A 144,179-nucleotide genomic window follows, 5' to 3' on the forward strand; every position below is an offset into this window, starting at 1 on the left:
CAAACTTAGAGGTTTAATAGAGGACTAAACTTAGACGTATATTAGACGTCTAGTCCTAAACGTATACTAGAATTCCATGGTAGACGTTTACTAGACAACTTTTAGAGGTTTAAGTTTGACGTTTATTAGATGTTGTTTAGAGGTCTTGTGCCCACTGGGCTGGACATTACTTCATGTTACTCAATAATCTGGTCCATTCAGTTCCGCTTTATTGAACCCAAGACAAACTTTGTTTATCACACAACTTGCTTTCGCTTTTTAAAACAAATAATACAGTACAGATCAGTCAGAGTACTCAAATTACAGTACATAATATCCAAAATCTGTAAAATATTCTTTCGTCGTTAATGAATGAAATTCCACATGAATCATCAGCCTCGTATTTAAAAAAAAAAAACGTAGAAAAAAAGGATGGGTTAAAACCACTGGCGGCTCGTTAATAGGGGCGATTTGGGCGACGCACTCCCAAACAGGGAGGGAGATTTTTTTTTTATCTACTCCTACTACCAACAGTAATGTCATTGTCCAATCAGGCTAAGGTCACGCCTGGTGTAGCCACGCCCTTTTGGGGCGATTTCTGTCAGGTTCAGATTTGCCCCAAAATCTCCCATTGACACTAACGGTACGTACGTTTTTTTTCGAAAATCCTGCTCCCAATGCGTTCACACTGCAGGCTGAAGTGACTCAAATCCGATCTTTTCGCCCATATGTGACCTGTATCCGATCTTTTATTGACAATATGAACGACACAGATCCGATTTTTTCAAATCCGACCCAGGCCGTTTGGATATGTGGTCCTAATTCCGATTCCTATCTGCTCTTTTCATATGCGACTTCAGTCTGAACCGCCAGGTCGCATTCATCCGACTTACACGTCATCAACAAGCCACAAACGTCACTATTCTGCGCTGAAGTAGGCGGCGGGTCTCTCAAAAAAAGTTACAGCAACATGGCGCATAATCACGGGCGCAGATAGAGGGGGGGACTCGTCCCACCCAGATTTAAATTCACCTCGTTCGGTCCCCCCCCACTTATAGGGAGGAAAAAACATCTATGCTGTCTTTCTTTGCATAAGGCAAACCTCACGGAAAAATCAAAAGACTAATTACCATTCGGTTTATTGAGGTGCACAGCAGTGTATACATAGTTGCAACAACTCACATAAAACAAAACAAAGACTGATATTCGGTTGGTTGAGCTGCGCAGACTGCACAGGTTGCGAGCTTGAGCTTGGTTGCTATGGTAACCCACAACAAGTTTGACAGGCATATCGGGGTTGGGGTTGGTTTGCTGGCAGCTTTGTCCCCCCCAGTTTTTTGTCCCCCCTCCCCCCCCAGTTCAAGAAACGTATCTGCCACCCTGCGCATGACATCAATGCGAGGGACGCTTCGGGCTGTGAAGGTTCTGAATCTTCTCAATGGAAGGACGCAGAGGTTAGGGAGCTGATTTCCATTTGGGGGGATGCAGCTATTCAAGCTAGATTGGATGGGTCATACTGCAACCGGGTGGTTTTACTTCCGTAAACACTGGCCATGCTCACTGCGTGTGACGTTGTCGTATCCTGCAATGTGCATGTGGAACACTTTTAGGTCGCTTTTCGTTCATACTGAGGATCACATACAAGTCGCATATATTTGTTAATGTGAACGACCTCACAAAAAAATCAGAATTGAGCATTAAGCCTTGCAGTGTGAACGTAGCGTTAGGTTTCATGTGCTCGCACAAGCAGCGTGCTTACGTCATACGCCTGTTGCGCCGCGCAAGTGTTGCCAGATTGGTTTTTAGTGCATTTTGGCGGGTTTTGAACATAATTTTGGGCTGGAAAACGCAACTTGCGCGGGAAATGTGTGAACATTCTATGAAGATGGCGGCGAGTGTTGAGTGCAACAATACGATAGCGTCTCTGAAAGAAGTTCCCTTTAGTCGTCGTACCAATGAGGAGAAAACGGCAATCAAACAGCTAGGACCTCCTAGACCGAATTTAAACATCAAGCAAGTGTCTACAAAAGGGGGAGAAGACCTACTCAAGAGGTTTTAACAAGAACTGGTACCACCGGAAAACTTGGCTAGCTGGCTGTGATGTAGTCAATGCTCTCTTACCCTTGTGTTCTCTTCCACCCTGGAAGTAGCACAGCAGACGGTACAGTGATATCTGATATTTGAATTTACTAGGCAAAAGTTGTTTTTGTGTGTGTGTTTTACCAATGGCAGTTTAACATTGCCATGCTTGGAATATTTCAGTAGCCTCAAGTTCTCTCTGACTTGGTGTAAATTAAGCATGTTTTCAGTTTTTATATATTGTTCAGTATATGTGTTCATTGGAGCCAGCAGCACCTTACCTTTTTTCCAACTTGTTAAGCCAAGTTGCACTGACTACAAAACCTTGTGTAACCTTGTGTGTATATAGCTAAATAACTAAAGCCTTTTGTGTTCATTGACAACTTGTAATACTTTAAATTTCCTTTTAAGGCATGGCTTTCTGGAGGAATTCTTGGGAAAAAACTGCAGAATTTATTTAGAATTATTTGTTGTTAAAATGGTGCAATTCCATATAAAAAACACATAATTAAGCTGCACATGTTTGTTTGATGGTTATGCTTTTCTTCATCTTTTTCAAAACTTAAATAAACACTTGTTTTGGATTTATATCCTGCCACTTTAATTGCATTCTTTAGAATTGAAGAAATTAGAATATGTTTATAATTAAGAATTTGTGTCTACTTATTATAGAATACTGGAATAATATGAGAAAATAAATGAGTAATGTAATATTAATTGATTGTGATGCCAAATGTTTTGCTTTGAAGGCTTCACAATGAATCTTCCTTAGTTTTAGCCTGGCAAGCCAGACTAAATGTGAATATTTGCCACTCGTAGGCAAAAATATTTTTGGCCGCTAGGCGGGTGGGTCTAGTTTACTAGGCTACCTTAGTTTGCCACCTTTAACTTGTTTAGTCTTGCCACCTAGTGGAGAGAAGAGATATTGTCTATATTGATATCTGAATTTACCAGGCAAAAACAAGTTCGGCCAATTGACTTGCTACCTAGGTCAATTTACTTCAGTCCTGTGGACATTTACGGTCCGTGTAGACATAACGGGGGAAAATTGCCTCCCCTGAAAAAAAATTCAGGAGCCGCCACTGGTTAAAACAAACAACCAAGTAACAACAGTACATGCAGAGAAAACTGTGAGGATTAGACGTAGGCCCTCGCCGTATCTGAATCAGACACAGGTTTGTGGATCTTTGCTGTCTGATTGCTGGGGTAGTATCCGCTGTAAAATACAACAACAACACAGTTAGAGGAATAAACAAAGGAATTGAGAAATAAAATGAGAAAAATGAGGATCGGCTAAAAAGTCGGTGAATCACAAGAGAGTCAGTCTGATGTAATCGTGACTCTTTTAACCCTTTGGTGACTGACCCCTTGAAAATGGTTCCTCCAGGAACTATGACGTTTCAGTTGTCAAGACAACGGAAAAACTAAAATACAAGAGCATTTTGTTTTGTGCACAAGAGCATTGTGACGTATCTTTCTGTTTTTGTATTTTAGTTTCTCCGTTGTCTTGACAACTGAAACGTCATCGTTCCTGGAGGAACCATTTTCAAGGGGTCAGTCACCAAAGGGTTAAACCACTGGATTAGGAACTGATTAGGAGTCCTTGATGTATGTATGATGTAAGCAGTGTGTGTGAGCATCTCACCCCTTGGGTCGTCCTGAAGATGCTCCTTTGCAGGAGCAGCAGAGCATAGCTCCGCCCAGAATGGAGAGACAGGCTCCGCCCCATCCTATGTACAGTCCCGTCCCCAGCTCGAATCTGCAAACACACACAAAAGCTGTGTTCACATATATACCAGTACGATAGTGGTATAACTGTATCGATACAAAGTATACTGGTACAGTTTAGTGCATCTGTCCACACTAGTGAGAAATATTTGCAGTTTTCTTTCACAGTAGTTGAAATGCGCGTGCGCGAAATGTTTCCGTGGTTACCGAGTAACTTCCTTCTGGGAATATGGCGGATGAAACAACGTGTGTGTGCTTTTTGTTGTCAATGTACAGTCTGTATTTCTGGTGGTCATTTATTCAGTCGAATCATATAAAACGCACGAGGCAGTTGAGAAAGAAACAATGAAAACGAATCTCCGTTCTTCATTATTTTATTCAGCAAAGACATCGATTGAGGTGTGTGACTTTGCGCATGCGCATTATATTTGTATCGATACAGAACCGCTTCATCTGTCCACACTACAGCGAAGCACTACAGTACCGATACTGTACCGGTACGAAACCCATACATTTGTGGGTTTCGTACCGATACAGTTATACCGCTACAGTACCGGTATAGTTGCTAGTGTGGACAGGTGTTGCGGTACGAAAGTAGTATCGTATCGGTACAAAATCCCTAGTGTGGACAGGTGTTGCGGTGTGAAAGTAGTATCGTATCGGTACAAAATCCCTAGTGTGGACAGGGTAAAAGTGAGTCAGGACACAGGGTGGACACAGAGAGAGAGAGAGAGAGAGAGAGAGATTGATCAAGGAAAATAAAGTGGAAAAAAAGAAAAATCAAAGGAAAGTGTGAAAGTACACAAGAAAGAAAGAAATTGAAAATGAAAGCATGAGAACGCGCATGGAAATAAAGAACAGAAATACAGATAACAAGAGAAAGAAAAAACATCAAACAAATAATAGGAAGGAAAGGGACAAGAAGAAGAAGTGTAATATGAGAAAAAGTGTGATAAAAGGAAAAAGGGAAATAAAAGAGAGAGACAGGGAAGAGATGAGTGCAAGCCCTCACTTAATGCCTCCGTAGAAAGGGTCTTGAAATTCTTCAACAACACGTGCAGCGTACCATGAGGTGGCTACCATCGTACTTAAACCTGACAATAAATAACAGCAATGATGGAAAGTTAAAGGTGCAGACACTGATTTGAACCCAATACACTTTTAGTCAAATGCAGTGAATATCTAATCACGGTCTACCAGCTGTCCATTCTGTGCACGCTGAAAAAAAAATCTGGTGTTCACACATAGCCCTGGCTCTTTAAATAGGAAATAAACAAAGTGGTACGGTCCGAGCCGCATAACGTTATTCCAGACAATCAGCAGCAGGGGGTGGGGCATTCATGCTCATGCACAGGACAGGGGAAAGGGTAGGGTAGGGGGGATGGGGAAAGGGGGGATGGGAGTGAGAGGAACGGTGTTCCACATTCCATACATTTTGGTGGTGGTAATGCATCAGTTCGTTCTTTGACAACCACCAATAAACCTCAAAGAAGAAGAAAGGAAAGAGGGCCTATTGGCTAGGAGAGGGAGTATTGTAAGCCGTGGGTGTGTGAGGAAGCAGAAAAAAACCACACCGTAGCCGGCCAGCTCTCCTGTTCATCCTACTTTCCAGTGGCTGCTCCCTGGACAATAAACTGTACTACATCCGACTACAGCAAACTCCTCAGCAGAGTGTATTCAGCTGGACGGCTTGCCTTGTTTTGTGCCAACTGAACTGCATCTCTCTGTAGTAAGGCTCACAGTGGTTGCTTGTGTGTTTACATCAACCCAATGGTGCAAGAACTCACTGCTAGTTTCTAGTTGCTCAGCGGTTTAGTCACATTAGAATGGTGGACTTTTTTTTTTTTAAACTTTTACCATTGGCCTGTTTTAGTAATTATTGTACTGCCAGCTGATGTTAGTACACGTGCACTTCATGTAGTTCTGTGTTGTTTTATGTAGCACCATAGTCCTTGAGGAATGTTGTGTTCTTCAGCTGTGTACTGCACCAGCTGTTTGCTTTGATTTAGCTATGAGAAAGAGGCATTTACTGGATTTCACCATATTTCTCTTTTGGTCAGCTAGGCCAGATGTTAATGCTGTTGTCTTGGCAACGTGCATCCATGAATTTGCGGGCAGAGCTTCTGAAGGAGCACTAAAGGGAGTTGTGTATTTATTTGGCTGTTGAGTTCAAATATCAAGAAACTTTCTCCAGAATTGATGACTTTAAGAGGTGGAAATGGAATTTTATTCATTATTATGCCGCAGAGGCACGGTGGTGTAGTGGTTAGCGCTGTCGCCTCACAGCAAGAAGGTCCTGGGTTCGAGCCCCGGGGCCGGCGAGGGCCTTTCTGTGTGGAGTTTGCATGTTCTCCCCGTGTCCGCGTGGGTTTCCTCCGGGTGCTCCGGTTTCCCCCACAGTCCAAAAGACATGCAGGTTAGGTTAACTGGTGACTCTAAATTGACCGTAGGTGTGAGTGTGAATGGTTGTCTGTGTCAGCCCTGTGATGACTTGGCGACTTGTCCAGGGTGTACCCCGCCTTTCGCCCATAGTCAGCTGGGATAGGCTCCAGCTTGCCTGCGACCCTGTAGAAGGATAAAGCGGCTAGAGATAATGAGATGAGATTATGCCGCAGAGACTTGTTTGGCAAATGTTCTATATAATTGTTAAGATAAAAATAAAATGATTTTCCAAATCACCAATATAGTCAATCAGCTATGACATGTTTGGTGTCTAAACATTCTTCTTTGCCACAGACATCCATGGCCAGGAGCCAAAGAGAGCAAAACTGGCCTGTGCTCTCAAGGAGGGAGGGCTGGCACACTCTCCTTTCCCTGTCCATGATAGCAACACTTGCCAATATGGGCATCATTGAGTTCATGCATATGGAGGTGGGCAGATAATGCCTTCCTCAGAGTATGTTACACTGCCCCTAATGTTGCATAAGCAGCAGTTTGAAAGCATGGTATCACATGCCTCGGAGGAAGCAGGCTGGTAGGTGTGGTGCAATGGGGAGATCCTGTAAGTGGGAATTGGCCATGACTAAATTAGGAAGAAATTGGGAGAAAATCGAAAAAAAAACCCAAAAAACCGTTCATTGTGTAGTGGCGCTATAAGGCTAATATACACATAAATGGAGTAGGCTAATATAGCTAACACATAATAGACGATTGTGGCCTCCAGTTTATTACTGTGTTTCCAAAGTTTAAAAACTAAATTTATTGTTAAAAGTGATGTATATGATATCATCCAAATGTGTATATTATTTGTCTATAATATACTTGCCTATTTGTATATTATTAAATTCTAGCTACAAGGACACATTGGATACTAATGTCCATACCTGAAGTAAGAAAAAATATTTTTAAAAATATAATTTTTGTTAAAAATCTTACAGTCATACACAACATCAAACATGTCAGACTTTAATTCAAACTTTCTGTTGTGTGAAAAATAAAACCTCACATTGCCACACTGAACTCACCTGCCAGGAGAAAGAGAATGCCACCAGTGGCAGCCATCTTAGATTTTGCCTGATCGCTGGCACTCCCGATTGAAATGCACTTTAGGCCCATGGTAGCCATGATCATAGAGGAGAGGCCTAAAATGAGGGCGATGATCATCAGAGCCCGACATGCTTGCAAGAAACCTGGACAGAAGAGGAGAACCGACATGAAGGTGAATTTTATTACACCTCCAATATAGGTGCCAACAATGATGCGATAAAAGAAGTCTTTGGTTCATATTGCTGGTCTTTCTCTCTGGAAAAAGTGGTGCTTTCCAAGAATGTGTTCATGATAAATATCGTCCAGATCAATTAAAATCATTAAATCGCCACCTACGAGCACAAGATCACCATCTGATCACCACAGAGACCATCAGGCCCAAAGGTTTTGTAGAACTTTTGAAGTTCATCAGAAAATCATCAAATGCCTGACTGGTGACATGCAAACCATTATAAACCATCAATATTCATTATAAACCATTACATCACAGTGGAATTCTCAAATCTGATTGGTCAGAAGGTATCAATCTCACATTTATGGTGATAACATGAAAAAACTGCATTTTCCCTTTTTTTCCAGAGAAGAAGAGAAGCTAATGAGGGAATGGCTTCATCGCTGGTGTAACATAAATAAGTACAGGAACTTGGAACAATAAATAGCTAAAAAGCATAAAATTAATAAAAAATGTATAAATCGCTATCGTTTAGGAGAAATGCACCACTTTGGTATATGCCGTTAATCAACTTTATCATTGTAACAGTACTTTATCATGCTTTATCATGCCACTCTGTTGATTATTTTTCTATAACGTAGAGTGTATTAGTCCTTACTTCCTAATTACCAGGAATACACAATGGATAGAGGAATATATAATAAATACACAGTTCTGTGGATAGATGAAAATTTCCACAAGTGAACTTTAATCTTTAAAAAAAAGCTTGCTTTGTTGAATAAATAGACATAAATTTGAAAAAAAGAAATAAATAGTTGCCTTTTTTCCAAGAGTGGTTTCTATTTTAAAACTGAGAATAATTACATTTGTAATTTTTCTATCATATAGTTTATTTCAAATTTTCTGAAGCAAAAATATGATTTCTGTAAAAGCACAGCAATGGCTATTGATTTTTTATTTACTGTAAGTAAAAAAAAAAAGTCCCGGGCTTTTTCCTCCTTGCCAGATCCTTATCATGTGACTTTGACACTAAATTGGCGGCCTGAAACCAAGTGGATATTAAAGAGTGAACCTAGAACATCTTACGTTTACTTAAATTAAACAAAAACCACCACTAGTTTCAGTTCCACTCAATGGCCAAATTGTCCTCCGTAATGTTTTCCGAAAACCTTTCATCTAAATACCAAACGTTAAATTCTAGTCAAGGCCGTGTTGACCCAGATTTGATGGGAAGTGAAAAACTCGCTCACCTGGCAAGTCCAGCAAAGACTCAAAGTCTCGGCACTGGGAGATCCCAGTGCTGTCTTCAGCACACGCATGCCACAGGTTCTCATACTGACGACTCGAGATGATGGCACTACCGGAGACCGATGAGATTTTCCAGTAGTCATTGGTCAGACTGGCGCCTATTATCAACCAAGATGCGACGCCTAGCAAGAACCCGGTCAGTTCCAACGCTGTCGACATTTTCACCCTGACTTTTCTCAGGAGCACCAAATCAAATCTCAGAGCAGCCTTATAAAGCTTAAAAAACTTGAATCTTCTCTGTCTCCTCTGGCTCTTCCTGTGCTGCTGATCACTGAGAGTGGAATGATTTCAAGTAAAGAGCCAGACTTTAGCCTTTACAGAGGGCCATAAAAATGAGCGCCACACCCTGAGCACCCACTCTGCTCTCGATGATGATGATATGGGTGTGGAACTGTGGACAGTCATCTTATAGTGACACATAACCATGCCTGGCTTTAGCAGAGACCATTTATGGCAGGAGGGTTTGTTTACTTTCGAATCAAGAAAAAAATTACTTCTCAGTAAACACTGAATGTTGAAGATGTCAACAAAACCAGACCTCAGTTTCTTTAATTCTTGTGCAGTTTCAGAAAAACAAGAACAATAAACTGCACTTTTGCTTGTCAATTTGATGGTATTTTTAAAAGTTACATTTGTCATATCTTAGTTTGTAGACTAAGTCATGCACTGGTCAACTCTTGAACCTCACACAGTTTATTGAAGATGGTTTGGAGAATGGAAAAATCACAGGTGCTGCATTTGTTGATCTTTCTGCAGCGTACGACACAGTCAACCACAGAATTCTTACCAAGAAATTGTATGAGATGACCTCAGATGTGAGACTGACCAAACTGATTTGCAACATATTGTCAAATAGGAGATTCTTCATGGACCTTGATGGCAGACGGAGTTGATGGCGGACACAGAAGAACGGGCTTCCACAAGGGAGTATCCTTGCTCCTCTGTTGTTTAATATCTGTACTAATGACCAACCCATACACCCAGGTACCAGAAGCTTCCTCTATACTGATGACTTGTGCATTGCAACTCAGAAGCATACCTTTGAAGAAGTAGAAGATTCCCTCAGCAATGCTCTGGATGGTCTCATCCCTTACTATGCCACAAACCATCTCAGAGCTAACCCAGACAAAACACAAATATGTGCTTTTCATCTGAAGAACAGGGACGCGAACCGCCAACTACAGATTAGCTGGTATGTTAAACGGCTGCAGCACATCACCAAGCCTGTCTACTTAGGGTTACACTTGACTGGTCCCTCACATACAAGAACCATATCACCAAGACCAGGGTGAAGGTGGGATCAATGAATAGTATCCTGAGGAAGTTGACCAATACCAAGTGAGGTGCCAGTGTTAAGACAATCCATACTACAGTCCTGGCTTTATGCTTCTCTACAGTGGAGTATGCTTCACCGGTCTGGAGTAGATCAGCTCATGCCACCAAAATTGACCCAGCTTTGAATGCTGCCTGCCGGGCTGTCACTGGCTGCATGAAACCCATGAAGGTAGATGACCTTTACTTGCTGTGTGGCATCGCACCCCCTAGCATTAGGACTGTTGCATCCCAGAAAGAGACATTGAAACAGGAAAGTGACCCTCGCCACTCTCTTTTCAACCATGTGCCAACGGAAAAGAGGCTGAAATCAAGGCACTGCTTCATACATTCTGTTGAGCCACAGAACAACAGCCCTCACAACCAGCAACTCTCCCTGTGGACCAAAAATCTTACCCAAGCACCGCACAGGGTGTCCATCAGCCCTAAGGAAACCCTTTCCCCTGGCTCCAGTGAAGCATGGCCCTTCTGTTCATGTCTTAACCATATGAGAACTGCTGTAGGCCAATGCAAAACCAATCTAGTGAAGTGGGGATATAGAGAGAATGACGACACCAGTTGACTGTGTGGAGAGGAGCAGACTATGCAACATCTACTAGTTTGCCCACATTTACCAGATCCCTGCACCCAAGAAGACCTGGAAGCGTTGTCCCCCTGTGTGAAACAGTGCATCCAACACTGGACAGGGACAATTTAATCTAAAGTTGTTGCGTAGTGACTTGAAGAAGAAGAAGAAGTAGTTTGTAGACTTAAATGATGCTGTCTGTGTACCTTGTTTGGGGTACGTAATCTGGTTTTAAAGACCACTGATGCACCTTTGAAGGAACACTTGGGGAAAAATGTAAAAAAAAAAAAATTACCAGTACAATAGTCCTGTGTCACTGAATTGTTTATCATCCTGGAACAACAATGCATTCTGAAGAGTTTCTTAACAAGATCCAGTGATTTAATGGTGTACAAGATACATGTCACTGGGAATTATATACATACAGTGTATATATAAAAAGTGTGTATTAACCACTGGTGTAAAACAGTGACAAGATTTTATGGCTGTGCAGACTGATACCAGACTCCAGAAATGACCAAGCACTCAATACTTCATTCTTTCTACGCATATGAGAACAGTCTCACTGTTGTAGTTATGCAGAAGGTAATTTATGTCTTTAATTCCTGTCTAATGTCTCCTGAACATATATTTCCAAGTCAATCTCCCAAATGAACCAAAATGTCATTCATTTATCAAACTTCAACCTGCTTCTGGGTCTTTCAGAGTTCACCCATCCCTTAAATTAGGTGCAATTTTATCAACATTAGCTCCAGTATACATCTGTATATCGAAATCATTGGTTCATCACAATGAGTCAAGTAATGCGCTCTTGGATGGACAGTTTCACCGTGGTAAATTCAAATGAGTTCAGAGTTTTCATTTCGTAATGAAACTGTATCATATGAACGTTAGATACAGAAATGAAGAGCTTTTTGAACATTATAGCTTTATGGCTTTATGGCCTGGTTAATGGTTGATCAACAAAACTCAAAGTACAAATTCTGAACTCACTACTTCTTGTTTTGTTCTCTCTCTCTCTCGCCATCTGCTGGAGGACAGTTGCCATGCCAGCTAAAATCACACAAATGCAGACAACAATGTGCCAAAAACCACATTATTTGGTGTGTTAGTTAGTTTAACTTACAGTTGTGGTCAAAAGTTTACATACAGCGACATGAATGCCATCTTGGATATGAATGTCATGGCAATATTTGGGCTTTCAGTAATTTCTTTGAACTGTTCTTTTTCTGTGGCAGAATGATTGTACAGCATACAGCTTTAATTAAAGAACACTAGAACTTGGTGCACAAGTTTTAATTTTCTTTGGGTTTTCTGAAATCAACACAGGGTCAATATTATACATACAGGGTCAAAAATATACATACAGGACACCTAATATTTGGGTAAAATGTCTCTTCGCAAGATTCACCTTGATCAAACATTTTTGTTTACCATGAACAAGCTTCTGGCAGAATTCTGGTTGGATATTTCATGACTCTTCATGGTAGAATTGGTAGAGTTCAATTAAATTTGTTTTTTTTTTCTTAGCATGGACTCAACTTATAAGCACGGTCCATATATTTTCAATAGGGTTGAAGTCAGTACTTGTTTAAAGCTTAATGTTAGCCTGCTTTATCCTCCACAACCAGTTCTGATGCGTGTTTAGGTTCAGTGTCCTGTTGTAACTCCCAAGTCATGTTCAAGTTTCTGATGGTTTATGCTGAAGAATTCTGAGGTAGTCCTCCTTCTTCAATATTCCATCCATTTTGTGCAATGAACCAGTTCCACTGGTATCAAAACAGCCCCAGAGCATGATGATCCTACCACCAACACCAGCTGGTACAGTGTCCCTCTGTACATGGTGGTCATTGTGGCCAAACAACTCAATCTTTGTCTCATTTGACCATACAGCTTTCCTCCAGAAGGCTTTTTCTTTGTCCATGTGGTCAGCTTCAAACTTTACTTAAGATTGAAGGTGTCAATTTTGGAGCAGGGGGTTATTTCTTGGATAGCAGTCTCTTCGTCCATGGTGATATAAAACTCACGGAATTCTAGACAGTGATCCATCAGCTTCCAGTTCATGGCAGGGCTGTGCCATGGTGGTTCCCAGGTTGTTTCTGACCATCTAAACCAATTTCCTTTCAGCTGAGGGTGACAGTTTGGGTTTTCTTGAAGCAAAGTGGCTTGGCAAAGTGACTACACCTCACAATAACTTGGATACAATTATTTGAACTGATCTTGGAATTTGCAGTTGTTTAGAAATGGCTCCAAGAGACATTCTGGAGTTGTGTATATCTGCGATCATCTTTCTCAGATCTGCACTGAGCTCCTTGGACTTTCCCATTTTACTGTGTGTTGGTCAATCCAATGAGTGCTGTAAACAAACCCTTTTTTATGAAGGCACACAGAAGCTACCAGCTGTAGTCAATCATGATCACTAACAGGAAGTTAAGAGACCTCAGCCTTGGCAAGAAAAGTCACATTTTGGAAGTTTCAGCACCTCTGAATAAATAATCTAATGAGTGTATTTTACATTTTTTACCCTGTATGTATATTTTTGACCTTGTATGTATAATTTTGACCTTGTGTTGATTTCAGAACCCCTCTGCCAAAAAAAATTTAAATTTGTGAACCAAATTTTAATGTTTTTTTAATTAAAGATGTATGCTGTACAATCATTCTGCCACAGAAAAAGAACAGCTCAAAGAAATTACTGAAAGCCCAAATATTGCCATGACATTCATAAGATTATATTCATGTCACTGTATGTAAACTTCTGACCACAACTGTAGATATATGGATTAAAGTAAAATAATTTAAAATTTTTTTAATGTTTAATTGATTTGAATTTTTTAACATGTCTGTCTCCACACCTTTCATTTCAATATCCATTGCCACAGAGGTCACAGAGGCAATACCTCCTTTACTAGAGCCAACAGGCATATAAGCCACGCCTCCTTCACTAGAACTGATGGCACAGAGGCCAAAACTACTTTAATAGGACTGACTGGCAGATAGGCCACACCTCTTTCATTATGACTGACATACACACTTAGGCCACACCTCTTTCATTAAGACTGACATACACACTTAGGCCACACCTCTTTCATTATGACTGACATACACACTTAGGCCACACCTCTTTCATTAAGACTGACATACACACTTAGGCCACACCTCTTTCATTAAGACTGACACAGACACTTAGGCCACACCTCTTTCACTATGACTGACACACACACACACACACACACACACACACACTCTTCGGCCACACCTCCTTCATTAAGACTGACACACACACTTAGGCCACACCTCTTTCACTCTGACACACGCACACACAGACCACACCTCTTTCACTATGACTGACACACACTTTTTGGCCACACCTCCTTCACTCAGACTGACACACACGTAGGCCACACCTCTTTCATTAAGACTGGCATACACACTTAGGCCACACCTCTTTCACTGAGACTGACACACACACTTAGGCCACACCTCTTTCATTAAAACTGACATACACACTTAGGCCACACCTCTTTCACTGAGACTGACACACACACTTAGGCCACACCTCTTTCAATGAGACTGCCCCCCCCCACACACACACAGACCACACCTCTTTCACTATGACTGACATACACACTTTTCAGCCACACCTCCTTCACTCAGACTGACACACACGTAGGCAACACCTCTTTCATTAAGACTGACATACACACTTAGGCCACACCTCTTTCATTAAGACTGACATACACACTTAGGCCACACCTCTTTCATTGAGACTGACACACACACACTTAGGCTACACCTCTTTCATTAAGACTGACACAGACACTTAGGCCACACCTCTTTCACTATGACTGACACACACTAAGGAACGATTTGAACAGTTCAAAATAAAAAATGAATGGCTGTATGCCCAAAATGGTATGCTTGGCTGCACGGGCGATTGCTCTAAGACAACGAGGGAGGCTCAGCCTCCCCTAAAAATGACGAACATCGTGTAGGATGAATTGCGCTAGGCTTATGTTATAGCCGACCTTATAACATTGCTATTTCAGATCCAGAATCATAGAAATATATGTGCTCAACCCAACTACAGTGCAAAATCATTCCCTTATAACTTTAATGTGTGCGTGAGTTTTTCCCCCTCGTGACAGCGCGATGCAGCCCAGCCTCAGTGGATTGGGAGCTTTGTGCTTGTCAATCTCAAAATGCAAGACGATTATTGGACAAATACTGCGAAAATGCCCGCCCACAGAGTCTCATGGACTCCCAGCCTCAGTGGACTTCAATGGCATTTGGGAGCTATGCGCTTTTCAATCTCAAAATGCAAGATGATTATTGGACAAATACTGCGAAAATGCCCGCCCACGGACTCCGAGCCTCACATGGGAGGGACATGGCAGTTTCCGCGAGGAGACTGGTGATTGGTGAAAGCGGCCGGATATTTTCTTTGATTGACAGCTCGTTTCAACAGCGGTACAGTGTTGCCAGATTGGGCGGTTTTAAATGCATTTTGGCAGGTTTTGAACATATTTTGGGCTGGATAACGTCAGCAGTATCTGGCAACATCAGTTCAGTCCCATGCGGATTCGCAAGTGCTGTGGTGTATTGTAAGAGATCAGCTTACATTTCGATTTCATTCATTACATACGGTTTCTACCAGCTTTTTTTAGTTTGTATATATTTTCATTGTAAATAAAGTGTAAATATAGTGTTGTCAAGTTTGCTATCTTAGTTCCAGAAATGTCGTTTATTTGAGTGACTGAACTTGAACTTGAGGGGGCTAGTCAGCTAGCAAGAAAGCTGCGCACGGATGCTAAGCATTGCTGATTTAATTTTGGTGAAGCCATTTGCCAGTCTTCCTTTCGAGGAAAAAATTAAAATTAAAGAGCAGGGTAGACCAACGCCTCAAATTGACTTGGTGAAAAAGGTAGGGAATAATACTCGTTCCTTTCAGCTCTCCTGGTATGAGAAAGTGAATTGGCTAACAGCAAGTGACCCACATCAGCAACAGTAAATAGGCTCCTTTAGTAATATGTCATGGATGGACCAAAAATATAGAATCTATTTAAAATGTTTATGCTGAGTATATTATATTGGAATATATGTCTTTCTGGATATGAATTAAACACAGCTACAATTTGGAAAACATTTTTAAACAAAAACACAGCCGAGGTCAATTTTTAAACAACATGCCACAATTTTAAAATATAAAATGTTAAAATATACCCCCCCCCCCAACACCACCATCATGTATATTGGACAGTAGGCTAATGGGCCAAAAGAACCTGTTATTTCACAGTTTGTGACCCTGCCAACAATCAGCCAGATCAGAGGCAAGAGTATGGGCAAAACTGATGTGTTTTTTCTTTTAAAATCTGGAAATATCGTAACCGACCAGCCTCCCCTGTTTGAAAGACTACCAGCCGCCACTGCTTGGCTGTACCTCATGCCGTGATGTTAAGTGCCTTGGTGTCAAAGCATCTCGTGGTGTAAATATTGCTAACAATTGGGCAGAGGGGAAGATCGCACCATGTGGCCATTCAAGGAACGTGCAGCTTTCATCCCTGTGCAAAAAATTCATGAACACAGAGAATCTGTAGCCCATAATGAAGCAATAAAGATTCTTCAAACAGCACAGAAAGATATCCTCTTGAACATGAATGCCACCAGCCAGGAGTTCGCGTTTGAGGCCACTGCCGGGGTTTTCAGGACCGCATATTTTGTCGCCAAACATAACAAACCTTTTACAGATTTTGAAAATCTAATTGACCTGCAACAAACAAATTCCCTTGACTTAGGTCGCATTCTGCACAGCAAAACGGTCTGTGTTGATATAATTGATCATGTGTCATCTCAGATGAAACATGAACTTGTGAAGAGGATAATTGAGAACAGAAGTAAAATTACACTGTTGGCTGATGAATCAACAAGTGTGGGGCACAAGTCAACACTCATTGTGTTTTTGAAGGCCAGCATTGATGGAGATATGGAACCCATTGCATTCCCATTAGACTTGATAGAGCTGGATAGTCTGTCTGCTGCTCATATCAAAGAAAAGCTTATGCGCTGCCTGTTCACCAACGGCTTCACCATGGAGTTACTGCAGGAGATGTTAATTGGATTTTGCAGTGATGGTGCCAATGTGATGCTGGGAGTCAAGTCAGGTGTTGGGAAGCTGATCCAGGATGACTTCCCAGACATCATCCTGTGGCACTGCCTTAATCATAGACTGGAGCTGGCTGTGGATCAGGCATTGGATGCCACTGAAGGTACAAAAGACTTCCAAGCATTCCTTGATGCACTGTATGCATTATACAGTCAGTCTCCAAAAAACATGCGGGAGCTGAGTGAGTGTGCCCATAATCTTCACATCACACTAAGAAGAATTGGAAGAGTTTTCAATGTCCGGTGGGTGGCTTCTTCATGCAGAGCTGTTGATGCAGTTTGGCATTCTTATGCAGCACTGGCACAGCACTTCCGAGGTGCATCAGAAGACAGTACAAGGGATAGCAGAGAGATGGCCAAATTCCAAGGGTTGCTTTCTAAGTTGTGCTCCATCACCTTTCTTAAAAATCTTGCACTGATGGCTGATGTTCTGACAGAACTGAAGAACCTCTCTGAAATTCTTCAGAACAGGAGAATCACTCTCCCAAAGGCACATGACATCATGATGACATACATCAAGTGGATAGAAAGTCTCACCGGATATCCAGGACAACATACAGTTGAGGCATGTCAGGCAGAGAGCGACATGAAATTCAAGGGAGAAGATTTAAAAGTTGACAAGTCTCCTATCATTGATTCAGCACAGTTCATCCAAGCAGTGGCAGACAGTTTGAGTGAGAGGCTTTTCACAACCACAGCCAACAGAGCACAGGCCAGTGTTGCAGCCCAAAGAAAAGAAAGTTACACCGCACTGATGAGCCAAATGGCAGTACTTGACCCAGAGAAATGGGACCATGACAATCCCAGACATGGAGAGGATGAGGTGAGGGCTTTGTGCCATGCTCTACATGTAAATGAAAAAACAACACACCTTGGATTTGTTGAATATAAGGCAAGTGGAGGGAGAAGCATTCCAAGCAACATGAAAAAGTTGTGCATAGCAGTAGACACCCTCTCAGCAAGTAATGCAGACTGTGAGAGGGGGTTCAGCACTATGAACAATATAATTACTGAGTACAGGAGCAACCTCACGATCAAAAATACAGCAAACCTCCTCTTCGTAAGTACAGTCGGCCCACCAACCAACCAGTGGAATCCTTTGTCATATGTAAAGACTTGGCTGGCCAAAGGGAGAAGAGCAGCACATTCCACATGTGGCATGGCTCGCTAGCACCCTGAAAAGGACAACTACTTCAGCCCTGTTTGGAATTTTTTTTTTTTTGTTCTCATGGAGGGAATCCATCATTTTGCATTTTTCAGTCAAGTTCCAAATTAAATGTACTGACAAGAAAGTTCTCACAGTAAAATATTTACAAACTGAAATATTTTGTAATGTCCTTTTTTGTACATAGGTACAACAAGGTAGGCCCTAGTTAAGAATATTAAGAAGTTATCTATCTCATGAAAAAGGTGTAAAACGCCTGTGGAAAAAAAACCGGGTAAAACGAGTTTTAAGAAAACGATAAAGTGACGCACTGGAGATTGTAGTACTGGTAGGAACTGAAAACTACTTTCACCCCTGCCTAAGGGCCTCTGCATGCTCTTGCGACAAGGCTTTCGCAGATAGCTTTTCGCAGACAGTTGTAATTTATCGTTGAGTGGGGAGTTAATAGGCGTGCGCGATGTTCTTCACCGTCACAACGCAAGGGGGCGCGAAGTCGCGAAATCGCTAGGAGTAGTTGGTGGGTGTGGTTAGTGGAGTGTTTATCCTCCAGTTACTTATAATGACTAGAACTGGAGTCGTATAGATGTACGTACTTCCTCACTTCCTCGATCAACCGCTCTTCGTGCTGCTCCATCTTCGCTCGTGTTTTTACAAATGGCGGTCGTGAAAACAATACAAACCGGGAAAGTAGGGAAGCGGAAGTGCGTGTACAGCGGATGTAGAGTGGACCAATCAGAGCCCTCTTGTCTGCGACGCTGTCTGCGAGGCTTCTGCGGTGGTCACAATTTTTGGGAGGTGCGCGCAGAGCGTCTGCGAAGGGGGGGGGGGCTACGCAGACGCCATCTGAGACACCATCTGCGAGGACTGCGTTGTCAGCATAAATTGGCCTTAAGTGTGTGTCAGTCTCAGTGAAAGAGGTGTGGCCTAAGTGTGTGTGTTTCAGTCGTAATGAAAGAGGTGTGGCCTAAGTGTGTATGGCAGTCTTAATGAAGGAGGTGTGGCTGAAGAGTGTGTGTGTGTGTCAGTCATAGTGAAAGAGGTGTGGTCTGTGTGTGTGTGTGTGTGTCAGTCTCAGTGAAAGAGGTGTGGCCTAAGTGTGTGTGTCAGTCTCAGTGAAAGAGGTGTGGCCTAAGTGTGTGTGTTTCAGTCTTAATGAAAGAGGTGTGGCCTGAGTGTGTGTCAGTCTGAGTGAAGGAAGTGTGGCTGAAGAGTGTGTGTGTGTGTGTGTGTGTGTGTGTGTCAGTCATAGTGAAAGAGGTGTGGTCTGTGTGTGTGTGTGAGGTGAAGAAACAGGTTGAGGGTTGTGTAGGTGGAATTAAAAAGTGAAGAGGCTCCTGGCCTTGTCTGTGAAGATTCTCAGTCATCCAGGTACATAGTAATCTCTGGTTGGTAGAAGAGAGCAACTGGACTTGTTTGAAGATTCTTGAAAACGTTTCACCTCTCATCCGAAAGGCTTCCTCAGTTCTGTCTGACTAATAGGGAGTATCAGGTATGTTTCTACGCACTTTGGGATGAGATCCCTTCGACTGGTGCGGGAGTATGAGAGGACTTCCAGAAAACTGGCAGACATTTTAGCCAGAGAGGATCGTTCTTTTTTGTCAACCTGGAACGGCCATCACTAAACAGAGGTGGGGGTCTAAGACATCTTTTATCAGCCACCTCCAATGCAGCCATCAGAATTCTGATTCTATGATGATCCATGAGAGGGTAAATACCTGATGCTCCCGATTAGTCAGACAGAACTGAGGAAGCCTTTCAGATGAGAGGCGAAACGTTTTCAAGAATCTTCAAACAAGTCCAGTTGCTCTCTTCTACCAACCACAGGCTCCTGGCCTGTAAGACCTGTTTACAAGCCCCACCCACTGATTAAACTTTGATTTAATGAGAATACAAAACAGACAGAATGAACTTGTGTTTTTTGCCTGAAGCAAACATGAACCTGTCAGTGGTGGAAGTTGGGAACATTTCAGGAATGTAAAAGAATGTTGTTTTTTTTGTGCTCTAAATAAAAACATAAAGAAGGTGTTCGAGGCTTCTATGGAATCAGACCCAGTAAAGGAAGTGTGGCCTCTGCAAAATTAGTTCTAGTGAAAAACGTGTGTGTGTGTGTGTGAGAGCCATAGTGAAAGAGGTGTGGCCAAGTATGTGTGTGTGTCAGTCTTGATGAAGGTGTGGTCTAAGTGTGTGTGTGTGTGTGTGAGAGAGCCATGTGAGAGAGCCATCTCACTTGCAAATAACTGAAAAGCTGTAATCACCAGTGACACAGACAGACAATTTCAACACAATGTCAGAATTTTGATTGATTACGAGACTCTTTGAAAAAACTGTTGTGGGTGCAATCAGTTAATTATTGATATTAAGTGATCAATCTCGTTAAATCAGTCTCATTAAATTTTGAAGGTCAATAATTAAAATGAATCAATCCCATTGAATCATTTAATTTGACTCGTTTGAATTGAATCATACCATAGAATCACTCTCATTTGAAGTGAATCGTTCAGTGAATCGTTCAATGAATCATTTAGTGAATCGTTTAGGGAATTGTTCAATGAATCATTTAGGGAATCGTTCAATGAATCATTTAGGGAATCATTTAGTGAATCATACCATTAATCCTGGTGCTTAATAATAAATTACCAAACAGCTAAATTATGGTACATTTCCAAATTATTAAGATCACTTACCATATTATATAACATTTGCACCCTTTTTGAATTCTTTGAGAAAATTGGGGACTTCAGATGTTGTTCACACAAATAAACACAGTTTGTTTAATAAATGAATTTATTATACAAAGATAAAAAGATAAATCAATATATACAAGCAGTGAAGTGTGTGTGTGTGTGTGTGTGTGTGAGAGAGAGAGAGAGAGAGAGGGAGTGTGAAGGACTTGACCATGTGTTTAGCCTCGTGTAGCTAACTACACGTGGTGGAGGCCTAGCTTGTTGGTAGCTAAACAAAAGAATGTTATCTAAACAGAACAAAGGATTAGCTCTGTGTTTAGCCTCGTGTAGCTAACTACACGTGGTGGAGGCCTAGATTAGCCTTGTGTTGCTAGTATGTGTTTGTGAAAGGCCCTATAGCCTAGCTAAAGTGTGTTTGTTAGGCCTGATGGCTTGCTGAGCACATGGTAGGCCTTGATTAGCTTTGTGTTGCTAAGCAGACAAAAGCGAAGCTGTAGCTAACCCACTAGCTCATAACCATACTGAATCCACTGAAATCTTAATGACATCAAGATGTATAATAATGAGAACTATATGTTAGTAGTAAAGAATAAAAGAGAGAAGCATGCGCAGCCTATCTATTAAACAATTGAGAGAACATAGAACCAAAATAAATCAACACGCTGCGTGTTCAACAGTGTAACAATAAACCTGGGTTTAAATTCACACTATTTCAAATAAAAGCAAATTCCTAAGACTATCCTAATTATGCCCAAATGCCAAAATCTTACTTAATCCTGCCTTTAGCAAGATATGAAGAACTATTCGCCGGTGTAGTCTCGGGCCTCGCCGTGGGAGCACGTGAGCCGCTCGTGATGGAGGCGGAGAAACTTTCGGGTCGAACGGAGCACTTGGGTGGTTCCCGTGGAAAGCAGAGGGTTCTTGGTCCGAACCTCAGCGTTCGTGAGGAAAAGTCTCTGATCAGAATAAGATGCACAGCGCTTTGAGTTAAAAAGGATTCAATCGCTTCTTAACTTTTAACTGCCTGGGCTGCAGTCGTGACGTCACTTCTAATGCAAGTAAACCGGTTGTAACTCAGGTTGAGTTTAAAGATCGCGCGACTCTAGAGTTTACCTTTGCCAAGGGTAAGAAGGAAAATCGCGCTGAGTGATGGATCTTGCAAGAAAGAAGACGTCTTTTTGGGGTGGAGAGCGCGCCTCTTTATACATCCAGATCCATCGGAAGCCAGACGTGAGAGAGCAGAGATGGAAGCGTTGTCCCATTGTTTTATGTTTCCTTGTATGATGACGTAGATGATCCCGCCCACGCGTGACGTAGGTCACACGGAAGTGGACTGGGAATTGTAGTTCTGACACAAGATGGCGGCATGATACCTACAGTCCCCCTTTTGGTCTCAGGGGTATGACGGAGTCGTAGCACTGAGAGCACCGTATCGTATCATCGCCGTGTCCATAGTCCTTGAGGTAGACTTGTCCTGTGCAGTCCATGGTGTCCTGCGGAGACTGTGTAAACTTGTGAGTTCCAGTAAGACAGTTGGAGTCAGAGGCATTTTGGGCATAATATAATCACTATGGGCATTTTGGGCATATAATCATTATCTAACTAACTAGATCAAAACCACATCAAAAAAATTAAACATTGAACATGAAACATGTAGTATTCAATTTCTTATGCATAAAAAAAAAACAAGAAAAGAGAAGAAATGAAGGAAGGAAAGAAGTATTAGTGTTTGGGTTGGCAAACCTAATCTTCTGGGAAGGTGATAGCAGTGGGGGGTCTGGCTAGAAAGCGTGCGCTACTGCGGCTAGCTGTCGGGGACACAGACCATCTTTATCTAGCTAGGTGTGTAGTGTTATGTATGGGTTGCCTGGGCAGACCCAGTGGATGTCTTTCGTGAAGGTGCACATCTCTAAGTTTTGTGGATTCACAAAAGTGAGGATAGCACTGCCAAGACTATACGCCAGGTGTATTTGCGATGACTACACACTAGTAATAATAGCGGATTTTAGTATTTTATCTACCATGTTATACTGAAGGGTTACTTCTTTGTGTTGGTGAAGTCTGACCGGGAATGTTAGTGTACGCTTATGGTTGAGTGATGCGTACAAGCTAAGTGGACAGGATGGGCCTAGCTGTCGTCCACCCCCTTTTGGAGTGAGGACTGTTCAAAAGGTTTGATTCGATTATCATGGAAATCGATATGAAAGCATTTGATTAGGCCTAGATATCCTAATGTGATACGCGACGGGGAACGGTTTTCCCACGATCGAAAGGTCTCGACCAGGGTGGTAGGAACTTCTCTGAGATTCGGGCGTAGTAGGCTTTGTGTCCTTCTACTCTCGAATCGAGATTCTTTTGGGCACCTGTAAAGATTGACTGTAGGTGGCGTTGTAGGTCGGCGACATGTTGATGTGCAGTGTATGCAATCGCGACGCTCATGGCCTCTGGTTTGTATAGGAGATGCGGGGGAAGAACCGACTCTCGCCCAGTCATCATCCCAAAGGGTGTGACTTCAGTGGCGCAATGAGGGGTGGACCGAATGGCCCTTAGCACCAAGGGAAGTTTCACATCACAAATTTTACCATGGTTTGTGATATACTTTTGCAGCATGCTCACAATGGTTTGAATGGCTCGTTCAGCCTGACCAGAGAATTGAGGGTGGTACGCGATATGGAATTTCGCCTTGACGCCTAACATGTTCCACAGCGCAGCCATTACACCAGCGGTGAAATGGGTGTCTGTGTCTGAGTCGATGGATAGAGGGAGATTTTTGCCACTAGGGGGAGTCGCGATGTCAGGTGTTTCGACACCGGACTCGGTGTGCAAAGACATGAACTGAAGTTCTTCAGAAATTTGATCTCGCGTGGCGCTCGGTTGATCGGTGTTCGCACTGATCTCGTCGCAACGGGTTTGTGCATATTTTGTGGGATTCAACGACTGTGGGGTTTTGTTTTGTGTGAAGTTGACTAAGTTTATGTCGCAGGGCTTGGTTGGGATTGGGTCGCCTTGTGAGAGCCGTGTGTCTGAGAGATGATGGTGAAGACTTTAGCGCACATGAAGTGCGTTTTGTGTGTTTGCCTTCGCCACCAGGGGGGGCCCTACATCCTGACCCTCGCCTGCTGTTTCAGAGGGATCTCCTCCCCCTTTCACGAGATATACCCGTGGTTCCTGGCCTAGTCATGCCAGTGAATGGCCTTTTGCCATTTTTCTTGGGCTCTTTTGTTTTATCTGTTGAGGGGTCTGACGTCTCCTGTAACAGTTCTTTAATCTCAGCCAACTGGGCTTTTAAAGAGTCCAGCTCTGAGTGGAACTCACCAGGTTGGTCTGAGTCACTGTGTTGGTCGTCTCTACCCTTGCTTTTAGAGCTACGGTCGGAACGCTTCTGCCGTTTCTGGTCAGAGCGGGGATGACGGTTTTGCTGCCAACCGTTTTGTTCCCTACGACCCTTTTCATTTGATGGGCGATTGCCATCGTCACTGTGGACTCGCCCTCGGTCCCTCCTGGCCTTACCTTGTCGATTTTTCCACTCACCATTGTGATGGTTCGGCAAGGATCGGGCTGGACCGGAATTCTTCCAGGTGGGTCCCCCTTTCGGTGCTTCACCTCCTAAGGTTAGCGGGGGCTTGTCCTCACCCTGGAGACTAAGGACTCTGGGTTCATCATCATTTCCGTTTGCGGTTTTGACAATGGTCTCCCAGGTCATTTGGGCTAGTCGCCTAATTTCCCTCATCGAATAGCGACCTTGTCGACACGTCAGTGTGACATGGGTCCGCACGCTTGGGTGGAGGTTATGCAAGAAGAGAGATATGAAACCTCTATCTTCTTCCAACCCTGGTGCACTACTACCTTGGAAATAGGCAGTACGTAGCCGTCTGTAATATTCACGAGGCGCCTCAGACCGTTTTTGTTTGACTTGTAATGCACACAATATCGCGGAGGTTTCGTCCGTGTATGGCGCATATTCTTCCCTCATGTAATTGCGAAGTTTCGAATAACTATCGCGAATGTTTGGGGGTAGTGTCTCTAAAAAGGCACGAACGCTACTACTGGAGGTCTTCCAGATTAGTTTAAGTTTTTCACGTGTTGTGGCGTTCGGCAGGTCCATCAGGCATCGATCAATTTCTCGTAAATAGTTATTTACATTTGTTCTTTGATTGTCGGGATCGAATTGTTCGACATCTTTGGCAAGTAGGTCAATTTGCCGTAAACGAAGGGTTTGGTGCACGTCCTTGTGCGACCTTCTTGGCTCTTCTGAGTACTCACTGTCTGAGCTACTCTGGAATCGCTCCCGCTTCGCACGAGATGCGTGGTCTGATTCGTCTGGAGATGGATCAGGGAGACTGAAGCGCACTGACCTAGGTGTGCTACGGGCCTGGGCTCGGGATGAGCGCAGGGCGGCTCCATCCTGGCTAGACGACGACGGAGTCGTGTAGCGAGTTGATGGAGTTTGGCGGGATGTCTGGTTCTCGACCAGATCATTTACGGTGTCCGGTTCGGACGCCTCTTCCCGCTCTGAGCTTTGGCGCATTGTTGGGGGTCTTTCACGCCCCTCGCACTGCTCTTGGGGGGTCTGCTCCTGGGCAGCCCTCTTAGCAACCATTTCGGCTTTCTCTAGCCGTTTGGTGCAATTATCAAGGGAGGTCTTCAAGAGCTCACACTCCCTATGTAAATCATTATGATCGGCTGTCAGCTTGGCGTTGCTGGTGGTCAGCCTTTCAACCTCTCCGCGAAGGCATCTGATTTCTGAATCAGCATTTTGGAAGTATGATAGGAATAGCTTACCTAGTGCCACTTGGACACTAATAGTTGTTCTTTTTGGATCTCTCATATGTTTGTTTGAATTGTCTAAGTTGTTTTGGCATTCACTCTCACCTGTGTACTTAATGTTTGCCTTTTCGGAGGCAGAGCAGTGAATGAGGTCTGCGATGACCTCAAGGAGAGACACGTCTTGAGCGTTGTCTTCCATTTTTGAGACATGAGGGGATGCCACTTTACTTAGGCTGGATGTTAGATAATCAAGTTAATTATTAATTTAATCATTATTAATTAACTATGTAATTAATTATGAAGGTTTATTTGGAAATGCTCTCTTATCCTAAGTTGAATAGGTTATGAGTATTGGTGATATGGTTATCACACTACTGTTATCCGTTTTAACACACCTGGGGATATACCTTAGCAGTTGCTGAATTAAACTGATAGTTTATTTGTTGTTGAACAACAATCCAGAAGTCAACAAACCAATCGCCTCACACGGGGCACCATTTTAACTGTGGGTGCAATCAGTTAATTATTGATATTAAGTGATCAATCTCGTTAAATCAGTCTCATTAAATTTTGAAGGTCAATAATTAAAATGAATCAATCCCATTGAATCATTTAATTTGACTCGTTTGAATTGAATCATACCATAGAATCACTCTCATTTGAAGTGAATCGTTCAGTGAATCGTTCAATGAATCATTTAGTGAATCGTTTAGGGAATTGTTCAATGAATCATTTAGGGAATCGTTCAATGAATCATTTAGGGAATCATTTAGTGAATCATACCATTAATCCTGGTGCTTAATAATAAATTACCAAACAGCTAAATTATGGTACATTTCCAAATTATTAAGATCACTTACCATATTATATAACATTTGCACCCTTTTTGAATTCTTTGAGAAAATTGGGGACTTCAGATGTTGTTCACACAAATAAACACAGTTTGTTTAATAAATGAATTTATTATACAAAGATAAAAAGATAAAATCAATATATACAAGCAGTGTGTGTGTGTGTGAGAGAGAGAGAGTGTGAAGGACTTGACCATGTGTTTAGCCTCGTGTAGCTAACTACACGTGGTGGAGGCCTAGCTTGTTGGTAGCTAAACAAAAGAATGTTATCTAAACAGAACAAAGGATTAGCTCTGTGTTTAGCCTCGTGTAGCTAACTACACGTGGTGGAGGCCTAGATTAGCCTTGTGTTGCTAGTATGTGTTTGTGAAAGGCCCTATAGCCTAGCTAAAGTGTGTTTGTTAGGCCTGATGGCTTGCTGAGCACATGGTAGGCCTTGATTAGCTTTGTGTTGCTAAGCAGACAAAAGCGAAGCTGTAGCTAACCCACTAGCTCATAACCATACTGAATCCACTGAAATCTTAATGACATCAAGATGTATAATAATGAGAACTATATGTTAGTAGTAAAGAATAAAAGAGAGAAGCATGCGCAGCCTATCTATTAAACAATTGAGAGAACATAGAACCAAAATAAATCAACACGCTGCGTGTTCAACAGTGTAACAATAAACCTGGGTTTAAATTCACACTATTTCAAATAAAAGCAAATTCCTAAGACTATCCTAATTATGCCCAAATGCCAAAATCTTACTTAATCCTGCCTTTAGCAAGATATGAAGAACTATTCGCCGGTGTAGTCTCGGGCCTCGCCGTGGGAGCACGTGAGCCGCTCGTGATGGAGGCGGAGAAACTTTCGGGTCGAACGGAGCACTTGGGTGGTTCCCGTGGAAAGCAGAGGGTTCTTGGTCCGAACCTCAGCGTTCGTGAGGAAAAGTCTCTGATCAGAATAAGATGCACAGCGCTTTGAGTTAAAAAGGATTCAATCGCTTCTTAACTTTTAACTGCCTGGGCTGCAGTCGTGACGTCACTTCTAATGCAAGTAAACCGGTTGTAACTCAGGTTGAGTTTAAAGATCGCGCGACTCTAGAGTTTACCTTTGCCAAGGGTAAGAAGGAAAATCGCGCTGAGTGATGGATCTTGCAAGAAAGAAGACGTCTTTTTGGGGTGGAGAGCGCGCCTCTTTATACATCCAGATCCATCGGAAGCCAGACGTGAGAGAGCAGAGATGGAAGCGTTGTCCCATTGTTTTATGTTTCCTTGTATGATGACGTAGATGATCCCGCCCACGCGTGACGTAGGTCACACGGAAGTGGACTGGGAATTGTAGTTCTGACACAAGATGGCGGCATGATACCTACACTGTCCAAAATCTCAGTTCCTCAGCATCTGAATTGGACATTCTGCCCACCAACTTTTTTAAGTCTGTTCTTCACCTCATAATTACAGATGTGCTTCAGATCATAAATACATCCCTAGAGACTGGCATTTTTCCTGTGTCCCTGAAAAAAGCCGTTGTAAAGCCCCTACTTAAAAAGAATAATCTGGATGCTTCAGTATTGAACAACTACAGGCCGATATCAAATCTACCATTCATCGGGAAAATCCTTGAAAAAATTGTCTTCAATCAATTAACTGCCTTCTTGATATCAAACAGTTGTTTTGATAACTTTCAGTCAGGATTTCGTGCCAATCACAGCACTGAAACAGCGCTGATTAAAGTTATAAATGACATACGTCTTAATGCTGATGCAGGCAAAACATCAGTCCTGGTGTTACTGGACCTCAGTGCAGCTTTTGATACTGTTGATCACAACGTACTGCTATATCGACTTGAACACTGGGTTGGATTGACTGGTAAAGTTATCAATTGGTTAAAATCATACTTAAAAGATAGAAGCTTCTTTGTTACCATGGGAAATTGTACCTCAACATCAATGTCCTTGACCTGTGCTGTCCCCCAGGGGTCGACACTTGGGCCATTACTATTCAACCTTTATATGCTCCCACTTGGACAAATTATCAAGAACAACTCAATTTTGTATCACTGCTATGCAGATGACACCCAAGTTTATTTTGCTCTATCACCTAATGATTACGCCCCCCTTGAATGTCTCTACCAGTGTATCGATCAAATCAACAACTGGATGTCACAAAATTTTCTTCAGCTGAACACAGATAAAACAGAAGTAATTCTATTTGGGAAAAAAGATGAAAGACTCAGGATTACCACTATTCTTGACACAAAGGGGATTAAAACAAAAGATATGGTTAAAAATCTTGGTGTTTTCTTTGACAGTGAGCTAAACTTTGACAGTCACATGAAAGCAATCACTAAATCGGCATTTTATCACCTAAAAAACATTTCCAAACTAAGAGGACTTATGTCAAAAAATGATCTGGAAAAACTTATACATGCCTTCATCTCTAGTAGGGTTGACTACTGCAATGGCCTTTTTACAGGCCTGCCAAAAAAAAACCATCAAACGACTTCAGGTGATTCAAAATGCAGCGGCTAGGGTTCTCACACGAACAAAAAGAACAGAGCACATTACTCCAAACGGCGGCACGGTGGTGTAGTGGTTAGCGCTGTCGCCTCACAGCAAGAAGGTCCGGGTTCGAGCCCTGTGGCCGGCGAGGGCCTTTCTGTGCGGAGTTTGCATGTTCTCCCCGTGTCCGCGTGGGTTTCCTCCGGGTGCTCCGGTTTCCCCCACAGTCCAAAGACATGCAAGTTAGGTTAACTGGTGACTCTAAATTGACCGTAGGTGTGAATGTGAGTGTGAATGGTTGTCTGTGTCTATGTGTCAGCCCTGTGATGACCTGGCGACTTGTCCAGGGTGTACCCCGCCTTTCGCCCGTAGTCAGCTGGGATAGGCTCCAGTTTGCCTGCGACCCTGTAGAACAGGATAAAGCAGCTAGAGATAATGAGACATTACTCCAATTCTAAGGTCCCTTCACTGGCTTCCAGTAAGCTACAGAATTGACTTTAAAGCATTGCTGCTGGTGTACAAATCTCTAAATGGTACAGGGCCCAATTACCTCTCTGATATGTTGCAGCGGCCTAACCCAATCAGATCTACCAGATCGCAGCAGCAAAATTTACTGGTAAAACCTGTTGTTAAAACAAAGTGTGGTGAAGCAGCTTTTAGCTACTATGCAGTGCAGCTATGGAACCAACTGCCAGAGGACATCAAAAATGCTCCTGCTGTTGGCAGCTTCAAATCTAGACTAAAGACCAAGCTGTTTTCAGATGCTTTCTGCTAACTGATAAATATCATCATCTTTACATGTTTTAAACTTTACTTAACTTTTATTCTATTTTATTCTGTTGTTTTTTACTGAACTTTTACTTCATTTTATTATTTTATTTCTACTATTGTTTAATTCTTATTTTTTTTCTCTCTTCTTCCCCCTTTATTTTATGTAATTTTATTTTCTATTGTTTAATGTTTTGCTTTTACCTCTGTAAAGCACATTGAACTGCCACTGTGTATGAAATGCGCTATATAAATAAACTTGCCTTGCCATAGTGAAAGAGGTGTGGTCTAAGTATGTGTGTGTCAGTCTTGGTGAATGAGGTGTGGGCTAAGTGTGTGTGTGTGTGTGTGTGTGTGTCAGTCAGAGTGAAAGAGGTGTGGCCTAAGTGTGTATGTCAGTCTTAATGAAAGAGGTGTGGCCTAAGTGTGTATGTCAGGCTTAATGAAGGAGGTGTGGCCTACATGTGTGTCAGTCTGAGTGAAGGAGTTGTGGCCAAAGAGTGAGTGTGTGTGTGTGTGTGTATGTGTGTGTCAGTCATAGTGAAAGAGGTGTGGTCTGTGTGTGTCAGTCTCAATGAAAGAGGTGTGGCCACACACACACACACACACACACACACACACACTCTCTTTGGCCACACCTCCTTCACTCAGACTGACACACACTTAGGCCACACCTCTTTCATTAAGACTGACACCTCTTTCACTGAGACTGACACACACACACACTTAGGCCACACCTCTTTCATTGAGACTGACACACACACACACACACACCTAGGCCACACCTCTTTCAAAGTGTGTATGTCAGTCTTAATGAAAGAGGTGTGGCCTAAGTGTGTATGTCAGGCTTAATGAAGGAGGTGTGGCCTACATGTGTGTCAGTCTAAGTGAAGGTGTGGCCAAAGAGTGTGTGTGTGTGTGTGTGTGTGTGTCAGTCATAGTGAAAGAGGTGTGGTCTGTGTGTGTGTGTGTGTGTGTGTGCGCGCAGTGGTGGATTTAGCAAATTGGGGGCCCCAGGTGAAGGTATGTATGGGGCCCCCTCATCTGATCTGAAACAAAAAAAAATGTACCGACTGCATGGTGGATAGGCAGGTAAAGCTAATCTATAGGGAAGTAAAGGTTGGAGAGGAGAAAAAAAACATTCCCCTTTAAACCCTGCATACACTTCTTTACTCCAAAATGAAGATGGAAAGCAGAGAACACACAAAGTGTAGCACTGCACAAACTAATAGTCATGATGGAACCCAAAAGAGAATAAGATTTCAGGTAACATCTGTCTTTGCCAAAATGCCAGGAAAACCAGCACTGTTTATTTTTTTTTAAAGATCAGAACATTTCAAACATTCTATAAATAAAACTATGTACATGGTTGTGTGTGTGTGTGTGTGTGTGTGTGTGTGTGTGTGTGTGTGTGTGAGTTAGTGTTTGTGTGAGTGAGTGAGTGAGTGAGTGTTCGTGTGTGTGTGTGTGTGTGTGTGTGTGTGTGTGTGTGTTAGTGTTTGTGTGAGTGAGTGAGTGTGTGTGTGTGTGTGAGTTAGTGTTTGTGTGAGTGAGTGAATGTGTGTGTGTGTGTGTGTGTGAGTTAGTGTTTGTGTGAGTGAGTGAGTGTGTGTGAGTTAGTGTTTGTGTGAGTGAGTGAATGAGTGTGTGTGTGTGTGTGTGTGTGAAAGAGAGAGTGAGTGAATGTGTGTGTGTGTGTGTGTGTGTGTGTGTGTGTGTGTGTGTGTGTGTGTGTGTGTGTGTGTGAAAGAGAGAGTGAGTGAGTGAGTGAGTGAGTGAGTGAGGGGAGGTAAGAAGTGTGGACTGAGGAGAGATGAGGTGGCATTTGGCTCTAAGCAACTCCATATCCATGTGAATGTATGTGTCAGTGAGTGAGTGAGAGAGAATGAGACAGTGTGAGAGAGAGAGAGTGTTGTGTGTGTGAGACAGAGAGGGTGAGTGAATGAATGAGAGAGTCTATGAGAGAGAAAAGAGAGATTGTTCTCCACATCACAGAGTCCTACTTGTTGATGTCTTCTCACAGGTCTTCACACGTACATGGTGCACAACCAGATGTAGGAAAATGTAAAATAATAATAAAAAAATTGTCACCAACTAACAATATGGTCATCATCGGTGTCAAAATGGCCATCACTGGATAACTCTTCCACCTCATTTGTGTCAACGTTGACACTGTCGGTGATGGAAGGTGGCAACAACGTGTCTTGCTTGATGTTATCCACCTCAGTTAGTGCCACTTCACAACAGCTGCTGCTGTACCGGCATCATGTTCAACGTTTTGAATGACGTTGACGTTGTTGTCGCGGTCTCTATTGCTAACAGTAGTTGTAAAAAAAGTTTCCCAACTTAGGCAGCATTGTCACATATTTCTCAGCGTCTTTTCGCTTTTTTCTTTTTTTTTTTGATCCGCTTGGGTAACTCCTTTTCATTTTTGCGTTGTTCAGACTCCGGTCACTATGTGTTTACCTTTCGCGCTGCACTGCGCAGCGTTATGGACTAGTCCATTTCATTGTGAAAATATGGGGTGTATGTGTAGGGACAGATAACCATGAACTGGACATTTTAACTACTACTTCAACGTATTTCTTAGGAATATTAGTAAAATGTACCATACTTTTGAAGTCTTCATGAATCATGATAAGGGGCTTTTTCTTTTTTTGAGATTGTTTGGGGGCCCCCCCTACTACGACCGCTGGTGGGGGGCCCCAAGCAGCCGCCTACCTATGCCTCTATGTTAAGACGGCCCCTGCTCTTACAGGTGCGACGCACCGGCCCTAAATCTTTTGACGGTGCGCAGCACCGCCTCGCACCGGTCTACTTTCACCACTGCATTTAGGCCACACCTCTTTCATTGAGACTGACACACACACACACACACACACACACACAGACCACACCTCTTTCACTATGACTGACACACACACACTCTTCAGCCACACCTCCTTCATTAAGACTGCCATACACACTTAGGCCACACCTCTTTCATTAAGACTGACACACACACTTAGGCCACACCTCTTTCACTGAGATTGACACACACACACACACACACACACACAGACCATACCTCTTTCACTATGACTGCCATACACACACTTTTTGGCCACACCTCCTTCACTCAGACTGACACACACGTAGGCCACACCTCTTTCATTAAGACTGACACGCACACTTAGGCCACAACTCTTTCATTAAGACTGACATACACACTTAGGCCACACCTCTTTCACGCTGACTGATACACACACACACACACACACTTAGACCACACCTTCTTCACCAAGACTGACACACACACACTTAGGCCACACCTCTTTCACGCTGACTGACACACACACACACACACACACACACACACTTAGACCACACCTCCTTCACCAAGACTGACACACACACACTTAGGCCACACCTCTTTCATTAAGACTGACACACACACTTAGGCCACACCTCTTTCACGCTGAGTGACACACACACACACACACACACACTTAGACCACACCTCCTTCACCAAGACTGACATACACACTTAGGCCACACCTCTTTCACGCTGACTGACACACACACACACACACACACACACACACACACACACACTTAGACCACACCTCCTTCACCAAGACTGACACACACACACTTAGGCCACACCTCTTCCATGCTGAGTGACACACACACACACACACACACACACACACACACACACACTTGGACCACACCTCCTTCACCAAGACTGACACACACACACACACTTAGACCACACCTCCTCCACCAAGACTGACACACACACACACACACACACACACACACACACACTTAGACCACATCTCCTCCACCAAGAATGACACACACACACACACTTAGGCCACACCTCTTCCATGCTGAGTGACACATACACACACACACACACACTTGGACCACACCTCCTTCACCAAGACTGACACACACACACACACACTTAGACCACACCTCCTCCACCAAGACTGACACACACACACACACACACACACACACACACTACATCTCCTCCACCAAGACTGGCACACACACATTTAGGCCACACCTCTTTCACACTGACTGACACACACACACACACACACACACACACACTTAGACCACACCTCCTTCACCAAGACTGACACACACACACTTAGGCCACACCTCTTTCATTAAGACTGACACACACACTTAGGCCACACCTCTTTCACGCTGAGTGACACACACACACACACACACACTTAGACCACACCTCCTTCACCAAGACTGACACACACACACTTGGGCCACACCTCTTTCATTAAGACTGACACACACACTTAGGCCACACCTCTTTCACGCTGAGTGACACACACACACACACACACACACTTAGACCACGCCTCCTTCACCAAGACTGACATACACACTTAGGCCACACCTCTTTCACGCTGACTGACACACACACACATTTAGACCACACCTCCTTCACCACGACTGACACACACACACTTAGGCCACACCTCTTTCATGCTGAGTGACACACACACACACACACACACACTTAGACTACACCTCCTTCACCAAGACTGACACACACACAGACTACACCTCCTCCACCAAGACTGTCACACACACACACACACACACACACACACACACACACACACTTAGACCACATCTCCTCCACCAAGACTGACACACACACACTTAGGCCACACCTCTTTCACGCTGACTGACACACACACACACACACACACACACACACACACACTTAGACCACACCTCCTTCACCAAGACTGACACACACACACTTAGGCCACACCTCTTTCATTAAGACTGACACACACACTTAGGCCACACCTCTTTCACGCTGAGTGACACACACACACACACACACACACACACACACACACACACACACACACTTAGACCACACCTCCTTCACCAAGACTGACACACACACACACTTAGGCCACACCTCTTTCATTAAGACTGACACACACACTTAGGCCACACCTCTTTCATGCTGAGTGACACACACACACACACACACACACACACACACACACACACAGACCATACCTCTTTCACTATGACTGCCATACACACACTTTTTGGCCACACCTCCTTCACTCAGACTGACACACACGTAGGCCACACCTCTTTCATTAAGACTGACACGCACACTTAGGCCACAACTCTTTCATTAAGACTGACATACACACTTAGGCCACACCTCTTTCACGCTGACTGATACACACACACACACACACACACACACTTAGACCACACCTTCTTCACCAAGACTGACACACACACACTTAGGCCACACCTCTTTCACGCTGACTGACACACACACACACACACACACACACACACACACACACACACACACACACTTAGACCACACCTCCTTCACCAAGACTGACACACACACACTTAGGCCACACCTCTTTCATTAAGACTGACACACACACTTAGGCCACACCTCTTTCACGCTGAGTGACACACACACACACACACACACACACACTTAGACCACACCTCCTTCACCAAGACTGACATACACACTTAGGCCACACCTCTTTCACGCTGACTGACACACACACACACACACACTTAGACCACACCTCCTTCACCAAGACTGACACACACACACTTAGGCCACACCTCTTCCATGCTGAGTGACACATACACACACACACACACACACACACACACACACACACTTGGACCACACCTCCTTCACCAAGACTGACACACACACACACACTTAGACCACACCTCCTCCACCAAGACTGACACACACACACACACACACACACACTTAGACCACATCTCCTCCACCAAGAATGACACACACACACACACTTAGGCCACACCTCTTCCATGCTGAGTGACACACACACACACACACACACACACACACACACACTTGGACCACACCTCCTTCACCAAGACTGACACACACACACACTTAGACCACACCTCCTCCACCAAGACTGACACACACACACACACACACACACACACACTACATCTCCTCCACCAAGACTGGCACACACACATTTAGGCCACACCTCTTTCACACTGACTGACACACACACACACACACACACACACACACACACACACACTTAGACCACACCTCCTTCACCAAGACTGACACACACACACTTAGGCCACACCTCTTTCATTAAGACTGACACACACACTTAGGCCACACCTCTTTCACGCTGAGTGACACACACACACACACACACACACACACACTTAGACCACACCTCCTTCACCAAGACTGACACACACACACTTGGGCCACACCTCTTTCATTAAGACTGACACACACACTTAGGCCACACCTCTTTCACGCTGAGTGACACACACACACACACACACACTTAGACCACGCCTCCTTCACCAAGACTGACATACACACTTAGGCCACACCTCTTTCACGCTGACTGACACACACACACACATTTAGACCACACCTCCTTCACCAAGACTGACACACACACACTTAGGCCACACCTCTTTCATGCTGAGTGACACACACACACACACACACACACTTAGACTACACCTCCTTCACCAAGACTGACACACACACAGACCACACCTCCTCCACCAAGACTGACACACACACACACACACACACACACACACACACACTTAGACCACATCTCCTCCACCAAGACTGACACACACACACTTAGGCCACACCTCTTTCACGCTGACTGACACACACACACACACACACACACACACACACTTAGACCACACCTCCTTCACCAAGACTGACACACACACACTTAGGCCACACCTCTTTCATTAAGACTGACACACACACTTAGGCCACACCTCTTTCACGCTGAGTGACACACACACACACACACACACACACACACACACACACACACACTTAGACCACACCTCCTTCACCAAGACTGACACACACACACACTTAGGCCACACCTCTTTCATTAAGACTGACACACACACTTAGGCCACACCTCTTTCATGCTGAGTGACACACACACACACACACACACACACTTAGACCACACCTCCTTCACCAAGACTGACACACACACACTTAGACCACATCTCCTCCACCAAGACTGACACACACACACACACTTAGACCACACCTCTTTCACTGTGACTAACACACACACACCTCACAAAGACTCACTCTCTGTCTTTCAGAGATGCAGCACACACATCCTGCTGGATGTTCTGGATTTATGGTGGAACTTTTCAGGGTCTGAGCGTGAACTTGGCAGCAGGTCGTTGGGGCCACTGAGAGCATTTGGAAGTGATGTTCCAGACGAGGGAAGTGCTGAAGATTGTGACCTCGGCATTCCTCATCGCCACTCTCAGCCGTAAGTTCAGAAATAATTCAAAGTCCAAATGCTGGATGTAAACTCAGGAGCCTTGGTAATTTGATAAATTAGTGAAGCATGGAAAAGAACACAAGTCTCTTATTAGTTTTAGAAGCAAAGTTCAGACACCAAACATCTCAGCTGTTCAGCTCGGGAATTTTTCCCCCGCAAATTTACTCCATGCCTCGAGCAAGACATATAGTATATACTGAAAGCAAAAAAGAATGAACTGAACTGATAGAAAAAAGATATATAATTGAAGGCAAATGTTTACATCTCCCATGTTTTCTGGATGAAAATGATACGCCTATTTCAGAAATGATCTCAAATAAAATGCGTAAAATTAAACCTCTCAACAAAACAACAATATCCAAGAGAAAAGTTTTCTCTTTTTTTCTTTCACTTTTCTCGAATACACCTTTTAAAGGGGCTTGAGATCTAACTCAAAAGTTTGAATGATAAATATCAGATCATTATTGATCCAGTGTTTTGTAACACTACCCTAAACAAAGACTCTAAAAAGTAAAATAAAACCAGTTTTGCTGTGATCTCTGGCTGTCCAGAACTGATGGAAAGAGTTAAAACAGAAATATTAGGAAGAATAAGATGAATCAGGGGTGGCAGGGTGGTGTAGTGGTTAGCGCTGTCGCCTCACAGCAAGAAGGTCCGGGTTCGAGCCCCGTGGCTGGCGAGGGCCTTTCTGTGCGGAGTTTGCATGTTCTCCCCGTGTCCGCGTGGGTTTCCTCAGGGTGCTCCGGTTTCCCCCACAGTCCAAAGACATGCAGGTTAGGTTAACTGGTGACTCTAAATTGAGCGTAGGTGTGAATGTGAGTGTGAATGGTTGTCTGTGTCTATGTGTCAGCCCTGTGATGACCTGGCGACTTGTCCAGGGTGTACCCCGCCTTTCGCCCGTAGTCAGTTGGGATAGGCTCCAGCTTGCCTGCGACCCTGTAGAACAGGATAAAGCAGCTACAGATAATGAGATGAGAAGACGAGTCAGGGAGCCAGTATTACAGCCAAGATGAATCCGAAGAGGTCGGAAGCAGCCGTAAAGGCAACCGTTCAAGCTGTTATATCACATTCAGAAATGATGTCAGCATTGTGTTACTTCTATTAATGAAGAAACCTCTGTGAAATTGTGGAAAACTTTCTTTTCCACCAAACTGTAAATAATTACTGTCAATCTCAGCACTGCTGTCTGAGGAAGATACTTAACCTCAACGATCCTATGGGTGGTTTGGGTTTTGCTTCGATTATACTTTATTCTTTTGGCATTTGGTTTTATAAAGGAAGCTAAAACATACAGCAGATATAAAGAAATCAGTAAAAAGGCAAAAGAGGCTGTTAAACAGATCTCCTTTCACTTCTCTGACTCAACTTGAAACTGATTCTTGTCCCTAATTAACCGATTCATGTCTACCTAATATCATTACCAGTGATTCACACAAAAACTACGTATAAACTGATTTTTAGGTGTGTGATGGAAACTATCAAACTCATGTAGGACTTCATAATGAGTCATATTTTAATTGCAATGACTATATTTGGCTGTGAAAGATGGTTTAGCTTTCTGAGCTAAAATCAGCACTCTGGGCAAGCTCAGAGATATCTATTTTTTTAAATTAACATTAGTAGCCTTGCTGATTCCCACCTCCTAGCTAACTGTCTGTCTGTCTGTCTGTCTGTCTGTCTAACTCTCTGTCAAAGTTAACAACTATGAACCAAAAGCATGTTTCCTCTGAAACACATGAATCCAGACTCTTCATTAAGAGTCTGTTTAAGTGCCTGGGGAAACATATTACATTACAGGCATTTAGCAGATGCTGTTATTGTTGGGTTCGCCCAGAAAGAGACCCTGGATTCCTTCGTGAATGCCTTTCCCTCGGGCCCGAGGTAGACGAATCATCAGCTCGAACACAGACAAGGGAACACGTGAGAGTTGTTCACATGTCAGTTTATTCGCTCAGTCACTTCGTCAGAATGAAAACATTTGTGGGAATGTCTTATAGTGTTGCTATGTTTATGTTTTGTCTTCGTGTGTGTGTGTGTGTCTATGGGTGTGTGTCTATGTAGAAGTGTGTAATGATCTTGAATCAATCATAATAATATAATAACATATTTTTGCTGACAGTAAGGTACAGATAGATATCAGAATTTTAGCTTATCAATATTATGTCTGATTCTTCGTGGAATAGTTTGGAATGTTAAACATAGATAATGTCTTGCCTACGAAGAAGGTAAAAAAAAAAACACTAGTTTGCACAGAAAGGATCTTACTAATTCTTAATAATTAACATGAATAATTCTTAACACATGAATGTGTGGTCAGTCAGTAAATTACATCTTGATTATCTTGATTCCATCAACATAAGTAAAATAACAAATAACAATCAGTTCTTAATAATGAATGTTATAAGAGAATAAACATAAAAAATAAGAACAACTTAACCACAAGAACAATGAGAATATGTCTGAAAGAGAGAGAACAATTAAACCACTAACAGGATTAAACTTATAACTAAATTAGGTTAATGCTCTTAAACTAAAAATCCTTAGAATCATAAGATCTTAATTATAATTATAATGTCATTATGAAACTAATCTAGAACTATGAAACTAACATTAATCACGGAATGTATTCATTAATTACGGGATCTATAAAACTAACATTAATCATTACCATAGTATATTTCAATATATTTCAGTGTATTTCATAGCCTTTATGAAGCCATGACCTAAGATTCAACTGAATGAATAAGCATAATCATGAACTTTAATTCTACTATTTCTGAGTGTGGTATGAGTCGATCTGACACTAAAACAGACCTTCAGACACGTCTCTGTTCAAAATACACATTCATAAACAAAATGTTCCCAAACAATGTCCAGCCGGACCTAAGGTCATTTCAAACTAAATTTTAACACAGAATAAGCTTAAGAATCACTATTTCACTAAACTTACATATACCTACATATCCTGATTTAACCTACTGATTCTGATTCATATTCTGATCATAATCTACATATAATAAATTTTGACCCAACAATTATCCAGAGTGATGTATAACATTCCCAGAGCAGTCTGGGGTTCGGTGTCTTGCTCAAGGGCACTTCAGCCATTCTTGCTGGTCCAGGGAATCAAACAAGCAACCTTTTGGTCCCAAAGCTGCTTCTCTAACCATTAGGCCATGGCTTCCCCAATGACCAGATTGGGGGGGAAAACCCCAATATTCATGAAAACTATTTATTTAGTTTCCTAAAATGTATAAATAATTGTGATAAATCATGTGATTGCAGTACTGAATACAAAATAATTGTGATTGTTGGACTATTTTATCAAAACATATTGATTACATAAAATACACTCAAAATTCATCATTAAAACTCAATATTGAACATTATTTTTTCATCTACCTGCTCAAACAAACAAACAAACAAACAAACAAACAAACAAACAAACAAACAAACAAACTAAGTTTAAACAAGCAAATAAACAAATACAGGGTATCAACAAACAAACAAACAAAGAAAAAGCAAGCAAACAAACAAACAGACAGACACAAGGTTTCAACAAACCAGCAAGCAAACAGTCAGTGTTTGAACAAACAAGAAAACAGACAAACAAACAAACAAATTGGACACAAGGTTTCAACAAACAAACAAAACAAACAAACACAAGGTTTTAACAAACAAGCAAGCATACAAGCAAACAAACAGACAGACAGACACAAGGTTTCAACAAACCAACAAGCAAGCAAGCAAGCAGACAATGTTTCAACAAACAAACAAAGTTTCAACTTACAAACAAACAAGAAAACAAAAAACAAACAAGGTTTAAACAAACAAACAAACATTGGACACAATGTTTCACAAACAAATCAATAAACTAAGACACAATGTTTCAAACAAATAAATAAACAAACAAAAACACACTTTCAATAAACAAATAAACTAACAAATAATTGGACACAAGTTTTTAACAAACACACAACCAACCAAACAAACTGATTCATTAAGGGAAGTGTAAAATCACACATCAGGAAGACAGATTAAATGCTAGAACACATAAAATCAACACAACACTGTGAAAGCCGAATGTGATGGGAAAGTGTATCTCGCTGTGTTCTGTATTTTATGTGTGTGTGTGTTCGTCCAACTGCACCAGCCACTCTGTTATACAGTGGTAACACAAAAGTTGAGAAAGTAGTACGTATACAGAAAATACATCCTGTATTAAGTTAAGAATCTAACGATCTCATCACCCGGTGTCTGCAGATGCTGCTCTGCTGCCCGCATCACTGAACGTCTCAATATGCTCAGAGAACATGAGGCACATCCTGAGGTGGAGCTCCGTGCAGGAAACCTGCTGCTCCGTCAACTACACTGTCAAATATCAGGGGTGAGAAAACACACAACTTTTACTGTATTTACTTCCTGGTTGGCAAAGTTCACACCTGGAGGAGCTTTCAGAATCAGGTTCTTTATTTAACAATAATCTGCCTCAGGCTCAGTGAACATCGGTGAATTATATCTGGGATGAAGTCAAGGTTATTAATCACCGATCTTCACGCAACCTGAGGTGGATAATTGTTTGAGTATAAATACACAGGTGATTATTAAAAAAAACATATTAAAAAAATTATTTTAAACTTCAAAAGAGGCTTGTGAATATAATCAAGGTGCGGCGCAGACTTGTCACTTATCTACGCTGAGTCACATAAAATAGTTTGTTTTGAAATCAATAAAATAAATCCCAATTCCACCTTAGCTTTGAATAGCTTTAGACCAAACTTCGTAGCATCTTTAGTGCTTTTAGGAACAGCGTTTTCTTTCATCATGTGTAATTCTTCCTCACTTATGGTGATGAATCACCGATGTACTCCATTGATTAAAGATTTATTGTTAGGTTTTTACATTATCTTTTACACTACAGTGATGTTGAATTCCAGATTTTGATTGGTCAGATGATCGGCCAGGTGTTGATTCATTTCATTTTCGATAACCGCAGCTCCTACAGTAGTGCATCTGGTTGAAATAAATGCACTCTTTCTAATACAGTATCGTTTCTATAGTAACCACTGATATAGTGTAGTTTTCTGTAAGGAGAAGTTATTTCGGTTACTACGAAGTTACTATGGCTTGGAGACAAAGTGAGAGCAGTGAGACTGAGATGGTTTGGACACATACAGAGGAGAGATCCAGGGTATACTGGATTGGGAAAAGAACGCTGGAGATGGAGTTGGCAGGTAGCAGGAAAAGAGGAAGAGCAAAGATGAGATTTATGGATGTGGTGAAGGAGGACATGAGGATGGTTGGTGGGACAGAAGATGATACGATGGACAGGAGGAGATGGAAGGACATTATCTGCAATGATGAGACCAAATGGGAACAGCTGAAAGAAGAAGAAGAAGAAGAAGAAGAGACAACAAGAACTTGTTTTGCAAGTGTTCCACAACATGAAATGTAACCAGAAATGGATAGAAAGTACAATGTATGTTATTCTATCCACATTCACTGGCTCTGATTGGCTACTCTACTACTAGGATATCAGCTCTTATACCATGAGTAGAGGAAAAACAAAATGGCGGCGCACATCAAGTCAGATATGTCACTTTGTTATCAAGTATTTAAAAGAAACAGAAATAGCTAAAAGAATATAGGTTTTTTTTTGTTCCCCCCCAATATCGCCTGTTCCACACTCCAGCCCAGTCGGTGGCATTAATGCACCTTTAAGTTGGTTTGCCAACCACCAAAAAAAAACCTAAAGAAGAAGAAGAAGAAAATGGTGGAGTGTGTTGCTGAATCAACCAAGGACAAAATAAAAACTCTACTCAAAAACAAAACCTCAGAAAATACAAAAAAAAAAAGCAACAAAATTAGGAATAAAAGTATTTGATGATAAGAATGTATATATTTTTTAAGAATTACTATTATTTTAGCATTTTTCACAAGTTGCTCCTCTCATTTCGCTGGTTTGTTTATATTCTAAGAGGAAATGATTTTGTCGGACGTTTTGTATAAAGTTTTTATTTATCAAATTTGCAAAAAAAAAAAAGCTCCGTTTCTCAAAATCCAGTGAATGTGGATAGAATAAAACAGTTATTCCACTCAATCTTGTTGTACATGGCTTATAGATGACTTGGTGCTACGCGCCTCATCGGCTATCAGCTCATGTACGACTCGATTTCGTGGAATAACTGTTAAATGTATGATGTGTATTCTTTAACAAATAAAAAATGATAATTCTTAGCAAACTGTTGTGGTATCGGAGGAACGAAACACTTTGGGATGTGCTGTTATAGGACAATAATCAACTATGATGTGGTAACTGTAACTCCGCTTCATCACACCACACTGTTGTTGATTATTTTCTTGTAACCGTAAAACATTACAAGAACAAGATTATTATTATTATTATTATTATTATTATTATTATTATTTAATTACAAAATTATTAAACAGTATTCTTACTACTTAGTAAAACCTATTTTGTACAATATTACGAAAACATGCTTAACTTAAGTAAAGTAACTCTGTTTCCACTCTCGATCACGTATCTGTAATGCACTGAGATTTTAAATATCTCTCTTGTATGGAGTAAATTCATAGGCTGTAATCGAGAATTCTCTTCACATCATAAATATTTAATTTAACCTTTTAAACCTTTAAAATCTTTACAGAATTTCACATAAACACCTTCTTCTGGTGAAAGTGTAATGTGTAGTGTCTGGTCCATATCTAATTTATTCCTATATGACCTACACAGTCTACATATAGTTCTACAGGTCTAGATACAGTACTGTGCAAAAGTCTTGGCACCTGAATTTTTTTTCATACAAATTTTGTTATACATGTCTATTTTATGACTTTGACATTATCAAGTCACAACATCACAAAACCATTTTAGAGTTCCAAACATTCATTTTTTTCCCCAGTACAAAATTAAATATTACAGAAAAAAAAATTGTATCTGAAATCTGAGCAGCAACTTCCATTCCATTCCATAAGAGAGCACTTTTCAGATTAAAAAAGAAAACATAATGAAGGCTGCTGGGTTTTGGTGCAAAATGAAGAAGCGAGTGTGACAGTCAAAGTGTCCAGAAGAACTGTGGCTGGTTCTGTAAGATGCTCAGGAAAACCTACAGCTCATTTCCACATAAAACTGCACTCACTGGACCTCAGAATACTTTATTTATTTATTTATTTATTTATTTAAACCAAAAGGTCGTCTCACACCAAATATTGACTTTATTTCATTTATTATGGCTTACTGATTACTGATTATAGTATTTTTTTAATGTTGAAACATTTCATTTCATTATTTTTTTTATTTTTGGTCGACAGCATTTCTTTACATGTGCCTAAGCCTGTTGCACAGGACTCTATTAGACAGTAATAATACTTTCACGGGTAATTAAATGTGTCACTTCTTAAAATTGTGCAATGTTTTTGCAATTCTTGTCAGATAACTATGCGGCTTTTTAAAATGCAGTCAGTTGCTGACAGAAATATGTGAAACATCTCCCCTGATGACATCAGAAACACGACAATTATATCAGGGTGGAGTTTAATGACCTTAATAATATCTACCTCGTCTCATCTCATCTCATTATCTCTAGCCGCTTTATCCTGTTCTACAGGGTCGAAGGCAAGCTGGAGCCTATCCCAGCTGACTACGGGTGAAAGGCGGGGTACACCCTGGATAAGTTGCCAAGTCATCACAGGGCTGAATAATATCAACCATTTATAATTTAAAACTGAACTTACCAGATCTTTCCACCCTTTCGCTTTCTGTTACTGTAGTCGGTCTTTCATGTTTCATTCGCACACTCACGTCCTCCATTTTTCTCTCCTGTTTCAAATTTGTATCCCACAATGCCTTGCGTGAACAGGGAAAGCCTACCATGTGATGCATGACGTAGTATCTTGAATCGGGTCATGGTGAAGCAGGAAAAAATAGCAGAGAATTTAGGGCCACATGGAGAGAAATTCATGAATTGTTTGATTTAAAAAAAATCAGACAATTAATGAGGGAAGGAAATAAAAAATAAGGGCATGATAATCAGGAACAATCTCAGATTCCAGTTTCAATTAAAACATGATCGAGTACCATATGAGAGTTTTACGTGTTAAAGTGAAAGGGGTCAGTTGTTCAGGTAAGGAAGCAGCATGAGTGTTTTACTAAGACGAAGCAAATGAAGAGAAAATGAGTCTACAGGTACATTTTGCTCTTGGATGTATGTACTGCAAGTGTTTATTAATTCTAGTACAATGTCCTTGACTGAACCAGTTTTCACTTCTTAAAGCTAGGCCACCTTTCAGATTTTTCAAGTGTAGGTCATAAAAAGAATTTTCCCCGACACCCAATTATTTTTGTTTAATGGACTGAAAGCTCCTGAATTCGAATCACAGACTTCCAGTTTTATTATTTTTTAAAATCAAACAATTAATGAATTTATCTCCACGTGGCCCTAAATTCTACGCTATTTTTTTCCATATATAAATGTGCATCTTCACGGAAACACACACTTACAGTCTTTGTCTGTCTATCTCTCATCCGTCAAGCAGTCATGGCATTTGCAACATGCACATCACCTTTGAACATTTGATGAATATATGAAATGTGACTGTTTTGTTGGGTGGCGGAATGTCCTGGGTTGTGGAACCACACGTGCGAGGGCCCGTCAAGGCCGCTAGCAGCTTTAATTTTTTTTTTTTGGGGGGGGGGTTGTTTTCAAGTAGAGCTTTTATTTCATCCTCGGTTGGTTCAGTAACACGCCGCCATTTTGTTTTTCTCTACTCCATGGTATATGAGCTGATATCCTAGTAGTAGAGTAGCCAATCAGAGCGCATGATTGCTCATATCCAGTGACTGTGGATAAATAAACAAATACAGTCATGCAAAAGTCTTAGGCACATGACGGTGGTGTAGTGGTTAGTGCTGTTGCCTCACAGCAAGAAGGTTCTGGGTTCGAGCCCAGTGGCCGACAGGGGCCTTTCTGTGTGGAGTTTGCATGTTCTCCCCATGTCTGTGTGGGTTTCCTCCGGGTGCTCCGGTTTCCCTCACAGTCCAAAGACATGCAGTTAGGTTAATGTGGGGCGGCTTTGGGCTGAAATGCCCTTGAGCGAGGTACCGAACCCCTGACTGCTCCTTGGGCACTCTAGTGTGGCTGCCCACTGCTCTGGGTGTGTGTGCGTATGTTCACTGCTTCAGATGGGTTAAATGCAGAGGATGAATCTCACGGTGCTTGAGTGTGCATGTGACAAATAAAGGTTTCTTTCTTTCAGTACTGTATGTAATATATATCGTGAAATACCGTGACCGGGGTCTTGAAAGTACTGCGCGAGGCCCTCTGGGCCGAGGTCAGTATTCAAGGCCGAGGTCACTGTATTTCACCATACGGACCGACCTTAAGCTGGTAAATAATATATTTATTTTTTCTTTACCAAATTTTAACAGAAAACGAGAGCGCCAAAAAGGGAAAACCGAGCCAAGGCGCCATTTTGAATCCTCATTCATGGCTGTAATGCTAATGGCTTCCTCCTCGGTATACAAGTGCACTTCCATCGCAGGAAAAAAACTACATTTTGTGGCCTATGTAGTCCCCTATTTATACAAAATTGAGTCATTCAGGATTCAGCCATGTTTTTGCTCGGCATTAGCAACAGTTAGAGGTTTTTAGCTTTCTCCTGAAATGTTTTCTTTTATCTTGTCTTCCTCAGGGTAGTAAAACTCGCTTTCGCTGTGAACACTGTCGTTATCACTATTAATGCTATTCTCCTGAGAAATGCGAAAATAAATGTTGACAAAAATTGCTACTGTGTTTGTTGTTGTTGTGAACGAGCGAGTCGCCAGAGGTCCGTAACCGGGGTCCGTAACTGGGGTCCGTACCGTAGGATATGGACCCGCTCGCTAGCCAATCAGAGCGCAGGATTTGATGGAAACCGGACCGCGAAAAAAATAAATGATTTTAATTGCCAAATGCTTGCAGTCCCATAATACATAATTGACGTCAGCTTTATTTAAACCGAGATTTCACTCACAACCTGAATACAAGGTCAAAAATCCTTTTTTGGCATTTACAGTATTTAAAAGAGTAACGCATACACGTCAGCAGAGTGTAAAACAACAACAAACTGTTCAGAAGCATTCAGTCATCTCTTATTACAGTATAAATGTTTAAAATACCATAGAATAACAAGTGAACATGAATCACGCCTCATCACTGCACTTCTTAAATACTTGCATTATTTTTCAAGAAGGGCGACACGCACAGTTTTTTTTTTTTTTTGTCTCTTGTAATTATACATGTGTCATTAAACATGCCTTTATAATCTCTGAAGGACTGAGTTGTTCCTGATGTGCCTGACTTCATGACTGACTTCAAATCTAGGTTAAAGACCAAGCTGTTTTCAGATGCTTTCTGTTAAATAATTAATATTTTTACATTTTTTATAATCTTTACTTTCTCTGCATGTTTTAAATTTACTTTAATTTTATTCTATTTTATTCCGCTGGTTTCTTTTTCTTTTTCTCCTTTTTTCTTTTTGGCATTTTATTATTTTATTTCTACTATTGTTTAATTCTTATTATTTTCTTTTAATTCTTTTAATTAATTGTTTTAGATTAAAAATAAAATTATTTTATGTAATTTTATTTCTCTATTGTTTACTGTTTTTGTTTTTGCTTCTGTAAAGCACATTGAACTGCCATTGTGTATGAAATGTGCTATATAAATAAACTTGCCTTGCCTTGCCTTGTCTGGTTTCTTGTGCAGTGAGTTCGAATACATGCAGAACGACAGCTGGCAGGATGAACACTCTTGCTCTGAGATCGTCCGGAATGAGTGTGACCTGACCCTGGCCCTGAGCTCGGACTCCGATTATAATATCAGTGTGCTCACACGGTGTGATGACTCAACACTGTGGACTCAGCTCCCGAAAACCTTCAACCGCAAAGACAGTGAGGCATTACGCTATCTGAGATAAGACGCCAAATGATGATGCTGACAATCAATTATTATCATACCACAGCGCTGTTAAATTCTCAATTCTGATTGGTCAGAAGGTGTTGATGAAGTTTCCATAATGGCAGCTCTGACAGGAGGCAAAGCACAGGTTCATGTTAATACGTTTGTTCGAATATGTTATCGTCACATGTTATAGTAACAGCTCATGGACAGGCAGATGCTCCAAATGAAGTGATTTAAAAGAACGTTTTGAAGTTTCCTCGAAGGAGAAGTTTATTTCCAACCCCAATTCCAAAAAAGTTGGGACGCTGTGTGAACTGTAAATAAAAACAGAATGCGATAATTTGCAAATCATGGAAACCTGATATTTCATTGAAAATAGTACAAAGACAACATGTCAAATGTTGAAACTGAGAAATTTTTATTGTTTTCTGAAAAATATCTGCTCATTTTTCAAAAATGTCAGCAAAACATTTTTGAAAGTGAAATGTTGTCACATTCTTCCCTGATATACAATTTCCGTTGCTCAACAGTTCGAGGTCTCCTTTGTCGTATTTTGCGCTTCATAATGCGCCAAATGTTTTAAAAGGGAGACAGGTCTGGACTGCAGGCAGGCCAGTTTAGCACCCGGACTCTTTTACTACAGAGCCATGCAGTTTTAATATGTGCAGAAAGCGGTTTGTCTTGCTGAAAGAAGGAAGGCCTTCCCTGAAAATGATTTAGTCTGGATGGCAGCATGTTGCTCTGAAACGTGTAAATATCATACAGCATTAATGATGCCTTCCCAGATGTACAAGCTCCCCATGCCATGTGCACTAACGCCCCCTCATACCATCACAGATGCTGATTTTGAACTGTGCACTGATAACAAGCCGGATGGTCCCTCTCCTCTTTAGCCTGGAGGACGTGGTGTCCGTGATTTCTAAAAACAGTTTCTACTTTTGATTCGTGAGACCTTGGGACAGTTTTCCATTTCACCTCAGTCCATCGTAAAAGAGCTCGGGCCCAGAGAAGGTGGCGGTGTTTCTGGATATTGTTTATATCTGGTTTTAACTTGCATTTGTGGATGCAGTAATGAAGTGTTTTCACAGACGATGGTTTTCTGAAGTGTTCCTGAGCCCATGCAGTGATTTCCACGACAGACACGTGTCTGCTTTTAATGCAGTGTCTCCTGAGGGCCTGAAGATCACAGGCATCCAATGTCAGTTTTCAGCCTTGTCTCTTGTATACAGAGATTTCTCCAGATTCTCTGAATCTTTTAATGATATTATGGGCCATAGATGATGTGATCAACAAATTCTTTGCAGTTTTACTTTGAGGAATGTTATTCTTAAATTGTTGCACTGTTTGCCAACGCAGTCTTTCACAGAGTGGTGAACCCCTCCCCATCTTTACTTCTGAGAGACTCCGCCTCTCTGGGATGCTCTTTTTATACCCAATCATCTTACTGACCTGTTACCAATTAACCAAATTAGGTTTTTTAGCATTACACAACCCTGTCCCAACTTTTTTGAAACGTGTTGCTGACATCAAATTCAACCTGAGCAAATATTTTTCAAAAAAACAATAAAATTTCTCAGTTTCAACATTTGATACGTTGTCTTTGTACTATTTTCAATGAAATATAGATCGGGTTTCCATGATTTGCAAATGATCACATTCTGTTTTTATTTACAGTTTACACAGCATCCCAACTTTTTTGGAATTGGGGTTGTGATATTTTTGGATGGAAGTCAGACGTCCAGTGTCAGTTTTTCCACCACCATGGGAGGAACTTACACCTCACTGTTTATCTGCAACCAGCTGCGTTTTTCTTGGTTTTATTAACTTTAAGAAAGAGAATAAAAAGAAAAGCTGGTCCATGGAAGGCCTGTTTATAGCTTCTATAATGGTGGTGAAAACTTTTGAAAACATTCCATAACATTAAATGTAACTGTCAGCATGAATCAAAACTGGAAGACTCATCAGTTACAGTGTTATTGGATTTCTAACACCAGGATGCTCTGTTTGACCTTTTGACCTCTTGTTTCTCTCAGCTGTGCTGCTGGCTCCGAACATGAGCGTGAATCCAGGAGTCGGCCAAATTGAAGTATCCTTCAGCGAGCTCCATAATCATATCAAAATAAACCTTACAGTTTGGAAGAAAGGGGATGAGCACAATGTATGTAAGATGTGAACTTCTTCACTTTCCACCATCTTACTGAATAATACAATTAAAAACTAACTCAAGTGGGTGTGTTTTTTTTTGTTTTTGTTTTTTTACAGATTTTGGTTAAACTAACAAAATGCTGCTCATCCATCTTATTTCCAGTTCTTTAGTAAGGACGTAACAGGTCAAAAAGTCAAGATTTTGGCTCAACCAGGTTACTGGCAGGGCGGCGGGATGTACTGTCTGAAAGCGGAGGCGAAACTGGACATCACCAACAAGACCAAGAGCACGGAGGTACACTGCGTCCACGTCCAGGGTGAGTTTCATTTATTAGAATAACAGCTTTATTAGTCATTACTTATGGTCCCCGTCATATTATGACGATGGGGGACCCTTGGACGCTCTCAGTCATTGATGCTCGCGTCTTTCGGCTGACATCGTCTGGAGGCAGGCCTCGCAGAGCTCCTTTGCCGATGAGAGAGCGGCTCACCAGGTGCTGCGGTTCAGCGCAATCCGGTACCAGTCAGCATTTATGCCGAAGAGCCACACGTCCCCCTTGGCACAGTCTTTCCAACGTTTACGTGGACAACCCTTATTGCACTTGTCTTGCTTAAGTTCACTGCACAGCAGTTGCTTTGGTGTTCTAGAGTCATCCATTTGTGCCACATGGCCGAGCCAGCGTAGTCTGTTGTTTTGAAGTATGGTCTCGATGGTAGTAGAATCGGCACGGTGGAGGACCTCAGCATTATTCATTAATATGTAAATAACAGGGCGGCACGGTGGTGTAGTGGTTAGCGCTGTCGCCTCACAGCAAGAAGATCTGGATTCGAGCCCCGTGGCCGGTGAGGGCCTTTCTGTGTGGAGTTTGCATGTTGACCGCGTGGGTTTCCTCCGGGTGCTCCGGTTTCCCCCACAGTCCAAAGACATGCAGGTTAGGTTAACTGGTGACTCTAAATAGACCGTAGGTGTGAATGTGAGTGTGAATGGTTGTCTGTGTCTTTGTGTCAGCCCTGTGATGACCTGGCGACTTATCCAGGGTGTACCCCGCCTTTCGCCCGTAGTCAGCTGGGATAGGCTCCAGCTTGCCTGCGACCCTGTAGAACAGGATAAAGCGGCTACAGATAATGAGATGAGAATTTTTTCTTAAAGCTCGACGGCCTTTCGCTTTCATAAAATCAGTGAAATTTAGTCCCGTCTGAAATGTGCTCATTGTGATATGTTTATTTCTGTAATATCTCACAAAATATCAGGCCATTCTGTGGCTGGGAAGTTATTTAATTTGAGGGGATTAAAGCAAATAATGTGCATGAAATCGCTCGCTTGGCGCAGTCAAGCAGACAGAGGAAGTCCGTGTGCGCATGCGCAGGTTTACCTTCTTCTTCTTCTTTTGGGTTTTACGGCAGCTGGCATCCACAGTGTTGCATTACTGCCATCTACAGGTTTACCTTTGAGCGTGCACTGACAGTTCCATCATTCTGTCGCTAAACGAACAGCTGATCACACCGAGGTGCTCGCTGACCGCCCATATTTATTAGTTTGGTCCTGCGTTTCCTTTCCTTCGTATATAACATAACATCTTTTCTTCTCGTTTCCTTTCTGTTACTGTAGTCGGTCTTTCATGTTTCATTCGCACACTCACGTCCTCCATTTTTCTCTCCTGTTTCAAATTTGTATCCCACAATGCCTTACGCAAACGGGGAAAGCCCACCACGTGATGTATGACGTAGTATCTTGAACTGGATCATGGTGAAGCAGGAAAAAATAGCGGAGAATTTAGGGCCACGTGGAGATAAATTCATTAATTGTTCTATAAAAAAAATTAATACAACTGGAAGTCTGATTCGAATTCAGTAGCTTTTGGTCACTAAACAAAAATAATTGGGTGTCGGGAAAATTCTTTTTATGACCTACACTTGAAAAATCTGAAAGGCAGTCTAGCTTCAAAATGTAGCCTCTTGGGGATATTAGTGCCAAATTTGTTGCTTGGATCATCATTTGCACGATTCCTGACACATATTCAGGAATATTATCTGCTGCACTAACAGCGATGTTGGACGATAGTTAATAAAGCAAGAGGAAAAATGTCTCTATTACAACCCTGATTCCAAAAAAGTTGGGACAAAGTACAAATTGTAAATAAAAACGGAATGCAATAATTTACAAATCTCAAAAACTGATATTGTATTCACAATAGAACATAGACAACATATCAAATGTCGAAAGTGAGACATTTTGAAATTTCATGCCAAATATTGGCTCATTTGAAATTTCATGACAGCAACACATCTCAAAAAAGTTGGGACAGGGGCAATAAGAGGCTGGAAAAGTTAAAGGTACAAAAAAGGAACGGCTGGAGGACCAAACTGCAACTCATTAGGTCAATTGGCAATAGGTCATTAACATGACTGGGTATAAAAAGAGCATCTTGGAGTGGCAGCGGCTCTCAGAAGTAAAGATGGGAAGAGGATCACCAATCCCCCTAATTCTGCGCCGACAAATAGTGGAGCAATATCAGAAAGGAGTTCGACAGTGTAAAATTGCAAAGGGTTTGAACATATCATCATCTACATTGCATAATATCATCAAAAGATTCAGAGAATCTGGAAGAATCTCTGTGCGTAAGGGTCAAGGCCGGAAAACCATACCGGGTGCCCGTGATCTTCGGGCCCTTAGACGGCACTGCATCACATACAGGCATGCTTCTGTATTGGAAATCACAAAATGGGCTCAGGAATATTTCCAGAGAACATTATCTGTGAACACAATTCACCGAGCCATCCGCCATTGCCAGCTAAAACTCTATAGTTCAAAGAAGAAGCCGTATCTAAACATGATCCAGTAGCGCAGACGTCTTCTCTGGGCCAAGGCTCATTTAAAATGGACTGCGGCAAAGTGGAAAACTGTTCTGTGGTCAGACGAATCAAAATTTGAAGTTCTTTATGGAAATCATGGACGCCGTGTCATTTGGACTAAAGAGGAGAAGGACGACCCGAGTTGTTATCAGCGCTCAGTTCAGAAGCCTGCATCTCTGATGGTATGGGGTCGCATTAGTGCGTGTGGCATGGGCAGCTTACACATCTGGAAAGACACCATCAATGCTGAAAGGTATATCCAGGTTCTAGAGCAACATATGCTCCCATCCAGACGATGTCTCTTTCAGGGAAGACCTTGCATTTTCCAACATGACAATGCCAAACCACATACTGCATCAATTACAGCATCATGGCTGCGTAGAAGAAGGGTCCGGGTACTGAACTGGCCAGCCTGCAGTCCAGATCTTTCACCCAGAGAAAACATTTGGCGCATCATAAAACAGAAGATACGACAAAAAAGACCTAAGACAGTTGAGCAACTAGAATCCTACATTAGACAAGAATGGGTTAACATTCCTATCCCTAAACTTGAGCAACTTGTCTCCTCAGTCCCCAGACGTTTACAGACTGTTGTAAAGAGAAAAGGGGATGTCTCACAGTGGGAAACATGGCCTTGTCCCAACTTTTTTGAGATGTGTTGTTGTCATGAAATTTAAAATCACCTAATTTTTCTCTTTAAATGATACATTTTCTCAGTTTAAACATTTGATATGTCATCTATGTTCTATTCTGAATAAAATATGGAATTTTGAAACTTCCACATCATTGCATTCCGTTTTTATTTACAATTTGTCCCAACTTTTTTGGAATCGGGGTTGTATAAGTTTTAGCATTTAGATTCAACTCAGCATAACATACAACAGAGTGTACTGAAAAAATGGCCTGAAAATGTTATTCTTCATACAACACAGAGATTTAATATTTTAGATTTATTAATGAACGACACATCACACTTTTTAACACTTTCGAGTTCCATCTAACATCATGAAACCAATGTTGTGACCGACTTCACTTTTTTCTCTCTTAAAGTTAATAAGAAAAAAATGCAGCTTTTTTTTTCAAAAGAAACTGCAAAGTGTAAAAACTGAAATGTTTTCCTGTGACTGTTATGAAGCACTAACACTGGAGACTCCTTCCAAAAATGTTGTGTTTTTTTTTTTAGCAGAAAACTACGGAAGCCGCGAGAGGCCCTTCATATAATCTTTTTTATTCACCTTGTTATCCCAAGATAACGACATAATTAATTCAGGACCTCGAGAAAACAACACAACTAATTCGAGATCTCGAGAAAACAAAACAATTATTTCATGATCTCAGCTGGATCACTGTATCTCCGTCGGTAGAGACGAAGCCGGGCCAGTCTTCTGCGGAGGTGCCGCGGACTAATTTTGAAATGATCCCTTATTAAAAGACTTAATGCAATCTCTCCCTGTGTCAACCCCTGATCAAAATATTGCCTTATTAGGTGATCGATTATTCCAGACATTCTAATGACCAAAGTTGCGTCTATACAGAATGAGAAATAGCCCCAAAGTCAGCACATCACAAGTCTCTTGGCGCACCTGAATGAACCATTTCTCAGCTGTTTACTCGAGATCATGAAATAATTGTTTTGTTTTCTCGAGATCTCGAAATAACGGTTTTGTTTTCTCGAGATCTTGAATTAGTTGTGTTGTTTTCTCAAGATCCTGAATTAATTATGTCGTTATCTCGGGATAACAAGGTGAATAAAAAAAAGGATTATATGAAGGGCCTCTCTCGGCTTCCGTAGAAAACTTCACCATGTCAACGACTATGTTTTTATTTTTTAAACAACATTAAAAAAATTGATGTTTATTCGTCATAGAATGATGCGGATTGTCCACCTTACAAGCTGCTGTGAATGAGATGGTGCTATAGAAACGACAAAATGTTAGAACAAATGCATTAATATAAACCTGTTATTTATGTTACAGGGCTACAATAGTATAGAAAATTGTGTTCGAGGGATGCATTTTGTCAAACTGTGAATCTTGGGATTTTTTTTGATGATGATAAAACATGATGCTGGAGTGATTGAACTGAACACCTCGCTTTTTTCCAGCAGAACCTTTGTCGCTCGTACCGGTCGCTGTGGGCATCACTGTGGCATTAACCCTCACCATGGCTTTGATTCTGGGGTTGACAATGCCACGCTGTAGCCTCTGGCTCCGGAAGAACTTGCATACTAAAGAGGCCCTGCCTACTGCACTGGTGAGTATATCTATATATTTTTTAGGGCTGTCGACATTAACATGATAATACAGCGTTAATTTTAACCATTTCCTTTTAAGGCCACAATTTTTTTTTTGACGTGTTAACATGTGCACATTCTGTTCCCCTCCCCTGTAGTTTGGGAAATCAGAACGTGAAATAGCGTGAGTGAGTGAGCGAGCGAGTGATGTAGTGAGTAGCTGTTTGGCGTAAATCGTGATAAAGTGCACTGTGTGGCTTAACAAATGCATTTATTTGGGTTTTGTATTTTTATTTTCTTTATTTAAAGATAGCCACTACTGTTGTCTAGAGTCCACATCACTGAGTGTGTTTAGTTTAATTTATTGCACAGTTTGAGGCTGGAAGTTAAGGACAGAACTCGAGGAAAATACAATATTGTTTTGTTCATACTGAATTGCGCGAAACCATCAAAATTATAAAATTAATGCTGCTTTATTTTTTAAATAAAATACCCACAAAAATAATTTTTGCTCTGTCCAGCCTTATCCTTCCTGACCTGGCCACATGCATTTGCATAAAGCAAATATATTTGACCACGCCCACTCTGCCAAAACATGAAAAATATCCCTTTAAGGTACATTTAGAACAGATAAAAATATGAAATTAATCGTGATTAAATATTTTAATCGATTGACAGCCTTGCTATTTTTATTTTTGAAGGTTTATATACAAAAACATGTCACTGTTTCCATTATAATTTCCTTTTCTTTAACCACAGATGTGTACGCTTACTGTGATTTACCTGTACATACGGTAAGACTTGATGAAATGGAGGAAAGGATTGTTCGTCTATTTAGATTTTTACTGCTAATATTTTTAAACCTGGTCCCACAATACCGATAACTAGAACTACAACTAGAACTATAAATAAATCAGTCCCCTGCAGTTTATGTGGTCGGTGCTCACACCAGACTGATAATGATCCCTATAGCCCAGGCCTGGGTTTATCCGTATCGATGAGATTTGCTTCTGGAGCGATTTTTCCAGGCCTGGACCTGATCCGATAAAACTGACCAATCAGGTCATTGTTTACATCTGACGTTTCCCCGAGCATCTTTATACATCCTTGTTGCATCATGAAGTCACGGAATACAGATCTCATCTCATCTCATTATCTCTAGCCGCTTTATCCTGTTCTACAGGGTCGCAGGCAAGCTGGAGCCTATCCCAGCTGACTACGGGCGAAAGGCGGGGTACACCCTGGACAAGTCGCCAGGTCATCACAGGGCTGACACATAGACACAGACAACCATTCACACTCACATTCACACCTACGCTCAATTTAGAGTCACCAGTTAACCTAACCTGCATGTCTTTGGACTGTGGGGGAAACCGGAGCACCCGGAGGAAACCCACGCGGACACGGGGAGAACATGCAAACTCCGCACAGAAAGGCCCTCGCCGGCCACGGGGCTCGAGCCCGGACCTTCTTGCTGTGAGGCGACAGCGCTAACCACTACACCACCGTGCCGCCATTCAGGATGCATCCGTATTAAAATCCGTAACCAGTCTTTATTTTGTATCCTTTTTTATTATATTTCTGTGATCCGTAATCCATGATCTATACATACATGTACATGGGTTGTTTTGAAGTCCAGGCTGTACAGTATGACCCGAAATAATGTGCTCCTACTTGGAAAAAACTTCCATGACTATTCCTAAGTTGCATGTGTTTATTTCCCTGAGCGTCAGGACCGAGCGGAGGTGAACGAAGTATCCAACTTCATTACTTAAGTCAAAGTACAGATCCCGCTGGTCAAATGTTACTCCGATACAAGTGAAAGTTCTCCAGTCAAATTTTTACTCAAGTTAAAGTACTGAAGTACTTGCTTTTAAAAATACTTAAGTATTAAAAGTACATTTTCTGTCAACGCATTGTTGTATTGTTACCACAAGGCTTACAAAACCTCACGCTGTTACCAAAGACAGAAATGTGAATTCACAAAATGAACGCATGCTGTGCCATCATGGTGGTTTAACGTTAAGCTAGCTAGTCAGTGAAGCTCCACCTGACATGCTAGCAAACTCTTTTCAAACTCGAAATCATATTGGGTAGCTAATGCTAATAGAAAAAAAACATTTCAAAATTTTTTTATTTGGCAAGATTATGCTAAAGCATTTCTGAAAGGACTTCAGATAAGTTAATGCTATTCATGTTAGCATACGGTAACTCCATTTTTACATGCTAACTAACAGCATCCAAGTTAACTAGCTATGTGTCAACGTTAGTCATGGACAAGGCTACGGCAACTTGGCAGGCAAATCCATAGAAAGTCATTTGACTAACCAGACTGCATAGCTATTGCAACGTTATCGCTAGCTCTAAAAGCCCAGATAACTTCGTTGCAAGCTTTCTCTTGGAATAAAACATTTATATACCTCGATATGCTTCTGGGGGCGGCACGGTGGTGTAGTGGTTAGCGCTGTCGCCTCACAGCAAGAAGGTCCTGGGTTCGAGCCCCATGGCCGGCGAGTGCCTTTCTGTGCAGAGTTTGCATGTTCTCCCCGTGTCCGCGTGGGTTTCCTCCGGGTGCTCCGGTTTCCCCCACAGTCCAAAGACATGCAGGTTAGGTTAACTGGTGACTCTAAATTGAGCGTAGGTGTGAATGTGAGTGTGAATGGTTGTCTGTGTCTATGTGTCAGCCCTGTGATGACCTGGCGACTTGTCCAGGGTGTACCCCGCCTTTCGCCCGTAGTCAGCTGGGATAGGCTCCAGCTTGCCTGCGACCCTGTAGAACAGGATAAAGCGGCTAGAGATAATGAGATGAGATATGCTTCTGCAGGTTGGATGGCAAGTTTTTGTAGGCTGTGATGTGGTTCATTTTAGGCAAAGAAAGCAAACATTTTAAATGAAACAAATCTTTAATCCTCTCAGAAAACTGAAACATGGGTTCTAGCTACAGCCATGAGTAGCTAGAAGAACCACCTCCTTCCATTCTACCATCAACTGATCATGTTAAATAACCCTGCTGAGAAATCACTGAACTTGATTTTATACCGTCCACGGACATGATGTGACCCTAGTGATTACTGATAGACTGTCTCAGTGTCGCCTGCAAGAAAAACAACCACGTTTTAGAAAAGAAAAGAAAAAAGCATCCACTTGCAAAGCTGTTTCATAGTAATGAGGACTTTGATAGAAATGTAGTGGAGTAAAAAGTACGATATTTGCCTTTCACATGGAGTGAAGTTAAAGTCGTAAGTTTCCTAAAAAAAAAAAACCTCAAGTAAAGTACAGATACTCAAAAAATGTACAGTACTCAAGTAAATGTACTTCGTTACTGTCCACCTCTGGGACCAAGTGATAATATAGTCGGGATTATAGTTGTGGTATTTCTGCTCCAGACTGGAACTAAATTCAGACAGAGGGATTGTCAGAGTTGTAGTAAAGCCTAGGTCACAACTGGATGTACGATTTTTTTGGCCGTGCAATTTTTGGCGTTTCCCAAATCGTTGCGGTTTTTTTTTTGTTCGTGGAGAAAGACGCACGTTGGCCGTAAGTTTGTCTTGCAACCTGAAAAAAACGTAAGCGCCCGTAGAGTTTGTTTGACATGACAAAGAACCTCTGCGGCCAGTCTACGGCTCGAAAATCAGCATGTCACACGCGCGCCCTCCGTGCGTTTCCCTCACGCCCTCCGTGCGTTTCTTGCGTTTTTTGCACGTAGCCCGGCCGTAGGAGCACGTACGGCCGGTTGTGACCGAGGCTTTATATATAACTATAGTTATGGTTATCGGTGTTGTGGGACCGGGCCCTTACAATTTTTGTCTTGAGTTCAGTCGGAACGTCGTGTTTACCTGCATGTTCACTTACTCACCTCTGTACCTGTTGTACGTATGTCAAAGCCAAAACACGGCTGTTCGTCACATTTCCATGGCGACCTGTACAATGTTTTCAGCAGCGTTAACACGTTAAGCACATGAACAAGCTGTTAGTTTCTGTTTAAAACTCTCTGCTGTTGTCGTGATTGTTGTCATGAGTCGCATCTTAAGTTTTTATTAATCTAAACAATTGATATGCAAAGAAGGTTCGAATGACGATATGAATGAATGTGTATTTGAGACGTGATATTTTATCATTTTATCAGGAATGGGGAAGATTTTAGACGGAATGCAATCTTGCTCCCCTCGTCCTCCCTGCATTTTCAGAGGAAATAAAGAAAAGCACTGTCTAGCTTTTTTTTTTTTCTGGAAGCCCTGAAGAGAAATTATGTTGAATTTATGTGAAAGCTTGTTATGATTTTAGATTCTTCAAGGATGTCATTTTTCATCCCTGAACACGTGTCTGTTGTTCTTGCTCTCCTCAGCTTGACTGGTCAAAAACACCCCTTGTTTTCCCTCCCAATACCCTGCTGGAGCCGACACACTCCATCGTTTTACTGGCAGACCTAGCAAAAGAGCCGGACAGAATGTCGGAGACAAAGGCAGCGTGTGATGAAGAGATGAGTTCACCAGACACATGAGGGACACCATGAACCTGCTCAGTGTGAAAACAGCGAAGGAAGTGGTGCTGAAATATTCATGAAATAAAAAGCCGTTACTTCAACAGCGTTCACGATGATGCTAATCTGAAGGATCTGTTCATTAATTCAATTCATTTAACTGATTCAGATGAACGATGGTTTGTAATATAATGTGTATTTATTGCCGTGCATCATCTCCTGACATCACTGAGGAACCGAATGTGGTTTGTGGCAGAGATTTACAGAAAAGGTTTTGAGGCGCAACAGAAAAGCGTTCACCTGGAGGTCATGAGTACGAATCCTGAATTGCATGTGCTCTCTGGGTGGGAGGAGCATGCTCTCTCTCTCTCTCTCTCCTCTGCCAATCACAGTGACACGAGCCAATTGGGAGTGTCTGTGAGCTCTTGTATGCAGAAGAGGGTTGATAGTGCTTTCCTTGGAAAAGTGCTTAACTTGATATTCTGGACCAAATAAAAGTTTTATAAGGATGAACTTTATAAAGCGTAGAAGATATTACACAGTTATCTGAAGATATGAAATTTATCTTCAAGTGGTGAATGTATATTTCATGAGTGAGTGAGGCAAATGAGTAGATAAACTTCATATCTTCGCGACACCGTGTAATGTTCTTTATATTATATGGACACATCTGCACGCGCGCACGTGCGCGCACACACACACACACAAATGCAAGTGAATCAAAAGAATTTTAATTTTGAACCGGTTCGCCATTTTGACAAGGCGCGTCCCGTCAGCAGGAAAACACTGGGAGTGATGTCATCGGAGTGAAATATCAGGAATTATTCTACCCACATTCACTGGATATGAGCAATGGTGCACTCTGATTGGCTGCTCTACTACTAGGATATCAGCTTATATACCGTTAGTAGAGAAAAACAAAATGGCGGAGCGTGTTACTGAACCAACCGAGCACGAAATAAAAACTCTACTCGAAAACAAAACTCCAAAAAATACAAAAAAAGGCAACAAAATGTGGAATGAAAGTATTTGATGGTAAAAACATATCTTTTTTATTTTTCAAGAATTATTTATTATTATTATTATTATTATTATTATTGCATTTTTCACAAATTGCTCCTGTCATTTCGCTGGTTTGTTTCCATTCTTCATCCTTAAACATTACAATTTGTTGAATTTTTTTAGACCAGTTCAACAGCTCAAAGAAGTTTGAAAATTACATTACTGAAATGTCCAAGGAAGAATTAAATAAATGTCTAAAACTATTCTATACCTCAACATGACAGCAAGACAGAACTTTCTACAAAAAAAAAAAAAACACCACCACTACTAAAGTCAATCCATGCCGCCATCAGTAGGTTTATAAGAAGTCTGCCTGAGTGGAAATGATTTTGTTGGACGTTTTGTATAAAGTTTTTATTTATGGAATTTGCAAAAAATAAAAATAAAAATGCTCCGTTTCTCAAAATCCAGTGAATGTGGATAGAATAAAACAGTTATTCCACTCAATCTCATCGTACATGGATTATAGACAACTCGGTGCTACGCGCCTCATCGGCTATCAGCTCATGTACGACTCGATTTTGTGGAATAACTGTTAATTATTCCACTCAGATCCGTGATGTATTTTGTATGAAAACTGTGAATTTTTTCAACACGAGAAGATAAACTTCATATCTTCAAGCCAATGTGAGATTTTTCTTTTTATTACTGTATATTAACACATTCACAAACAAAAAGTACCCAAATTTATCAAAACATCGATTTCATTGATTTGCTCATGAATGACATAGAGAGATTTATGTCATGGTTTTGGTTCTCCATGTCTCAGATGGAGTTCGTATAAAAAAAAAAATATATGAGTGGCGTATTCTCATCTCATCTCATCTCATTATCTCTAGCCGCTTTATCCTGTTCTACAGGGTCGCAGGCAAGCTGGATCCTATCCCAGCTGACTACGGGCGAAAGGCGGGGTACACCCTGGACAAGTCGCCAGGTCATCACAGGGCTGACACATAGACACAGACAACCATTCACACTCACATTCACACCTACGCTCAATTTAGAGTCACCAGTTAACCTAACCTGCATGTCTTTGGACTGTGGGGGAAACCGGAGAACCCGGAGTGGCGTATTTCCCAGTAAAACACTCGTGTCCATATAATATAATTCATTAATGCATAGCATCATATCTATATATTTTTAATATTATCATTGTCCAAAATGTGTTTTAGGGTGAAATGTTGTATTTACAGCAAACAGTCAGACGCTGGGGCTGGATTTAATACTCCATCTTGCACAAGCTGTTATCGCACATGAAAATTCGACTTCAAGGTCAAAATTATGTGTAACTGGGGCACGCCTTTGTTTTTGTCAAACTGTCATAACATCCTATGTGCAACTGTTAGTATAGTACTGAAAGTCTCACTATTTAACTTCAAATCTGATTTTCTGTTAAACCATGATGAGTGGAAAACTGTCACTGTTCATCAAAACAAAACTACATTCACATAAAGTAGAAAGACAATAAAATAAAGATTTCCTGTGTCTAATTTCTTAGAACTCATACACTCGTCACTTGTCCCATGTCATTAAATCTTTCCCAACAGCTGATGGAAAATAAAGACATCTTTACATTTCATTACTGAAACACCACGTCTTCTGAGCATTTTTGGGGGTGTTTGCGTTGTTTATTGGTTTTGGATTGGATTTCTTGGAATGCTCTGTCTGATGTGTGCTTTATAGATAAAATATACAATATACATTCCAATTTTTGCTTTTTAGTAAGAGGTATTTCATGTATAATCATGTCACATTGAGGAACACATCCACATCCAACACCACAAGCAAAGACAACTGGCATCGACAGGTAACAAAATTAGAACAAAAAAACTACGCATGTAAGTAAAAAGCTGTGAGAAATCAGTTACGCAGTAGACATCTGGGATAACTAGCTAGCTGAGCTTTAACACGTAACAATAACAATGCGTCTCAGGGATGAATCAGCAACCTGCTACAAGCCAACGATTCTATACAAACATGGCATTTTCCCCACAACAACAAAGTCTGGAATATTTCAGCACTGCACACGTATATACACTACCGTTCAAAAGTTTGGGGTCACCCAGACAATTTTGTGTTTTCCATGAAAAGTCACACTTTTATTTACCACCATAAGTTGTAAAATGAATAGAAAATATAGTCAAGACATTTTTCTGGCCATTTTGAGCATTTAATCGACCCCACAAATGTGATGCTCCAGAAACTCAATCTGCTCAAAGGAAGGTCAGTTTTATAGCTTCTCTAAAGAGCTCAACTGTTTTCAGCTGTGCTAACATGATTGTACAAGGGTTTTCTAATCATCCATTAGCCTTCTGAGGCAATGAGCAAACACATTGTACCATTAGAACACTGGTGTGATAGTTGCTGGAAATGGGCCTCTATACACTGTGGCAGCGGGGGCGTGGTCAAGCGCCGGTCTGTGACAGGAGGGCGGAGTCAGGGAAGGTGAGTGGCAGAATCATTACACCTGAGAGCGATTAACCTGTGTTTGTGTCTTCCCAGTGACCGCGCCCTACTTAAGGAGGGAGAGCGAGAGCAGAGGAGCTCTTGCTGAACCAGACGCTGAGTGTGTGTGTGTGTCTGAAAAGTACATACATAAGTGTTATGCTGAAAAGTGTGGTAATAAAATGTGCTGTCAAACCTGATCTCTGTCTTGCCGTCCTCTGTGCTCCACCCACGAACACTGAACCATTACAGTGGTGCCGAAACCCGGAACCTGGAGCACAGCAGCCTCACAGCCCCATGGAGTCCTCCCCGTTTGCTGAACTGATCCACGCCCTTGCCACGGCCCAGCAAAGCCAGCACCAGGTGCTACTCACCCTCCAAAAGGAGCAAGAAGAGCGGTTCGAGGCCCTGGTGTTGGCCCAACAAGAAGATCGCCAGGCGTTCCGGGACCTCCTCGCGTCGGCAGGGCCCACCAGCGCTCCTACCGCAGGCCCATCTCCCCTCACCATCACCAAGATGGGCCCGCAGGACGACCCCGAGGCGTTCATCACGCTCTTTGAGCAAGTCGCTGAAGCCTCGGGGTGGCTGATGGAGCAGCACGCGGCGCACCTCCTCCCCCTGCTCACAGGAGAAGCACAGCTGGCCGTGCTACAGCTCCCCGCCGACCGCTGGCTGGCCTACGCGGACCTCCGCCGGGCCGTCCTCCAGCGTGTGGGGCGCACTCCAGAACAGCAGCACCAGCGCTTCTGCGCGCTGCGCTTGGAGGAAGTCGGACGGCCGTTCGCGTTTGGCCAGCAGCTCCGGGACGCCTGCTGGCGTTGGCTGAGGGCCAACAACCGCGACGCCGAAGGAATCCTCGACCAGGTGGCGCTGGAACAGTTCATCACTCGCTTGCCAGCAGGAACTGCGGAGTGGGTCTGGTGCCACCGCCCGGCATCGCTGGATCAAGCAGTCGAGCTGGCGGAGGACCATTTGGCGGCTGTCCTGGCGGCAGGACAGCAGATGGCATCTTCTCTCTCTCTCTCTCTCTCCCCCTCCTCCTGTGTCCCGTCCTTGCCCCATTCCCCCTCCATGGAGGCGGGGGCCGGCACCACCCCAGCCGGCCCGCCGCACCTGCGGTGCCCTCCCGTTTCTCCCTTCTGTGTCTGTCTCTTCCCCACCTCAGGTGAGTGAGCCCCAGATCACCGGTGCAGAGGGAAAGCCCGGGCCGGTTTGCTGGCGCTGCGGGGAGCCGGGCCACCTTCAACAGCAGTGCACGGCAATGGAAGTGGGCGCGGTGGTTCGGATCCCCGACGCGCCAGAGGCCGCCCTCGATCAGGCCGGAGCGTATCGCATACCGGTGAGTATCCAAGGGGCTACATATCAGGCGTTGGTGGATTCTGGTTGTCATCAGACCTCAATTCGCCAAAGCCTGGTTCAAAACGAGGCATTGGGGGGAGCACAAGGGGTGAAGGTGTTATGTGTGCACGGGGATGTTCACAGCTACCCTTTGGTGTCGGTCCACATTATTTTCAGAGGGGAAAAATTTATAGTGAAAGCAGCGGTTTATCCCTGCCTTACCCACTCTCTAATTTTGGGGACTGATTGGCCAGGATTTCGGGGTTTAATGACACACCTAATAAAGAGTGGGTCCTGCCATTTAACAGGGGGAGGTCCCGGTGCCGCTTTGGCGGGAGCAGCTGTCGCAGAGCCGTCTACGTCATCTCCGCGTCAGAGTGAGGAGCCGCTGGTTCCTCCTCTCTCTATTGGGGAATCCCTCGCGGATTTCCCATTAGAACAATCGCGAGACGAGACTCTGCGACATGCTTTTGACCAAGTGAGAGTAATCGATGGTCAAACGCTCCAGCCGAACGCCACCCCGTTCTTCCCCTACTTCGCAATTATGAAGGATAGGTTACCGTAAAATACCAAATAATAGCCGAGTTCCAATTAACCGCCGAGTTCCCTTTAACGGCCGGGTGTACGCGTGTGTTGTGACAATTAAAGGCCGGTTCCGAATACTCGCCGGGGTCTAAAAAAAAAAAGCGTCCGAACGTTCTATCTAGAATCTTGAGGCCCAGCACTTTTCTGGTTTTCTGGTGTTTAAACGATTTTGCATTGCATAGTTTTCTACCGAAACAATATGAATGAATGAATGAATGAATTAAATTATTTCTATAATACTGTTTACAACATTTTGTTACGTGATAATAAACATGCCATTTCAATGTTATAATCTTGGTCTACCGTAATATTTCTTGAGGAATGCAACTCCGTAACTTTTGACAGATGTCTTAGCCACCCCTTTGGGTATACCCAACGAAAGCCAGCGTGTGTGGTGACATTGAGGACTGCGGGTTTCCAAGGTTGGACTGCTGCTTCTGTTAAACGACCTAAATTGCCGAATGCATGCGTCAAAGCACACACTGAGTTTTATTAAAGACCTTATACCATTTCACTTGCCCTTACCCATTCGGATCTGGAAGACGCTTTACAAAAAAGGTGAGAGCGTTCTAACATGCATTTCAGTCTGCTCGCGGCCAATGTAATCCAAGGGGCCTTTTCAACAAGTAATCTGTCGTGCAAGTTGGGCAGAAGCACGCGTCAGGCAGGCAACATGTAGGCCTACAAGTCAGTAACCTATTCAACTAACTTTCATCCGAACTTTAAGTTTTCTACGGGGTCGAGCCACCGTACCAACTCACTCGGGGAATAGGCTCATATCGGCCAAATAGGGAGACGTCTTGGAGAGAAACGTGATGCAAGATGACAGTATGTAGCCACTGCAGGTCACTTATTTTTCAGCATAAGAAAAAACCCTTTGGTTTGACACTTCGCACCCTAATTATGTTGCTTCAACGTCGCGCCCTCCATGCAATTTCAGATTGACAGACATCGCGAAGCGCAAAGGGTGGAGGCTGCATGGGTGAGGGTGATAGCAAGTGACCATAACTTTGCAGAGTAATTAAATCACAGTGCTGCGCACAGACAATGGTGTGGTTTCTTGATTATTTTGTAAAGCATGCGCTTAACTAGTCATTAACAGGAAAAGGTGTGTGATTTATCCTTTATCCACCCCGACTGTGCCATGCGAAGATGCATTCTGCGTCTTCAAAATTCCCCGAAGTCGGCACCGTGCTATCTGTAATCTAACTCTAAACAAACTGTAAGTTATACTGGTTAAAAGTAGGCCTATCTGAGAATGATTTTTTTCCCCGTTTTGAGGTAGATTTTGGGGAAGGTGTTTGTGAAGAAGGAATTAATCGCCTGTTCCAAATAGCCGCCTAGTCTCTAATACGCGCCGGGTCTCTTACGTGATTGAGACAAATAATCGCCCGGGCTATTATTTGGTATTTTACGGTATACCGAGTGACGCAGGACACTCAAACTAAAGAGCGTGTCACGCAGCTTTTAATTCCGAAGAGCCGCCGGGAATTGGTATTCCAGGCGGCTCACTTTAATCCCATGGCTGGACACTTAGGGCAGGATAAAACACTAGCCCGAATAATGGCCCGATTCTATTGGCCGGGGATTCGTGGCGATGTCCGTAGGTGGTGTACGGCATGCCACGAATGCCAGTTAGTAAATCCAGCGGCCATTCCAAAAGCGCCTTTGCGCCCTCTTCCATTAATCGAGACCCCGTTTGAAAGAATTGGGATGGATCTCGTCGGGCCATTAGATCGGTCAGCACGAGGGTACCGCTTTATATTAGTTCTGGTGGACTATGCAACGCGATACCCAGAAGCAGTGCCTCTGCGCAATATCTCAGCACGCAGTATTGCAGAGGCGCTCTTCCGCGTCATCTCCCAAGTTGGAATCCCGAAAGAGATTCTGACTGATCAAGGCACTACGTTTATGTCACGGACACTGCGCGAACTGTATGGGTTATTGGGGATTAAGCCGATCCGCACCAGCGTGTATCACCCACAAACGGACGGTTTAGTAGAACGGTTCAACCGCACCCTCAAAAATATTATTAAAAAATTCGTAAGTGAGGACGCACGTAATTGGGATAAGTGGCTCGAACCCTTGCTGTTCTCAGTGCGAGAGGTTCCCCAAGCCTCCACGGGGTTCTCCCCGTTCGAATTATTATATGGGCGTAAGCCGTGCGGCATCCTAGATGTGCTGCGGGAAAATTGGGAGGAGGGACCTTCACAAAGCAAAAACGAAATTCAGTACGTTATGGACCTGCACGCAAAACTCCACACGCTCACCCACCTAACTCAGGAGAATTTGCGGCAGGCCCAGGAACGGCAAGCCCGCCTGTACAACAAGGGTACGCGCCTTAGAGAGTTCACTCCGGGAGATAAAGTACTCGTACTGTTGCCCACGTCGAGCTCCAAATTGATCGCCAAGTGGCAAGGACCCTTTGAGGTCACACGGTGAGTCGGGGACGTCGACTATGAGGTGAGGCGAACGGACAGGGGTGGGGCGCTACAGATTTACCACCTCAATCTGCTTAAACTCTGGAACGAGGAGGTCCCCGTGGCGTTGGTGTCGGTGGTTCCGGAGAAGGCGGAGCTGGGGCCAGAGGTTCAAAAAGGGAGATTGGCATCACGTACCTCTCCGGTCCCCTGTGGAGACCACCTCTCCCCGACCCAACTCACGGAGGTCGCCCAGTTGCAGACCGAGTTTTCGGATGTGTTCTCGCCCCTGCCCAGTCGCACTAACCTCATAGAGCACCACATTGAGACGCCCCCGGGGGTGGTAGTGCGTAGCTGCCCTTACAGGCTACCCGAACACAAAAAAAAGGTGGTTCGGGAAGAACTTCAGACCATGCTCGAAATGGGCATCATCGAGGAGTCCCACAGTGATTGGAGCAGCCCGGTGGTCTTGGTACCCAAGGCCGACGGGTCGGTCCGGTTCTGTGTGGACTATAGAAAAGTCAACGCGGTGTCTAAATTTGACGCGTACCCAATGCCTCATATTGACGAGCTGCTCGATCGACTAGGCACGGCTCGCTTTTATTCGACACTGGATTTGACGAAGGGATATTGGCAGATCCCCTTGACTCCACTATCCCGAGAAAAAACGGCCTTTTCCACACCGTTTGGGTTACACCAATTCGTCACACTTCCGTTTGGGCTGTTTGGGGCGCCCGCTACGTTTCAGCGGCTGATGGATCGGGTCCTCCGCCCCCACGCCACCTATGCGGCCGCCTATCTTGATGACATCATCATATATAGTAATGACTGGCCGAGGCATTTGGAACACCTAAGGGCCGTCCTTAGGTCGCTGAGGCGAGCGGGTCTCACAGCCAACCCAAAGAAGTGTGCGATTGGGCGGGTGGAAGTACGGTATCTGGGTTTCCACTTGGGCAACGGGCAGGTGCGTCCCCAAATTAACAAGACCGCAGCGATTGCGGCCTGCCCGAGGCCCAAGACCAAAAAGGGGGTGAGACAGTTCCTGGGGCTGGCTGGCTATTATCGTAGGTTTATACTTAATTATTCGGACGTCACCAGCCCGCTGACTGATCTCACTAAAAAGGGGGCACCAGATCCAGTCCAGTGGACGGAGCAATGCCAGCGGGCTTTTTCAGAGGTAAAGGCTGCACTGTATGGGGGGCCACTTCTACACTCCCCTGACTTTTCTCTCCCCTTTATGTTGCAGACCGATGCGTTGGACAGAGGGCTGGGGGCGGTTTTGTCCCAGGAGGTGGAGGGGGAGGACCGCCCCGTCCTGTATATAAGCAGGAAGCTGTCGGTGCGTGAGGGGCGCTACAGCACCATAGAGAAAGAGTGTCTGGCCATCAAGTGGGCGGTCCTCGCCCTCCGGTACTACCTGCTGGGGCGCCCTTTCACCCTCTGTTCGGACCACGCGCCCCTCCAGTGGCTCCACCGCATGAAAGATGCCAACGCGCGGATCACCCGTTGGTATCTGGCACTCCAACCCTTTAATTTCAAGGTGGTCCACAGGCCGGGGGCGCAGATGGTCGTGGCGGACTTCCTCTCCTGCCAGGGGGGGGGGGGGGGGGGGGAGTCGGCTGCAGGCCTGACAGCCGGTGGGGGTATGTGGCAGCGGGGGCATGGTCAAGCGCCGGTCTGTGACAGGAGGGCGGAGTCAGGGAAGGTGAGTGGCAGAATCACTACACCTGAGAGCGATTAACCTGTGTTTGTGTCTTCCCAGTGACCGCACCCTACTTAAGGAGGGAGAGCGAGAGCAGAGGAGCTCTTGCTGAACCAGACGCTGAGTGTGTGTGTGTGTGTGTCTGAAAAGTACATACATAAGTGTTATGCTGAAAAGTGTGGTAATAAAACGTGCTGTCAAACCTGATCTCTGTCCTACCGTCCTCTGTGCTCCACCCACGAACACTGAACCGTTACATACCCCTATGGAGATATTGCACCAAAAACCAGACATTTGCACTTAGAATAGTCATTTACCACATTAGCAATGTATAGAGTGTATTTCTGATTAGTTTAAAGTGATCTTCATTGAAAAGAACAGTGCTTTTCTTTCAAAAATAAGGACATTTCAAAGTGACCCCAAACTTTTGAACGGTAGTGTATGGAGTAACATTAGCTAGCTAATTTGTCGCCCAAAGAGCCAACAATCTCGTCTTCTTGTTTCTGATTGGCACACAAGCAAGGCTCATGAATTCACAGATAAAAATTTCGCAAGATTACCGTAAATCAGATGGAAAACAAAGAAGCAAATATGTATTTTTCACATCTTGTGTCCTTTCCTCTCAAGTGATTTGGCTTTTTTTTTCAGAAAGAAAATGCCATTGATTTATACCAATTGTTGTTTTATCTGAAAAAGCATCGCAGTTTTCAAACGTCTCTCATATCACTTTAGCAAGTCAAGTCAAAGTCCCTCTCACAGCAGAATTTGGTCTTCCCAGGCAGTCTCCTGTTCCAGTACTCACCAACTCTTTAAGGCGTATGGGTGTGGCCCATATCTCTGTATATGCAATAGCCCTCGGTCTCTCGCATATAGGGTTACAGTGGGGGGTGGGTCCTCTGGTAACCGCAAGAGTTTGACTTCTCCACTTGCATCTGTATTGCAGTGTGCCTTGCCAGACGGTAGTAGATACCATTTTTATGATGGTCTTTGATATGAAATGACCATGAGTAGAACTTGTGATCTCCTGGTCAAGAGGCAGACATGCTAACCACTAGGCCAACTCGCGGTCCTTTAGTGAGGGGTAAAAAAAAAAAAATCATAAACGTGAAATGACTAACCATAAAATTTGCCCCAAAATTTATGATTACTTTTACTGATAAAAGTATCCACCACTTAGCAGAGACATCAGTCATGGAAAATAGAAATGTACTAAATTTGAGGTGGTGTACAAGCAGCTACATGGTGAATTGGCCTAGTGGTTAGTGTGTCTGCCTCTTGATCAGGAGATCACAAGTTCTACTTGTGGTCAGGTCATACCAAATACCATCATAAAAATGGTACCTACTGTCGTCTGGTAAGGCACGCTGCAATACAGGGAGTCAAACTCTCGCGGTTACCAGAGAATTGGCCCCCCCACTGTAACCCTAGCTGTATAGGCGAGAGGCCAAGGGCTACAGAGAGGCACCGCCCAATGCGCCTTAAGGGCCTGGTTAGTAGTGGGACAGGAGAATGGCTGGGAAGACCAAGTCCTGGCATGGGAAGGACTTTAGACTTTTAGACAAGAAGCTACACATTGGCACCTCCACCAGGGGGTGCTCTACCTGATGTACCCTTCCTCAACTCATGCCAAAACGTCACTCATGACTTCCCCAACATCCTCCAGATCAGGTCATGACTGTAACCAACATACTACCTACTAAGATGAACGACTCCAGAAGAAGGAAGTGAAGAACAATGAGCGAGAGAGATGGAGAGAGGAAGAAAAAAGTGTGTATTAAGCCATCAGACAAGACAGAGCAATGATAATCGAATTGGGTAAGGAACTGGCTGACATTATGAGGTAACTACAGTGTGGAAAAATCAATGCGTTTCCTCTCGGAGGAGGGTGGAGGGCTGGGTTTACAGTTAGGTAATGCAATATGTGCAGGATGAAAAGTAATGAGACGCCCACATTCTGGATGTGACTCCTCCAAGACGAGCTGCACGCTCAAACACCGTCCATCAGACAACACCACTGGCTGTATCCAAGGCAACGAGTGTTTCCAGAGCCTTGAGGACTACAAACACAGTTTCATTAATGTGTGTCTCATTGATACCACTGGCAATTTTTTTTACAACAACCTTGGTTCTGAAAGTTTCTCTCCTGTTATTTATTTCCAGATATTTCAGGAAATTCTTAAGTGAAAGGTTTAAAGCGATAAGACAAAAATGACTAGATACAAGATGACTTATGATCTTAATACAAATAAAATATGAAAAAATATACTTTAAAATGTAGCATGACCTTACAGGCCTGACAGCAAGAAGGTTCTGGGTTTGAACCTTACGACTGAACCTTACGGGCCTTTCTATGTAGAGTTTGCATGTTCTCCTCATGCCTGTGTGAGCTTCCTCTGGATTCTCCAGTTTCCTCCAACAGTCCAAAGACATGCAAATTAGGTTGATTAGCTACTCTAAATTCCTCATCGGTGCGAATGTGAGTGTGAGCGTGAATGGTTGTTTGTTTCTGTGTTAGCCCCATGATGGACCGGCGGCCTGTTCAGGGCGAACCCCGCCTCTCACTTGACGTCAGCTGGGATTGGCTCCAGCTCAGCCACAACCCAGTGGTATAGAAAATGAATGAATGAATGAATGACTGAATGAAATTTCCAGGAGTTGAATTGTTTATATTCATCCCACTGTCCTGTTGAATTCTCGATTCTGATTGGTCAGAAATTGTGGATTCATTTTCTATAACCAACACCTTTAAATAATATTGGCTGAAGTTGAGTGGTCTATCAGATATATTCCATTCAGCTAGCATGATGTTGAGCTAATCAAATATGAGTAGCTGAACGGAATATATCTGATAGACCATGAAAAAAAGCCAGCCAATATTATTATTATTATTTCTTTCGGGTGTTCAACGCGTCTTTCTCTTTCAAAATTCTCAAAATCTTTCATATTTAATGAAGCAAACTTGGCGGCCATGTTTATTTACAAATTGTCACAGTCGCTCGCTAGCACAGAAGTTTTACATCTTCAGCGTATCTCTTTTCCAGTTTTTCAATGTCCATTGGTATGTTTTTCTCTTGTAAATATGCGTGAAGAATATCTAATGAAGTTTGGGAGCCTTTCGGGTGTCCAATGCGTCTTTCTCTTTCCTGGCGAACAAAGAAATGCTTGTGCGCATGCCAGGGCTTTACATTAGCACCCGCCCACCCGCCAAATGCGGGCAAAATTCGGCTTTGGCAGGTAATAACTTTAGTCTCACTAGCCACTTTGGCGGGTGGTTTATTCTGTGGTATGACAATATATTTTAATTGTAGTTTTCTCTGAAGGCATCTGATATAATAAACACGTTGCAATGTAATATTATGCACCTACAACTCCCATGAGCACCTGCATAAACATTCTGACAACATGTTAGAATTGTTTAGAACGTACTTTAACGTCTCAGATAAAATCAATGATGCGGTAACCTGCGGTTAATGAACGAAGCAACAAAGTTGCTGACGACTGACAAGCACACGATGTGGCAGCATGTAGCTGGAGTTTCAAACCCTGCTGCTCAGGGAAAAAGGGGCGGAGATGATCAGGGCCGGAGCAGCATTTTAAAATCACCGAGGTCTGTGATGCGCAAAGCGCGCACCGAAAAATGTTCAACATATTTAAATGAGAGGGGTGAATTACATGCCATACAAGAGATCTATTCCTGAAATTACTTTTAATGGTGTTTGAACTGAATATCATCAGTTTTGAAAAAAAAAAATCATGTATGTGGCAAGAGTAAGAATAATTTAAGCTTGTTTAATGGTTTGATCTGGCCCAAGCAATGAGGACAAAAGATACCCTAACCATGTAGCCTATGTAACTAAGATACATTAACAATCTGGCATCCGTTACACCTACACAAAAAAAAAAAATTCTGGGAAAAAAAATCAGTATACACCACCATGTTTTAGGCGAAGTTATCCAAGGCAAACATAAGTTGAAACTTTCCACTCTATTGCTTTGGCTTATCGAATGATCTATTTTTAAAATCACAAACAAGGCAGGCTACAACCAGAGGCGGTTCTAGAGTCTGTTGTGGCCCCAAGCAAAAATTTCCAGGGGGCCCTTCTGACCAGTGTTCATCACCAATATGTTATAAATAATCTGACACCAACGAAAAATGTATGAAACCAAAGTTTTTTAAATTCCAAATGTGAAAATACAATGGTAAAGAACAATAAAAACAATAAAAACCAAAATAAATAAGCCCTCGGGCCCCGACTCTCGGGGAGCCCCTGGGCCAGGGGGCCCCAAGCAGTTGCCTGCCTTGCCTGTTCACAAGCTGCACGTCTGGCTACAACTGCGCTGCTTCGAAAATGTAAATTGAACAGCTTGATGAAAGGGCGCTGATGGTTCCCATGAAAACCCCATGTCTCCTGCACTGCGTTCCTCCGCCGAGTCGCGCACTCATTCGCTTTTGTGTTTTTGGTCTCAGAGCCGCACCAAACACACACAAAAGACAGAATCAACGTTTAACATAATTAACAATGCACTTTTTATGGAGACGTTTTAATGTTATTCTTTATTTTTTTAATCCAGTTGTATATTTAGCGTACAAATGTATTTTCAGCTCTTAAAAATGACTGAGGTCCGGACTGCAGGGGCCTCAGAGCTGACTACGGCCATGGAGATGAACAAGACGCTAATAGGAAGATAAGACAGTTCAATGACAAATGGAAGTTTGGGTGAGATTGGCTAGTTCATAGCAAAACCGAAAATACCATGCACTGCGAAGACTGTAGAAAGTCTGGCAAAGACAGGCACCAGTAATTTTAAACTCGAAACTATAAAGGACCACGAAAAGTCAAATGCACACATCAGTACTATAACATCAAAACAGGCGAAGATGGCTGGTCACTCCAGGACAGCATTGCTTTCAGTCCCTGGCTGTCATGAAGTCGGCTGAGCTGGAGAGGATGGAGCTGCTGTTTAGAAACGTTCACGCAATTGGAAAGAAGTTGATCTGCCCCAGCTATCAACTTACGGCCTGCTGGAAGCCTCAGGTCACGAAGACCATTTTTCATGGACCATTCAGACTCATCTGATGATGAATGTAATGAAGACATTTAATGTCTCTCTCTACACATGTTCACACACACACACACACACACACACACACACACACACACACACACACACACACTATTAATAGATAATACATAATATACATAATAATACTTGAGAAGACACATAATACTTGCATATCAAAACATCAAATGTTTTTCAATGATAAATGTTTTGAATTGGACTTTTAATATTAGAATCAGTTCAGTTGTACTGAATGTTATTTTTCATATTATACGATATTTCATATTGTAAGGGGCTTGAATTTGAGTTCAATAAACAGAATACTCTGTTTATATTTTTGTCTGAATTGGTTGCATGTTTTCATATAGGGAGCGACCTTAACAGCACTGAGTATTGAGTGCTACTGTAGAGATACATTATACGCTGCCGTTCATAATTAAATCTAGATCTTCTGAACTTTAACGTATCATGGTGAAGAAAAAACTGCGATTTCCTGGCAACAAAATTGTGGCTAGTGAAAAGGCTGAATGGCTAGTGACTCGGGAAAACCACTAGCCACAGTGGCCGGTGAGCAAAAAAGTTAATGTAAAGCCCTGGCGCATGCGCAGCAGAAAACTTTCTCACTGAATATTCGCATCAGCTCCGACGTGTGACATCATGCTGTCTTGACAACTATGCAATATCGTAAACCATATTCAGTGCTCATTCTCCATTGGGTAGAGTGACATAATATATGTAGGATAAGCGATATGTTAACAATATTATACATACACACTCTCTTCATATCAGCATTCTCGAAGGCCAACGCTAGCTCACCCGTGACTTGGTGCTGTTAGTGTGGCAGTCCAGTTACCTTCCAGTCTGTGTAGTGTTAGTGAAGGCCAATGCTAGTGCAGTCAAGCTGATTATTATTATTATTATTATTATTTTCCCTGTGTAATTTGCTTAGTTACGTTTAAAATCAACATCGACAGCTACACACAATGGAGCGACCTGGCAGCCAAAATTCTCTCAAAATCTTCTGTATTTAATGAAGCAAACCTGGCAGCTTTTTTTTTTTTTGCAAATTGTCACAGTCGCTCACTAGCACGGAAGTTTTACGTCTCTGATGTGTGACGTCATGTTGTCCTGACAACCATGCAATATCATAAACCATATTCAACGCTCATTCTCCATTGAATAGAGTGACGTAATACACGTAGGATAAGCGATATGCTAACAATATTGCATGCTATCAAACCAAATGAATGGAACCCTCGAGAAGGGAAGAGAACATGTGTTTTTATTCCATGGAAAAAGTGTCCTGTATGGATAATAATTAATAATAGTGCAGCTGCAAGTCACAACTTTATATGAAAGTGGTTGTTTGAAATGCATTATTGTTTCTGTGGGCAGTTTGTACTTTAGTAACACTGGAAACTACTTCTTAGCACTGTCGCCTCACAGCAAGAAGGTTCTGGGTTTGAGCCCAGCAGCTGACGAAGGCCTTTCTGTGTGGAGTTTGCATGTTCTCCCCGTGTCCGCGTGGGTTTCCTCCGGGTGCTCCGGTTTCCCCCACAGTCCAAAGACATGCAGGTTAGGTTAACTGGTGACTCTAAATTGAGCGTAGGTGTGAATGTGAGTGTGAATGGTTGTCTGTGTCTATGTGTCAGCCCTGTGATGACCTGGCGACTTGTCCACGGTGTACCCCGCCTTTCGCCCGTAGTCAGCTGGGATAGACTCCGGCTCACCTGCAGATCAGGATAAGTGGCTACAGATAATGGATGGAAACTACTTTGCGCATGTGTGCGTGTAGGGGGGTTAGGGTCAGGGGTAGGGTTAGGTATTAACATCCATCTCATTATCTCTAGCCGCTTATCCTGTCCTACAGGGTTGCAGGCAAGCTGGAGCCTATCCCAGCTGACCATGTGTGAGAGGCGGGGTACACCCTGGACAAGTCAACAGGTCATCGCAGGGCTGACACACAGAGAGACAGTAGCGATCCTAGAGTGATTTACTCCCCGGGCGAAACCCCCTGCCGGCGCCCGTCTTGTTTTTTTTTTTTTCGGGGTTTTTTTTTTGGGGACCTTTTTTTTTTCGCGCCCGCGCTCGTGCCGCCCCCCCGCGTTGGGCTCTGTATTAGCCAACAGAATGTTAACAGCTTTACATGGTCGTTTAAACATTTCTCGTCGTGTGTTGTATGTCGCGGACACGGCCCGTTATAAATTTGCTGTTACCAGAATGGCAATGATCAAGTCGTAATGTATTACTTAAGACTCTGTGTAATGTCATAGTAGTGTAGTACTATGGTAGTAAAGTCTTTTTGATGACTAGTACAACGTTCCGCTGGCGGGATTGTGCATATTATGGGGCTACCACAAGTTAGGCACACACACACACTGATGACGTCACCTGCGCAACTTTGGTATTGGGCTTCCCCATCCAAAATGTTCACCCCCCCCCCCCCGGGCGGCTGCCCGGTCGGACCGCCCCCAGGACTGCCCCTGCAGAGAGACACAACCATTCACACTCACATTCACACCTACGCTCAATTTAGAGTCACCAGTTAACCTAACCTGCATGTCTTTGGACTCTGGAGGAAACCGGAGAACCCGGAGGAAACCCATACAGACACGGGGAGAACATGCAAACTCCGCACAGAAAGGCCTTCGCTGGCCATACTCTCGCGAGATCTTGTCAACAAATATGGCGGTGTCCTGTCGTGAAAGCACGATCTCCATAACAACAGACCTCCGAGGATTGTTCTTATTTTCTGATGAATGAGAAAATGAAAAGCTTCCACAAGAGAAGTTTAAGGATTTCTTTTTTAAAAATGATTTATATTTTTGTTTATGAACGTGAACTTTCCAAAATGTTTTAATCACGCTGTATGACCAAAATGTTACTCGTGTGACGTCAGCAAGAGGGCTGTTGCGCATGCGTAGTGTGCTGCTCGTGCTCGGGCAGGGCGCGGATCGCGCGCGTGAAGAGGAGGCGCCGGAGGGAGGGAGGGGCGGGGCGGTGTGCTGTTTCTATGGTGAAGATGGCGGCGCCTGGGCTGAGCGGAGCATCGAGCAGCAGCAGCAGCAGCCCGACCGCTGCGGCCAACACCGCCATCGGCACCCGGCTCGCGTGCGCACCGGAGCTGGATTTCAGGTCCGGAAGCAGGATGGACGAACTGAACCGACTCATTCAGGAATTCAGCAAACACGACCAGCGCGAGTACGACGACCAGCGCGCGCTGGAGATCCACACGGCCAAGGACTTCATCTTCTCCATGCTCGGTGAGGGAGAGCTCAGGCTCGCAGCATATATACATATACATATAAATATACTCAGCACTCATTGATGCTCCATAAAAGGCAAGGATTTCCGGCTTCATTTGCATATGCGCGCGTTCAAATTTGAATATTTTATTCATATTTGCATAATATACTCCAGTGTGTTGCATCACTATCATCCAGCTCTTCTATCCAGGGGCTCGGTGTTATTCTCAAATCTGTTTTCTTCCCCAGTCTTGGATGAACATGACCCTTTTTCCCCCAGATGCCAAATCCTGTAATTCCACTTTCGCATAATCTCATGTTGCAGGAGATTAAAATGATTTCTTTCCACATGTTGAATCCTCTCTCTCTCTCTCTCTCTCTCTCTCTCTCTCTCTCACCTTCTGTCGAAAAAGTCAAAAGGTTTGCCTGGCCGTCCCTATATTTTCGATATTATCGGAACACCCAGGCAAAATCAACCAAACTATGAACAGGTGAATTAATTTAGGTTATTGGTTAAAACCCACTGACGGCAGGACATCTGGGTCGGTTGGCGTGAGACGTGCGGCTGTAGCTGTGATTTCCTGTCGCTCCGAGGCTGCGTCTCAAATCGCACCCTGCAAGACTAAATAGTCCGTCAGAACTAAAGCGTGTCCTGTTTCGCAGAACAGCGTGCGGTTTGGGACGCGGCCCTTGAGTAGACAGGACAGGACTCTTTTACGCCTTAAAGCAGTTGCTACAGCCACCCTTGTATATGTATATACTGTTCATCCGTAGAGCATATTTACAAGAAAAAAAAGTCTAAAGACAAGGTTTTAGATAAGGCGTCATATGTCGTCATTATGGGATATACACGGGGTAGTCATTAAGGGGTAAAGAGTTGATACTCATGAAAGGGACGGCGATGAATTTTAATGCGGCGAATCGAAATGGTGTTTGGCTGTAAACTGCAGAAATGTGTGTGAGACGAACGTGTATTTATGTTGGAAACAGGATGGAAGGTCAAAACAAAACGTTATCGATGATAAAATTTTATTCCCACTCAGTCTTCCATGATGGTAAAGTAACACGTGTTGTGCATTCCTACCTGACGGTTTAATGGGATGCTACGGCTTGAGAACCTGTACAAGACGTGTAAAACGTGTGAGACATGCGGGTTTGACGTATCGTCCGCGAGGCTCTGTCTGTTTTCTTTCCTCGTTGTTTTTGAATTTGTGGCTGGTCGCTTTACAGCAGGGTTGTAGTCGAGTCACTAAACCTCGAGTCCGAGTCCGGTCTCGAGTCCCCAGTGTTCAAGTCCAAGTCGTTAAAGAAAATTTTGAGTCAAGGTTAAGTCCAAGAACAAGACTCCAACCGCACCATTTGATGGTTGCTGTTTTAGCGCCATTAACATTATTTTGTTCCTGAACAGATGAATGTGCTTCTCTTTATCAGGGAGTCTGAAGTGTTCTGTCCGAGATGGTTGGGAGACGGATGTAAGTGCAGAAGGTGTGTTTATTAATACAAGCGAAGACGGTAAACAATCCAGAACGGCAGGCAAAATCGTAAAACGGTGAAACAGGCGACAGGTCGAGTGAGGCACAAACAGGCGATTGTAGACTCGGCAGAATCAAAGATGAGAAACAGGAAATCAGGGATCAGGAAACCAAACAAGGAAATAAGGCTCGATAATGTGTCAGCAGCGCAACTCAATACTTTGCAAAGTAAGTGTGTTTTCCCGGTTTTTATATAGGCGTGTTGATTGCGCCTTAATCCTGTGCAGGTCTGAGTCGTTTATGGTGTGCGCGTGAGAGTCCGCTTGGCACACGTGCGCTGTCCAGAACGCTCCTGAGAGTCTATCTGATGCATGCGCCAAGGCACGCAGGTGTGACAGTCTTGTGTGGAATTAGTACAAAAATTAATGTAGATATAAATATCTTATGCCAAATTATTATGACGTTACAAAAAAATAAAGAAAAAATCAGAGTCCTCATCTCCAGTTTACGAGTTTGAATGCAATTAATGCTCAAGTCCAAGTCAAGTCATGAGCCCTTAAAATTAGGGCACGAGTCGGACTCGAGTTTGAGTCCTGAACTTGAGGACTACAAGCCTGCTTTACAGTGAGGCAGTGTGAGAGTTCGGTGTCAGTAATTCCATCGCAGTGTTACTACATCATCATTTACATCACAACACGTTAATCTGATGGTTCCGATTCCCACTGGAGCCGTGGCAAAAGATGTTAATGTTACTGAGTCACCAGGGAATAGAGTAATGTTTCGATTTTATCATTTTGCTCCGATTCCCACACGACACTATTACAGCATAACCGCGATAAATAAACTGTTTTCAGTGCGATTTATGAAGCTCCTTTTAGAGGACTCTCAACAGATGCTGTATGGGAGGCCATTATTAAAAAAATGTTCTGTTTCTGGTCCACCGGCCGGGTGAGTGCCGTTTGTGCGGTTGAATTTTTTTTTTTAACGCCGGTTTTTCGACATTTTTTTCAGGTTCGTAAATCTAAAATCGAACTTGACATTTACGCATTCCCAGGGCTTTCCACTAAGGCTCATACTAACCAGCCATGACAAATAAAATAAGTTGCCAGCCGGGGGGAGTAAACACAAAATAAACTCCTGTGCATGCAGTTCCCAGGATTAAATGTATTTTCCACAGACCATTTATTTATTCACTTTACTCAAATACAAAGTAAAATGGCAGTAAATCTTCTTTCTTTTCTTGCGTATTGCATCATGAGGCGTTCCTGGCTTGTAAATCTCTTATTTTCGGTGCATGACACATTCACGCAACTGAGCATGCTATGAATTAACAACGACAACGGTCTGCAGTGGGGCTACACAATTAAACACTCGGCGAACATTTCTCCATTTGTGTATGAAAATACACTCCAACCACTCAGTTTGGTTTCATTTACAACCAACGGTGTCTTTTGATGCCAGCACGCAATTGAACGAGAGAAGACTGGTTTACCGGAGACAAAATAAGCGTCATCTCTGCTTCTGTTGCCTCCGCCGAGTGCGCGCGCAAAAAAATGGCGGCCACCATGAAGGAAGGAGATCCGGAGTTTTCAATTTTGCTTAAGTGTGAAATCGCAAAATGGTATTCTAGCGAACAACAAAATAGTAAAGATTCAGAAAAACAAATCATTCAGTGATCATTTTAATAGTGTAATTTCATCCGAACTCGGCCTAACGCTCGATTTAGAACGACAAAAAGTCCGTGTGTCAGACATTTTAAGTACCTTTGTAAAAGTTTTGCAAATGTTGCAGTCAGCATTTAAAGTGCTAACTTAAAGTTTTTGTACAAGTTTCAGTTGATTAAACTGTCATTTTATTAAATGTGTCTGCTTTTGTAATAAAAAAGTACTGAAAGGAAAAGCAAACACAGCATTGCGATTTCTTATCCATCCATATTAAAAAAAAAATCCCTCCCTCCCGACTGAAAATTTTTTTGCTCACCCGGTGGACAGGAAACGGATTTTTTTTTTAAGGATGGCCGGAGATTCGACCGCTGACTATGAATTAACAGTTCTTCTATCCACATTCACTGGATATGAGCAACCGCGCGCTCTGATTGGCTACTCTACTACTAGGATGTCAGCTCATATACCGTACCATGAGTAGAGAAAAACAAAATGGCGGCGCGTGTTGCTGAACCAACTAAGGATGAAATAAAAACTCTACTCGAAAACAAAACCCCAAAAAATACACAAAAAAAGGCAACAAAATATGGAATAAAAGTATTTCATGGTAAGAGCGTATCTTTTTTTTTTTTTCAAAAATTATCGCATTTTTCACAAATTGCTCCTGTCATTTCGCCGGTTTGTTTACATTCTAAATGGAAATGATTTTGTCAGACATTTTGTATGAAGTTTTTATTTCTCGAATTTGCAAAAAATAAAAGTAAAAATGCTCTGTTTCTCAAAATCCAGTGAGTGCGGGTAGAATAAAACGGTTATTCCACTCAATCTCGGTGCTACGTGCCTCGTCGGCTATCAGCTTGCGTACGACTCAATTTTGTGGAATAACTGTTAAATATACAGTTTTAATTGGTGAGAAAATTTGTAAAATTAAAAAAAAATCTTCACCCAGAAATCTGGATTTAGAAATTTAGATTTTATTTATTTATTTATTTTTAAAAAATGCTCTGTTTCTCAAAATCCAGTGAATGTGGATAGAATAAAACAGTTATTCCACTCAATCTCGTCGTACATGGCTTATAGCTCACATACGACTTGGTTTTACGGCATAACTGTTAATTATTCGCCGAAGGTGAAGTGAATATCAGTGATTAATAACTGAGACGAAGTTGAGGTTATTATTCACTGAGCCTGAGGCGGATAATTTGTTTTAGTATAAATACACAGGTGATAATTTGAAATGAATCGTATTAAAACAATTTTCAAACTCCAAAAGCGGGATGTAAATGTAATAAAGGCGCGGCGCAGACTTGTCACTTATCTACGTCGAGTCACATAAAATCCTTTGTTTTGAAATCAGTAAAATAAATCCCAATCCCACCTTCCCTTTGAATAGTTTTAGACGAAACTTTGGAGCATCTTTAGTGCTTTTATTTCGGAACGGCATTTTCTTTCATCATTTTGTGATGAAGCGATCGGCTGCCATTTTGCCGAGTCGCTCGAGGTGATTGGTTGAGAAATTCAGACTATTTCTCGATAATCAGTGCACGTGATTTTCTATAATCACCTGCATATTTATTAACATTTATTAACATCTCATTAGATTACATTCAGCATGGTCACACACCCATATCAAGTATTGTATAGTATATCTGAGTATCATTCATTTCCTGTTATTGAGTCGATACTGATGTTCATACAGTAAGTACTGAATGATAAATTATACTTAAAGCGAGACGGCCTTTTGATTTCATAAAATTGGTGAAATTTAGTTCTGTCTGAAATGTGCTCATTGTGATATGTGTATTTCTGTAATATCTCAAAATATCAGGCCATTCTGTGGCTGGGAAGTTATTTAATTTGAGGGGATTAAAGCAAATAATGTGCATGAAATCTCTCGCTTGGTGCAGTCAAGCAGACAGAGGAAGTCCGTGTGCGCATGCGCAGGTTTACCTTCTTCTTCTTCTTTTGGGTTTTACGGCAGCTGGCATCCACAGTGTTGCATTACTGCCATCTACAGGTTTCCCTTTGAGCGTGCACTGACAGTTCCATCATTCTGTCGCTAAACGAACAGCTGATCACACCGAGGTGCTCGCTGAGCGCCCATATTTATTAGTTTGGTCCTGCGTTTCCTTTCCTTCGTATATAACATAACGTCTTTTCTTCTCACTTTCTTTCCGTTACTGTAGTCGCTCTTTCACGTTTCATTCGCACACTCACGTCCTCCATTTTTCTCTCCTGTTTCAAATTTGTATCCCACAATGCCTTGCGTGAACAGGGAAAGCCCACCATGTGATGCATGGCGTAGTATCTTGTACTGGGTCATGGGGAAGCAGGAAAAAATAGCGGAGAATTTAGGGCCACGTGGAGATAAATTGATTAATTTTTCTATTTAAAAAAAAAAAATTGGAAGTCTGTGATTCGAATTCAGTAGCTTTCGGTCACTGAACAAAAATAATTGGGTGTCGGGGAAAATTCTTTTTATGACCTGCACTTGAAAATCTGAAAGACAGTCTATCTTGAAGTATAGATTATGCATGAAAATCGTACTCCGTAGAAAAACGTTACTACTTGTATTTGAGCCTTAACAAGTTGTTACTTTCTCTCACTAATGAAATTCAGGACGTCACAGTGGACGACAAATTCTTGAATTTGATTTGAATGTAAAAATGCACAGGAGCTCATTCTGTTGATATTATTGTTCAGCATGCAGTTGATAAGTGGATGAGAGAAAGATTTGTAACTCAATTAAGTAATAGGACAAATCTTCAATTTTAAATACGACTCCAGGAAAATATGAACACTAAAATAATACTGACATAAAGAGACAAAGTGAACGGCTCCGCTCCTGGGAAATGATCCAGATCTCACACGTGCTTCTGTGTCACACATGAACAAATTGCGCTTTTTAGCTGTTTATAGTTACGTGTAGTGTTGGATGTTCCTCTAGAACAGTGGTTCTTAACTGGAACAGTCTTGGGACCCACAATTTTCCATGGTCATTAGGTCGCGACCCAATTTTTTTAGCGTTCAAGTCAATTTAATGTAATTCTCAAAATATAACCATAATATGTAATAATAACATTATTATTATTATTATTATTATTATTATTATTATTATTATACCTGTGTTTGCATCTGCATGGCCATTATATGCTGTATAATTATAGTATCATTCAATAGCGGTATTGTCTTCAACTTATTTGCCGCTGCTTCATTGACCATCTCCCTGACCATATCCATAGCAGCAGGTAAGATGAGGTCTTCTGCTATGGTGTGAGGTTTCTTGGCCTTCGCTATCCGATGAGCTACGTGGTAAGACGCACGGAGTGCCTGCACTTATGTGGAGCATGTTGCTGTTAGCCGCATTTGCGAAGCCCTCAGTTCTTGGCGCCGTCTTTCAAAATACTCAACTGGTTTATCTTTGACCGTCGGGTGTTTTGTGTCCAGGTGACGTTTCAGTTTCAACGGCTTCATGCTCTCATGTGCAAGTGTCTCACCACATACCACACAGATGGGTTTCTGTACCATTTTGTCCTCAACACAACTAAATCCATATTTCAAATATTCGGGGTCGTACCATCATTTCGACATGTCGTTCACCGCTCAAATGACTAGCACACACGTTATGTCGCATAAACATTCTGCGTCTATGGCAACAGATGACACGGAGCTGGAATCGTCGATCAAAATAAGAGTTGTAAATTGTCGCAGAAAAAAGTTGCACTTTTTTTTAGTGAATTAATGAATTAGCATTTTTTTTACACCACAGCTCCGCGACCCACCCGGGACCCCTCCGCAACCCACTTTTGGGTCGCGACCCACCAGTTAAGAAACACTGCTCTAGAACACATGAGATGAGTTCGTTCCTGAAAAGTCGCTAGCCCATCAGCCTCTCTTGATGTTGGTGAGGACAAAAAAACCCCGTCACGCGTTACTGTGAAACCGCAGTGTCCTGAAAACGTACTGACGCTGGAGACTCCTTCCACACGTTACATAAACATCTCCAAAAAGAAAGAAAGCGTCATCATATCAGTGCTTTGTTAAAAGCCCGGTCCCACTATAACTATAAATAAATGGGTCCCCTGCTGTTTATGTGGTCGGTGCTCACACCAGACTGATAACGATCCCTATAGCCCAGGCCTGGGTTTATCCGTATCGGTGAGATTTGCTTCTGAAGCGATTTTTCCAGGCCTGGACCTGATCTGATAAAACATCTGACCAATCAGGTCATTGTTTACATCTGACGTTGTCTGAGCACGTGCTATTTTTTCCCCGGGCATCTTTATACATCCTTGTTGCATCATAAAGTCACGGAATATGGATTCACGGAAAATAAAAAAGCATACTACAGAGCACGGATCTTTTATTCACGGATATGTGATTTATTTTCTGTGAAATATCGATCATAAATTAATAAAGTAAACATATAAATGCAGGTACGATATTTTAATTATAAACTTCGGCAGTCCAAAGATTTTTGTTTTAGACTTGTTAATTTTTTATCTGTGATGCATCATCTGTATGAAATCGGTAACCAGGACTATACTGAAACGTCCGTGACCGGTCCGTAAATTATTAGCATCCATGATGCATCCGTATTAAAATCCGTAACCGCGCCGTATTTTCATTCTCATCTCATCATCTCTAGCCGCTTTATCCTTCTACAGGGTCGCAGGCAAGCTGGATCCTATCCCAGCTGACTACGGGTGAAAGGCGGGGTACACCCTGGACAAGTCGCCAGGTCATCACAGGGCTGACACATAGACACAGACAACCATTCACACTCACATTCACACCTACGGTCAATTTAGAGTCACCAGTTAACCTAACCTGCATGTCTTTGGACTGTGGGGGAAACCGGAGCACCCGGAGGAAACCCACGCGGACACGGGGAGAACATGCAAACTCCGCACAGAAAGGCCCTCACCGGCCACGGGGCTCGAACCCGGACCTTCTTGCTGTGAGGCGACAGCGCTAACCACTACACCACCGTGCCGCCCCGCGCCATATTTTATTATATTATATTTCCGTTATCTGTAGTCTGTGACTTAGCTGTATTATATCAACCACCGGAGTGTGTACATGGGTTGTTTTGGAGTCCATGCTGTACAGTATGACTCAGAATAATAATGTGCTCCTACTTGGGGGAAAAAACTTCCATGACTATTCCTAAGTTGCATGTGTTTATTTCCCTGAGTGTCAGGACCGAGTAATAATTCAGGCAGCGGTAGAGTCATCGCTGTAGCTATAGGTATACAGTAGTTATCGGTGTTGTAGGACCGGGCACTAAACTTTTTTAAAAAATCTTAGTTTCTAAATCGTCCACTATACTACTTTCCCTGTGATGAAGCTGTTACTATAGTAATTATAACCTGTTAGAACAAGCGCAATAATATAAGCGTAAACATATCATTTGTGTCGCAGCCGAGACTACTGACAATTATTGTGCAATTTCCGAAGCAAGAATTCATCCTGTGAGATGCTTTGCATTTCATGTTCATGCGCATAACGTGTCGTATCAGTCATATTAATGCATCGTAACCAGGGCTTTGAACCGGTTCAAGGAACGAAAACAAAAACCAGGAACTTTTTCTATTTCACATGGAACAGAAACGAAACCAGAAACTTTATTATTTTTTATGTTCCGGAACAGAAACGCTTATTAAAAATAATGGTAACCGGTTAATACCGGTTTTTATTTCGTTCCTCAAAGTTTCCGTAGCCTACAAATAAAAAAAGTCATTCTTCTCCTGCGCAAGTTTCTATGACCCGCTGGGGTTCACTTCCTGTGTGACGTTCGCTGACTGAATGTAGAGAGCGGGAGGGTGGACTACTATCACGTCTCCACATCTTAAATAAGAGGTAAATATTGCAGTCTATCGTTATTCAAAAACGTCAATTTCAAACACGATATCAATATATTTGTCCACGTTAATGAGAGGCTCGCGAACATTAAATGACGTTAACCTCTGTTAGCCTATCAATGCAGAGGGCCTGACTAGCCTTTGGTAACACACTAAACGAATTCTCTTTCATTTTTGGCACTTTTTCTGTTTGTGTAGATGGGAAGACATACTGAGAATCCAAATCGCCAACATTTGAAATAATAATTGTTTTGAATTATTTCTTGTCTTATTTAATGAAGGTTGTAATAGAATTAGCCTACATTTGGCTTAAGCTGGATGAGACAGGGACATAATTTTATAGCCATTTGTTGAACAGCTGACAGGGAACGTAATTAACCGTTCCGGGAACAATTTTTTTGTTCTAACTGGTTCAGGAACGTCTATTTAATGGTGGAACCCAAAACCAGAAACGTTAAAATTCCGTTTCTGTTCGGAACGAACCAATAGGAAAAAAATTCTGGTTCAAAGCCCTGATTGTAACACATTCACTGTGCAAAATGTACAACCCCGATTCCAAAAAAGTTGGGAAAAAGTACAAATTGTAAATAAAAACGGAATGCAATGATGTGGAAGTTTCAAAATTCCATATTTTATTCAGAATAGAACATAGATGACATATCAAATGTTTAAACTGAGAAAATGTATCATTTAAAGAGAAAAATTAGGTGATTTTAAATTTCATGACAACAACACATCTCAAAAAAGTTGGGACAAGGCCATGTTTCCCACTGTGAGACATCCCCTTTTCTCTTTACAACAGTCTGTAAACGTCTGGGGACTGAGGAGACAAGTTGCTCAAGTTTAGGGATAGGAATGTTAACCCATTCTTGTCTAATGTAGGATTCTAGTTGCTCAACTGTCTTAGGTCTTTTTTGTCGTATCTTCCGTTTTATGATGCACCAAATGTTTTCTATGGGTGAAAGATCTGGACTGCAGACTGGCCAGTTCAGTACCCGGACCCTTCTTCTATGCAGCCATGATGCTGTAATTGATGCAGTATGTGGTTTGGCATTGTCATGTTGGAAAATGCAAGGTCTTCCCTGAAAGAGACGTCGTCTGGATGGGAGCATATGTTGCTCTAGAACCTGGATATACCTTTCAGCATTGATGGTGTCTTTCCAGATGTGTAAGCTGCCCATGCCACACGCACTAATGCAACCCCATACCATCAGAGATGCAGGCTTCTGAACTGAGCGCTGATAACAACTTGGGTCGTCCTTCTCCTCTTTAGTCCGAATGACACGGCGTCCCTGATTTCCATAAAGAACTTCAAATTTTGATTCGTCTGACCACAGAACAGTTTTCCACTTTGCCACAGTCCATTTTAAATGAGCCTTGGCCCAGAGAAGACGTCTGCGCTTCTGGATCATGTTTAGATACGGCTTCTTCTTTGAACTATAGAGTTTTAGCTGGCAACGGCGGATGGCACGGTGAATTGTGTTCACAGATAATGTTCTCTGGAAATATTCCTGAGCCCATTTTGTGATTTCCAATACAGAAGCATGCCTGTATGTGACGCAGTGCCGTCTAAGGGCCCGAAGATCACGGGCACCCAGTATGGTTTTCCGGCCTTGACCCTTACGCACAGAGATTCTTCCAGATTCTCTGAATCTTTTGATGATATTATGCACTGTAGATGATGATATGTTCAAACTCTTTGCAATTTTACACTGTCGAACTCCTTTCTGATATTGCTCCACTATTTGTCGGCGCAGAATTAGGGGGATTGGTGATCCTCTTCCCATCTTTACTTCTGAGAGCCGCTGCCACTCCAAGATGCTCTTTTTATACCCAGTCATGTTAATGACCTATTGCCAATTGACCTAATGAGTTGCAATTTGGTCCTCCAGCTGTTCCTTTTTTGTACCTTTAACTTTTCCAGCCTCTTATTGCCCCTGTCCCAACTTTTTTGAGATGTGTTGCTGTCATGAAATTTCAAATGAGCCAATATTTGGCATGAAATTTCAAAATGTCTCACTTTTGACATTTGATATGTTGTCTATGTTCTATTGTGAATACAATATCAGTTTTTGAGATTTGTAAATTATTGCATTCCATTTTTATTTACAATTTGTACTTTGTCCCAACTTTTTTGGAATCGGGGTTATAGTAACTTGAACGATAGGGTTGGATTTGTGCATTGCTGATTTTTGTAAATAAATACTTGGATCACTTGTACTGTAGATCATGACCTCAGTGAAATGAAACGACCTGCTCCATATCATTTATCAAAATAAACGGAAATAGCTCAGACTCTCATGCAGCGTATCATTTCAGTAAAGCTGTATAACAGGACGTGCGGTTTGGTCGAGATGTTTCAGACGCGTATGACTGACATGACAACTGACGCCTTCACTGCTGCGGCTATTTTCAGTGGCAACTCAATAGGCCTGTTTTTGGTCTCCAGTCCGGGCAGGAGGAGCGTGACGGCATGGAGCCATCTGTGGGAACCTCATGTCCTCTGATGTGCGAGTGATCTACAGCTCCCTCTTTCCCATTCTCTCTCTTGCACGCACACACACACAGATGGACACTGTTCCCACACTCTCAGACTCAACCATTCACCACGGCTCAATTCAGACAGCTGGCGCTCTGATTGGCCGACGGTGCGTTTAAATCAAAGACTCGGAACAAAAGTGTTTTTAAAGCAGTTTGGCCAGAGAGAGACTTTGAAAGAGGATCATTGGGAGGGAGGAATGCTGTGGGAATGGAGCGATGAAGGGATTGTCGCTGTAGAAAGACACACAAATGATGCTTTTCAGTCAAAACAGATTTTTTTTGAGTTGAAAGCTCTGCTAAAGACCAGACGGTCCCTTTAGGACCTCGTAGTATCTTATTATCTTATCTTATCTTTATAAAATCTCCGATTTAGATTCGGGTCGCACTGAAACACCCAGTGGAAATGCTTGACTTTATTCCTTCCTGTATATTTCAGACATTATCTTGGTAAACCTTTTAACCCACCACATGGAAATGCCATTGAAATAAGGATCAATAAGATTCTAGAGCACTTGGTACTGCTGTGGATGCTTGACGACGCAGCGCTACCTTTGTCCCTGAGAGGGAGCCAGAGCTGCTTTCACTCGTTTTTCTCCAGCCTTTTTATTTGCAGATCTGCTCAATCATCATAACGCCGTTCGTAAGTCAGACTATGATTAACTCGTATGCTGAATACAGTGGAGACGGACAACACGATTTCCCTATCGCAGATGATTTATTTATTTTTTTTTCCAGGATCTGAGACAACCCCGCTCAGCTTGATGACAAATTACCATGCCTCCCATCTGTAGACTGCTGGTGTGGTGTGAACAGTTCAGCGACATGCTTTTCTCACACTCGGAGACGTCTGTTGAAATTCTCCGAGATGAATCTTGTCATCTGAGCACCTCTATAAGAAATGGCAATTCGCAACAGCCACCGAGAATCTGAAAGGGAACTGTTGTCAGAACAATATTATTACTTCTATAAGAACTTGCTTGTCATACCCAAATAGTTGTTAGGAACGTCAAAAATACAAATAGCCTCAGTGAGGTTGTAGCTCATACCAGCCAAGATGCTCGTAAATACTAGTCGTTATTGTCTGTGAACCTGATTTCCTCTGAATGGTACTTTTGTATAGCATGGGTCCAGAAGGCCCAATGGAGAGTTGAGAGGACACACGTGATGTATATATTTTCTAGGGCTGTAACGATACACCCAACTCACGATTCGATTCGTATCGCGATTTTTGACCCACGATTCGATACGCCCACGATTTTTTTAAAAATGTTTTTTTAAAGTAGTAAATTTGACTTATTAACATTTACTTACTTACATTAACTATTTAATAACAAAAATAATTCAGACCACTGCAGAGAATGAGTAATATGTATGCAAAAATGAACAAATGTACCCGGTATATCCAAAGACTGTTTTATTTCTCAAAATAATACTGTTGAGCCGGAAGCTCTGTTTTTTCGGTTCTGAAAAAGTCATTTTTCCAAATCGTGTAAATCCGTTAAGATTTTTTTGGGGGGTGGCTCTCTCACTGTCTCACTCTCATAGGGCCAATGATTTTCTGTGATCGCGGAAAACAGATGGAAATTACGGAATTTTTATGGTGAAACATTGCTCGTGTGTCAAAATGTAACTGCCGCAGAAAGCTTCCGCCCAAGAAGACATGCCTTCAGTGTTGCCAGATATTGCTAACGTTTTCCACCCCAAAATATGTTCAAAACCAGCCAAAAAGCACCTAAACCTGCCCAATCTAGCAACACTGCATGTCTTTCCGGTCAAGTGATTGTGATTGGCTTGTGGCACACCTAGCCAGCCAATGAGCTGCTTGTTTACAGATTCGCTCCCCGCGTCGCAACCAGAATGGCGACCGCTTAAAAGAAATGAATGCTCTGCCAGTGGCGAGTGTGGACGTTGCGTGACTCTCAGAAGATTGTCGCAGGTCGGCGAAAAAACGACTTACTAATAGATATTAAAAAAAAAGTAATTTAAGTAAGTTTAAAATGTAATTTAAATAAAAAGTAAAGTATTCATAAATTGAAGTTTGGAAGCGCCTCTGTTTTTGGGCTGAGGAGAAGTTTGAAAGGGTGTACCGCGATTCTGCCTTCTTGTATCGCGATACGGATCGTGGCTCTGCGTATCTCGATTTCGATGCGCATATCATTACAGCCCTAATATTTTCACTATGTTCTGTCAAAATGACATAAATCACTCCCCGCGTCTCCTCAGTGACGTAGACTCAGCCCTAGCGGAAGTCTTCGGTGAGGAGCACCAATTGCGAGGTCCCGTACAATTGAAACTTTCAGGCGAGTGGGGAAGGGGATTCCCTGTCGACGCTGCATGCAGTGTGTTACCGTGAGCATGTAGTCTATGGGAAATGAATAATGTGCTGGATTCCCATGTTTTGGAAAATTTAAAATGTTGTCTTGGGCCCCTGTGGGGTGTCACCAATCCATGTGCAAAGTATGGAGTATATGCGTCCAGCCGTGTCGATTTATACAGGTGAACAGATTAGGGATGGCGAAAACTAAAAAAAAAATCTTGACCGGCCACCGAGCCTGATTAGCCGGTTAAAGTCGGTTAACCTGTGAGTTTAAAATTCTAGAATTGGAATTATTAGAATCTATTCTAAATCTAACCGCAAGCATCCGCATATTCAGTCCCAGTCGCTGCCCTCCACTCACATTAGGCCAAATAAAAAAAATAGTGTGTTTCCGGTAACCCGACCGACCGAGAATTTCGGCGGCGAAATTGCCGACCGTAAAGTTTTTATTACAAATTTCCCTCGATATTTTAGTGTAAGCGGCGTTAGTTTGTCATAATTTTTTGTTTCAACGCATTCAAGTTGTGAAAGAAACGATAAAAAGTAAAATGTTTCGCCACTTCTATCAGCCCTCCTGCATAAACATGGAAGCGCACTTGTATACTGAAGGAGGAAGGGAAAACTGAGCCGAGCCGCCATTTTGAATCCTCATTCAAGGCTGTAATGCAAATTGCTTCCTCTTCAGTATACAAGTGCACTTCCATGGCAGGATAAACACTACATTTTGCCACCTATGTAGTCCCCTATTTATACAAATAGGAGTCATTCAGGATTCAGCCATGTTTTTGCTCGGTGTTTTTGCTCGACCCAAGTTCTACAGTAGGCTAGGCTAGGCCGTCTGCTTTTAATGGAAGTAGCCTAGCCTAGGACGTTATTTTCACGTTATTTCTTGATAAGGTGTTTTCATGTTATTACATGAAAATATCATGAAATAACGTGATAATTTCGTATCATGAAATTACGTGATGTTATGTTATTACATGATAAATATATTGTAAAAACGTGATAACTTTGTTAACAATATCTTTTCACGTAATTACTTGATTCTAAGCCAATTTTTTTTGAGTGTGGCAGCAATACGCTTCCGTAGATCATAACTCGAACTCTTGCGATATTTTTTTTTATTCGTTTAAAGATTTAAAACACTTTTATTTTATTATGATGTGTGGTATAAAGGATTCTGTGCCAAAATACTATTTTGTAAGATGTTTACTTGTGTTAATTTTTTCAAACAAAATAAAAAAAAAAATTAAGAAAAAAAAAAACCTTTTTCCTACCTACTGACCTTATTTTAGTATTTCATGTTACTGGAAACACACTTTTTTTTTTTTTTGGCCTTACCTTTTCTACAGCGCGAAACATTTAGTCAAACGCGGCACTGATGTCGAGGGGTTTGTATTGGAGCGGAGGACAAATGGCTCCAGCTTAGAGACAGTTTCAGTTGGCCATGATGGCGCTGAAAATAAAGTCAAGTGCTAGAAGAAGTACATAACATTCAGTGATGGGAATAACGGCGTTAAAATAAAGGTTGTTATAATGCCGGGTAATCTAATTAATTAGCTACAATCGTTATAACGCCGTTACCAATATCAACACGCCATTACTGCATGGTAGTGAAGTTGCTCTGAAGCATACTGCTACGGACTAGGCACTTTTCTTCGAAGTGAGACACAGAGACCTCATACTGCAATTGTTTTCCAGCTACTGATATTACGGTTACATGGCTGCTAATTGTGCACAGCCATTGGGAATGGGATAGCTGGAGCTGAGCTGATTAGCCGCTAAGCTAATATAGCAACTGTCTGATGCTAAGTAACATCAGTGAGTAACCAGGTTTTAGTTCAGATCTTGTGTATTATTATTACGTTGACATTAATATTCACCAGACTAATCAACCATCGACTTCATTCATGCGCCGTGTTCTTGTTTCTTTGATAGTCAAGATGTTACGTACCTGGTTAACTTCGTAGTAAAATGTAATCCAACACTGAGACTTTTCTTTCGCCGAGTGGCAGCTGTCTTCAACTGGGGCGGGACATGACTGAATGGGTGTTTCTGATTTGTCAGCTGTCGTCCTTACACCGCATGGCATGCCCCAAGTGTTTACAAACACAGAATTCCAGGTTCTCCGCTCCAAAATCGGCAGCTTCAAAACGATTTATTTTTTTTAACCGACAACCAAAAAAAAATTAACCGGTTGACGTTGATTCGGTCAACCATCGGTCAAACGGTCATCGGTTAACATCCCTAGAACAGATACAGAGCGAGAGAGAGAGACAGCCTTCCTTTAGTAGTATAGATCAGTGTTTCTCAACCACTGGGTCGCAGCCAATTAGTGGGCTGCGAAGTGCCATCTAGTGGGCTGCAATTTTTTTTTCCAAGTTTGAAGCCAAACACTAAATAGTTCAGGATGTCATAGTGTCGCAAATCTGGTTGCTTGTTTGCCGAGCACTTTTCACATGGAATAAATACATTTGTGGGTAAATTAAGAACAACAAGCCCTTATTTGTGTCACATTCCTCCTCTACATTTAGCACACACAGAGAGAGAGAAGATGCACGCATGCACTCAGTGGGCAGAATAAATAAATATGTTTGTGGGTAAGTTATATGGATCTGTGATGCCTGCTGGAAGAGGAGAGCAGAGAGGATTGAGAATCGAGTGGCTGTGGTTTGTTTATACCTGATACTACAACTTGTAGCGTCCTAGCAACTTTCTCAAAGACGTGTACAAAAAGCCCAGAAACTCCTCCTTCCCTGGGTAAAAACAATCCAGGATTTATCTTGTAGTGTCCTGATCCCCAGATCTTTAACGCAGCCACATATAAAAAAGTTGTAGTCCTCCATGCTCTTCCAGGTTTTCATCTGTGTGTCCGTGTCGAACGATGTCTGCAGCACCAGGTAGTTCGAGACGTCGGGGAACTCAACGGATGGATCATTTTCCAACTCCTAATGAATGACTTTATTTAAACACGATAAGTTGATCAGCAGAGCTGGTGGGGTCGTGCATGTACAGATACAAATAATTACAAATGCAAAAGAATAACGAGCACAATCTTAAAAAAAAAGCTTAGTCTGTTGATTATCTGTTAATTAACTTAATATGAAGATAATTAATAGTATGCTCAACTGTTGTTTTTGTATTTAGTTCCTGCTATGATAGGATCTAAATTTATTCGATTAATGCCAAATTTAGGTGGTAAATTTTTCTTTCATAGGAAAAATCCTTCTTTGTTAGTGTGTAAGGATCTAATCCCACTGAGTGGTTTCTTCATCCACTTCTTTTACGTGTACTTCTTGGTTTTAATAACTTGCTTGTTTGCTCGACACAAACGTGGCAATAAGTTCTTGTGTTAATGGACCAGACTCCACTTTTGGATCATTAATCCCTTTTGACTGAGAACGCCCTGCGTGCATGGGTTTGGCTTCTGGCACATCCATACAGTTTTAAATACAATACTTACAATCTAAAATTTTTTTATTTAATTCTTGGACTCCCATCTGTAAAGGCCTCTGCATGCTCTTGCAACAAGGCTTTCGCAGATAGCTTTTCACAGACAGTTGTAATTTATCGTTGAGCGGGGAGTAATAGGCGTGCGCGATGTTATTCACCGCTACAACGCAAGGGGGCGCGAAGTCGCGAAATCGCTAGGAGTAGTTGGTGGGTGTGGTTAGTGGAGTGTTTATCCTCCGGTTACTTATAATGACTAGAACTGGAGTCGTATAGATGTACGTACTTCCTCACTTCCTCGATCAACCGCTCTTCGTGCTGCTCCATCTTCGCTTGTGGTTTTAAAAATGGCGGTCGTGAAAACAAAACAAACCCGGAAAGTAGGGAAGCGGAAGTGCGTGTACAGCGGATGTAGAGTGGACCAATCGGAGCCCTCTTGTCTGCGACGCTGTCTGCGAGGCTTCTGCGGTGGTCACAATTTTTGGGAGGTGCGCGCAGAGCATCTGCGAAGGTGGGGGGGGGCTACGCAGACGCTATCTGCGACACCATCTGCGAGGACTGCGTTGTCAGCATAAATTGGCCTTAACAGGGAGTGATGTTGCTTTCCATTAATACACTTTAATTTCCCTGAGGGAACATGCCCAAAGGGATCAATAAAGTTCTATCTAATCTAATCTAATCTTTACCATAGATTATTAGATTCTAAAAGAATAGATCAGCCAAAATAATTGGGGATCTTTTTTCATGGGCCCCGACTCGTTACAAGTATGAATAAGTGGAGCTTAAAGTAGAAAAGGTTGAGAACCCCTGGTATAGATGACAGGTGGTGGCACCATCTTGACAACTTTTATGCACACCTACCTGGGGAACATTGGATGCGAGTTTGATCAAAATCCGATCAATCCTGTCAGAGGAGTAGCGATTTTTGTAAATTGTGGACTAGCGGATGGATGACGCATGATCACATAAACTCATCCGGCCTGGCCTGTGGCCGGACGAGCTAAAAAACGAACACCACGATTCTTGGTGACGCACAGCATAGAAATCACTATACCATCAGTCCTCTTGGCAGAACAGTCCATCCTTTCTTGTTTCCATACAAAATTGTGCAGAAATTGCTCCGCTCAGGATCTATCCTGATCAAGTCACATGATAGACAGCTCCTGTGTTAGTTTATTGACAAAGTGGGATTTGGGTATCAGGTACACTTAATCGGTGATCTCTCCAGGTGAAAGATGGTGTAGTGTGTGTGTGAGCCTCATCTGTGATTGCTGGGATGTTGAAGTCCTGTCATGCCATGTCTACTAGACATTAATACAACGTTAGTTTTCTTTAGCCTGCCTGTTAGTTAGCACACTGATGCTAGAACAGTCTTAACGGATGACTTGAAATGCAGTGTTTATCACCTTAGCAGTAGGAAAGAAGTGAAGGACAGAGATCAGAAATGGAAAAGGACTCGAGTAACAGAATACGAAGGCTATTAATAGACTATCACCGTCAGTGAACTCCAAGGTCTTTGTCCCAAACAGTGTCATCTGATATTTGAATCCATCCCTATGCCCTCCCGAGTGGCAGTTTGAAAGCCATTTGGAGGGAACAAGCTCAAAAACTCTGCAAGATACTTGTGAATACGGTACAAACAGCACTCGAGTTGTGTATTTATTTATAAGAATCTACTGTACACTTGTGCCATGAATGCTAGAATCCATACCCTTTTCTCTGTAGAGGACTATAGGGTCCTTCCATATTGATTGGCTGCCTTTTCCCAGCACTGGTGTTCTCTTTCAGGTCCTTGTATTGATTCTGTGGAAACAGATGCGAGACAAAGCAAGTGCTTTACTTTTCGCAGCATGGTGGTCGGACCTGCCACTTAGCGGATGGTTTGATGTGTAGAAAAGTACACAGGGTTTCATGTTCATAACAACCCTACTAACATTTGTTTCCTATCTTTCTCTTTCCCTTTCTTCATTCTCCAACAAACCACTCTCAGGCATGGTGCAGAAGCTTGACCAAAAGTTGCCGGTTGCTAACGAGTACCTGCTCTTATCGGGTGGAGTCCGTGATGGCGTTGTGGACATGGATCTGGATGAACTGGGAGTGTATAACCGAGGCTCAGACTATGACATGGCCTTCACGTTACTGGTTCCTGCACTGAAGCTGCATGACCGCAACCAGCCTGTCACATTGGACATGCGCCACTCAGCACTGGGTCACTCCTGGCTCAGCCTGCGGTTATTTGACGAAGGCACCATTACACGCTGGAGGGACTGCTGCATGATGGCGGACCACATAAACGGCACCACTAACTACTTTTTCTCACCCACCCTGGTGGCCGACTGGTTCCAGGAAGCAGTGGCGCTGGTGCTGGCCGAGGTGCAGCGAAAGCCGCAGCGGGGAATGCCAAGGGTGGAACGTGTGGAGCGCCACAGCACGCTTCTTTCAATGATCCTTGGAGTGGGTAGCAGCCGTATGCTCTATGACATTGTACCAGTGGTGTCATTCAAAGGTTGGCCTGCAGTTGCTCAAAGCTGGCTGATGGAGAACCACTTCTGGGATGGGAAGATCACCGAGGAGGAGGTTATAAGTGGTTTCTACCTGCTTCCCGCTTGCTCGGTTTCTGGTCGAAGGGAAAACGAATGGCGGCTGTCCTTCGCCCGGAGTGAGGTTCAGCTGAAGAAGTGTATCTCACCAGGCCTCATGCAAGCATACCAAGCCTGTAAGGCTATTATTGTCAAGATGCTTGCCCAGCCTATGGCTGTTGGCCCCTACCATTTGCGCAGCATAATGCTGTGGGCTTGTGACCGCTTGCCAGCAAACTACTTGGCACAAGAAGACTTTGCTGCCCACTTTCTGCTGGGTCTCATCGATGACCTGCAGCACTGCCTTGTCAACAAGAGCTGCCCCAATTATTTCATCCCGCAGTGCAACATGTTGGAGCACCTGTGCGACGAGACAGCAATGTTTCACGCTCGCAAACTTGCCCTGGTGCGCTCTGATCCGGCTGAACACCTTCGTGCTACCATCGAGCAAGCCAAGAACGCCAACCGCTTGACGCAGGAAATGCAGAGGCGTGGAAGTTCCTCTGGCCTTCCTTCACCGCAAACTGATGTTTCCTCGTCTGATCACCAACAACCTGATGACCGGCTTGCCAAAAAACTCCAGCAGCTGGTTACAGAGAACCCGGGCAAGTCCATCTCCGTGTTCATCAACCCGGATGATGTCTCACGACCACACTTCCGCATTGATGATAAGTTCTTCTAAGAACCAGGGAACTCTTCCATGCAGCCAGTGGAAGCGTGTTGCACGGCATGTCCGTTACACAGAGATCCTACGTCCAGTGTGGTGCGGCGGTCGAGAATGTTCTCTGGGAGAAATGCAGACTTAAAGTGGGGTCAAAGCAACATCCTAAAGCCTTCTGGGAATAGAGAACTCTTAGTAATTTTTTTCCTGAGGTGTACTCGGACATGCAAACGTGCTGCGCACAGCTTGGTGCATTGTATATGAAAATTACTTTTTTTTTTGGCCATATTCAGACAAGAAATTGCTGCAGAATCTGGAAATACTGTAAACATCATCTATGGTAGTGAATGCTGAAGAAGTCTAGAGACTAATGAATAATGAATCGGATTCCTGAGGTTCCTAGCTAGTCCTTCATATGCTTTCTATTATGTTTTTAGTCTGTGTTTCTTTTATGGATGAACGATGTCCAAAAAAAAAGCATCTTGTTTCAAAATGATGGTATGTCAAAAAAAGAAGGAAAAAAAAGCCAAAAAAAGGTTTTTATGTATATCTGGCTAATAGACAACACTCAAACTACAACTTTAAGTGCAATTAATGAAAAGTACAATTACAGCAAGAGGCTTTTATACGGTATAAGCTGTACCTTTTTTATTTTTATTTTTTTTTTTAATTTTCCAGTCAAAAGAATGCAACTTTAATATTTGTCTGCTGTGAAAAAACCCAAAAATCGCTGCTATCAAAAAAGTAAGAAATTTCATTTAAAAAAAAATCATCTCACTTTTTAAAATCGCTGCCAGTAACTACAATTAACCATTGTAATCAACGAAAACATGCATATCATAAAGAAATGTATCAGTCATCCAAAAGAAAGCAATTTGAAAAAGATGTCTGAGCTGCAGCAGAGCTCCAAGAGAACTTCGAGTTTGGTAGTATTGCATCACTTGGGAGAAAAAACAGATTGTTTTTGTTTTTTTGATGTTGTGAACAAAATGTTTTTTTTTTTTTTTTTAATTTTGCACAAATATGACTGGAACCTGCACTTTCTTGCAACCAGCAGCGGCTCGTGACCATAACGTTTGAGGGGTAACGTTTAATAACAATACAGCCACAAGCGGCAATGAAGGGCCCGAGCACCTCCAGGATACCAAATCTGGCATGAATCCAATAAACTGCCCAGGAGCAGAACGTCAAAATGTAACGCTTGTCAAAATGCACACAACCAAAAATAACTCGCTTCCTGTTGAGTATGGCTAATACAATGTACATTACAATTTTGTTCATCTTGGGGCACCCCAAACACCCACCAAATTTGACATGGATAGGTGAAACTATATACCAGGCAAAAGTTTCAATGACATGTGGGGGCGCTATGGAGTCCCCCAGACACACCCAGGGCCAAGCTTCTATCCCTGAGTAGCAGTGGCCAGGACCAAATTTCATAAGTTTTCTCCCATGGGAACCACCTCAAAAAATGGCCAAGTCTTGAAGAAAATGAATAATAATAATATAAGAATCTTTAGGGAAACAATAGGGCGGACCTTGCACCTCTGTGCACTGCCGTCTGGTGGACACTGGAGGCTGCGCATCTCCGGTGCTCGGACCTTAAAGGGGAACTGAAGGCAATTTTTTAATCATCAAAATTCTATTTCTCATTTTATTAAATACAGGAATGCATTTTTGATTGCTATTTTGTCGCTGCTATAGCGTTATGGGTGTTTGAAATATGCTCTGTAATATATCAGTCCATATGTCAAAGCAATGGCCATAAACGAGATTCGTTGAGACCTGTGTGAGACATCGTAGGACGGAAGTAAAACGTACAGCGGAAATCAAAGCGACCGACATCTGCCAACGTTGTCCAGGGATGAGAATTTTCCGCGGATCTGCGGAATTCCGAGTTTTTCCCGCTGAAAATGTCATTTTTGTGAAACGTGTAAATCCGTTGAGAAAATTTCGGGGGGGGTAGGGGTCGGCGCGAGGCGAGGCCAGGGTTCCCGCGGGTCCTTAAAAAGTCTTAAATACAACTTTCAGTTTTCAAGGCCTAAAAACGTCTTAAATTGTTTGGAATGAGTGGAATTTTCGAAAGGGAGGTATTAAATTTTAATATTGGACCGAACGAGTGAAATGTCTCCATCCGGTTTGGGGTATTTTTTTAACCGTAATTTTAGAAGTGACCAGCGTACCTTTTGGGGGCAGCATTGGTTCTGTGCATCTTCTGTGCATTCCGTAGATCAAGAACTAACGTTAGGAGGCTACTGGAGGCGGTGTGGTGGTGTGGTTGTGGTGTGGTGTGGTGGTTGTGAAGAGTGAGAGATGCGCAGGTAGCTTACGCGGGCGCTAGAAAGCGTTGATAATTATGGGAAGATGTCTGTTTAATGACAAGTGGTTGGGGGATGACAGATACCCCCAAAATAAGGAGAAGAATCGTTTGCGATAAAAAGCGCTGGATCGCACAAATGTGTTTAAAGACGGTAACGCAGCGCTGGGGACACGGCGGACTGGGAAACTGGTTTTTCACGGACACGAGGCGCGCGTGTTAGAGGTCAAGCACTCCGGAGTGAAACGCAGGGGGGTTCGCGCATGCGCACAAGAGTCAGGTGGAAAATGGGGCTTATAGGAAATACTACTAATAATGATTAGCATCATTTTCTTACATAATTAACATTTGCTTATTGTACCAAGTTTAATATAAATATATAAACAGCCTTTATTTCAAAACTCAATTAAAAAGAACTCCAGAAATACAATAATTCTAAATATAGTACAATATAAATAATTTGTACAACAAGTTTTTTAGTTTTATTACTTATCGTCTACAACAGTGTTGTTAATATAATAATAAGAATAATATTAACAACCACTAATAATAATTAGTAGTAATAGTAATTATTATTGATTATTAATCATTACTACTTATGAATTAGTGATTAATAAGTACTAGGGATTATTAAATGTTATAAAAGTAAGTTTATAAACATTTTAAACCATCATTGAATTTGAAAACATTCATTCATATATATATATATATATATATATATATATATATATCATCTCATTATCTGTAGCCGCTTTATCCTTCTACAGGGTCACAGGCAAGCTGGAGCCTATCCCAGCTGACTACGGGTGAAAGGCGGGGTACACCCTGGACAAGTCGCCAGGTCATCACAGGGCTGACACATAGACACAGACAACCATTCACACTCACATTCACACCTACGGTCAATTTAGAGTCACCAGTTAACCTAACCTGCATGTCTTTGGACTGTGGGGGAAACCGGAGCACCCGGAGGAAACCCACGCGGACACGGGGAGAACATGCAAACTCCGCACAGAAAGGCCCTCGCCGGCCCCGGGGCTCGAACCCAGGACCTTCTTGCTGTGAGGCAACAGCGCTAACCACTACACCACTGCGCCGCCATATATATATATGTGTATGTATGTGTGTGTGGGAAAGTTGGCAGACATTTCAGAGTTTTTTTTAAATGTCCCATTCTCATCCCTGGTTGTCAAAAGACGCGCGCGCCCTCTTTCGAATGCTGATGTAATCAAGCCGGAAGTTTTCCCTGTGTCCGAAAATATAGTGAGGACGCCATTTTGTAGTGCTGTCCAAAACCTTAGTGAGGATTCTGTGGGAAATGCGCTCAGTATAATATGTATTTATCACAAAAATACATGCATGTATTTATTATTTTGAAAACCCACCTGATCTGGAACATTTTAACTGTGCGACAGTAATGACGTAAATACCAGCGTGACGTCCTGTCGTCTTTCCAACTCTTCTCTACTCCACGTTGGTTCGAAGTCATATGGAATAATCTCATCACTGATGAAGCTGGCAAATCTCGAAATTAATCTAAATTGGAATGATATGGCGGTCTGGCCGCTGTGTAAACAGTTTTCAAAATGGCAGCGCTGACACTTCACGTTTGAAGTCTCGCACAAGTCTCGTGAAGATCGCACGGATAAGCGACGCCTGCCGTGGACCAAACGAACTACATTCAGTATGGCTAAAAACCGGAAAGGCCGATAAGTATGATATAATATGCCAATACGAGTCATGAGAGAAGGTTAATAAAACTGAAAATGTAATCGAGTAACACAATTAATTAAGAAATAAAGCAAGTTTAAAAATGACTTCAGTTCCCCTTTAATATGGCCATAAAAGCATGAAGTCAAGATGCCATCAGGCTTGATTTGCTAGACTTTGATTGGCTACAATTGAGTGAATTTGAGGTGAGAGTTGACGTCACACAGACCGATTTGTAACTTTCCACCCCAACTCCATTTCAAAAAGGCCTAAAGCGAGCCAGAAAAATTCAGACACTTGAAAATTGTGACTGGCTTTTCTTTTTATTCTCAGCCTTTTTATAGGAAACAAGGTCACTCTGATTTTGCACACAATTATGCAAACCGAAATTCCTTTTTCACTCACCCAATCTGTGTAATACTGTATATTACAACCCCGATTCCAAAAAAGTTGGGACAAAGTACAAATTGTAAATAAAAACGGAATGCAATGATGTGGAAGTTTCAAAATTCCATATTTTATTCAGAATAGAACATAGATGACATATCAAATGTTTAAACTGAGAAAATGTATCATTTAAAGAGAAAAATTAGGTGATTTTAAATTTCATGACAACAACATCTCAAAAAAGTTGGGACAAGGCCATGTTTACCACTGTGAGACATCCCCTTTTCTCTTTACAACAGTCTGTAAACGTCTGGGGACTGAGGAGACAAGTTGCTCAAGTTTAGGGATAGGAATGTTAACCCATTCTTGTCTAATGTAGGATTCTAGTTGCTCAACTGTCTTAGGTCTTTTTTGTCGTATCTTCCGTTTTATGATGCGCCAAATGTTTTCTATGGGTGAAAGATCTGGACTGCAGGCTGGCCAGTTCAGTACCCGGACCCTTCTTCTACACAGCCATGATGCTGTAATTGATGCAGTATGTGGTTTGGCATCGTCATGTTGGAAAATGCAAGGTCTTCCCTGAAAGACACGTCGTCTGGATGGGAGCATATGTTGCTCTAGAACCTGGATATACCTTCCAGCATTGGTGGCGTCTTTCCAGATGTGTAAGCTGCCCATGCCACACGCACTAATGCAATCCCATACCATCAGAGATGCAGGCTTCTGAACTGAGTGAACTGGTGATCCTCTTCCCATCTTTACTTCTGAGAGCCGCTGCCACTCCAAGATGCTCTTTTTATACCCAGTCATGTTAATGACCTATTGCCAATTGACCTAATGAGTTGTAATTTGGTCCTCCAGCTGTTCCTTTTTTGTACCTTTAACTTTTCCAGCCTCTTATTGCCCCGTCCCAACTTTTTTGAGATGTGTTGCTGTCATGAAATTTCAAATGAGCCAATATTTGGCATGAAATTTCAAAATGTCTCACTTTCGACATTTGATATGTTGTCTATGTTCTATTGTGAATACAATATCAGTTTTTGAGATTTGTAAATTATTGCATTCCATTTTTATTTACAATTTGTACTTTGTCCAAAACTTTTTTGGAATCGGGGTTGTACAATAGAAATGGTTCTGTACATCATATGCACTGTCCAACGTACTGTACATTTCCCTTTGTTTATGGAAATAAAACGGTCTTCGTAGAGGATTTATGTACAACCCTGGCAACCATGTTATTCACTGTCCTGTCTGCTGCAAGGGGCAGTGTGATTCTTGCTTCAGTGGGTGTGTGTTGCAGTTCCCATTTTTGACCACTAGGTGCAATCACTCTATAGAGCCTAAAAGGATAAAATCCGCTGCTGTGGTCATCACTATCCTCTTGCAATAGGAGTGGTTTAGATGGTGAAATTGGTGCTAGTAGTACCTTAAATTTAATTGGAATACAAAATTATCTATTCATCACGCCAAAAGAAAAGTTTTGAATGAGAAAAAGAAGTTCAAGGGTTCAATTCTGGCTTTCCAGGCAGAGGAGTGTGAGTGTCCAGTTGCTTCCATCATCAAAATTTCAAAGACGGCGGTTCATAAGAACAAGGTCAAGCAGCAGACGTTGGGTACGACAAAGTTACAGACTGTACAGAGTCTGTAATTGGAGCCTAATTCACGGAACATCGACTTGCGTCTTTCAAATGGTTACATTCTTTTAAAATCGTTGCCCTCAAAAGACCTCACGAGTCGGCTTATTTCAATTTAATGTATGGAGTACTGAACGAGGGCTTTAAGAAGATTTAATATTTGTTGGCTTTGCCCCGACCTGCCCCTGCCCATACCCCTATGGACAAGCCGCTACTGCTTGCAACATTTGAATTATAGCTGAAGAAGGAAACTCGTCAAATGCCATTTCAAGCAGCTCTTTTAAAACACTGTACTACTGTAACAACAACATGTAGCTTTTTCATCACCTTTTAATATTTCCTGTTGATATTTATCTGTAAAAGAAAAATGTTCTTAGTGCTAGAATTCATTGATGCATTATTATGGGACCAAGCATCTTATTATCTTTATCGTCACCTCTATTTTGAGTCTGGTTCATTCGGAATCATTCTCTGATGAAAACTTCTTCACTTCACTTCACTTCCTAATCTATTATTTATTAATAGTCTTGTTTTAGCACTGTCACTCATGTGCTTGCCGTCGAAGAAAATATTAGAACGTTGGTTTGGTTTGGAGGAGTTATGGATTTTTGTGTAGGTTTCAGTGTGCATTGGTGTGCAAATATGGAAAGGTAATAAACTTGCTTACTGGGGCATAGAATAAGAATAATAATGCAAGTGCTTTGTTTTCTTTCTTTCTCTTTTGCACGCACACACTTCTATGCTCAAGATTTCATGACACTGGTGTTGTTTTAATCGCACACTCGGTGTTCCTTACACTTGCTGAATCTGCGGTTTTTTGTGATGGAATATTGCTGACCTTTGGTGTAGAATATCAATACACACACACACACACACACACACAATTCAAATTCAAATGTCTTTATTTCATCAGATAAAAGTACATATCCGATGTTACAAATTAAGATGGATTAAAAAAGATAATATGCAATAATTATAGTATTTACAATTATGAAAAATACTACAAAATCTGAAAAGAAAATTATATTTAAATATTAACCTATTAAAAAAACTATCCTTAAAACGTTGTGTTTATCTTAGGTCTTATAGAAGTTCTATTTATCAGGCGCTTACTGTAGGTCATTATAAGTAGCGAGGAAGTAATGTAAAGGATGTTGTTTTTTTTATTTTATTAAAAAGACGACAGTCACACTTCTCCAAAAGCTCCAAGATGTTAAAACTAAAATTGACTTCATTATTATTCGCTCATCCGTCTGTAGGTCAGGCCGGATAAGCTTATACAATCACACATCGTCTGTTGTCGTCTGTCCACAATTTACAAAAATCGCTACTCCTCCTACAGGATTGATCAGATTTTGATCAAACTCTCATATGAAACGTTCCCCAGGTTGGTGTATATAAAAGTTGTCAAGACGGTGACGCCACCTGTCATATTTACGATTTTATGGGTGTCTGAAATTTTTGGGTGATTCGTCACATTAAAGGAGAACTGAAGTCATTTTTAAACTTGCTTTATTTCTTAATTAACGTGTTATTCAATTACGTTTTCGGTTTTGGTAACCTTATATCGTGACTCATATTGGCAACTAATTGCAATTTAAATATTATACTTATCGGACTTTTCGTTTTTTAGCCGTGTTGAATTTAGTTCGTTTGGTCCACGGCAGGCGTCGCTTATCCGCGCGATCTTCACGAGCCTTGTGCGAGACTTCGAAACGTGAAGCGTCAGCCAGGTGTCAGTGCCGCCATTTTGAAAACTGTTTTCCAAACGAAATATTGCACAAAAACGAGTTTAAATGACGATTACTGCCTACTTTTTTCAAACTTTCCTGATCGCTATCAAAACAAACAAAACTTCCAGCTTGATTACGTCAGCATTCGAAAGAGGTCATGCGTGTCTTTTGACAACGTTGGCAGACGTCGGTCACTTTGATTTCAGCTGTACGTTTTACTTCCGTCCTACGATGTCTCGCACAGGTCTCAACGAATCTCGTTTACGGCCATTGCTTTGATATATGGACTGATATATTACAGAGCATATTTCAAACACTCATAACTTGCTATAGCAGCGACAAAATAGCGATCAGAAATGCATTCTGATGTTTAATAAAATGAGAGAAATAGAATTTTGATGAGGGCGGCACGGTGGTGTAGTGGTTAGCACTGTCGCCTCACAGCAAGAAGGTCCTGGGTTCGAGCCCCGGGGCTGGCGAGGGCCTTTCTGTGTGGAGTTTGCATGTTCTCCCCGTGTCTGCGTGGGTTTCCTCCAGGTGCTCCGGTTTCCCCCACAGTCCAAAGACATGCAGGTTAGGTTAACTGGTGACTCTAAATTGACCGTAAATGTGAGTGTGAATGGTTGTCTGTGTCTATGTGTCAGCCCTGTGATGACCTGGCGACTTGTCCAGGGTGTACCCTGCCTTTCGCCCATAGTCAGCTGGGATAGGCTCCAGCTTGCCTGCGACCCTGTAGAAGGATAAAGCGGCTAGAGAGAATGAGATGAGATGAGAATTTTGATGATAAAAAATTTGCCTTCAGTTCTTTAAACGCTACTGTTTGTAAACTGCTGGGACATTTTCACTGAAACTCACCCAGAAGACTCTAAAGACATATATTTCAACAAGAATTGTTCACCAGGTGGCGCCACCTGCCATGGATGTGGCTACACGGGGTTATATACAATTTCACAAAAATCCCTGCTACTCCTTCGACAGGATTGATCGGATTTCAAACTCACATACAACAGCGGTGGCTGGTATGAGCTCTAGCGTCATTGAGGCTGTTTTTATTTTTTGTTGTTGCTATCCCTATCGCTAACCTTAACCTCGGTAACCAAAAGGAAGCTCTTGCAGATTAAAAGCTACAGTTTTCCTCATGCGAACCAGCCAAATGTCCCCATAAGGTCAAACCTATCAGATATTCTTTTCCCTGTGGGGACATTTGGTCCTCAGTAAGATATAAAAAAGACGCCCTCACACACACACACAACACACACACACACACACCACATAAACGCAATATCTGTATTTATTTGTCCTGAATTAACCTCCTTGAACTCAAACTAGTTTTATTTCCTTGTTCAGAGATTCACATTCATTTCCCTCCCCCAAGTTTATCTTCGCCTCTTCCTGCGTAAAGATGTTTAATTTTTTAAAGCATCTTGAGCAGAAAAACCTGTGTTTGAATACCGATGCTTTTAAAATGTGAATCTCTGAACACTAAATAAGTGTAAAATAAATACAGATGAATACATGTGCGATTTTCAAAGTATGATATTTCTGATTATAAAGTCAGAAGTCAGTTGTGTTCATGTCTCTCTCTCTTTTTTTTTTCTGCACAGAGCCACAATCATTGGTCGAGACCTTGTAAACCTGATTGTCCTTTTCTAACTTTAACACGTCACAAAGGTTGTTTCGGGATCGGCTCCGGTGTCTCTGTACATTCACAATGGCTTTGGACGTTTAATTTCAGCACATGGAGCATCTTCTAGCGTTATTGGGTTCTTTTTTTTTTAAACTGCCGCTGTAATGCAAGCCGTTGTTCCAGCGTCCCTGCCTGTGTACTGCTGCCTTTGCTGTTCCTGACGTTGATCGATGAGGCGGCTAGATAACACCTTTTATTGTGTTTCTTCTTCAAACAGACTTGGAGGTGATCAGCGTTATGAGCATGTTGGAGGAAGGGGAAGCTCTGTAGGGAACGGATGACCAATTAGATCATGATTGGAAGAGAGACGAGAGCCTCCAAGACAAGAAATTATATTTAAAGGAAAACTTGATGCTGAAACATTTTAGATTGTAACATTTGTGATGTGGGGCGGCACGGTGGTGCAGTGGTTAGTGCTGTTGCCTCACAGCAAGAAGGTCCGGGTTCGAGCCCCGTGGCTGGCGAGGGCCTTTCTGTGTGGAGTTTGCATGTTCTCCCCGTGTCCGCGTGGGTTTCCTCCGGGTGCTCCGGTTTCCCCCACAGTCCAAAGACATGCAGGTTAGGTTAACTGGTGACTCTAAATTGAGCGTAGGTGTGAATGTGAGTGGGAATGGTTGTCTGTGTCTATGTGTCGGCCCTGTGATGACCTGGCGACTTGTCCAGGGTGTACCCCGCCTTTCGCCCGTAGTCAGCTGGGATAGGCTCCAGCTCGCCTGCGACCCTGTAGAACAGGATAAAGCAGCTACAGATAATGAGATGAGATGAGAGAGATATTTGTGATGTGCCTAGAGATGGTGGTGATGATTTTTTGGTTGGTGCTGTATTTGTTATTCCTGTGAGAAGTGGGCAACTGTGTGCCGCGCTGAGGAGGGATAGTGTGATTGCTAGTCGGCATGTATCGTGCAATCGATAACTCAAGAGACAAGTTTATGACTCTTTGAATTGATGAAATAAAAAAATTAATCATGGTTATCATCAGGCTGCATAATCTCCTAGTTTTTCCGAGCTGCAGTTGTGTTATTTAGACAGCAGAGGGTGCAATAATTGACAATAATTCCACAAAGTTGCACCAAGTTGGCTATAAGCCATGTACAATGAGATTGAGTGGAATAACTTCTATTCTATCCACATTCACTGGATTTTGAGAAACGGAGCATTTTAAAAATGTATTTTTGCAAATTCAAGTAAACAAACCGGCACAATGACAGTGGCAATTTATGAAAATATGATAATTCTTGGGGGGAAAAACATTCTTACTGTCAAATACTTTTATTCCATATTTTCTTGCTTTTTTATTTTTTGAGGTTTTGTTTTCAAGTAGAGTTTTTATTTCGTCCTCGGTTGGTTCAGCAACACGCTCTGCCATTTTGTTTTTCTTTACTCACGGTATATGAGCTGATATCCTAGTAGTAGAGTAGCCAATCAGAGCAACACGATTGCTCATATCCAGTGAACGTGGATAGAATAATGTATAATGGAGGGAATGCATGTGACTTCACAATAGGTGGAAGTAACTCAGCTCTAATGTTGCAAAAACAAAAAAACAGATCTAAAATGTGAAAGAGGTGCTGTGTGATTGTGTACAAACAGATTTAACAAGAAATCAGAGCTTTCTCTCTTTTTACAGACTGCTGAAACAAAGAAAAGAGAAGCAAATGGAGGCAGAAGAAATGTTCATAAGTTTATGAAGAAAAGGCCTATTTATTATTAGCTATTCATTTTTAATAAAATGAATATTTTATTTAATTGATTATATTTTACTCTGCAAATGTGGTTAAATAATTATTGCTGGTTATTAAGAAAATGAAACCTTTTTTTAGTTTAACAAAATGAATATTTAAGTTGATAGATAAATCAACAAATAAATGTTGCGTTTTTTGGGTAATACAATTTTCTTCGTGTAATTTAAAAAAAAATTATGGGAAAACCGAATCATGAATTGTGTGAATCGATAAGCAATACATACCTAATTGCTAGCGTAATATTGTTTCCTAAACAATTACTTCCTAAAAATGAAAAAGCACAAGAGCTTCTTTTCTCATTCACCATTTTCCATTCCAGTGGTGTTGAACATCATCATACTAATTAGAAACCCAGTGTGGAAGTAGTGGAGACGTTGGTGCTAGCGTTGTAGTTGAGTCATGAAACCTCGAGTCCGAGTCCAGTTTCGAGTCCCCAGTAATTTCGAGTCGAGTCCGAGTACAAGACTCCATCCGCACCATGTGACGGTGTCTGTTGCTGCCTTTATGTGAAAGCGTCTCTGCTACTGTGTTGGACTAACGTTCCTGCTCGACTGCCCCGTTTTAGTTAACAGGCTACTGATAAAAAGCTTGTTCATCGCTTAGCAAGCCCCGCCCACTATCAACAGGGCAAATAACATGAGAGAGGGTTAACACTAGCTAGCTCATCGCTCAGCAAGCCCCGCCCACTATCAACAGAGCAATGAACATAGTGTGTCACTTCCTTCTCTGGGTGGAGTCTTGCTAAATGACGATTGAAGTTCGAGGTCGTCCCCGTCGTCTCCTCGATAGTTCTTCTACATATGGAACACACAGCAGTGCATTTTTTCCCACTGCACGAGAAGTCTGTATGAGCAAAGCAGACAATCCTAGGAGCGTCTCTCCAGGCATTTTAGCGCCGTTAGCATTAGTTTGTTCCTGAACATGACGTATGAACAGGTGAATGTGCATTCTCTTGGACAAAATTAGTATAAAAATGAATGTAGATGTAAATATAAATATTTTATGCCAAATTATTATGGCATGTTACAAAAAATAAAGAAAAAATCAGAATCCTCGTCTCCAATTTACGAGTCCGAATGCAGTTAATGTACGAGTCCAAGTCCGAATCGAGTCACAAGGCCTTAAAACTAGGACACGAGTCGGACTCAAGTCCGACAAGCCTGGTTGGTGCAAATGTTGGACTCGAAGTAGCACAATGTAAGGCAGCTATACAGCTGCTATAGTGAGTGATTGATGAGATAAAGAGTGTGATGGTGTTGGTATGAGAGTCGAAGTGTTTTTAAGTTGATCTGTTTGAGTAAAGGGAACAGATGAGGAGGATGTGAGGTAGCCAGAGAGACTAAAGCACTAATCAATCAATCATCTCATCTCATTATCTCTAGCCGCTTTATCCTGTTCTACAGGGTCGCAGGTGAGCTGGATCCTATCCCAGCTGACTATGGGCGAAAGGCGGGGTACACCCTGGACAAGTCGCCAGGTCATCACAGGGCTGACACATAGACACAGACAACCATTCACACTCACATTCACACCTACGCTCAATTTAGAGTCACCAGTTAACCTAACCTGCATGTCTTTGGACTGTGGGGGAAACCGGAGCACCCGGAGGAAACCCACGCGGACACGGGGAGAACATGCAAACTCCACACAGAAAGGCCCTCGCCGGCCACGGGGCTCGAACCCGGACCTTCTTGCTGTGAGGCGACAGCGCTAACCACTACACCACCGTGCCGCCATCAATCAATCATCTTTAATTAAATAAGATAAATATGCATATCTTATTTTACATAAAGCAGAGGACAAAAATATATAATAAACATTAAAAATTCAGATGTCAAGAGTAAAAAAAAACACTTAGCAAGGTCTGTATGCTGGTAATTAAACAGCGAGTTCATATTTAAATATGATTCTATTAAAAAATGAGTTCTTAAAGGTCCCATGGCATGGTGGTTTGTTGATGCTTTAAACGGGCTCGTGGAGGTTTCCGGATGTTATATCCGCAGCCTTTCTCGAAATGAACCCTCGGCACGTAAATATAGCCTCCTGGGAGAAAGCCCCATTTCGGCGCTTTTCCCAGCGCGTCGTTTTGCTAATGAGAAGCAGGAGGCGGGGAAGGGTAGAGGGTGGGCCATGGGGGGAGGGGGAGGGGCTTGACCAAGCTGCGCCCACACATACTCGCTGCTAAGACAAAACCCCGTTCTCCCTCGGACTCCTTTTCGTAAACTCAACATGACACAGAGAACAGAGAGTGAGAGTGTTCGGAGTGGTAGTTTACGAACGTATAATACCCTAGGCTTGAACACGCACTCCATAACCAAAGAGGATAGAAGCAGCAACTACAGCAACATATCGCTTATCCAACAGAAGACATGCATTGCAGAGCAATAGTCAAACATAAGCTCATAAGTTACAGTCAATTTCCAGACTAAACTCAGTTTAACAGAGCATGCTGCATGCTCTTTAGTTTTGTAGCGCAGATTGCCTGGCTAACTGCAGGAAGCGGTTAGCTGCACAGCTAATGTAGCCATTGCTAGGCTAACGCACCGATTTTAAAACACGGCAAAACGACTTAACAGTTATACACTTACTTGTTCGGTGTTTGTTGCTGATGCGGCAGGGATGCTTGGTACGGACCCAGGCTTCAGTGACAGTTGATGTGCAAAACCTGCCCTGTACTGTCCCAAGTTGTGGAAACATTCCTCAGGAAAATGCTTCCGACAAACATACACCGTCTTAGGTAGACTCGACGGCGTATTATTGAAGTAAATAAAATTAAGCCACTGCGTCTTCAGGGGCTCTCCCGTCGGCAGTAAAAACAGACTCTTTTCTGTGTTGTCACATCCATGTACAGCGCAATTTCCATGTTTCGCTCGCTTAGGTGATGCCATGTTGTTGTGTCCTCTATGGTCTCCTCACTACAACTGGGCGGGGCAATCCATACAGTGGGTGGGAATCCAGAGGGGGGGCGTGGGGATCATCTCCCTTGCTGACGTAGTAAAGGGAAGAGCTTATTAACGCGCCGTTTTGACGCGCCATTCTCAAATGTTGGGCATAGTTTGGTTTACACATTATGAAATTTCTAGCCACTGGGGTGACTTAAGAAGGTCAGAGGAACTCATTTTAACGTTAAAAAACCTCAGAAAGTGAACATTTCATGCCATGGGACCTTTAAATCTATGTGTATTAACTTGAGGGTGGTGTAACTGGTTGTTTCTTGAATTGTATGACTAAAGCGCTGCTGCATCGCTCTCTGTAGGTAGAGATGAAACGACGGCTAAATCCCACTGCACTGCCTTGAGCAGGTCGTCGAACAGCATTTTGGGTAACATAGGAAGTGAAAATAGACGAGCGTGTCTGTGAAATAAGTTTAAAGTCAGAATTTCGATGCCGAATGCTGTTGAAGATCAGATACGAGTTGGAGTTTTCCTTTCAAACAATAACCAACTCGTAATCCATTCATGGGTTGGGTTAATCTGTTTGTGTGCACGCGCGCGCATGAGTGCATTCAGGTTGCTTACACAGGCTGTGTGTGTGTGTGTGTGTGTGTGTGTGTCCCCAGAGTGTGAGGTTCAGTCTCCAACTACACCTTACAGACGTCACTAGCGCACACAGCAAAGCTGCAGCATCATAGCAGCAGCTTTCCGAAAGCGGAGGAAACTTCATCCTCAACTGCACCAGATACATATCTCTCTTTCTCTCTCCCTTCTGTGTCCCATTCCCTCCCTCCCTTTCTCTCTTCCTCTTCTCCCCCGCCCATGTAGTGTGGAATAAAAAACTCTGCCTCTCTCGTTTATGCATCAATAGCGCTTCTGCTGCCTCCAGCCGCTCAGACACGCCGTTTTCCTTCCGCGATCACCAAAAACACGGCGCCACATGGAGAAAGGAGCCGGTAAGGCACTTCATACTGAGTTATTAGCATTTGTTTTCTCTGTGTTGGGAGAGTTTGGACTGTGGGAGCGAGTGGATGCGGACTGCAGGTTTCGAGGCTCATTGCAGCAGCGCACTGGAAACGCCTCTCGAGCTGTCACAGAACGACTTAAGTTCTGTAGATGATATTGACGGATGATGAGTGCCAAGAAATTGGCTTGTTGCTGAGACAGCTTCTTGCTGACGATAAACTTTAATTTGTTTCAGATTTAGGAGGAATTAAAGCAGGATGGAGTGTTTATTTCCAGGCAGAGATGTTCTTCCAAGCTTTGGGCAGGTGCTTTAGGAGGAAAGTGCTGGCTGTCCACTTTTTAGGGTGACATGAATAAAGCGCTATGCATCAGCACGGCCTGCAAACGCAAGCCGCCTTTACCTTACGGACAAGCCCAGGAATTACAGAAGCTCCTGTTATATTATTTAGAGACCAAAAAATGGTCAAATCAGCAAAAGCAGTGTAAAATGGAAGGATGGTGCTTTTTTTTTTTTTGAGGAAAAGCAAACAGTACGTTCCTGAGTATTATTAACACCATGCTGTTCCAGTGCTGAGTTTAATGATCTCCTCCTGCAGCGCTGAATTATCTCACAGTCAGGGTTTAAAATCAACACACACTCTCACAACAAATGTGGGAAAAAAATTGGCACTGGAACAGAACTGTTAATTTGTCAGGCTGCTCATCAAATAAACAGATCTGTGTATTACACACATCAGTGCGACCCGGTTATCAGTTGCTTAAAGCTAGACGAGCTTTCGATTTCATAAAACCGGTGAAATTTAGTTCCGTCTGAAATGTGATATCTGTTTATTTCTGTAATATCTCACAAAATATCAGGCCGTTCTGTGGCTGGGAAGTTATTTAATTTGAGGGGATTAAAGCAAATAATGTGCATGAAATCGCTCGCTTGGTGCAGTCAAGCAGACAGAGGAAGTCCGTGTGCGCATGCGCAGGTTTACCTTCTTCTTCTTTTGGGTTTTACGGCAGCTGGCATCCACAGTGTTGCATTACTGCCATCTACAGGTTTACCTTTGAGCGTGCACTGACAGTTCCATCATTGTCACTAAACGAACAGCTGATCACACTGAAGGCCAATTAATGCTGACAACGCAGTCCTCGCAGATGGCGTCGCAGATGGCGTCTGCGTAGCCCCCCCACCTTCGCAGACGCTCTGCGCGCACCTCCCAAAAATTGTGATCACCGCAGAAGCCTCGCAGACAGTGTCGCAGACAAGAGGGCTCTGATTGGTCCACTCTACATCCGCTGTACACGCACTTCCGCTTCCCTACTTTCCCGGTTTGGTTTGTTTTCACGACCGCCATTTTTAAAAACACGAACGAAGATGGAGCAGCACGAAGAGTGGTTTATCGAGGAAGTGAGGAAGTACGTACATCTATACGACTCCAGTTCTAGTCATTATAAGTAACCGGAGGATAAACACTCCACTAACCACACCCACCAACTACTCGTAGCGATTTTGCGACTTCGCGCCCCCTTGCGTTGTGGCGGTGAATAACATCGCGCACGCCTATTACTCCCCGCTCAACGATAAATTACAACTGTCTGCGAAAAGCTATCTGCGAAAGCCTTGTCGCAAGAGCATGCAGAGGCCCTGAGGTGCTCACTGAGCACCGATATTTATTAGTTTGGGCCTGCGTTTCCTTTCCTTCGTATATACGGTACAGTGCCTTGCAAAAGTATTCATACCCCTTAAACTTTTTCACATTTTTCCACCTTACAACCACGAACTTAAAAGTTTTTTATTGAGATTTTATGTGATAGACCAACACAGAGTAGCACGTAATTGTGAAGTGAAACGAAAATGATAAATGGTCTTCAAAGTTTTAAACAAATAAAAATCTGAAAAATGTGGTGTGCATTAGTATTCAGCCCCCCTGCGTCAATACTTTGTAGAGCCACCTTTTGCTGCAATTACAGCTGCAAGTCTTTTGTGGTATGTCTCTACCAGCTTTGCACATCTAGACACTGAAATTTTTGCCCATTCTTCTTTGCAAAATAGCTCAAGCTCAGCCAGATTGGATGGAGAGCGTCTGTGAACAGCAAGTTTCAAGTCTTGCCACAGATGCTCAATGGGATTTAGGTCTGGACTTTGACTGGGCCATTCTAACACATGAATATTCTTTGATCTAAACCATTCCATTGTAGCTCTGGCTGTGTGTTTAGGGTCATTGTCTTGCTGGAAGGTGAATCTCCTTCCCAGTCTCAAGTCTTTTGCAGCCTCCAACAGGTTTTCTTCCAGGATTGCCCTGTATTTAGCTTCATCCATCTTCCCATCAACTCTGACCAGCTTCCCTGTCCCTGCTGAAGAAAAGCATCCCCATAGCATGATGCTGCCACCACCATGTTTCACAGTGGGGATGGTGTGTGCAGGGTGATGAGCAGTGTTAGTTTTCCGCCACACATAGCGCTTTGCATTTAGGCCAAAAAGTTCAACTTTGGTCTCATCTGACCAAAGCACCTTCTTCCACATGTTTGCTGTGTCCCCTACATGGCTTCTGGCAAACTGCAAACGGGACTTCTTATGCCTGTCTTTCAACAATGGCTTTCTTCTTGCCACTCTTCCAAAAAGGCCAGATTTGTGGAGTGTACGACGTATAGTTGTCCTGTGCACAGATTCTCCCACCTGAGCTGTGGATTTCTGCAGCTCCTCCAGAGTGATCATGGGCCTCTTGGCTGCTTCTCTGACCAGTGCTCTCCTTGCTCGCTCTGTCAGTTTAGGTGGACGGCCATGTCTTGGTAGGTTTGCAGTTGTGCCATACTTTTTCCATTTTTGAATGATGGATTGAACAGTGCTTCTTGAGATGTTCAGAGCTTGGGATATTTTTTATAACCTAACCCTGCTTTAAACTTCTCCAGAACTTTATCCCTGACCTGTCTGGTGAGTTCTTTGGTCTTCATGATGTTGTTTGTTCTTTAGTGTTCTCTAACAAACCACTGAGGCCTTCACAGAACAAGTGTATTTATGCTGAGAGTAAATTACACACAGTAGGACTCTATTAACTAATTAGACGACTTCTGAAGGCAATTGATTGCACTGGATTGTATTTAGAGGTATCAGAGTACAGGGGGCTGAATACTAATGCACACCACATTTTTCAGATTTTTATTTGTTTAAAATTTTGAAGACCATTTATCATTTTCGTTTCACTTCACAATTACCGTATGTGCTACTCTGTGTTGGTCTATCACATAAAATCTCAATTAAAAAACTTTTAAGTGCGTGGTTGTAAGGTGGAAAAATGTGAAAAAGTTCAAGGGGTATGAATACTTTTGCAAGGCACAGTAACATAACGTCTTTTCTTCTCTCTTTCCGTTACTGTAGTCGGTCTTTCACATTTCATTCGCACACTCACGTCCTCCATTTTTCTCTCCTGTTTCAAATTTGTATCCCACAATGCCTTGCGTGAACAGGGAAAGCCCACCATGTGATGCATGATGTAGTATCTTGTATTGGGTCATGGTGAAGCAGGAAAAAATAGCGCAGAATTTCGGGCCACGTGGAGATAAATTCATTAATTGTTCTATTTTTAAAAAACCTAATAAAATTGGAAGTCTGTGATTCGAATTCAGTAACTTTCGGTCATTAAACAAAAATAATTGGGTGTTGGGGAAAATTATTTTTATGACCTACACTTGAAAAATCTGAAAGGCAGTCTAGCTTTAAAATGTAGCCTCTTGGGGATATTCGTGCCAAATTTGTTGCTTGTATCATCATTTGCACGATTCCTGACACATATTCAGGGATATTATCTGCTGCACTAACAGCGATGTTGGACGATAGTTAATAAAGCAAAAGGAAAAATGTCTCTATTATAAGTTTTAGCATTTAGATTCAACTCAGCATAACATACAACAGAGTGTACTGAAAAAAATGGCCTGAAAAATGTTATTCTTCATACAACACAGAGATTTAATATTTTAGATTTATTAATGAACGACACATCGCACTTTTTAACACTTTCGAGTTCCATAACATCATGGAACATCCGTGAAACAAGTTAGATCCTGTTCTCACTGACGTTAGAGCAGCTACAAATGTTGTCACCAACTTCACTTTTTTTTCCTCTTAAAGTTAATAAGAGAAAAAAAAATGCAGCTTTTTTTTTTCAAAAAATAAACTGCAAACTCTTAAACATTTTCCTGTGACTGTTACGAAGCACTAACACTGGAGACTCCTTCCAAAAATGTTGTGTTTTTTTTAAGCAGAAAACTTCATGTCGACGACTATGTTTTTATTTTTTAAATAACATTAAAAAGTTGATGTTTATTCGTCATAGAGTGATGCGGATTGTCCACCATACAAGCTGCTGTCCATATTTCTTTCCTGTTTCAAATTTGTATCCCACAATGCCTTGCGTGAATGAGGAAAGCCCACCACGTCATGCATGACATAGTATCTTGAATTGTGTCATGGTGAAGCAGGAAAAAATAGCGGAGAATGTAGGGCCATGTGGCCCTAAATTAATTAATTGTTCTATTTATAATAATAATAATAATAATAATAATAAAATTGGAAGTCTGCAATTCGAATTCAGTAGCTTTCGGTCCACTAAACAAAAATAATTACTTGGGTGTCGGGGAAAATTCTTTTTATGACTGACACTTGAAAAATCTGAAAGGCAGTCTCGCTTTAATAAAATGACAATACGTAAACGTTTCCGTAGGGTCAAAACCTAATAATTTTCCAACAGATTTGCACTGTTTTTTGCTGGTTTGTGTTATACTCATCTCATCATACTTCTAAAACGCTGAGCATGTTCATCCATCGCACAGCTGGTTTACATTTAGCCCCACCCACAAAACTCCATAAAAGGCAAAGCTCACAGTGAGCTGAAAACGATAACGTCTTCAAAGAGCACGTCCTAAATTAATAAACGCATTCCAGTTGCTATTTATATTTTCTTAACTTTTGTGTGTGTGTGTGGTTTTTTTTTTATTAATTTGCTTTCTTTCAGGTTGAAGTTATTGAGCATCCTTGAGAGGTAAATTTACACACAAACTCTGGTGCGAAACGTAGGATATGAACATTTTTTCTTCCCTCAAACAAGCGGCTCCTCTGAATAAATTAGTTTATATCCAGATTAATAAGTGAGGCCTCATGCTTGTATTACATCAGCTTGGAAATGTGTATATAGATATTTTTCTTTCCTCAAGTTTTTTTTTTTACACCAGTTTATCCTTAGACACATTATTATTATTAAATTTTATTTATTTATTTATTTATTTATTAGAAAATGTCAGTATGTAACTAGGAGGAGAAGCTTTAATGAGCCTGATGTACAGACTGTGTGAAAATGTGGCTGAGAAAGGAGACGTGCAACATGCAAGGGGCGAAAAGGATGTGGAACATAATAAGGAAAAAAAAGCCAAACATGATACTTTAATAAAATTACTGGTGATGTTGCAAATAATTCTGGGCCGCGTACTGTACATAGAGTCGAGTAGGAATACGAGTCAATTCTGTTCTGTTAATAAAAGGCGTATTTCATTGTAAGCAGCTAGATTTACAGATTTTGCGTTTCAGCCAAAACTGTTCAAACTAAAACCAAAGGTGTTTCAGTTCTCGACTAAAGCCGTCTTACTGTGTGTTTACAAGCTGAATAAAGGAGAACTGAAGGCAAATTTTTAATTATCAAAATTCTATTTCTCATTTTATTAAATATATGAATGCATTTTGATCGCTATTTTGTCGCTGCTGTAGCAAGTTATGAGTGTTTGAAATATGCTCTGTAATATATCAGTCCATATGTCACAGCGATGGGCATAAACGAGATTTGTTGAGACCTGTGCGAGACATCGTAGGACGGAAGTAAAACTTACAGCGGAAATCAAAGTGACCAACATCTGCCAACGTTGTTAAAAGCCAATCGCACCCTCTTTCGAATGCTGACGTAATCAAGCCGGAAGTTTTGTTTGTTTTGATAGCAATCAGGAAAGCTTGAAAAAAGTAGGCAGTAATCGTCATTTAAACTCGTCTTTGTGCAATATTTCGTTTGGAAAACAGTTTTCAAAATGGTGGCACTGACACCTGGCTGACACTTGACGTTTTGAAGTCTCGCACAAGTCTCGTGAAGATCGCGCGGATAAGCGACGCCTGCCGTGGACCAAACGGACTAAATTCAACACGGCTAAAAACCGAATAGGCCGATAAGTATAATATTTAATTGCAATTAGTTGCCAATACAAGTCACGATATAAGGTTCCTAAAACTGAAAATGTAATTGAATAACACGTTAATTAAGAAATAAAGCAAGTTTAAAAATACTTCAGTTCTCCTTTAATGTGACGAGTCACCCAAAAATTTTCAAACTCCTATAAAATCGTAAATATGACAGGTGATACTACCGTCTTGACAACTTTTATACACACCAACCTGGAGAATATTCCACAGGAGTTTGATCAAAATCTGATCAATCCTGTAGGAGGAGTAGCAATTTTAGAATATGTTTTTAGAGTCTTCTGGGTGAGTTTCAGTGAAAACATCCCAGCAGTTTACGAAGAGTAGCGTTTAATCTGATGAGTCACACAAAAATTTCATTTGCCCATAAAATCGTAAGTTTAAAAATGACTTCAGTTCTCCTTTAAGGTTGAGTTCTGAAATCTGGGAGCTGGAGTTTGTTCATATCATCCCACAATGGTGTTTGAGTCAAATGAGCAAAATGTGGTAACTTTTTTAGTTGCGGTACTCAATATAACGGTATTAAATAAAAAATTTCACACTGTCTGGAGTATCTTTTGACCCTAAAAAAAAAGCATAGAAAAGTCAGCACTGTGTAACTCTTCTAACAGTTTAGCGTTTCTTTTTGTTTGGAGTGAGAACTCGGGGCGACAAAGAGCTCTCTCTCCAAGCCCAAGGAGTCGAAGCCGTCGTCCAAAAACCGACCACAGTCTTCCCGGGACCACCAGCCTCCACCAGCTAAAGGGGTACGAGGCAAAGAGAAGAGCCTTAAGCTCAAGAAGCTGAATGATCATACTCGGGGCTTCCTGTGGTGCATGATGGCAGACATAAAATTTCAAGCTCCGATAATAATGCGTCTTCTTACTGTGTTTTTTCGATTTACTTTATAAACCATAACCATAGGGAAGCCATTATAAACCTTAATTCTATAAATTGGTGTCCAATAAAGCCACAAAACGTCAGTCTCCATGGTGTTGAAGCCTTCTTGAAATTTCGAAGCTGTCAACAGCGAGCCACCATTTTGGATCGTAAACCCAAGTTATGTCTTCTGCTAAAATTGGCTCTTCTGAATGCAAAATCTTTTATGAGGAAAGAAAAGTCAGTAACGGAATTACGTCAGGAAAAAAAAAAACCCTGAACTTTCCTTTCTTAAACTTCAGACAAAGATTTCTCTGAAGCAATATTGCTATCATTGGGGTTGTGATGAATTTGAATTTATTTTGAATTTATTAAATTTATAGAGCGCATAATTTATAAAAATATTCTTATGCGCTTTACAAGATATAAAAATATTTAAAAACAAACAAACAAACAAACAAACAAAAAAACTAAAATCCAATTTACATGTTTATAATAAATAATGTTCTTTAAATAAAAAAAGTCTTTAATTTAGATTTGAAAATGTTCACGTCTCCTGAATTCCTTATATCAAGGGGAAGACTATTCCACACTTTTGGGCCAGCAACCGCAAAAGATCTATCACCAAATATTTTACACTTGGTTCGAGGAACAGTGAGAAGATGTTGTCCATCACTCTGCAGTTCATAGCGGTTAGCTCGCTTCCTTTCCAACATTCCACATACCTGTATGTAGGATGGAGCGGAGCCTTGAAGAGCTTTGGAAACAATTAGTGCGATCTTGAACTTGGTCCGTGAAACCACAGGGAGCCAGTGGAGTTGGAAGAGCGCCGGGGTTATGTGGGCGTACCGTGGGAGAAGACAAGTCACCCGCGCTGCAGCATTTAGGACATGCTGTAAGCGGTTAAGTTGGTATTGAGAGACACCGTAGAGCAGAGAATTGCAGTAGTCGAGATGAAACATCACGAAAGCATAAACAAGGGTCTTGGTGGCGTCTTGTGATGAGTTTTAAATATGGCTTTCAGCACATTTTGCCTTGGAGTCCATACTTTAGCAATATCACTGAGCTGATAAGTTCAGGCAATCTTATTCATTTCATCATTTTGGCCTCTCTGCTGAAGAATTGCCCAATACTAAAGCTGTCCACCAAATTTTACCCAAATCCATTCACTATTGTTTGAGTTACGTTGGGAAAAGGCAAAAAAAAAACAACAACACCAAATCCTGGATCCGCATACATATCTGGATTTAGATCAAAATCTAATCATTTGTTCTTTGGCCCATGGCTCAGCTTTCCTCCAAATTTCATCAAAATCCAGTCACTACTTTTGAGCTACATTCGGAACAAACAAACAGATGAAAACATAACCTCCTAAAACAAAGTTGTCGGATGTAATTCGGTAAACAAGTACATGACACAACTGAATCAATGCTTCATTATTTAAAACTACACCCAATAAAGACCTGTGTGTTTTTTGTAGTAGCACGCAATAAAATAACGAATAAATCAATTGATTTAGTTGTAATTGTTACTTTTACAATACAATACTTTGAGTTACATTTGAAGCAGAAAGATTTTAGGGGAAAAAAACTTGCTTCTGATGGTTAATAAACTTTTACAGTGTAGAACTGATGTACAGGATTTAATTCAACACTGAACGTCATGTTACACTGAAATCATGAACACAAAACGAGTTCCTTTTAAACCGGACCTTTTCTCCTTTTACTACAGTACTGCTGAATTCTTATTATCTAACAAAGTACAGCATATTTCACAGTTATTCCATGAAATCGAGTCGTACATGAGCTGATAGGTGACGAGGCGCATAGCACCAAGTTGTCTATAATCCATGTACGACGAGATTGAGTGGAATAACTCTTTTATTCTATCCACATTCACTGAATTTTGAGAAGCAGAGCATTTTTATTTTTTGCAAATTCGATAAATAAAAACTTTAGACAAAATGTCCGACAAAATCATTTCCGCTTAGAATGTAAACAAACCGGCGAAATAACAGGAGCAATTTGTGAAAAATGCGATAATAATAATTATTGAAAAAAAGACGAGTTCTTAACATCAAATACTTTCATTCCATATTTTGTTGCTTTTTTTTTTTGCATTTTTTGGGATTTTGTTTTCAAGTAGAGTTTTTATTTCGTTCCCAGTTGATTCAGCAGCACGCTCCGCTATTTTCTTCTTCTTCTTCTTCTTTAGGGTTTTTTTTGGCGGTTGGCAAACCAACTTAAATGTGCATTACTGCCACCGACTGGGCTGGAGTGTGGAACAGGAGATATTGGGGGGGGGGGAAACAAACTATATTCTTTTAGCTATTTCTGTTTCTTTTAAATACTTGATAACAAAGTGATATATCTGACTTGATGCGCTCTGCCATTTTGTTTTTCTCTACTCACAGGATATGAGCTGATATCCTAGTAGTAGAGTAGCCAATCAGAGTGCACGATTGCTCATATCAGTGAATGCGGATAGAATAATTAACAATTATCCACCTCAGGCTCAGTGAATATTGGTGAATAATATCCGAGACGAATTCAAGGTCATTATTCACTGAGCCTGAGGTGGATCATTCTTTTAGTATAAATACACAGGTGGTTATTTAAAAAAAAAAAATGTATCGAATAATAATTTATTTCAAACTTCAAAAGTGGAATGTAAATGTAATAAAGGCGCGGCGCAGACTTGTGTCACTTACTTACGCCGAGTCACATAAAATAGTTTGTTTTGAAATCTCATCTCATTATCTCTAGCCGCTTTATCCTGTTCTACAGGGTCGCAGGCAAGCTGGAGCCTATCCCAGCTGACTACGGGCGAAAGGCGGGGTACACCCTGGACAAGTCGCCAGGTCATCACAGGGCTGACACATAGACACAGACAACCATTCACACTCACATTCACACCTACGCTCAATTTAGAGTCACCAGTTAACCTAACCTGCATGTCTTTGGACTGTGGGGGAAACCGGAGCACCCGGAGGAAACCCATGCGGACACGGGGAGAACATGCAAACTCCGCACAGAAAGGCCCTCGCCGGCCACGGGGCTCGAACCCGGACCTTCTTGCTGTGAGGCGACAGCGCTAACCACTACACCACCGTGCCGCCCTGTTTTGAAATCAGTAAAATAAATCACAACTCCACCTTCCCTTTGATTAGTTTTAGACCAAACTTCAGAGCGTCTTTAGTGCTTTTATTTCAGAACAGCCTTTTTTTCATCATTTGTAATTCTTCCTCACTTACGGTGACAAAGCGATCGGACGCCATTTTGTGAGTCACTCGAGGTGATTATCAAGAAATAGTCTGAATCTCTCGACCAATCAGCGCTCACGATTTTCTCAGAATCACCTCTGTATTTATACTAATTATTGATGTGGTGACGTTTTCCGTATTTAATACTGATGGAAGGACGGAAGGAGTCTCCAGTCTCGGTGCTTTCTGACAGTCTGAGGTAAAGTTTTCTCATCGACTGAAACCTGATAACTAATTGTTTTGTTGATGTTCCACAACATGTGTAAAGCATAACTAGAAATGGATAATAATTACAGTGTGATGCTCTTTACTTTTAATAAATATTTAAAAAAAGTTTTGGTAAAGTGCTGCTCTACAAAATGAATAAAACACTTTAAAAAAAATTGTTCTGTGATAGAAAACTAATGAACTTTGCGTGACGAGTATCTCTGCTCCACATCTGGCTGCATCTCATCACTCCATCCTGAATTATTTTCCTGTAACAGAATTTCCTGTCGAGTTTGATTCCTTGTACAGTAGATGTTTTTTTATTTTCTCACTTTAAATGCTAGGTTAATGCCCACAACAAACCATTTATTTGTCAGCAGAATTGAGTGAGACAGAGAGATTTATTGCGTGCAGTCACACTGCTTTTTATTCAGGGCTTTTTTTCTTTCCCCTCGGCATCATCAGGCTTCTTACTGCGTTCGTTCTGCTGACCAGGACATTTTTAGCATTTGTCCATCGTGTTTCTCATAAAGCCGTGTTCCCTGTACGCGCCCTTTCCAGCCGTGATAGGTCATGTTCCTCTCCTGAGTCTGATTGTTCTCATCCCAGCATGGATTAAATACACTTTATAGCACCTGTACTGTATTTACACACTCCACTGGAAGATCATGTCAGCTTTATTGCTGGACAGGAACTCAGTGATGGGTTGATTTATGTCCTGTTTTCAGTGTGTGGAAAGAAAATTAAATAGATGAAAAAAACAAATGAGTTATGGAGCTCATAGTGATAGGTATTTTTGGACATACAGATCTGAATAGTATTATTTATATATGCGTCTGTCTCAGAAACTGGGTACTGTGGGGGAACCCCACTAAATAGACTCATAGTCAATAAACTATACGGTGTTGAATGGTGATATTGGTTTTAATTTGAAATAAAATGATGAAATAAATAATACAGATAAAACTAAATCTTTGATGTGAATATTCAGAATTTGGCAAAAATTCTGCAAATTTGTGGAAAAATGGCGGCTTGATCTGGGACATGATAAATGGTCGACTACATCGCATTCCCTTAAAAAGGTTGTAGTCCACTGAAGAGTCTACAGTTATCACTAATTGTATTTTAAGTTGTAACTTTATACACCTAAGGATTGGTGCGCTCACAGAATAATCATAACCGTAATAAAACATCATGCAAAATATTTGATCACCGTTGTAACTCCATTTTCCGCAGACCCAAAACCAATACGATCGTGTGTTTTGATCTAAACGGAAAGCCTCAGGGTCGAGGTCACGACCTCACCAAAAGCAGTAACTTAAAATCACTACGCCATATAAACATTTAGTTATAAATCTGCGATTTTGTTTTTTAAACCTAAAGCTGAAAGTTAGGTATAGAATATGTTTCTTACAGAATATGTTACGATGGTAGCTGGTCTTGTATGAATTTCTGAGCTATAAAATGAGTTGTGGTCTATTTTTTACCGTAGCGTGTTATTTGTGTGCGGGGAAGGACACACATTAACAATTTGCATGTGTAGAATGGAATTTTCCACTCCAGCAGTTAGAAGTTGATCGTGCTTCCATTTGCGGTCTTTCTGTTACGCGGGTGATCTGTTCGGACGTTACCGCTGAAAAGGTGAGTTTCGACAGTTTTATTTTGTTTTAGTCTTGCAGTAGAAGGCAATAGAATGTTTCTTTTTCATCTTACTTTCATATTTCGTAGTGTTTGTGTATTTTTGGCCAATATTTTGCAACCATGGTCAATTTAGATCGAACTTTTGATAGAATCTACGGCCAGTCATTTTGCTCTGTCTGCTGCGGTAGCGATGTCCCGTTGCTCACGCGCCGCAGCAGAGACCCGCACGACCTTCAGCCGGTACAGTCGCTGTTCTTTTACCACCGCCGTTATTCTCATCTTTCCGGTGTGTTCTTGATTTTTCTATTGTGTCCCATTTCGCCATATCAAATACCCAAAATGTATCATATTATTCATATTTAAGTGAATAATCAATTCAGTCATCATAACTTGGCATTTTTAACCCAAGCGATCAAAAAGAGGAAATGTATTCAATATTTTCACTCATCTGTGAAGGAGGGGCTTTAATTCTTCATGATGTAGTTATTTTATATGGAAATCAATTTTACAAAAGCATTTGAATTGTAATAAAAAAAAAATTTCCACAGTGGAGGCCAGATAAAGCAAGATACTATCTTTATTCTTATTAAACATGACAAAAGAAACATTGAGTGCTAGGTAAATGCAAAAAAAAAAGTAACATTAGAAAATTTATTTTTTGACCATAATGTCCCAAATGAGAGACCCGTTTCTGAGACGGACCCGTATATATATTTGGAAAAAGAACCAACCGGATGTGTAATAATCAGACGATATGAAATGATGCATTGATTTGATTTAAAAAGGCAACAACTGAAATGAATCGAGGCAACAATTATAAATCGATTTTTCTCTATTGTAATCGATTCAAAGTAAATTATTATGAAGGTGCTGGTGTGTGAAAAAATGCTATATTTTTTAAAACTGATTCCAAACTATTTTGTTTATATAAGGTCCGATACTTTTTCAGTAATCCTTCTCTACATCATCATCGTCTGTGAATTAACCCCAGGCTTAGCTCAGACTCAGAACAGTCACATATTATTGATTGTCAAATATCGAATCATTGCCTTAATAAAACGGTACTGTAGCAGATTCAGTGATGTCGTGAAATATCAAATCGCTTCCTTATGACTCGCATCATCTCGCAAATTCAGTGATATCAGATATTCAGTTGTTGCCTTAATAGTCATCATCTTATCTTATCAGATTCAGTATCATTAATTATTAGAAATTCAGGACACTTTTTCGATGGAATAAAAACCTGTTCTATTCCCTTCTAGTGGGTTTCATTCATTTGGTTCAATAGCATGCAATATTGTTAGCATTTCGCTTATCCTATGTGTATTACATCACTCTACCCAATGGAGAATGAACGTTGAATATGGTTTACGATATTGCATGGTTGTCAAGACAACATGACGTCACATGTCAGAGATGTAAAACTTTCATGTTAGCGAGCGACTGTGATAATTTGTAAACAAACATGGCCACCAGGCTTGCTTCGTTAAATACGGAAGGTTTTTAGAGAATTTTGGCTGCCAGGTCGCGAAGTTGTGTGTAGCTGTCGATGTTCATTTTAAAAGTAAATAAGTAAACTACACAGGGGAAAATAATAATAATAATAATAATAATATTTGGCTTGACTGCACTAGCATTGGCCTTCGGTAGCACTACACCGGCTGGAAGGTAACTGGACTGCCGTGCTAACAGCACCGAGTCGCGGGTAAGCTAGTGTTGGCCTTCGAGAATGCTGATATGAAGAGAGTGTATAATAATAATAATAATAACGATGGCTTTTTTTTCATGGTATATCAGATATATTCCATTCAGCTACTCACCTTCAACTCATTCAGTATCCTGCTAGCTGAATGGAATATATCTAATATACCACTCAGTGCCAGCCGATATTATTTAAATACTGAATTGTTGCCTTATGAATCAAAATAGTATCATTTTATTTTGTACCATAACTTATTATAGCAGATGCAGTGGTATCGTCAAATACTGAATCATCGTCTATCGAATCGAAATTGTATCATATCTTGTGGAAGGCTGAGATTTACACCTCAAATACAAACAAAAATAATAAAAAGAACACGATCCTTAAGTGGAGACCAGTTACGAACTGGCGTGATGTAGCTGAGGTTGAGGAACTGTCAGAAGGCGGGTTTCCAATGCTGTTTTGCGCAAAATAGAAGCGGTTTTATTTTTTAAAAAGTTGACAAAACACAATTACAAAAAAAAAGATCCTTGTTTCCAGTGAGTGATGTTATGATTATAATGATTAAAGCTGCTTTTTTTTACTCTTATGATAGTTATTTAAATTAAACACAGCAACGGATCTCCATGACCTGATGAGCCTTGGTACGGTGATTTTTTATCAGTTTTGTTCCTCTTCATGCCATGTCATGTGACTTAAATGTGGAAAAATGTCTCTGTTTTCAATTTTGCAAAATATTGCTTTGTTGAATCATCTGGAAAAACCACCTCATGCAAGCATTTAAAATTTTTTTAAAATTCATGTTTCTGTTACATACATACGATATCCACCAGACATTTCCATCTCTGAGTTTTTATAGAATTAAAGGAGAACTGAAGGCAATTTTTTAAAATCAAAATTCTATTAATCTCATTTTATTAAATATAGGAATGCATTTTTGACAGCTATTTTGTCGCTGCTGTAGCAAGTTATGAGTGTTTGAAATATGCTCTGTAATATATCAGTCCATATGTCGAAGCAATGGCTGTAAACGAGATTCGTTGAGACCTGTGCGAGACATCGTAGGATGGAAGTAAAACGTACAGCAGAATTCAAAGTGACCAACATCTGCCAACGTTGTCAAAAGACGCGCGCGCCCTCTTTCGAATGCTGACGTAATCAAGCCGGAAGTTTTGTTTGTTTTGATAGCAATCAGGAAAGCTTGAAAAAAGTAGGCAGTAATCGTCATTTAAACTCGTTTTTGTGCAATATTTCGTTTGGAAAACAGTTTTCAAAATGGCGGCACTGACACCTGGCTGACGCTTCACGTTTCGAAGTCTCGCACAAGTCTCGTGAAGATCGCGCGGATAAGCGACACCTGCCGTGGACCAAACGAACTAAATTCAACACGGCTAAAAACCGAATAGGCCGATAAGTATATTTAAGTGCAATTAGTTGCCAATACGAGTCACGATATAAGGTTCGTAAAACTGAAAATGTAATTGAATAACACGTTAATTAAGAAATAAAGCAAGTTTAAAAATGACTTCAGTTCCCCTTTAAGGTTAATAGTTAATATTGGAGAAATAAACAGATGCAGATATAAATGGAAGTGGTGTTGCTTTTCACTACAAATGTAAACTGTATGTTAAAAAGAAACCCACAGATGCTCAGTATTTATGAACACGATCCATTCAGATGGTCAGACTCACGATTTGAATGCGTTGGTAAAAATTCCAGCTGTTTATTGGAACTGTAGAGATTTTATTCCTGAACTTTCCACCAACGGAACACTTTTACAGCCCGATTCGCTTTGTAGGTTCAGTTAATGAGGTTTGGAATAAAAGTCCAATAAGCTAACTGTAAAAGCTATAAAATAATGGTGATTTGTTTTCGAAAAAAAAACAGCGTTTTTTTGTTCTGTGTGACAAACTCTAGCCACTGTAGCACATTTATTTCTTTGTTGAAAAGAGAACGACCTCGTGCACTATAAATACGCTCAGGATGTTCAGTGTGTTATGAGAGATGGAGGAAATGTGCCTCGTTAGCTGGAAATGATCCTCTATACAGCACAATGTGGGTTCTGTGTTCACACAGCACTGCTCCACCTGTCCTCTACCTGAACCTGAACCTGTACCTGTACCTGTCCTCGGCTCACTTTTACACTTCACTCAACACTTCTGCGCCTGTTAAACTGACCGTACGGAGCAATCCAACAAACCCAACAAAATCGGATGACTTATTATAAAAAGAAACACTGTCCTTTTTAACTGTGTCAAAATTATTGTGTGGCATTTACTAATGCACTTAAAATGACTACAATCAAATCTCGGTATAACCTTATTTATTTTATCCACAGTCACTGGATATGAGTAATCGTGTGCTCTGATTGGCTCCTCTAGTACTAGGATATCAGCTCATATACCATGAGGAGAGAAAAACAAAACGGCGGTGCATGTTACTGAACCAACCAAGGACAATATAAAAAAACTACTCGAAAACAAAACCTCAAAAAATTGTCAAGTATTTAAAAGAAACAGAAATAGCTAAAAGAATACAGGTCCCCCCCCCATAGCTCCTGTTCCACGCTCCAGTCCGTTCGGTGGCGGTAATGCACCTTTTTAAGTTGGTTTGCTAACCGCCAAAAAACCCTAAAGAAGAAGACGAAGAAAATTCCCCCCCCCCAGCAAAATATAGAATGAAAGTATTTGATGGTAAGAATATATCTTTTTTTTATTTTTCAAGAATTATTATTATTATTATTATTATTATTATTATTATTATCGCATTTTTCACAAATTGCTCCTGTCATTTTGCCGGTTTGTTTACATTCTAAGCAGAAATGATTTTATCGGACGTTTTGTATAAAGTTTTTATTTATCGAATTTGCAAAAAATAAAAATGCTCTGTTTCTCAAAATCCAGTGAATGTGGATAGAATAAAACAGTTATTCCACTCAATCTCGTCGTACATGGATTATAGACAATTCAGTGCTATGCGCCTCGTCGGCTATCAGCTCATGTACGACTTGATTTCATGGAATAACTTAAATATACACCTGTAATATTCCGTGTGTGTGTGTGTGTGTACACATACACACAGTATAAAATTAATTACTGTACCCTGCTTATTAAAACTGTATATTTCTGTATATATTCAGCTCCGGCGGCACGGTGGTGTAGTGGTTAGCGCTGTCGCCTCACAGCAAGAAGGTCCGGGTTCGAGCCCCGGGGCTGGCGAGGGCCTTTCTGTGCGGAGTTTGCATGTTCTCCCCGTGCCCGTGTGGGTTTCTTCCGGGTGCTCCGGTTTCCCCCACAGTCCAAAGACATGCAGGTTAGGTTAACTGGTGACTCTAAATTGACCGTAGGTGTGAATGTGAGTGTGAATGGTTGTCTGTGTCTATGTGTCAGCCCTGTGATGACCTGGCGACTTGTCCAGGGTGAACCCCGCCTTTCGCCCGTAGTCAGCTGGGATAGGCTCCAGCTTGCCTGCGACCCTGTAGAACAGGATAAAGCGGCTAGAGATAATGAGATGAGATATTCAGCTCCAGAATTTTTGGTACTCTTGGCAAAGATGGGTTAAAAGTTAATGAAAAAAAACATCTCTGCTTATTCAGACTGAAAATGAAAGGAATCTGTATTTTAATTGCAGCAAAAGGAATTCTAAAAAAATAAGAAAATACAGAATCTATCTATCTATCTATCTATCTATCTATCTATCTATCTATCTATCTATCTATCTATCTTAATTTTATGCATATACAAATATATATATGCGCAGCAGTCTGAGGTTCCCTATTTTTTTCATGCAAACTTTATCGAGTTCTATTTTATGACTTCTACATGATTGATTCAGCACAAAAACATTTTAGAGTTTCAAACGTTCGTGTTTTTTTTTCCCCAGTACAAAATTAAATGTTACAGGAACAAATGTTTATATCTGAGATCTGAGCGGCATATTCCATTCCATAAGAGAGCACTTTTCAGATTAAAAAAGAAAACATAATGAAGGCTGCTGGGTTTTGGTGTAAAATGAAGAAGTGAGTGTGACAGTCAAAGTGTCCAGAAGAACTGTGGCTGGTTCTGGAAGATGCTCAGGAAAACCTACAGATCATTTCCACATAAAACTGCACTCACTGGACCTGAGACGGATTTTTTTTTTAAAGCAAAGGGTCGTCTCACACCAAATATTGACTTTGTTTCATTTATTATGGCTCACTGATTACTGTTTATAATATTTTTTAAATTTTGAAATATTTAATTTCATTATTTTTTAATCCATTTTTGGTCAACAGCATTTCTTCACATGTGCCTAAGACTTTTGCACAGTACTCTGTATGTGTGTGCGTGTGTGTGTGTGTGTGTGTGTGTGTGTGTGTGTGTGTGTGTGTGTGTGTGTATACTTGTGTGTGTGTGTGTGTGTGTGTGTACTAGTGTGTGTATATATATATATATATATATATATATATATATATATATATATATATATATATATATATGAGTGATTCCATGCTTATGGGTACTGAAATGGGGACATGAACTTATTTTTAAAAATTCACCTAAAACCATTTCTTTTTTATGATGAATGATATGAATGATATGTTAAAAGATAACTTTAATTTTCTGAGATGTAATAAAAACATATTTATATGCCAAAGTCAGAACGTAACAGAAGTGTTGTGGACATATATATTCTCAATTTTAACAATGTAGAATTACTTTTTGAAACATAGGAAGGTGATGTTTTAGCAAATATAATTAATAAACATGTGTAGTAGAATAAACATACACATTCTTTCAATAAGATTAACATGGTATATAGCTAGATTGTAATTAATTTGTAACAGACGCGAGATGGACAATCGTAACAGAAGTAATGGAACAGACATCATTTTGGAACTCATAGGCTTGACTTTGGCATATAAATATGTTTTTATTACATCTCAGAAAATTAAAGTTATCTTTTAACATATCATTCATTAAAGATTACATGTTTTGTGACCTGATGGTAAAAAAAGAAATGGTTTTAGGTGAATTTTTAAAAATAAGTTCATGTCCCCATTTCAGTACCCATAAGCGTGGAATCACTCATATATATATAAAATGTGCATATATATGTATGTGTGTGTGTGTATGTGTGTGTGTATATATATATATATATATATATATATATATATATATATATATATATATATATATTTCTGGTATTTAGATCTTCTCTCCTCTTCCTGTTCTGTATCTTTTTTCTTTTCTGTCATTTTGCTTTGTCACCCCAGCACTTCGGTCAGCTCTTGGACTGCAAGGTCTTCTGGGATGACATAAGCTGATCAGTGACAAGCAAACATTTAATACCGTCATCATTCCTACATGGCGTTCTTGGTAATACAAACTGCCCTGCAGTCTCAAAGCCAGAACAGTGAAAATCGATTCCATCGAGTATGTAAGGTGATGCTCGGTACTGAACTTGCAATGCTATGGATGTTTGCAGTCGTCAGTTTCATTAGTGTCCTGCAGAAGAAACTGTCCTGAGGGAGTAATATGTAATATAAAAAAGCAAAAAATGCGACATAAATGTTTTTAACTCTACTCCTCGTCGTTGCAGGATCTCGGCTGATCTCAGTTGCTCTAATGATCAGTTCAGTCAGAATAATGCAGTCGTATTCAGTTCCATCCCGAATATACAACCCCGATTCCAAAAAAGTTGGGACAAAGTACAAATTGTAAATAAAAACGGAATGCAATGATGTGGAAGTTTCAAAATTCCATATTTTATTCAGAATAGAACATAGATGACATATCAAATGTTTAAACTGAGAAAATGTATCATTTAAAGAGAAAAATTAGGTGATTTTAAATTTCATGACAACAACACATCTCAAAAAAGTTGGGACAAGGCCATGTTTACCACTGTGAGACATCCCCTTTTCTCTTTACAACAGTCTGTAAACGTCTGGGGACTGAGGAGACAAGTTGCTCAAGTTTAGGGATAGGAATGTTAACCCGTTCTTGTCTAATGTAGGATTCTAGTTGCTCAACTGTCTTAGGTCTTTTTTGTCGTATCTTCCATTTTATGATGCACCAAATGTTTTCTATGGGTGAAAGATCTGGACTGCAGGCTGGCCAGTTCAGTACCCGGACCCTTCTTCTACGCAGCCATGATGCTGTAATTGATGCAGTATGTGGTTTGGCATTGTTATGTTGGAAAATGCAAGGTCTTCCCTGAAAGAGACGTCGTCTGGATGGGAGCATATGTTGCTCTAGAACCTGGATATACCTTTCAGTATTGATGGTGTCTTTCCAGATGTGTAAGCTGCCCATGCCACACGCACTAATGCAACCCCATACCATCAGAGATGCAGGCTTCTGAACTGAGTGCTGATAACAACTCGGGTCGTCCTTCTCCTCTTTAGTGCGAATGACACGGCGTCCCTGATTTCCATAAAGAACTTCAAATTTTGATTCGTCTGACCACAGAACAGTTTTCCACTTTGCCACAGTCCATTTTAAATGAGCCTTGGCCCAGAGAAGACGTCTGCACTTCTGGATCATGTTTAGATACGGCTTCTTCTTTGAACTATAGAGTTTTAGCTGGCAATGGCGGATGGCACGGTGAATTGTGTTCACAGATAATGTTCTCTGGAAATATTCTTGAGCCCATTTTGTGATTTCCAATACAGAAGCATGCCTGTATGTGATGCAGTGCCGTCTAAGGGCCCGAAGATCACGAGCACCCAGTATGGTTTTCCGGCCTTGACCCTTACGCACAGAGATTCTTCCAGATTCTCTGAATCTTTTGATGATATTATGCACTGTAGATGATGATATGTTCAAACTCTTTGCAATTTTACACTGTTGAACTCCTTTCTGATATTGCTCCACTATTTGTCGTCGCAGAATTAGTGGGATTGGTGATCCTCTTCCCATCTTTACTTCTGAGAGCCGCTGCCACTCCAAGATGCTCTTTTTATACCCAGTCATGTTGATGACCTATTGCCAATTGACCTAATGAGTTGCAATTTGGTCCTCCAGCTGTTCCTTTTTTGCACCTTTAACTTTTCCAGCCTCTTATTGCCCCTGTCCCAACTTTTTTGAGATGTGTTGCTGTCATGAAATTTCAAATGAGCCAATATTTGGCATGAAATTTCAAAATGTCTCACTTTCGACATTTGATATGTTGTCTATGTTCTATTGTGAATACAATATCAGTTTTTGAGATTTGTAAATCATTGCATTCCATTTTTATTTACAATTTGTACTTTGTCCCAACTTTTTTGGAATTGGGGTTGTAAATATAAATCAGGAACACTGTGTTCTGGAGGTTCTGGACTGAATCTTATATGTTTTAAGGCTGACTGACTGTTTCACCTCCATTTGTTTGTTGTTTTAAAGCCGCCTCGTCTTGTAAACTAAATTAAGATGAGTAGAGTGTACAGGTGCTTTTATCATTTCTAAGGAAAGACAAAACCAGTATATTAGACTACATTAATTTCATACCCCAGGAGCTTTCTCTCTATCTGAGTCTCTCTGAGTCTCTGGGTCTCTCTATCCAAGTCTCTCTATCTGAGTCTCTCTATCTGAGTCTCTGGGTCTCTCTATCCGAGTCTCTCTATCTGAGTCTCTATCTGAGTCTCTGGGTCTCTCTATCCGAGTCTCTCTATCTGAGTCTCTATCCGAGTCTCTCTATCTAAGTCTCTCCGAGTATCCAAGTCTCTCTATCCGAGTCTCATTATCTGAGTGTCTGAGTCTCTCTATTTGAGTCTCTGGGTCTCTCTATCCGAGTCTCTGAGTCTCTCTATCTGAGTCTCTGGGTCTCTCCAGCCGAGTCTCTCTATCTGAGTCTCTATCTGAGTCTCTGAGTCTCTCTATCTAAGTCTCTCTGAGTATCCAAGTCTCTCTATCTGAGTCTCATTATCTGAGTATCTGAGTCTCTCTATTTGAGTCTCTGGGTCTCTCTATCCGAGTCTCTGAGTCTCTCTATCCGAGTCTCTGAGTCTCTCTATCTGAGTCTCTGGGTCTCTCCATCTGAGTCTCTCTATCTGAGTCTCTATCCAAGTCTCTGAGTCTCTTTATCCGAGTCTCTCTATCTGAGTCTCTCTCTTTGAGTATCCAAGTCTCTCTATCCAAGTCTCTGAGTCTCTCTATCTGAGTCTCTCTATCCAAGTCTCTGAGCCTCTTTATCCAAGCCTCCCTATCAGAGTCTCTGAGTCTCTCTCTCTCTCTCTGAGTCTCCGAGTCTCTCTATCCAAGCCTCTCTATCCGAGTCTCTGAGTCTTTCTGAGCCTCTCTATCCGAGTCTCTCTGAGTGTTCCATTCTCTTTATCCGATTCTCTCTATCTGATTCTCTCTGAGTCTCCAAGTCTCTCTATCCAAGTCCCTTTTTATCTGAGTCTCCGGGTCTCTCTATCCATGCCTCCCTATCCGAACCTCTCTATCCGAGCCTCCCTATCCAAACCTCTCTATCTGAGTCTCCCTATCTGAGTCTCTCTCTATCTGATTCTCCGAGTCTCTCTATCTGAGTCTCAGAGTCTGTCTATCCGAGTCTCTCTATCCGAGTCTCTTTAGATCTGTCATGGGTTTTGCTGAATTCATTCTCCCCGCAGACATTTGAGACGCTACTGTAAATGTCACGAAAAGATAGTAACCAGCTCCTGGGTGACAGTTTGAGGTGTGAGTCGGTGCTGAGCCTGCATTTATTTGTCTGCCAGCTCAGCAGAACTTGCGTGGCTTCTCTGAGCCGCTGTCTGTCCTAATAATGGCTCGTATTTTTGATTTGATTTGCTCTGCTCTGTGCAGCTGTTAATGTGTAAACTTGTTAATGTGAAGAAAAATAAACATATCTGTGTTTAAAGAGGAGGGAGGTATATGAATTATATGACTCTGAATTGTGTCAACCTTCCTGTGTGTTCTACATTACGGCCCAGTTGGATACTGTTACTGTGAATTCCAGTTCATGCAGTGCATTAGTGTATGTGTTTTTTCTAACCCATTGATAGAAAAGTGCATGGCGAACATCTGAAAGGAAGTGAATGAAACTGCTGCCTCTCTCTCTTTCACTCCCTTTCCCTTCTCCTGCTGTTTGGATGTTGTACAGTTGGCTTCCAGCACCCTCTCGTGTCTCGCTCGTTTCTCACAGCTTGTCTTTACACTCCTGCACACTGGCCTGTGGTGATGTCACTCCAGTGTATGATGTGAACAAATGTTTGGTTTATATCATCCGAGTCTGAAATAAAAAAAAAACAGGCAAAGAGAAAAACGCTTTCAGCAGGAATTAGTGACTATTACTCAGATATAACACTACGTTCACACTGCAAGGCTTCATGCTCAATTCCGATTTTTTTGTGAAATCCGATTTTTTTGTGAGGTCGTTCACATTAACAAATATATGCGACTTGTATGTGATCCTCAGTGTGAACAAAAAGCGACCTAAAAGTGTTCCGCATGCGCATTGCAGGATACGACAACGTCACACGCAGTGAGCATGGCCAGTGTTTACGGAAGTAACCTAAAGTTTCCTGTGTATGACAGTAGCCAGCATGGAGTACCTGGCGATGATGCAGTTGTTGCGACGGAGCCAGAACATGCACAATAGCCTGATGTTAAGGAGGAGGTTGAGAAGGAAGAGGGCAAGGGTTTTGTTGTTGTAACTTTTTTTGAGAGACCCGCCGCCTACTTCAGCGCAGAATAGTGACGTTTGTGGCTTGTTGATGACGTGTAAGTCGGATGAATGCGACCTGGCGGTTCAGACTGAAGTCACATATGAAAAGAGCGGATAGGAATCGGAATTAGGACCACATATCCAAACGGCCTGGGTCGGATTTGAAAAAATCGGATCTGTGTTGTTCATATTGTCAATAAAAGATCGGATCCAGGTCACATATGGGCGAAAAAATCGGATTTGAGTCACTTCAGCCTGCAGTGTGAACGTAGTCTAAGTCTTATTTTATACAATTTAGTTTTAAAATAAATGGCATGGGTTTTTTTCCCACCAAAAAGGATGATTTAGTTGAAGAATAACATGCACACATTTTTCACTCACCATAAACATAGTGGAAGGTTCGTTAGTTAAGATGTTTATGATCACTGTCAAATGTTTCCATCCATCCATCCATCCATCCATCCATCCATCCATCCATCCATTATCCGTAGCCGCTTATCCTGTTCTACAGGGTTGCAGGCAAGCTGGATCCCATCCCAGCTAACTTTGGGTGAGAGGCGGGGTACACCCTGGACAAGTCACCAGATTATCGCAGGGCTGACACATAGAGACAAACAACCATTCACACTCACATTCACACCTATGGTCAATTTGGATTGTGGAGGAAACCGGAGCACCCGGAGGAAACCCATGCGGACACGGGGAGAACATGCAAACTCCGCACAGAAAGGCCCTCGCCGGCCGCTGGGCTCAAACCCAGAACCTTCTTGCTGTGAGGCGACAGCGCTAACCATTACACCGCCGTGCCGCCCTGTCAAATGTTTCCTTATTATTAAATTATTTCAAACTGAAGCTATAAGCATCATGGAAAGAATAATGAGGGTAATTAAGGGGACTGGAATAAATATTTCAATTAAGAAATAAACCAGATCATGTGACCTGGGACAAATTGGTCAACTTGGCTACACTGATACCGTATTATTAGACTGTTACTTGTGTGAGTTTTATTTCTAAATATCAACATGAGCGGGAAAAAACCCTCAACTTTCGAGTGCAGTGTTGCTTTACTCTTATGTTGTCTTTCACTGCGTAGCGATGGATGTCCTGCTCTCAGGTCGTATTGACTTTAAACAGCTGTGATGTAAAATCATAGTTTAAATGACCAATGTTGAATCCGTCAAAATTTTGGAGAAAAGTACAGATGCACAATCAGCACAAGTGTGTGTTTGTGTAAAGTACATACAAGTCATAGAGATAATATAACACAAAGTGAATACCTCTGTTTGGTTTTACTTTTGTAAAAAAAAAATCCATATCAAACAATTGATATTTCACCACCATTTGTAATCTGTTTTATTGTCAAGTCTTTAACATGAACCTGTGGAACAGTAATATACTGTACGTACGCACTGATACCGACGAGTGAAAATGCTTCGAATTTGTATTCTCATTCTTTTCTAATTTCTAATGCAATTCTTTTTGTTTAATGCAAATTACATCATCAGTGAGCGGAAAGTAAAAACTCTACAAGTTTGTGTGAAACCTGATGATCCACGTTAGATCAAATCCAGCTGAGTGTCGCCTGAACGCTTGCTTTAGTGGGACGGGACGGCGAGACTCGAGACTCAGATCTGATCTTTTGTCCGTATCAAGTCAAGTTTATTTGTAGAGCGCGTTTAACAAAAGACTTTGTCGCAAAGCAGCTTTACAGAAAATTAAAGACTTTAAAAATTAGCTAATTTTATCCCTAATTTATCCCTGATGATCAAGCCTGTGGCGACGGTGGCAAGGAAAAACTCCCTCAGACGACATGAGAAAGAAACCTCGAGAGGAACCAGACTCTAAAGGGAACCCATCCTCATCTGGGTGATAACAGATAGTGTGATTATGAATAACTCACGTCTATAATAGTGTCCTATAGAGTCACAAAGTATAACTGTGTAACCAGGAAATTCATTATAGTTTTAACATGAAGTCTGTTTTGTTGAAGTTATCAACTGTTCATTGATGGAAACTTGAGCGCAAAACTGTTCATGACAACCAACTGCAGTCCTAAAGTTAGCAAGTCAACTGTAGTCCTCAGACATAAGTGTATTACTGTAAGTGTCCAGAGTGTCTTCCAAGTGCGACTTTTGACTGTCCATATGGGGCCGAACTCCACAGGAGCGATGTGATGAGACTCCGGCTAGAAGTAGGGCATCAGGATGGATCAGGCGAGTATGAGGAGCAGAAGATATATATAAATATTCATGATGTTTTAGATTCTTCAAAAGGCAGCACAGTGGTACAGTTGTTGGTTCTACTGCCTCAGAGTAAGAAGAGTCTGGGTTTGAACCTCATGGTCAACTGGACCTTTCTGTGTGGGGTTTGAATGTTCTCCTTGTGCCTGTGTGGGTTTCCTCGTTCCCTTGTAATGGAAATTTCTAATAAACACTTCAGAATGCTTAGCAGTCATCTTTTCAGTTATTTATTATAGTGGATCATATAAACATATATAAAATAGGAAAGGAAAGAGAAGAATAGAAGAAGAGTAGAAGACACCACTTCAGTGATGCCGAGAGTATGTGCACTCTGAGTTGTGTTTTAGGAATGTTATCTATTATACTCAGAAGGCATTCACTCACTGCTTGTGTCTTCACGTGATTGGCTCAAGATTTTCTATGAAGCTTTGCTAATGAGTGCACCTGGCATGCTTTGGTACGTGCAGGCAGATGCAAGTTAGGGAGAGCTCAAGCTCCCTGCTTATCACCAAGGCCACAGAAAAGTGATTACAGTATGTGGAAAAACATCTCTTCTCAGTAACTAAGCCACTTCAGTTCAACATACAGAAACACAGAGAATAATAATGTTCGTCCATTAAATTTCCCTCACATTCTCCCCCCTTTTTATCCTACAGGATAATAATTGCTAAAAGGAAAGAACTGTACACAGTTTCAGTGATAAGAGTTCCCAGAGAGATTCGACTTAACACGTCATTGAGTATACAGGGATAATGCTAAGGCTGTTTTTATAAGACATAGACGTCTTAAATGAATGCTAGCAAGCCATATACATAGATCAGGAATAATAGAACAGGAAACAATCATAATGAAAGTGTTTTAAGTCAGGACTAGTTTCATGTCAACTGTGCTGATGTCATCGAACAGTGGCTTATAGTCTTCATGTGAGTTTGGAGGCCAGTCATGCAAGTCATCGGAGTCTATTTTCACCATCTGGTAACCGATATTTGTCAGCTGCCTCTGAAACACAGACATACAACATTAACAGAGAACAGGGAGCAAACATACCATCACAATCACTAAGCCCAGGACCGGTATGGTGGATAGAATTAGAGTCTTCCATCCACTAAACCAATGCCATCAACTGTCTTCGACTCCTCCATGTTCATCTGCTCATAATTGTTCAGCAACCTTGCACATCTTGTTCAGTGCCTCAGTAATGTTACCGAGTTAACCCTTGCCCTTCTTGACGTGTATTGGTGCTCAGAGGGCGGGCACGCCCTATCAGCCCTTGTCCCACCTCACCGGGACTTGGAGGAAACTCGAAACCCTAAGACTTGTCTATCGGCTAGACACTGAAATACTCTTCCCTATTGAGGGTGCGTACATGATTGATGTGATACTTGCACTGTTCCATGCAGTGATGCCTTTCTTCCTCACAAGCTTTAGTCAGCGTCTGGGTCACTTAGGCCTTCTTTTCCTCCTGCTCAGCCGGTTCAGGAACCCTCCTGCAGTGGCTAGCGTGGATCCACGTCACTCTGCCTGTGACTTTCACTGCCGTTGGGGTTGCGAGCAGGACCTGGAATGGGCCATTCCACCTTGGCCTGTTCCACTTGGTTCGTCGGAAGTCCTTCACCACTATCCAATCCCCTGGTTGTAGATTGTGCAGAGGTCCCTCAGCGGGTTTGGGAAGTGCTTCTTTTACCCATTTGTGGATAGATTTCAAAGCAGAGGACAACGTTGGACAGTAATTCAACATTGCATCATCACACAGTGTGGTGTCTGGCAGTGTTCCTTGAACTGGCCCTATCCCCGTGTTGGGTACTCGTCCAAACAGAATTTCAGAATGGGCTTAACCCATGTTTAGGTCTAGTTTGCATCCTCATTTGTGTGAGTACTACAGGGAGGACCTTTGTCCATCCTAGCCCTGTTTCTGCACAAGCTTTGCTTAGTTTATTTTTAAGGGATCCATTTTCCCTCTCTACTGCTCCTGCAGTGGCAGGATGATAGGCACAATGCTGTTTCAGGTCTATCCCTAGGAATGCTCCTATTTTCTTTAGGGCTGCATTAACAAAGGGTGTTCCATTGTCACTTGAGATTTTGCTAGGTATACCTCACCTAGGAATTATATCTCTCAGGATTGCTTTGACTACTGCCTCTGAGTCTTGTTTAGCTGTGGGGAATACTTCAACCCATTTTGAAAACATGTCAACTATTACCAGGCAATACCTTTTCCCTTCACTAGGTGTCAGTTCAATAAAGTCCATTTGAAGGTGATCAAATGGTTTGTCTGGTATTGGGTGTGCTGCTTGAGTTAGTCTGATACCTTGACCTGCATTATGTTGTGCACATATCAAGCATTGCTTGCAAAATTTCGCAGCATAATTTGAAAACCCCTTTGTGAACCATCTCTTTGTTACGTCTGCTACCATTCCCCCTTTTGACACATGGGTGAGCCCATGTGCCAATTTTGCATAGAAAGGGAACATGTATTTTGGTAGACAGGGACGGCCTGAGGGATAAACCCAGACCAAGTTTGCAAGGATACAGCCTGCCTGTTTCCAGACTCATCTCTCGTCCTGAGTGGCAGTGCTCTGAAGGTCCGCTAGCTGTAAACAAGGGGTAGAAACCTGAGGAAAAGTAAGGCTAGAGGGTGAACTGGAAGCCGAGGCTGCACACTTAGCTGCCGCGTCCGCCCTGGCATTCCCTTGAGACACAAGATCAGTATTGTTAGTATGGGCAGCACACTTACACACAGCAATGGCTCTAGGGAGTAGAACAGCATCCAACAACTCAGAGACCAGTTTATGATGTGCAATGGGAGATCTTGTGCTAGTGAGAAAATTTCTACCAAATGGTGCCAAAATCGTGCACAACGCCAAATGCATACCTACTGTCCATAAAAATATTGACAGATTGCCCTGCCGCCAATTTGCATGCCTCAATGAGGGCACAGAGCTCTGCAGCCTGTGCCGACAGGTTCGAGGGCAGAAATTACGCCTTGAGGACCTCGTGATCTGAGACTACGGCAAAACCTATTTTGTTCTTTCCCGTCTCTGGGTCTCTGGAGGCTGAACCATCCACATAGAGGACCATGTCTGGATTTTCCAATAGGTCGCTCTTTAAGTCTGCCCTGGGGGAACAAAAATTGTTAGTGAGAGCAACACAGTCATGTGGTTCTCCATTGTCCTCTGTAGCGAGAAGAGAGGCAGGATTCAGAACAGTACAACGTTTCACAATGATGTTAGGCATATCAAGTATGACCGTGTTATACTCCAACCATCTCTGTGCTGACAAATGTGACGTCTTTTTCTCCAACAGAAGCAGGGAGACAGCATGTGGGACCAAAAGGGTGAGGTTAGAATACCCCACAATATTTCTGGAGGCAGTTACCGCCTTTTCAGCTGCAGCAACTGCACACAGGCAAACAGGAAGTCCAGCTGCCACTGGATCCAGCCTGCTGGAGAAGTAAGCTACAGGTCTCAATCTATCCCCATGTTTCTGCAAAAGAACAGAGGTCATAAACCCTTCTTTTCATCGACAGTTTGAACAAATGGTTTATTGGGGTCAGGCAGTCCCAGCGTGGGTGTGGTCTGCAGGGCGCCTTTTAGGGCCAGGAATGCTTCTTCAGCCTCTGGTATCCATACGACAGGTGACGAAGCGGTGAGGGACGAACTGTGCACGAGCTCTCTCACTGGACTTTCCAGCATGGAATAATTCGGAATGAATGCTCTGCAATAGGAACACATACCCAAAAATGATAAAACTTGTTTCACAGTGATCGGCTTGGGAATTTTCTGAATAGCTGAGACTCTGTCCGCAGACAGTGTTTTTCCCTCCCCTGTGATATCATGCCCCAAGAAATGCACCTTCTGTTTTACAAACTGTAATTTTGTGAGACTAGCCTTATGACCTTCCTTAGCAAGGTGTCGCAGTAGTGTTACGGTGTCATCTTCACATTGAGCTTTAGTTGGGGCACAAATCATTAAATCGTCAACATACTGCAGCAAAGCTGATCTTGGTGACAAAGTTAATGAACTGAGGCTGTCTCTGAGGCACTGGTTGTATATGGTTGGGGACTCACAGTAACCCTGGCACAAACAAGTGAAAGTGTATGGATGACCATCATACATAAAGGCAAACCAATACTGGCTGTCTTTATGTAGAGGAATAGAATCAATCAACCTTTATTTGTCCCCCAGTGGGGCGATTCGTTTCACAACAGTGGGGAGCACCAAACATACTATAAAAGCACAAAAAACACATAACAAATAAATACATAAATAGGCCATATCATGAATAATGAAAGAGAGCTATCTGTTCCTCTTAGAATTAAGAAGAGAAATGGCAGCAGGAACAAAGGAGTGTTTAAATCTGTTTGTTTTGACCAGGGGAAATCTAAGTAATGTACCAGATGGTAGAAATTGAAACTGTTCATGTAGAGGGTGTGAGTAGTCAGACAAAATAGCATTTGCTTTCCTAAGAAGCTGTTTGTTGTAAAGATCTTGTAAGGTTTCTTGTGCAGACCCAATTACTTTACTACTAATACTGACAACCTTATTCAATAGGCTTCTCTCTTTCACCTTCAAGGATTGGAACCAGCAAATAAAAGAAAACGTAATCACAGACTCTATAAAAGAACGATAAAACATACTCAACAGTGCAGGATCCACTTGAAATTTAGCTAATTTTCTAAGACAATACAGACGCTGTTGACTCTTCTTATAGATTAAGTCAGTATTATTCTGAAAAGTCAGCTTATTATCAAGACACATACCTAAGTATTTATAAGATTCAACAAGACCAACTTCCTTACCTTCTATCACTATAGCATCTGGAGTGGGCTGCACACGCCTAGAAAAGAACGCATTTGCTAGATCCACCACTGAAAACCACTTACTGTCAGCGGGCACCTGGCCCAAAATGGTGTATGGGTTAGGGACGTCAGGTGCGTGTGGAACAACCGCAGCATTGACTGCTTGCAGATCTTGGGCAAACCTTCACTCATCGGGCTGGGACGGTTTTCTTGCCTTCTTAACTGGAAAAATAGGAGTGCACACTGGAGAGTCCTAGCAAGGGACAATTACATCTGCCTTCAGCAACGAATCAAAGACCGGTTTTATACCTGCGATTGCTTCTGGTTTGAGTGGGTACTGGGTCTGTTTAGGCCTGAAATCTGATTTTGGGGTGATCACCACTGGTTCAGCATTCTTTATTAGGCCTACATCATGTTTACCCTTCGCCCAAACGGAATATGGAACTCTCGCCAATTTGGGGTGCACCTCTGCTGGAGTTATGCCTGTGGAAACAAAGACAAACAGGCCACTATGGCCGGGGTCCCCA

General features: G+C 41.9%; 4 protein-coding genes across 5 annotated transcripts; 3 read left to right on the top strand and 1 right to left on the bottom strand.

Moving 5' to 3' along the window:
• Positions 1-3,195: 3,195 nt before the first annotated feature.
• Positions 3,196-8,911, bottom strand: cldn15la (claudin 15-like a). Its single transcript, XM_060906471.1, has 5 exons — positions 8,695-8,911; positions 7,251-7,415; positions 4,799-4,880; positions 3,704-3,817; positions 3,196-3,274 (listed from the first exon to the last, which is right to left on the bottom strand). Exons 1-5 carry the CDS (start codon positions 8,909-8,911, stop codon positions 3,196-3,198), a joined length of 657 nt encoding a protein of 218 aa, XP_060762454.1.
• A 7,391-nt stretch (positions 8,912-16,302) lies between these two features.
• Positions 16,303-17,982, top strand: LOC132871327 (E3 SUMO-protein ligase KIAA1586-like). Its single transcript, XM_060905439.1, has one exon. It carries the CDS (start codon positions 16,303-16,305, stop codon positions 17,980-17,982), a length of 1,680 nt encoding a protein of 559 aa, XP_060761422.1.
• An 18,742-nt stretch (positions 17,983-36,724) lies between these two features.
• crfb16 (cytokine receptor family member B16) lies at positions 36,725-60,678 on the top strand. 2 transcript variants are annotated; one of them, XM_060906464.1, is made up of 7 exons: positions 36,725-36,895; positions 41,171-41,294; positions 47,674-47,858; positions 49,902-50,026; positions 50,177-50,330; positions 54,971-55,119; positions 59,445-60,678. In XM_060906464.1, exons 1-7 carry the CDS (start codon positions 36,832-36,834, stop codon positions 59,598-59,600), a joined length of 957 nt encoding a protein of 318 aa, XP_060762447.1. In that variant the 5' UTR covers positions 36,725-36,831; the 3' UTR covers positions 59,601-60,678. The 2 variants fall into 2 exon arrangements, with proteins under 2 accessions (XP_060762447.1, XP_060762449.1); XM_060906466.1 differs by having other exon boundaries at positions 54,974-55,119.
• Positions 60,679-77,105: 16,427 nt separating this feature from the next.
• Positions 77,106-98,006, top strand: mb21d2 (Mab-21 domain containing 2). The gene is given in 3 exon segments (XM_060906463.1): positions 77,106-77,174; positions 77,176-77,455; positions 96,736-98,006. Coding segments are annotated over 3 exon segments (1,617 nt in total). The 5' UTR covers positions 77,106-77,108.
• The last annotated feature ends 46,173 nt before the right edge of the window (positions 98,007-144,179 follow it).

The sequence above is a fragment of the Neoarius graeffei genome, chromosome 23 (assembly GCF_027579695.1).
Source record: "Neoarius graeffei isolate fNeoGra1 chromosome 23, fNeoGra1.pri, whole genome shotgun sequence".
Classification (NCBI taxonomy): domain Eukaryota; kingdom Metazoa; phylum Chordata; class Actinopteri; order Siluriformes; family Ariidae; genus Neoarius; species Neoarius graeffei.

Excerpts from the sequence above, each read along its gene's own strand:
- LOC132871327 (XM_060905439.1), top strand. The coding sequence starts at position 16,303 with ATGAATGCCACCAGCCAGGAGTTCGCGTTTGAGGCCACTGCCGGGGTT.
- cldn15la (XM_060906471.1), bottom strand. The coding sequence starts at position 8,911 with ATGTCGACAGCGTTGGAACTGACCGGGTTCTTGCTAGGCGTCGCATCT. Across the intron at positions 4,881-7,250 it reads CATTCTCTTTCTCCTGGCAG|GTTTAAGTACGATGGTAGCC; the intron begins GTGAGTTCAGTG and ends ATTTATTGTCAG. Across the intron at positions 3,275-3,703 it reads TCTTCAGGACGACCCAAGGG|CGGATACTACCCCAGCAATC; the intron begins GTGAGATGCTCA and ends TGTATTTTACAG.
- crfb16 (XM_060906464.1), top strand. The coding sequence starts at position 36,832 with ATGTTCCAGACGAGGGAAGTGCTGAAGATTGTGACCTCGGCATTCCTC. Across the intron at positions 36,896-41,170 it reads CCTCATCGCCACTCTCAGCC|ATGCTGCTCTGCTGCCCGCA; the intron begins GTAAGTTCAGAA and ends CGGTGTCTGCAG. Across the intron at positions 47,859-49,901 it reads AACCTTCAACCGCAAAGACA|CTGTGCTGCTGGCTCCGAAC; the intron begins GTGAGGCATTAC and ends TGTTTCTCTCAG.